At 45.9% G+C, this 141,353-nt stretch overlaps 5 protein-coding genes across 12 annotated transcripts in view; 3 read left to right on the top strand and 2 right to left on the bottom strand.

Annotated features, from left to right (window-relative positions):
- Window positions 1–4,761, top strand: part of LOC135558309 (casein kinase I-like) — a 56,012-nt gene extending 51,251 nt beyond the window's left edge. For all 6 annotated transcript variants that reach the window (XM_064992041.1, XM_064992039.1, XM_064992040.1 and 3 more), the window contains 2 exons: window positions 1,580–1,686; window positions 3,426–4,761. In XM_064992041.1, coding sequence (XP_064848113.1) covers window positions 1,580–1,686; window positions 3,426–3,477 — 159 coding nt within the window. In that variant the 3' untranslated portion in view covers window positions 3,478–4,761. The remainder of the gene's footprint in view (window positions 1–1,579; window positions 1,687–3,425) is intronic.
- Window positions 4,762–9,522: 4,761 nt separating this feature from the next.
- LOC135558076 (skin secretory protein xP2-like) lies at window positions 9,523–10,260 on the bottom strand. The gene has a single exon (XM_064991827.1). The coding sequence runs from the start codon at window positions 10,258–10,260 to the stop codon at window positions 9,523–9,525; it is 738 nt and encodes a 245-aa protein (XP_064847899.1).
- A 10,007-nt stretch (window positions 10,261–20,267) lies between these two features.
- rnf2 (ring finger protein 2) lies at window positions 20,268–84,784 on the top strand. Of its 3 annotated transcripts, none has more exons than XM_064992034.1 (8): window positions 20,268–20,331; window positions 21,554–21,649; window positions 41,559–41,719; window positions 69,520–69,735; window positions 70,573–70,672; window positions 79,466–79,641; window positions 80,982–81,171; window positions 84,543–84,784. In XM_064992034.1, the coding sequence occupies exons 2-8, from the start codon at window positions 21,563–21,565 to the stop codon at window positions 84,642–84,644; spliced, it is 1,032 nt and encodes a 343-aa protein (XP_064848106.1). In that variant the 5' UTR covers window positions 20,268–20,331; window positions 21,554–21,562; the 3' UTR covers window positions 84,645–84,784. The 3 variants fall into 3 exon arrangements, with proteins under 3 accessions (XP_064848106.1, XP_064848104.1, XP_064848105.1); XM_064992032.1 differs by having other exon boundaries at window positions 79,463–79,641; XM_064992033.1 differs by lacking the exon at window positions 20,268–20,331 and adding an exon at window positions 20,430–20,480 and having other exon boundaries at window positions 79,463–79,641.
- A 6,401-nt stretch (window positions 84,785–91,185) lies between these two features.
- On the bottom strand, window positions 91,186–91,902 carry LOC135558075 (uncharacterized). The gene has a single exon (XM_064991826.1). The coding sequence runs from the start codon at window positions 91,900–91,902 to the stop codon at window positions 91,186–91,188; it is 717 nt and encodes a 238-aa protein (XP_064847898.1).
- Window positions 91,903–112,475: 20,573 nt separating this feature from the next.
- Window positions 112,476–141,353, top strand: part of LOC135558307 (macrophage mannose receptor 1-like) — a 67,458-nt gene continuing 38,580 nt past the window's right edge. The window contains exons 1-14 of the mRNA XM_064992031.1: window positions 112,476–112,628; window positions 119,583–119,918; window positions 122,031–122,204; window positions 122,735–122,890; window positions 123,247–123,360; window positions 123,932–124,069; window positions 126,365–126,541; window positions 126,669–126,811; window positions 128,264–128,377; window positions 130,950–131,065; window positions 131,688–131,836; window positions 133,333–133,532; window positions 136,403–136,524; window positions 138,679–138,754. Coding sequence (XP_064848103.1) covers window positions 112,562–112,628; window positions 119,583–119,918; window positions 122,031–122,204; window positions 122,735–122,890; window positions 123,247–123,360; window positions 123,932–124,069; window positions 126,365–126,541; window positions 126,669–126,811; window positions 128,264–128,377; window positions 130,950–131,065; window positions 131,688–131,836; window positions 133,333–133,532; window positions 136,403–136,524; window positions 138,679–138,754 — 2,082 coding nt within the window. The 5' untranslated portion in view covers window positions 112,476–112,561. The remainder of the gene's footprint in view (window positions 112,629–119,582; window positions 119,919–122,030; window positions 122,205–122,734; window positions 122,891–123,246; window positions 123,361–123,931; window positions 124,070–126,364; window positions 126,542–126,668; window positions 126,812–128,263; window positions 128,378–130,949; window positions 131,066–131,687; window positions 131,837–133,332; window positions 133,533–136,402; window positions 136,525–138,678; window positions 138,755–141,353) is intronic.

The raw sequence follows: 141,353 nt of genomic DNA, 5'->3' as shown, positions 1-141,353 counted from the left end.
GAATGAATAGAATAGAATGGGCCGTACTGAAGAGCTCAGTGACTTTCAACATGGTACCGTCATAGGATGCCACCTTTTCAACAAGTCAGTTAGTCAACATTTCTGTCCTTCTAGATCTGCCCCGGTCAACTGTAAGTGCTGTTATTGTGAAGTGGATACGTCTAGGAGCAACAACGGCTCAGCCACGAAGTGGTAGGCCACAACAACTCCGCCACGAAGTGGGAGGCCACACAACCTCACAGATCGGGACCGCTGAGTTCTGAACCGTGTAAAAAATAGTCTGTCCTCGTTTCCAACCTGCCTCTGGAAGCAACGTCAGCACAAGAACTGTTCGTCGAGAGCTTCATGAAAAGGGTTTCCATGGCCGAGCAGCCGCACACAAGCCTAAGATCACCTAAGATCACCATGCGCAATGCTAAGTGTCTGCTGGAGTAAATCTCGCCGCCATTGGACTCTGGAGCAGTGGAACCGCATTCTCTGGAGTGATGAATCACGTTTCTGGCAGTCCGACGGACAAATCTGGGTTTGGAGGATGCCAGCAGAACGCTACCTGCCCCAATGCCAACTGTAAAGTTTGGCGGAGGAAGAATAATGGTCTGGGGCTGTTTTTAATGGTTTGGGCTCTTTAGTTCCAGTGAAGGTAAATCTTAACGCTACAGCATACAATGACATTCTATACGATTCTGTGCTTCCTACTTTGTGGCAACAGTTTGGGGAAGGCCCTTTCCTGTTTCAGAATGACAATACCCCCGTGCAAAAAGTGAGGTCCATACAGAAATGGTTTGTCGAGATTAGTGTGGAAGAACTTGAATGGCCTGCACAGAGCCCTGACTCAACCCCATCAAAGACCTTTGGGATTAGTTAGAATGCTGACTGCAAGCCAGGCCTAGTCGCCCAGCATCAGTACCTCAATGGAAGCAAGTTCCCGAAGCAATATTCCAACATCTAGTGGAACGTCTTCCCAGAAGAGTGGAGGCTGTTATAGCAGCAATGTTCCAACATCTAGTGGAACGTCTTCCCAGAAGAGTGGAGGCTGTTATAGCAGCAATGTTCCAACATCTAGTGGAAAGCCTTCCCAGAAGAGTGGAGGCTGTTATTGCAGCAATGTTCCAACATCTAGTGGAAAGCCTTCCCAGAAGAGTGGAGGCTGTTATAGCAGCAAAGGAGAGAACAAGTCCATATTAATGCCCATGATTTTTTAATTAGATGTTGGAGGAGCAGGAGTCCACATACTTTTGGTCATTGGATCATTCAGAGATCCTCACTGAACTTCTGGAGAGAGTTTGCTGCACTGAAAGTAAAGGGGCTGAATAATTTTGCACGCCCAATTTTTCAGTTTTTGATTATGTTAAAAAAGTTTGAAATATCCAATAAATGTCATTCCACTTCATGATTGTGTCCCACTTGTTGTTGATTCTTCACAAAAAAATACAGTTTTATATCTTTATGTTTGAAGCCTGAAATGTGGCAAAAGGTCGCAAAGTTCAAGGGGTCCGAATACTTTCGCAAGGCACTGTATTTATGACCACAGTAAGCCACCATTTTCCAACATCTAACTTTCCATGATGCTCCCCTGCAGGTGATGAGTTCAACCAATGGGGAGCTGAATACAGACGATCCGACTGCGGGCCACTCCAACGCCCCCATCACCGCCCCGGCCGAGGTGGAGGTGGCCGACGACACAAAGTAAGATGGACGCCCCCCGCCCTCCTCCCCTCGTCCCTCCTTCCTTCCTCTGTCCCTCCGTCCTTCCTCCTTCCCCTCCGTCCTTCCTCTGTCCCTCCTTCCTTCCTCTGTTCCTCTGTCTCTCCGTCCTTCCTCCTTCCCCTCCGTCCTTCCTCTGTCCCTCCTTCCTCCCTCTGTTCCTCTGTCCCTCTGTCCCTCCGTCCTTCCTCTGTCCCTCCTTCCTCCCTCTGTTCCTCTGTCCCTCTGTCCCTCCGTCCTTCCTCTGTCCCTCCTTCCTTCCTCTGTTCCTCTGTCTCTCCGTCCTTCCTCCTTCCCCTCCGTCCTTCCTCTGTCCCTCCTTCCTTCCTCTGTCCCTCCGTCCTTCCTCTGTCCCTCCGTCCTTCCTCTGTCCCTCCTTCCTTCCTCTGTCCCTCCTTCCTTCCTCTGTCCCTCCTTCCTTCCTCTGTCCCTCCGTCCTTCCTCTGTCCCTCCGTCCTTCCTCTGTCCCTCCTTCCTTCCTCTGTCCCTCCGTCCTTCCTCTGTCCCTCCGTCCTTCCTCTGTCCCTCCGTCCTTCCTCTGTCCCTCCGTCTTTCCTCTGTCCCTCCTTCCTTCCTCTGTCCCTCCTTCCTTCCTCTGTCCCCCCCCCTTCCTCCATCCCACCGTTCTCCTTCCTCCGTCCCCCATGCCCTCTTCCCCAACACTCACTGCTCGATGAATGAAGATGAAAATAAGCCCGAAGTACTTTTCAGACGGTGCTAATTGATATGTCCAGCTCGCCCGAAAGACCAGTGAGAGGAACAGCTTGTTGACCTGAATGTTACCGGGTCTTCTAGGCCAGCTGGCCAACATGTTCATCCTCTGGCTAAGAGCCATGTGTCCGGAATGTCGATGAATAAACACTGCAAAAAGCACATACTAGGATCTGAGCCAGGTTGACTATCTTGTTTGGCATGAAAATGTATATAATTATACGCCGTCCTGATATTGAGTTGCACCTCTTTTTGCCCTCAGAACAGCCTCAATTCATCGGGGTATGGACTCTACAAGGTGTTGAAAGGGTTGCACAGGGATGCTGGCCCATGTTGACTCTACAAGGTGTTGAAAGCGGTCCACAGGGATGCTGGCCCATGTTGACTCTACAAGGTGTTGAAAGGGTTCCACAGGGATGCTGGCCCATGTTGACTCTACAAGGTGTTGAAAGCGTTCCACAGGGGTGCTGGCCCCATGTTGACTCTACAAGGTGTTGAAAGCGTTCCACAGGGATGCTGGCCCATGTTGACTCTACAAGGTGTTGAAAGTGTACCACAGGGATGCTGGCCCATGTTGACTCCAATTATTCCCACAGTTGTCAAGTTGGCTGGATGTCCTTTTGGGTGGTGGACCATTCTTGGTATACGGGAAACTGTTGAGCGTGAAAAACCCAGCAGTGTTGCAGTTCTTGACTCAAACCGGTGCGCCTGGTACATACTACCATACCCCCTTCTAATGCATTTCAATATTTTGTCTTGTCCATTCACCCTCTGAATGGCACACACACACAATCCATGTCTCAAGGCTTAGGATTCATCCTTTAACCTGTCTTCTCCCCCTCATCTTCACTGATTGAAGTGGATGGAACAAGTGACATCGATAAGGGGTCTCATCTTTCATCGGTATTTGCCTGGTCATGGAAAGAGCAGGTGTTCTTATTGTTTTGTATAGTCAGTGTCTGAGAACAATAAAGAATTGAATCCTATTGTTAATTTGTGTTCTGTTTCAGGTGCTGCTGTTTCTTTAAGAGGAGGACGAGGCAAGGCCTCCAGAGACACTAGTGAAGAGGAGAGGCCTCCAGGCGACACTAGTGAAGGGGAGAGGCCTCCAGAGACACTAGTGAAGAGGAGAGGACTCCAGCGTCACTAGTGAAGGGGAGAGGCCTCCAGGCGACACTAGTGAAGGGGAGAGGCCTCCAGAGACACTAGTGAAGAGGAGAGGACTCCAGCGTCTCTAGTGAAGGGGAGAGGCCTCCAGGCGACACTAGTGAAGGGGGGAGAGGCCTCCAGGCGACACTAGTGAAGAGGAGAGGCCTCCAGGCGACACTAGTGAAGAGGAGAGGCCTCCAGGTGACACTAGTGAAGAGGAGAGGCCTCCAGATGAAGAGGAGAGGCCTCCAGGTGACACTAGTGAATAGGACAGGCCTCCGGCGACACTAGTGAAGGAGAGAGGCCTCCAGGTGACACTAGTGAAGGGGAGAGGCCTCCGGCGACACTAGTGAAGGGGAGAGGCCTCCAGGTGACACTAGTGAAGGGGGGAGAGGCCTCAAGGCGACACTAGTGAAGGGGAGAGGCTTCAAGGCGACACTAGTGAAGGGGAGAGGCTTCAAGGTGACACTAGTGAAGGGGAGAGGCTTCAAGGCGACACTAGTGAAGAGGAGAGGCCTCAAGGCGACACTAGTGAAGGGGAGAGGCTTCAAGGCGACACTAGTGAAGGGGAGAGGCTTCAAGGCGACACTAGTGAAGGGGAGAGGCCTCAAGGCGATACTAGTGAAGGGGAGAGGCCTCAAGGCGACACTAGTGAAGGGGAGAGGCTTCAAGGCGACACTAGTGAAGGGGAGAGGCCTCAAGGCGACACTAGTGAAGGGGAGAGGCTTCAAGGCGACACTAGTGAAGGGAGAGGCCTCAAGGCGACACTAGTGAAGGGGAGAGGCCTCAAGGCGACACTAGTGAAGGGGAGAGAGGCTTCAAGGCGACACTAGTGAAGGGGAGAGAGGCCTCCAGGCGACACTAGTGAAGGGGAGAGGCCTCAAGGCGACACTAGTGAAGGGGAGAGGCTTCAAGGCGACACTAGTGAAGGGGAGAGGCCTCAAGGCGACACTAGTGAAGGGGGGAGAGGCCTCAAGGCGACACTAGTGAAGGGGAGAGGCTTCAAGGCGACACTAGTGAAGGGGAGAGGCTTCAAGGCGACACTAGTGAAGGGCAGAGGCTTCAAGGCGACACTAGTGAAGGGGAGAGGCCTCAAGGCGACACTAGTGAAGGGGAGAGGCTTCAAGGCGACATTAGTGAAGGGGAGAGGCCTCCAGAGACACTAGTGAAGGGGAGAGGCCTCAAGGCGGACACTAGTGAAGGGGAGAGGCCTCAAGGCGACACTAGTGAAGGGGAGAGGCCTCCAGCGACACTAGTGAAGGGGGAGAGGCCTCAACACTAGTGAAGGGGAGAGGCCTCAACACTAGTGAAGGGAGAGGCCTCAAGGTGACACTAGTGAAGGAGAGGCCTCAAGAGACACTGAGGAAGGCCTCCGGAGACACTGGTGAAGGGGAGAGGCCTCCGGAGACACTAGTGAAGGGGAGAGGCCTCCGGCGACACTAGTGAAGGGGAGAGGCCTCAAGGCGACACTAGTGAAGGGGAGAGGCCTCAAGGCGACACTAGTGAAGGGGAGAGGCCTCCAGAGACACTGGTGAAGGGGAGAGGCCTCCGGAGACACTGGTGAAGGGGAGAGGCCTCAAGGCGACACTAGTGAAGGGGGAGAGGCTTCAAGGCGACACTAGTGAAGGGGGGAGAGGCCTCCAGGCGACACTAGTGAAGGGGGAGAGGCCTCAAGGCGACACTAGTGAAGGGGAGAGGCCTCAAGGCGACACTAGTGAAGGGGAGAGGCCTCAAGGCGACACTAGTGAAGGTTAGAGAGGCCTCCAGGCGACACTAGTGAAGGGGAGAGGCCTCAAGGCGACACTAGTGAAGGGGAGAGGCCTCAAGGCGACACTAGTGAAGGGGAGAGGCCTCAAGGCGACACTAGTGAAGGGGAGAGAGGCCTCAAGGCGACACTAGTGAAGGGGAGAGAGGCCTCCAGGCGACACTAGTGAAGGGGAGAGGAACAGCAAAGGGAACAGCACAGACTGACTAATGGGAAGAAAGCAGTGCTGAAATTGAGCTGTGTGCTCTACACCCTGCTATCTCTCTCTTTGTACAGTTAGAGCGCTCCCTGTTGACCCTCCCGCAGTACTACAACACAGACTAATGCCTGCTGTGATGACCTGCCTTGTGCAGACAGACAGGCAGGCAGGAACCAACGGACCAGAACCATGATTGTCTGTGTGCTTGGAGCTGAGAAGAGGAGCAGAAGGAATTCATGTTTATTTTTCTATACTGGATGGATGGATGGCATGGCGGAAAGATAACCCTCATAACGGACTGATGAATGAAAAAATGGACGGATGGATGGATGGATGGATGGGTGGATGGATGGGTGGATGGATGGGTGGGTGGATGAATATATGGATGGATGAATATATGGATGGGATGGATGAATATATGGATGGATGGATTAATATATGGATGGATGGATGAATATATGGATGGATGAATATATGGATGGATGGATGAATATATGGATGGGATGGATGAATATATGGATGGATGGATGAATATATGGATGGATGGATTAATATATGGATGGATGAATATACGGATGGGATGGATGAATATATGGATGAATATATGGATGGTTGAATATATGGATGGATGGATTAATATATGGATGGATGAATATATGGATGGGATGGATGAATATATGGATGAATATATGGATGGATGAATAGATGTATGGATGGATGAATATATGGATGGGATGGATGAATATATGGATGGATGGATGAATATATGGATGGATGGATGGATGAATATATGGATGGATGGATGAATATATGGATGGATGGATGGATGAATATGTGGATGGATGGATGGATGAATATATGGATGGATGGATGAATATATGGATGGATGAATATATGGATGGATGGATGAATATGTGGATGGATGGATGGATGAATATATGGATGGATGGATGAATATATGGATGGATGAATATATGGATGTATGGATGGATGGATGTATGGATGGATGAATATATGGATGGATGGATGGATGGATGAATATATGGATGGATGGATGGAGCCAGAAAAGACCTGCGAGATTATTGAAGGACAGAAAGATGGAAACTGTGTTCCATATGAACGTTCTGAACTGGAGGACAGAAACAGACCACTGTAACACATGAAGAGTGATACATGCTCCATTTACCAAGTCGTTTCTGATCACAGCTCCAGTGTAACAGAAATGCGTGTGCACCAGAAACATTACCATGAATACTGCTTCCTTCCTTCTTGTATTTTAAAATGACGTTTTGAAACCCTCCGAGTTGTTGAACACTGGAACTTCATTAGAGCATCTTCTGGAAACAGATCTTTTTTTCTTTATTTCATTCTGTTTTCTCTTATTTCCTGTGGGTGGATGGATGTGGATGGGTGGATGGATGGACATGGATGGGTGGATGGATGGACATGGATGGGTGGATGGATGGACATGGATGGGTGGATGGATGGACATGGATGGGTGGATGGATGGACATGGATGGGTGGATGGATGGACATGGATGGGTGGATGGGGATGGGTGGATGGACATGGATGGGGATGGATGGACATGGATGGGGATGGGTGGATGGATGGACATGGATGGGCATGGATGGACATGGATGGGGATGGGTGGATGGATGGACATGGATGGGGATGGGTGGATGGATGGACATGGATGGGCATGGGTGGATGTGGATGGATGGCTGGATGAATGAATGGGGATGGATGGATGGACATGGATGGGCATGGATGGGCATGGGTGGGCATGGGTGGATGGATGGACATGGATGGGCATGGGTGGATGAGTGGACATGGATGGGCATGGGTGGATGAGTGGACATGGATGGGCGTGGGTGGATGAGTGGACAGTGGCTGCTCTCAGGTAGTGTGGCGGGCGGGAGAGATAGCAGGATGAAGATAAACAAATATTTAATCTCTTTAAAATTGCACTTTAGAGGGGGAAAAGTACATGGAATTCTGGGATTAAAGTTTAACATCGACAAACAGAAATAAAGGCAGATGTAGGATCATTTCTACACCCGGCAGATGTAGGATCGTTTCTACACCCGGCAGATGTAGGATCGTTTCTACACCCGGCCGATGTAGGATCGTTTCTACACCCGGCAGATGTAGGATCGTTTCTACACCCGGCCGATGTAGGATCGTTTCTACACCCGGCCGATGTAGGATCGTTTCTACACCCGGCCGATGTAGGATCGTTTCTACACCCGGCAGATGTAGGATCGTTTCTACACCCGGCAGATGTAGGATCGTTTCTACACCCGGCAGATGTAGGATCGTTTCTACACCCGGCAGATGTAGGATCGTTTCTACACCCGGCAGATGTAGGATCGTTTCTACACCCGGCAGATGTCTGAAAGCAGTGAACCAGTACGGTTGTATAACTACAGGTAGCCTCAATAAAACCTGTGTGACCCAAATGGCACCCTACTGCCAATATTTTGCACTAATGACCTAAATCATACAGGTCCTGGTCAAAAGTAGTTCACTAAAAGGTAAATGGGTGCTGTTTGGGACAAGCCCCAAGTGTCAATGGGTTTTAATGTTGCTGGTCCAAGTCAGTCACTTGGAAGTCATCATTTGTGCCATTTTTTTTTTAATGATTGTCTCATTTTGAAATGTGAAACATGTTTTAGGCTTGCATATCTTTTTGTAAATGTTCTTTAATTGATGAGCATTCTCAACCTGTTAAAATCTCTGGTAACTCACAGACATAAAATGTGTATTTTTAACTTATTTTAAATGTATAGTGGAAAGAAACTGTTACAGTAGGGTTCCATTTGTGACACGGTCATCATCGTGTCACAACGGCTAACATTACCTGTCATAACCTGTTGTCAAATCAAATTTGATTGGTCACATACTCATGGTTAGCAGTTGTTAATTTGAGTGTAGCGAAATGCTTTGTGCTTCTGGTTCTGACAATGCAGTAATATCTAACAAGTCATCTAACAAATTCACAACAACTACCGTATACACACAAATCTAAAGGGGTGAATGAGAATATATACATATAAGTGGATGGATGGATGGATATGGATGAGCGATGGCAAAGGTGCAATAGATGGTATAAAATACAGTATATACATGTGATATGAGTTATATAAGATATGTAAACATTATTAAAGTGGCATTATTTAAAGTGACTAGTGATCCATTTATTAAAAGTGGCCAGTGATCAGGTCTCAATGTTGGCAGCAGCCTCTCTGAGTTACTGGTGGCTGTTTAACAGTCTGATGGCCTTGAGATAGAAGCTGTTCTTCAGTCTCTCGGTCTCTGCTTTGATGCACCTGTACTGACCTCGCCTTCTGGATGATATGGGGGTGAACAGGCAGTGGCTCGGGTGGGTGTTGTCCTTGATGATCTTTTAATATGGTCATTACACTGTCATGCATTTTATGGCTGGCTATGATGTGTTAACCCACATTTATTCAACAACAACAAAAATTCCGGACCAAGAAGTTTATTTTCGTTTGAACGTTTGTTTGTTAACCCTTTTGTTTTGAGTTCTTTATACATGTTTTAAATCTTTTAACTTTTAAATACACTCTATGACGTTGTCATGAAACATTAAGAACATCCCGAGTCACTTCACTTGGACGAAGGAAATCACACATTATGACACTTTCAAGAAGCATTATGACATCATAATCATGTAAACCAGATAGGCCTATCACGTACATGCCCTTAAATCAGTCATCTGTCAAAAAGGTGTCTGGTCCTGCTCCTGAAATCTACTCCTGCATTCATCCCAGTCATCAGAAACAGAGCATTGGGGTAGGTGCATGTCTGACATCAATGCGTGTGCGATTATAATGATAATGTAAAACGATTATAACATAAACATGCTGAGATGTAGGTGATGGTGAACCAGCCTGGCAGGGGCAACGCCAGTCCTCAGGCCTGATTTGGTGTCACGCCTTTTCTCCATCCCAAGCAAACACAGCTGATTAATCAATTTGCATGTCCTTGCTTGATATGGTCATGGGCATGGATGTGCTGGGGCGGGGCCTTGCTGGGGCGGGGCCTTGCTGAGGCGGGGCCTTGCTGGGTTCTGGGGCCTTGCTGGAGCGGGGCCTTGCTGGGGCTGGAGCCTTGCTGGGGCCTTGCTGGGGCTGGGGCCTTGCTGGGTTCTGGGGCCTTGCTGGAGCGGGGCCTTGCTGGGGCTGGGGCCTTGCTGGGTTCTGGGGCCTTGCTGGAGCGGGGCCTTGCTGGGGCTGGAGCCTTGCTGGGGCTGGGGCCTTGCTGGGTTCTGGGGCCTTGCTGGAGCGGGGCCTTGCTGGGGCTGGACCCTTGCTGGGGCCTTGCTGGGGCTGGGGCCTTGCTGGGTTCTGGGGCCTTGCTGTAGCCTTGCTGGGGCTGGGGCTGGGGCCTTGCTGGGGCTGGAGCCTTGCTGGGGCTGGGGCTGGAGCCTTGCTGGGGCCTTGCTGGGTTCTGGGGCCTTGCTGTAGCCTTGCTGGGGCTGGGGCCTTGCTGGGGCTGGGGCCTTGCTGGGGCTGGGGCCTTGCTGGGGCTGGGGCCTTGTTGGGGCCGGGGCCTTGCTGGGTTCTGGAGCCTTGCTGTGGCGGGGCCTTGCTGGGGCTGGAGCCTTGCTGGGGCTGGGGCCTTGCTGGGTTCTGGGGCCTTGCTGGGTTCTGGGGCCTTGCTGGAGCTGGGGCCTTGCTGCGGCCGGGGCCTTGCTCGGTACCCCATGGGCTGAGCTAGCAGGCACTATTGCTCCTAAAAAACCCAAAGTTAAACGTAGGTAGCGTTCGCCACTTGGGCTAGTAGCCTAGCTGGTTAGCACAAAGTTAGCCAAAGGAAGCTAGCACTATGTTGGTCTTGCGACGAAGAAAAGCGTGGCTCTCAACCGATAAGCAGTGAAGCTAGGACAGCCGGTGTAGTCGACGCAGCACGGTAGTGCTGCTCAGTCAAACGACCTGTCCTGATTTGTCATAGACACTTGCTAAAAAAAAACTTTAATGAGCAAGTCTTCCTTCATGAACTGGCCTCTGTACAATGGTATAGAATCAGCTTGATCACCTCTGTCGAAGACGCTTGGACCTTATTTTTTGATATTTTCAGTGGTATTGTCAACAAACGCCCCCATAAAGAAAATGTGAATTCAAAACTGGTTCAGCCCCTGGTTCGACCGTGATCTGGCAGAGTCCACCTCAAAAATTGCATTTGGTGACAGGCTCGGCAAACGCATACTCAGGCTAACTGGCTATTGTTCAGGCAAATGAGAAATACGTGCACTCAGGCTATCCGGAAGGCCAAAGTTAGTTACTTTAAGGAGCAGTTCTCTCTCTGTGGGTCTAACCCCAAGAAGTTCTGGAAAACGGTTAAAGACCTGGAGAATAAACCCTCCACCTCACAGCTGCCCATGTCCCTTAATGTTGATGATGTGGTTGTTACTGACAAGCAGCACATGGCTGAGCTCTTCATTCACCACTTCATTAAGTCAGGATACCTATTTGACTCAGCCATGCCTCCTTGCCCGTCCAACATTCCCTCATCTCCCACCCCTTCTAATGTGACTATCCCAGATGCTCCTCCCTCTTTTCCCCCCTGCCCTGCTACAAAGTTTCTTCCTGCAGGCGGTCACTGAGTCTTAGGTGCTAAAGGAGCTCCTTAAACTGGGTCAGATGGTTTAGACCCTTTCTTCTTTAAGGTTGTTGCCCCAATCATCGCCAAGCCTATCGCTGACCTTTTTAACCTCTCCTTTCTGACCTTTTAGTCTCTCCTTTCTGGGGAGGTTCCCATTGCTTGGAAGGCAGCCATAGTTCATCCTTTATTTAAAGGAGGAGATCAAGCTGATCCTAACTGTTATAGGCCTATTTCTATTTTGCCGTGTTTATCAAAAGTGTTGGAAAAACTTGTCAATAGTCAACTGACTGGCTTTGTTGATGTTCGTTTTCTCTGATATGCAATCAGGTTTTCCGCTCAGGTTATGGATGTGTCACTGCAACGTTAAAGGTCCTCAATGATGTCACCATTGCCCTTGATTCTAAGCAATGTTGTGCTGCTATTTTTATTGACTTGGCCAAAGCTTTTGATACGGAAGACCATTCCATTCCTGTGGGCCGGCTAAGGAGTATTGGTGTCTCTGAGGGGTCTTTGGCCTGGTTTGCTAACTACCTCAGAGAGTGCAGTGTATAAAGTCAGAACATATGCTGCCTCAAACACTGCCTGTCACCAGGGGAGTACCCCAAGGCTCGATCCTAAGCCCCATGCTTTTCTCAATTTACATCAACAACATAGCTCAGGCAGTAGGAAGCTCTCTCATCCATTTATATGCAGATGATAGTCTTATTCTCAGCTGGCTCCTCCCTGGAGTTTGTGTTAAATGCTCTACAACAAAGCTTTCTTTGTGTCCAACAAGCTTTCTCTGCCCTTAACGTTGTTGTGAACACCTCCAAAACAAAGGTCATGTGGTTTGGTAAGAAGAATGCCTCTCTCCCCACAGGTGTGATGACTACCTCTGAGGGTTTAGAGCTTGAGGTAGTCACCTCATACAAGTACTTGGGAGTATTGCTAGACAGTACACTGTCCTTCTCTCAGCACATATCAAAGCTGCAGGCTAAAGTTAAATCTAGACTTGGTTTCCTCTATCGTAATCGCTCCTCTTTCACCACAGCTGCCAAACTAACCCTGATTCAGATGACCATCCTACCCACGCTAGATTACGGAGACATAATTTATAGATCGACAGGTAAGGGTGCTCTCGAGCGGCTAGATGTTCTTTACCATTCGGCCATCAGATTTGTCACCAATTCTCCTTATAGGACACATCACTGTACTCTATACTCCTCTGTAAACTGGTCATCTCTGTATACCCGTCGCAAGACCCACTGGTTGATGCTTATTTATAAAACCCTCTTAGGCCTCACTCCACCCATCTGAGATATCTACTGCAGCCCTCAACCTCTACATACAACACCCATTCTGCCAGTCACACACTGTTAAAGGTCCCCAAAGCACACACATCCCTGGGTCGCTCCTCTTTTCAGTTCGTTGCAGCTAGCGACTGGAACGAGCTGCAACAAACACTCAAACTGGACAGTTTTATCTCCATCTCTTCATTAAAAGACTCAATCATGGACACTATTACTGACAGTTGTGGCTGCTTTGCGTGATGTGTTGTTGTCTCTACCTTGCACTCTGTGCTGTTGTCTGTGCCTAATGTTTGTAGCATGTGTTGTGCTGCTACCATGTTGTGCTGCTACCATGTTGTTGTCATGTTGTGTTGCTACCATGCTGTGTTGCTACCATGTTGTGCTGCTACCATGTTATGTTGTTATGTATTGCTACGTTGTTGTCTTAGGTCTCTCTTTATGTAGTGTTGTCTCTCTTGTCATGATCTGTGTTTTGTTCTATATTTATGTGTGTTTTGTCCTATATTTATGTGTGTTTTGTCCTATATTTATGTGTGTTTTGTCCTATATTTGTCCTATACAGTCAAAAGCCTTGCACCTGAAGGCTCAGCAGCTAGCCGTGTGACACAGTCAAACGCCTTGCACCTGAAGGCTCAGCAACTAGCCGTGTGACACAGTCAAAAGCCTTGCACCTGAAGGCTCAGCAGCTAGCCGTGTGACACAGTAAAAGCCTTGCACCTGAAGGCTCAGCAGCTAGCCGTGTGACACAGTCAAAAGCCTTGCACCTGAAGGCTCAGTAACTAGCCGCGTGACACAGTCAAAAGCCTTGCACCTGAAGGCTCAGCAGCTAGCCGTGTGACACAGTAAAAGCCTTGCACCTGAAGGCTCAGCAACTAGCCGCGTGACACAGTCAAAAGCCTTGCACCTGAAGGCTCAGCAGCTAGCCGTGTGACACAGTCAAAAGCCTTGCACCTGAAGGCTCAGCAGCTAGCCGTGTGACACAGTCAAAAGCCTTGCACCTGAAGCCTCAGCAGCTAGCCGTGTGACACAGTAAAAGCCTTGCACCTGAAGGCTCAGCAGCTAGCCGTGTGACACAGTAAAAGCCTTGCACCTGAAGGCTCAGCAGCTAGCCGTGTGACACAGTAAAAGCCTTGCACCTGAAGGCTCAGCAGCTAGCCGTGTGACACAGTCAAAAGCCTTGCACCTGAAGGCTCAGTAACTAGCCGCGTGACACAGTCAAAAGCCTTGCACCTGAAGGCTCAGCAGCTAGCCGTGTGACACAGTCAAAAGCCTTGCACCTGAAGGCTCAGTAACTAGCCGTGTGACACAGTAAAAGCCTTGCACCTGAAGGCTCAGCAGCTAGCCGTGTGACACAGTCAAAAGCCTTGCACCTGAAGGCTCAGTAACTAGCCGCGTGACACAGTCAAAAGCCTTGCACCTGAAGGCTCAGCAGCTAGCCGTGTGACACAGTCAAAAGCCTTGCACCTGAAGGCTCAGTAACTAGCCGTGTGACACAGTCAAAAGCCTTGCACCTGAAGGCTCAGCAGCTAGCCGTGTGACACAGTCAAAAGCCTTGCACCTGAAGGCTCAGTAACTAGCCGCGTGACACAGTCAAAAGCCTTGCACCTGAAGGCTCAGCAGCTAGCCGTGTGACACAGTCAAAAGCCTTGCACCTGAAGGCTCAGTAACTAGCCGTGTGACACAGTCAAAAGCCTTGCACCTGAAGGCTCAGCAGCTAGCCGTGTGACACAGTCAAAAGCCTTGCACCTGAAGGCTCAGTAACTAGCCGTGTGACACAGTCAAAAGCCTTGCCCCTGAAGGTTCAGTAACTAGCCGTGTGACACAGTAAAAGCCTTGCACCTGAAGGCTCAGCAGCTAGCCGTGTGACACAGTCAAAAGCCTTGCACCTGAAGGCTCAGTAACTAGCCGTGTGACACAGTCAAAAGCCTTGCACCTGAAGGCTCAGCAGCTAGCCGTGTGACACAGTCAAAAGCCTTGCACCTGAAGGCTCAGTAACTAGCCGTGTGACACAGTCAAAAGCCTTGCCCCTGAAGGTTCAGTAACTAGCCGTGTGACACAGTCAAAAGCCTTGCACCTGAAGGCTCAGCAGCTAGCCGTGTGACACTACCACAGTAAACAAATGCAAGAAAATCTGCAAAGCAAAGCTTTTTTCTCCCCAATTTTGTCATATTGATAGTTTGTCTAATCCCATCGCTGCAACTCCCGTACGGACTGAGGAGAGGTAAAGGTCGAGAGCCATGCGTCCTCCGAAACACAACCCCGCCAAGCCGCACTGCTTCTTGACACAATGCCCACTTAACCCGGAAGCCAGCCAATATGTCGGAGGAAACGTCGTACGCCTGGCGACCGTGCTAGAGGGCGATGAGACAAGGACATCCCAGCCGACCAAACCCTCCTCTAACCCGGACGATGCTGGGCCAATTGTGTGTCGGCTCATGGGTCTGCCGGTCACGGCTGGCTGCGACACGGCCTGGTTTCGAACCAGAATCTGTAGTAACACAGCTAGCACTGCGCAGTGCCTTAGACCGCCGTGCCACTCCTGAGGCCTGGCAAAGCTAAACTTCACCCAACTTCTCCCATAGGCAAAGCAACTCAAAAGAGTGATATTAAATTAACAGATTTTATCTGAATATGCTAATTGTCCTCACGGCTTCCCACTGCACTTATTTTCCTGACACCACACTCCGAGGGCCCTCACCTCCTCCCTGTAGGCGGGCTCGTCGTTGTTGGTAATCAAGCCTACCACTGTTGTGTCGTCTGCAAACTTGACGATTTGAGTTGGAGGCGTACATTGCCACACAGTCATGGGTGAACAGGGAGTACAGGAGAGTGCTGAGAACGCACCCTTGTGGGGCCCCAGTGTTGAGGATCAGCGGGGTGGAGATGTTTCCTACCTTCACCACCTGGGGGTGGACCTCACTTTATATGCTCAGAAAGATAAATATGTATGTGTTCAACTACAAAGCCCTTTAGGTAAACTCCCTCTTAACCTCTGTATTCTGGTCTCCTTCCCCACCAGCAGGTAAACTCCCTCTGTAGTCTGGACTCCTTCACCACCAGCAGGTAAACTCCCTCTGTAGTCTTGTCTCCTTCCCCACCAGCAGGTAAACTCCCTCTGTAGTCTGGTCTCCTTCACCAGCAGCAGGTAAACTCCCTCTTTAGCCTCTGTAGTCTGGTCTCCTTCCCCACCAGCAGGTAAACTCCCTCTTTACCCCTGTAGTCTGGTCTCCTTCACCCCCAGCAGGTAAACTCCCTCTGTAGTCTGGTCTCCTTCCCCACCAGCAGGTAAACTCCCTCTTTACCCCTGTAGTCTGGTCTCCTTCACCAGCAGCAGGTAAACTCCCTCTGTAGTCTGGTCTCCTTCCCCACCAGCAGGTAAACTCCCTCTTTACCTCTGTAGTCTGGTCTCCTTCACCAGCAGCAGTTACCAGACCCGGTCTGCTAGGTGGTTGCTATGTTACCATACCCGGTCTGCTAAGTGGTTGCTATGTTACCATACCCGGTCTGCTAGGTGGTTGATATGTTACCATACCCGGTCTGCTAGATGGTTGCTATGTGAGAGAGAGAGGGAGGAAGAGGGTGAGCTTGAGTCAGTTAAAAATGGCAGAAGAAAGGAAGATGTTTGTTAAAGAAGAACGGTATAAAGTTTAAACAGACTGAGCTGAAGACAGGAGGAGAAATGGAAGTGAAGGAGGGTGAAGTATCAGCAGCTCGGGTCAGGATAAAGATGAGTCTGTGACACGGTAGGAGTGAAGTTTTGGGGAGAAGTGGACCCTTGCCTTTTGGCTGATTCAGGGTGGGCGAAAACAGTTGGGGGCTGTGGAATCAGTGAAGGTAACCAGAAGAGGTCTTGTGATAATAGTTTGTGTTTCTGCTGGTCAGAGGGAGCAGGCACTCCACGTTTGCAAACTGGAATCCACACATCCTGAGGCTGCATTCATTGTTGCTGGGGGTTTTAACAAGGCTAATCTGAAAACAAGACACCCTAAAATGTATCAGCATATCGATTGCGCCACCAGGGCTGGCAAAACCTTGGATCACTGTTATTCTAACTTCCGCGACGCATATAAGGCCCTGCCCCGCCCCCTTTCGGAAAAGCTGACCACGACTCCATTTTGCTGATACCTGCCTACAGACAAAAACTAAAACAAGAACCTCCCACGCTGAGGTCTGTCCAACGCTGGTCCGACCAAGCTGACTCCACACTCCAAGACTGCTTCCATCACGTGGACTGGGACATGTTTCGTATTGCGTCAGATAACAACATTGACGAATACGCTGATTCGGTCCCATAGCAACGATTAAAACATTCCCTAACCAGAAACCGTGGATTGATGGCAGCATTCGCGTGAAACTGAAAGCGCGAACCACTGCTTTTAATCAGAGCAAGGTGACTGGTAACATGACCGAATACAAACAGTGCAGCTATTCCCTCCGTAAGGCTATCAAACAAGCTAAGCGTCAGTATAGAGACAAAGTAGAATCTCAATTCAACGGCTCAGACACGAGGTATGTGGCAGGGTCTACAGTCAATCACGGACTACAAGAAATCCAGCACAGTCATGGACCAGGATGTCTTGCTCCCAGGCAGACTAAATAACTTTTTTGCCCGCTTTGAGGACAATACAGTGCCACTGACACGGCCTGCAACGGAAACATGCGGTCTCTCCTTCACTGCAGCCGAGGTGAGTAAAACATTTAAATGGGTTAACAAGGCTGCAGGCCCAGACCACATCCCCAGCCGCGCCCTCAGAGCATGCGCAGACCAGCTGGCTGGTGTGTTTACGGACATATTCAATCAATCCCTATGCCAGTCTGCTGTTCCCACATGCTTCAAGAGGGCCACCATTGTTCCTGTTCCCAAGAAAGCTAAGGTAACTGAGCTAAATGACTACCGCCCCGTAGCACTCACTTCCGTCATCATGAAGTGCTTTGAGAGACTAGTCAAGGACCATATCACCTCCACCCTACCTGACACCATAGACCCACTCCAATTTGCTTACCGCCCAAATAGGTCCACAGACGACGCAATCTCAACCACACTGCACACTGCCCTAACCCATCTGGACAAGAGGAATACCTATGTGAGAATGCTGTTCATCGACTACAGCTCGGCATTTAACACCATAGTACCCTCCAAGCTCGTCATCAAGCTCGAGACCCTGGTTCTCGACCCCGCCCTGTGCAACTGGGTACTGGACTTCCTTACGGGCCGCCCCCAGGTGGTGAGGGTAGGCAACAACATCTCCACCCCGCTGACCCTCAACACTGGGGCCCCACAAGGGTGCGTTCTGAGCCCTCTCCTGTACTCCCTGTTCATCCACGACTGCGCGGAAACGAAAGCCTCCAACTCAATCATCAAGTTTGCGGACGACACAACAGTGGTAGGCTTGATTACCAACAACGACGAGACGGCCTACAGGGAGGAGGTGAGGGCCCTCGGAGTGTGGTGTCAGGACAATAACCTCACACTCAACGTCAACAAAACTAAGGAGATGATTGTGGACTTCCGGAAACAGCAGAGGGAACACCCCCCTATCCACATCGATGGAACAGTAGTGGAGAGGGTAGTAAGTTTTAGGTTCCTCGGCATACACATCACAGACAAACTAAATTGGTCCACTCACACAGACAGCATCGTGAAGAAGGCGCAGCAGTGCCTCTTCAACCTCAGGAGGCTGAAGAAATTTGGCTTGTCACCAAAAACACTCACAAACTTCTACAGATGCACAATCGAGAGCATCCTGGCGGGCTGTATCACCGCCTGGTACGGCAACTGCTCCGCCCACAACCGTAAGGCTTTCCAGAGGATAGTGAGGTCTGCACAACGTATCTCCGGGGGCAAACTACCTGCCCTCCAGGACACCTACACCACCCGATGTTACAGGAAGGCCATAAAGATCATTAAGGACAACACCCACCCGAGCCACTGCCTGTTCACCCCGCTATCATCCAGAAGGCGAGGTCAGTACAGGTGCATCAAAGCTGGGACCGAGAGACTGAAAAACAGCTTCTATCTCAAGGCCATCAGACTGTTAAACAGCAACCACTAACATTGAGTGGCTGCTGCCAACACACTGACCTCAACTCCAGCCACTTCAATAATGGGAATTGATAGGAAAGGATGTAAAATATATCACTAGCCACTTTAAACAATGCTACCTAATATAATGTTTACATACCCTACATTATTCATCTCATATGTATACGTATATACTGTACTCTATCATCTACTGCATCCTTATGTAATACATGTATCACTAGCCACTTTAACTATGCCACTTTGTTTACATACTCATCTCATATGTATATACTGTACTCGATACCATCTACTGTATCTTGCCTATGCTGCTCTGCACCATCACTCATTCATATCTTTATGTACATATTCTTAATCCCCTTACACTGTGTATAAGATATTAGTTTTGGAATTGTTAGTTAGATTACTTTTTGGTTATTACTGCATTGCCGGAACAGGAAGCACAAGCATTTCGCTACACTCGCATTAACATCTGCTAACCATGTGTATGTGACAAATAAAATTTGATTTGATTTGAAACGAATTGGGGTAGAGGTACATATGAAAGTTAGCCAACTAAAGGGGAAGATTCCCGGTGTTTGTGATGCTCGTTGTTTGGTGCAACGCAGACAGGGTGGCACGAGTGGGGAAACAGTGGACTGTTCTGTTGTGTTTAGATGTTGAGTCTTTGCCCGACAAAGTGATGTTAGGCTATACAAGTTATCCTGTACATGCTTTTGTGCTGAATAGATTTACGTTGTTACAGGTGTCAAGCTTATGGGCATGTAGCAGCAGTGTGTGGGAGAGAGGTTCCTAGATGTGAGAAGTGTGCAGAAGGGCATGAGACAAAGGGATGTGTAGCATTGGAGAAAGTAGTGTTATGTGTTAACTGTAGCGGTGCCCAAGGGGCTGGGGATCAGAAATGTCCCGTGCAAGAGTGGCAGGTTGAGGTTTCCAGGGTTAGAGTAGTGCAGAAGTTGTCTTGATGATCGATACTTGGCTGCCTTTTGACAAATACAAATAACATCGCTCTTATCCATAATAACCTTATCATATAGGTAGCCTATCAGCACTGTATCAGAGCTGTTGGCTGGAGTGCTGTTTTTGTGACCAAACTGTCAGCAGAGTTAACAGTGACATGGCAATACATTTAATTTGTATTTTTAATATGATACATGGGAATTTAAAATGTATATTTATGTGCACTACGTCATCACGCATCACATTTTATAGCAAAAAGTCAGTTTGATGGAAACATCTCTATTGAAAAAATGTGCATATTGTGTTATGCAGATGCTTGAATATTCGTATGAATATCTGTCGCAAATGATTTGGAAATCTAGCTAATGAAAATAAATATATTCAAAAATAGAAGGCAATCTGGAGCTTCAACTGGGACAATTCCAGCAAAGGATAAATCGGATATGCTGTGAACAACAGGCAAAACTCCGATATAAAGTATTTGTTATCAAAGTTGCCAGGATATCACGTGTCCTACTTATATCGGTACACTTGTAACAACCTAAGCATAACGAAACGTATATTTGATCAAATAAGCCCTTATTAATAAGCCATTATTTTGTCGATCAAACTCGGTGCTCTCTCATTGACCTCCATACAAAAACGAATCGCTTGATGAGCGGAAAGAAGAAAAAAACGTCGCCTGCTGGAGAAGACAGATTTTGTAGCCCAGCTGTCCCTCTCGTTTCGCGGAACAAGAATTCGAGGGGCAAATTTTAGGATTATTTTGTTGGCCAGTTTGCCTACATTTCCCAAAACCCACTGCGACGGCAAAAACATCCGCCATATTGAAATCGCCAGAACGGGAACGCGCTGACTGCATAGTCTGTATCCACAACACAGCATGTAAGTACATAAACAAAACACGTTTCGGTGATATTTGATTGTTTTTTTTCAGCTTCATTGCTAGACGACTACAGTAACGATAAAACGGGTGAATTAGCTAATGGTACATCTGAAGAATAGATCGTATATTAGTGCATCGTTGATTGGTGGTGAGGCTCCGTTGTAGCTACTGTAGCTAACCTTTAGTTAGCCGGATAACCTGTCTTTCTGTTGGGGGGGGTGGGGGTTTCTAGTGATAGTGCAGAATAATATACATAAAACAACATATATATTGTTGCGCATAGGCATTATGCATAGATATGATTAGAAGTCAAACAAAAATCAAAAGTTCAGGGCTATATAGTAGCTTTTTATCCAGGCGATTCTGTATGCGCACATCTGTAACGTTAGCAGCTATAATTCAACACAAAGACAAATGCTCTGCTAATGCTCTGCTAATGCTCTGCTAATGCTCTGCTAACTCTGCTAATGCTCTGCTAGCTCTGCTAATGCTGTGCTAGCAAGCTAATAATGTATTGTTCCACTGTCTGGGACATACAACTGGATATATAAAATACATTCATTTTTAAGACCGTTGCCTCCCCAAATAGATTAACGTATTCATTGGTATGATTGTACTCCGGGTTGCTAGCTAATTTAATGTGCTTTTGGAGGCAAAAAAATAAATATATATATATATAGATATGAATCCTAGCTAACTGTCAAACCAGATGCTGTCGAAGGGAAATTCCATGGTAACAGAGTGATGCTGAGACTCAGAGTTTTCTCTTTAAAAGGGTATGTCAAACACAAACCAATGATGGCAAATTTAAGCCAAAGCACAACTCAATGTACATTTACCTCTTTTTAACAATTTCCACAGAAAATTTAACAAAATCACATTTCACATTTGAAGAACAGTGCAGATCCAATGTCTGGTAACATAAATAATGAGAGTTTGAGCTGTTGGTTCCGTCATTCTGTTACCAAACTTTGCATCTGCAACAAAACAGTGATTTGACATCACTGCAATGTTTCAGTTATTTTTGTTTTCCAGTCCCCGGATGATCTAACTTACCTATCTTTTCTGGCTTCTCTGTTTCTCTTTTCTGCACATGAAATCAAAACATTTTGTTAAATAGTGCTGACCAAAAGTAAGTGTCTGTAAGAGGGACGGGGAGAGAGAGAGAGACGGATGTGTTTTTGATCCATTTTAATTATGATCATGCTTTTTTTATTCCAGATTGGGACTATGACGCAGACAGTGCAGACGAACGGGGTGCAACCCCTCAGTAAGACCTGGGAACTCAGTCTGTATGAGTTACAGAGGACTCCACAGGTAGGGACCACATTTAATGTAACACCTCAGTCTGTATGAGCTACAGAGGATTCCACAGGTAGTTATGAACCTTTGTTTAAAGTTCATAATGTAGATTTGATAGTTTGTCACAGATCAGGGTTCATACAGTGCATTCGGAAAGTATTCAGACCCCTTGACTTTTTCCGCATTTAGTTATGTTACAGCCCTATTATAAAATGTATATATCTTTTTTACATCCCCCATCAATCTACACACAATACCCCATAATGACAAAGCAAAAACAGGTTTTTAGACATTTTTGCAAAGTATTCAAAATAAAAAAGACATACTATAATTCCATCAGTATTCAAACCCTTTACTTTGAGACTCGAAATCCTGTTTCCATTGATCATCCTTGATGTTTCTACAACTTGGAGTCCACCTGTGGTGACTAAGAACCTGAGGTGACCAAGAGTTCCTCTGTGGAGATGGGAGAATCTTCCACAAGGACAACCATCTCTGCAGCACTCCACCAACCAGGCATTTATGGTAGAGTGGCCAGACGGAATCCACTCTTCAGTAAAAGGCACATGACAGTCCACTTGGAGTTTGCCAAAAGGCACCTAAAGGACTCTCAGACCATGAGATACAAGATTCTCTAGTCTGATGAAACCAAGATTGAAATCTTTGCCCTGAATGTCACGCTTCACGTCTGTAGGAAACCTGGCAGGGCCCGGACCTGAACCCAATCAAACATCTCTGGAGAGACCTGAAAATATCGACGCCCCCCATCCAACCTGACAGAGCTTGAGTGGATCTGAAGAGAAGAATGGGAAAAACTCCCCGAATACAGGTGTACCAAGCTTGAAGTGTCGTACCAAAGAAGACCGAGACTGTAATCACTGCCAAAGATGCTTCAACAAAGTACTCTGTAAAGGGTCTGAATACTTATGTAAATGTTATTTCAGTTTTTAAATATTTAATACGTTTGCAAAAAAAATCTAATAACCTGTTTTTTCTTTGTCATTATGGGTTATTGTGTATAGAGTGATGCAGTGGGGGGGGGTACAATTTAATCAATTTCAGAATAAGGCTGTTACTCTAAATGTGGAACAGAATGAATCAGTAGGGAGGTAATACAGTCTAATCAGCAGTAGGGAGGTAATACGGTCTAATCAGCAGTAGGGAGGTAATACGGTCTAATCAGCAGTAGGGAGGTAATACGGTCTAATCAGCGGTAATACGGTCTAATCAGCAGTAGGGAGGTAATACGGTCTAATCAGCAGTAGGGAGGTAATACGGTCTAATCAGCAGTAGGGAGGTAATACGGTCTAATCAGCAGTAGGGAGGTAATACGGTCTAATCAACAGTAGGGAGGTAATACGGTCTAATCAGCAGTAGGGAGGTAATACAGTCTAATCAGCAGTAATACGGTCTAATCAGCAGTAGGGAGGTAATACGGTCTAATCAACAGTAGGGAGGTAATACGGTCTAATCAGCAGTAGGGAGGTAATACGGTCTAATCAGCAGTAGGGAGGTAATACGGTCTAATCAGCAGTAGGGAGGTAATACGGTCTAATCAACAGTAGGGAGGTAATACTGTCTAATCAACAGCAGGGAGGTAATACGGTCTAATCAGCAGTAATACGGTCTAATCAGCAGTAATACGGTCTAATCAGCAGTAGGGAGGTAATACGGTCTAATCAGCAGTAGGGAGGTAATACGGTCTAATCAACAGTAGGGAGGTAATACGGTCTAATCAGCAGTAGGGAGGTAATACGGTCTAATCAGCAGTAGGGAGGTAATACGGTCTAATCAGCGGTAATACTGTCTAATCAGCAGTAGGGAGGTAATACGGTCTAATCAGCAGTAGGGAGGTAATACGGTCTAATCAACAGTAGGGTGGTAATACGGTCTAATCAGCAGTAGGGAGGTAATACGGTCTAATCAGCAGTAGGGAGGGAATACGGTCTAATCAGCAGTAGGGAGGTAATACGGTCTAATCAACCTTAGGGAGGTAATACTGTCTAATCAACAGTAGGGAGGTAATACGGTCTAATCAGCAGTAATACGGTCTAATCAGCAGTAATACGGTCTAATCAGCAGTAATACTGTCTAATCAGCAGTAGGGAGGTAATACGGTCTAATCAGCAGTAGGGAGGGAATACTGTCTAATCAACCTTAGGGAGGTAATACTGTCTAATCAACAGTAGGGAGGTAATACGGTCTAATCAGCAGTAATACGGTCTAATCAGCAGTAGGGAGGTAATACGGTCTAATCAGCAGTAGGGAGGTAATACAGTCTAATCAGCAGTAGGGAGGTAATACGGTCTAATCAGCAGTAGGGAGGTAATACGGTCTAATCAGCAGTAGGGAGGTAATACGGTCTAATCAGCAGTAGGGAGGTAATACGGTCTAATCAGCGGTAGGGAGGTAATACGGTCTAATCAGCGGTAGGGAGGTAATACGGTCTAATCAGCGGTAGGGAGGTAATACGGTCTAATCAGCGGTAGGGAGGTAATACGGTCTAATCAGCGGTAGGGAGGTAATACGGTCTAATCAGCAGTAATACGGTCTAATCAGCGGTAGGGAGGTAATACGGTCTAATCAGCAGTAGGGAGGTAATACGGTCTAATCAGCAGTAGGGAGGTAATACGGTCTAATCAGCAGTAGGGAGGTAATACGGTCTAATCAGCAGTAGGGAGGTAATACGGTCTAATCAGCAGTAGGGAGGTAATACGGTCTAATCAGCAGTAGGGAGGTAATACGGTCTAATCGGCAGTAGGGAGGTAATACGGTCTAATCAGCAGTAGGGAGGTAATACGGTCTAATCAGCGGTAATACGGTCTAATCAGCAGTAGGGAGGTAATACGGTCTAATCAGCAGTAGGGAGGTAATACGGTCTAATCAGCGGTAATACGGTCTAATCAGCAGTAGGGAGGTAATACGGTCTAATCAACAGTAATACGGTCTAATCAGCAGTAGGGAGGTAATACGGTCTAATCAGCAGTAGGGAGGTAATACGGTCTAATCAGCAGTAGGGTGGTAATACGGTCTAATCAGCGGTAATACGGTCTAATCAGCAGTAGGGTGGTAATACGGTCTAATCAACAGTAGGGAGGTAATACAGTCTAATCAGCAGTAGGGAGGTAATACAGTCTAATCAGCAGTAGGGAGGTAATACGGTCTAATCAGCAGTAGGGAGGTAATACAGTCTAATCAGCAGTAGGGAGGTAATACGGTCTAATCAGCAGTAATACGGTCTAATCAGCAGTAATACGGTCTAATCAGCAGTAATACGGTCTAATCAGCAGTAGGGAGGTAATACGGTCTAATCAGCAGTAGGGAGGTAATACGGTCTAATCAGCAGTAGGGAGGTAATACGGTCTAATCAGCAGTAATACTGTCTAATCAGCGGTAGGGAGGTAATACGGTCTAATTAGCAGTAGGGAGGTAATACGGTCTAATCAGCAGTAGGGTGGTAATACGGTCTAATCAGCAGTGGGGAGGTAATACTGTCTAATCAGCAGTAGGGAGGTAATACGGTCTAATCAGCAGTAATACTGTCTAATCAGCGGTAGGGAGGTAATACGGTCTAATTAGCAGTAGGGAGGTAATACGGTCTAATCAGCAGTAGGGAGGTAATACGGTCTAATCAGCGGTAATACGGTCTAATCAGCGGTAGGGAGGTAATACGGTCTAAACAGCAGTAGGGAGGTAATACGGTCTAATCAGCAGTAATACGGTCTAATCAGCAGTAGGGAGGTAATACGGTCTAATCAGCAGTAGGGAGGTAATACGGTCTAATCAGCGGTAGGGAGGTAATACTGTCTAATCAGCAGTAGGGAGGTAATACGGTCTAATCAGCAGTAATACGGTCTAATCAGCAGTAGGGAGGTAATACGGTCTAATCAGCAGTAGGGAGGTAATACGGTCTAATCAGCAGTAATACGGTCTAATCAGCAGTAATACGGTCTAATCAGCAGTAGGGAGGTAATACGGTCTAATCAGCAGTAATACGGTCTAATCAGCAGTAGGGAGGTAATACTGTCTAATCAGCAGTAATACGGTCTAATCAGCAGTAGGGAGGTAATACGGTCTAATCAGCAGTAGGGAGGTAATACGGTCTAATCAGCAGTAGGGAGGTAATAAGGTCTAATCAGCAGTAGGGAGGTAATACGGTCTAATCAGCAGTAGGGAGGTAATACTGTCTAATCAGCAGTAGGGAGGTAATACTGTCTAATCAACAGTAGGGAGGTAATACGGTCTAATCAGCAGTAGGGAGGTAATACGGTCTAATCAGCAGTAGGGAGGTAATACAGTCTAATCAGCAGTAGGGAGGTAATAAGGTCTAATCAGCGGTGGGGAGGTAATACGGTCTAATCAGCAGTAATACGGTCTAATCAGCAGTAGGGAGGTAATAAGGTCTAATCAGCGGTGGGGAGGTAATACGGTCTAATCAGCAGTAATACGGTCTAATCAGCAGTAATACGGTCTAATCAGCAATAGGGAGGTAATACGGTCTAATCAGCAGTAGGGAGGTAATACGGTCTAATCAGCAGTAGGGAGGTAATACGGTCTAATCAGCAGTAGGGAGGTAATACGGTCTAATCAGCAGTAGGGAGGTAATACGGTCTAATCAGCGGTAGGGAGGTAATACGGTCTAATCAGCAGTAGGGAGGTAATACGGTCTAATCAGCAGTAATACGGTCTAATCAGCAGTAGAGAGGTAATACGGTCTAATCAGCAGAAATACGGTCTAATCAGCGGTAGGGAGGTAATACGGTCTAATCAGCAGTAATACGGTCTAATCAGCAGTAGGGAGGTAATACGGTCTAATCAGCAGTAGGGAGGTAATACTGTCTAATCAGCAGTAGGGAGGTAATACGGTCTAATCAGCAGTAGGGAGGTAATACGGTCTAATCAGCAGTAATACGGTCTAATCAGCAGTAGGGAGGTAATACGGTCTAATCAGCAGTAGGGAGGTAATACAGTCTAATCAGCAGTAATACGGTCTAATCAGCGGTAGGGAGGTAATACGGTCTAATCAGCGGTAATACTGTCTAATCAGCAGTAGGGAGGTAATACAGTCTAATCAGCAGTAGGGAGGTAATACGGTCTAATCAGCAGTAGGGAGGTAATACGGTCTAATCAGCAGTAGGGAGGTAATACGGTCTAATCAGCGGTAATACGGTCTAATCAGCAGTAGGGAGGTAATACGGTCTAATCAGCAGTAGGGAGGTAATACGGTCTAATCAGCAGTAGGGAGGTAATACGGTCTAATCAGCAGTAGGGAGGTAATACGGTCTAATCAACAGTAGGGAGGTAATACGGTCTAATCAGCAGTAGGGAGGTAATACAGTCTAATCAGCAGTAATACGGTCTAATCAGCAGTAGGGAGGTAATACGGTCTAATCAGCAGTAGGGAGGTAATACGGTCTAATCAGCAGTAGGGAGGTAATACGGTCTAATCAGCAGTAGGGAGGTAATACGGTCTAATCAACAGTAGGGAGGTAATACTGTCTAATCAACAGCAGGGAGGTAATACGGTCTAATCAGCAGTAATACGGTCTAATCAGCAGTAATACGGTCTAATCAGCAGTAGGGAGGTAATACGGTCTAATCAGCAGTAGGGAGGTAATACGGTCTAATCAACAGTAGGGAGGTAATACGGTCTAATCAGCAGTAGGGAGGTAATACGGTCTAATCAGCAGTAGGGAGGTAATACGGTCTAATCAGCGGTAGGGAGGTAATACGGTCTAATCAGCAGTAGGGAGGTAATACGGTCTAATCAACAGTAGGGTGGTAATACGGTCTAATCAGCAGTAGGGAGGTAATACGGTCTAATCAGCAGTAGGGAGGGAATACGGTCTAATCAGCAGTAGGGAGGTAATACGGTCTAATCAACCTTAGGGAGGTAATACTGTCTAATCAACAGTAGGGAGGTAATACGGTCTAATCAGCAGTAATACGGTCTAATCAGCAGTAATACGGTCTAATCAGCAGTAATACTGTCTAATCAGCAGTAGGGAGGTAATACGGTCTAATCAGCAGTAGGGAGGGAATACTGTCTAATCAACCGTAGGGAGGTAATACTGTCTAATCAACAGTAGGGAGGTAATACGGTCTAATCAGCAGTAATACGGTCTAATCAGCAGTAGGGAGGTAATACGGTCTAATCAGCAGTAGGGAGGTAATACAGTCTAATCAGCAGTAGGGAGGTAATACGGTCTAATCAGCAGTAGGGAGGTAATACGGTCTAATCAGCAGTAGGGAGGTAATACGGTCTAATCAGCAGTAGGGAGGTAATACGGTCTAATCAGCGGTAGGGAGGTAATACGGTCTAATCAGCGGTAGGGAGGTAATACGGTCTAATCAGCGGTAGGGAGGTAATACGGTCTAATCAGCGGTAGGGAGGTAATACGGTCTAATCAGCGGTAGGGAGGTAATACGGTCTAATCAGCAGTAATACGGTCTAATCAGCGGTAGGGAGGTAATACGGTCTAATCAGCAGTAGGGAGGTAATACGGTCTAATCAGCAGTAGGGAGGTAATACGGTCTAATCAGCAGTAGGGAGGTAATACGGTCTAATCAGCAGTAGGGAGGTAATACGGTCTAATCAGCAGTAGGGAGGTAATACGGTCTAATCAGCAGTAGGGAGGTAATACGGTCTAATCAGCAGTAGGGAGGTAATACGGTCTAATCAGCAGTAGGGAGGTAATACGGTCTAATCAGCGGTAATACGGTCTAATCAGCAGTAGGGAGGTAATACGGTCTAATCAGCAGTAGGGAGGTAATACGGTCTAATCAGCAGTAATACGGTCTAATCAGCAGTAGGGAGGTAATACGGTCTAATCAACAGTAATACGGTCTAATCAGCAGTAGGGAGGTAATACGGTCTAATCAGCAGTGGGGAGGTAATACTGTCTAATCAGCAGTAGGGTGGTAATACGGTCTAATCAGCAATACGGTCTAATCAGCAGTAGGGTGGTAATACGGTCTAATCAACAGTAGGGAGGTAATACAGTCTAATCAGCAGTAGGGAGGTAATACAGTCTAATCAGCAGTAGGGAGGTAATACGGTCTAATCAGCAGTAGGGAGGTAATACAGTCTAATCAGCAGTAGGGAGGTAATACGGTCTAATCAGCAGTAATACGGTCTAATCAGCAGTAATACGGTCTAATCAGCAGTAATACGGTCTAATCAGCAGTAGGGAGGTAATACGGTCTAATCAGCAGTAGGGAGGTAATACGGTCTAATCAGCAGTAATACTGTCTAATCAGCGGTAGGGAGGTAATACGGTCTAATTAGCAGTAGGGAGGTAATACGGTCTAATCAGCAGTAGGGTGGTAATACGGTCTAATCAGCAGTGGGGAGGTAATACGGTCTAATCAACAGTAATACGGTCTAATCAGCAGTAATACGGTCTAATCAGCGGTAATACGGTCTAATCAGCAGTAGGGAGGTAATACGGTCTAATCAGCAGTAATACGGTCTAATCAGCAGTAGGGAGGTAATACGGTCTAATCAGCAGTAGGGAGGTAATACGGTCTAATCAGCAGTAATACTGTCTAATCAGCGGTAGGGAGGTAATACGGTCTAATTAGCGGTAATACTGTCTAATCAGCAGTAGGGAGGTAATACGGTCTAATCAGCAGTAGGGAGGTAATACGGTCTAATCAGCGGTAATACGGTCTAATCAGCGGTAGGGAGGTAATACGGTCTAAACAGCGGTAGGGAGGTAATACGGTCTAATCAGCAGTAATACGGTCTAATCAGCAGTAGGGAGGTAATACGGTCTAATCAGCAGTAGGGAGGTAATACGGTCTAATCAGCAGTAATACGGTCTAATCAGCAGTAGGGAGGTAATACGGTCTAATCAGCAGTAGGGAGGTAATACAGTCTAATCAGCAGTAGGGAGGTAATACAGTCTAATCAGCAGTAGGGAGGTAATACGGTCTAATCAGCAGTAGGGAGGTAATACAGTCTAATCAGCAGTAGGGAGGTAATACGGTCTAATCAGCAGTAATACGGTCTAATCAGCAGTAATACGGTCTAATCAGCAGTAATACGGTCTAATCAGCAGTAGGGAGGTAATACGGTCTAATCAGCAGTAGGGTGGTAATACGGTCTAATCAACAGTAGGGAGGTAATACAGTCTAATCAGCAGTAGGGAGGTAATACAGTCTAATCAGCAGTAGGGAGGTAATACGGTCTAATCAGCAGTAGGGAGGTAATACAGTCTAATCAGCAGTAGGGAGGTAATACGGTCTAATCAGCAGTAGTAATACGGTCTAATCAGCAGTAATACGGTCTAATCAGCAGTAATACGGTCTAATCAGCAGTAGGGAGGTAATACGGTCTAATCAGCAGTAGGGAGGTAATACGGTCTAATCAGCAGTAATACTGTCTAATCAGCGGTAGGGAGGTAATACGGTCTAATTAGCAGTAGGGAGGTAATACGGTCTAATCAGCAGTAGGGTGGTAATACGGTCTAATCAGCAGTGGGGAGGTAATACTGTCTAATCAGCAGTAGGGTGGTAATACGGTCTAATCAGCGGTAATACGGTCTAATCAGCAGTAGGGTGGTAATACGGTCTAATCAACAGTAGGGAGGTAATACAGTCTAATCAGCAGTAGGGAGGTAATACAGTCTAATCAGCAGTAGGGAGGTAATACGGTCTAATCAGCAGTAGGGAGGTAATACAGTCTAATCAGCAGTAGGGAGGTAATACGGTCTAATCAGCAGTAATACGGTCTAATCAGCAGTAATACGGTCTAATCAGCAGTAATACGGTCTAATCAGCAGTAGGGAGGTAATACGGTCTAATCAGCAGTAGGGAGGTAATACGGTCTAATCAGCAGTAATACTGTCTAATCAGCGGTAGGGAGGTAATACGGTCTAATTAGCAGTAGGGAGGTAATACGGTCTAATCAGCAGTAGGGTGGTAATACGGTCTAATCAGCAGTGGGGAGGTAATACTGTCTAATCAGCAGTAGGGAGGTAATACGGTCTAATCAGCAGTAATACTGTCTAATCAGCGGTAGGGAGGTAATACGGTCTAATCAGCAGTAGGGAGGTAATACGGTCTAATCAGCAGTAGGGAGGTAATACGGTCTAATCAGCGGTAATACGGTCTAATCAGCGGTAGGGAGGTAATACGGTCTAAACAGCGGTAGGGAGGTAATACGGTCTAATCAGCAGTAATACGGTCTAATCAGCAGTAGGGAGGTAATACGGTCTAATCAGCAGTAGGGAGGTAATACGGTCTAATCAGCGGTAGGGAGGTAATACTGTCTAATCAGCAGTAGGGAGGTAATACGGTCTAATCAGCAGTAATACGGTCTAATCAGCAGTAGGGAGGTAATACGGTCTAATCAGCAGTAGGGAGGTAATACGGTCTAATCAGCAGTAATACGGTCTAATCAGCAGTAATACGGTCTAATCAGCAGTAGGGAGGTAATACGGTCTAATCAGCAGTAATACGGTCTAATCAGCAGTAGGGAGGTAATACTGTCTAATCAGCAGTAATACGGTCTAATCAGCAGTAGGGAGGTAATACGGTCTAATCAGCAGTAGGGAGGTAATACGGTCTAATCAGCAGTAGGGAGGTAATAAGGTCTAATCAGCAGTAGGGAGGTAATACGGTCTAATCAGCAGTAGGGAGGTAATACTGTCTAATCAGCAGTAGGGAGGTAATACTGTCTAATCAACAGTAGGGAGGTAATACGGTCTAATCAGCAGTAGGGAGGTAATACGGTCTAATCAGCAGTAGGGAGGTAATACAGTCTAATCAGCAGTAGGGAGGTAATAAGGTCTAATCAGCGGTGGGGAGGTAATACGGTCTAATCAGCAGTAATACGGTCTAATCAGCAGTAGGGAGGTAATAAGGTCTAATCAGCGGTGGGGAGGTAATACGGTCTAATCAGCAGTAATACGGTCTAATCAGCAGTAGGGAGGTACGGTCTAATCAGCAATAGGGAGGTAATACGGTCTAATCAGCAGTAGGGAGGTAATACGGTCTAATCAGCAGTAGGGAGGTAATACGGTCTAATCAGCAGTAGGGAGGTAATACGGTCTAATCAGCAGTAGGGAGGTAATACGGTCTAATCAGCGGTAGGGAGGTAATACGGTCTAATCAGCAGTAGGGAGGTAATACGGTCTAATCAGCAGTAATACGGTCTAATCAGCAGTAGAGAGGTAATACGGTCTAATCAGCAGAAATACGGTCTAATCAGCGGTAGGGAGGTAATACGGTCTAATCAGCAGTAATACGGTCTAATCAGCAGTAGGGAGGTAATACGGTCTAATCAGCAGTAGGGAGGTAATACTGTCTAATCAGCAGTAGGGAGGTAATACGGTCTAATCAGCAGTAGGGAGGTAATACGGTCTAATCAGCAGTAATACGGTCTAATCAGCAGTAGGGAGGTAATACGGTCTAATCAGCAGTAGGGAGGTAATACAGTCTAATCAGCAGTAATACGGTCTAATCAGCGGTAGGGAGGTAATACGGTCTAATCAGCGGTAATACTGTCTAATCAGCAGTAGGGAGGTAATACGGTCTAATCAGCAGTAGGGAGGTAATACGGTCTAATCAGCGGTAGGGAGGTAATACGGTCTAATCAGCGGTAGGGAGGTAATACGGTGGTCTAATCAGCAGTAATACGGTCTAATCAGCAGTAATACGGTCTAATCAGCAGTAATACGGTCTAATCAGCAGTAGGGAGGTAATACGGTCTAATCAGCAGTAGGGAGGTAATACGGTCTAATCAGCGGTAGGGAGGTAATACGGTCTAATCAGCGGTAGGGAGGTAATACGGTCTAATCAGCAGTAATACGGTCTAATCAGCAGTAATACGGTCTAATCAGCAGTAATACGGTCTAATCAGCAGTAGGGAGGTAATACGGTCTAATCAGCAGTAATACGGTCTAATCAGCGGTAGGGAGGTAATACGGTCTAATCAGCAGTAGGGAGGTAATACGGTCTAATCAGCAGTAATACGGTCTAATCAGCAGTAATACGGTCTAATCAGCGGTAGGGAGGTAATACGGTCTAATCAGCGGTAGGGAGGTAATACGGTCTAATCAGCAGTAATACGGTCTAATCAGCAGTAATACGGTCTAATCAGCAGTAATACGGTCTAATCAGCAGTAATACGGTCTAATCAGCAGTAATACGGTCTAATCAGCAGTAATACGGTCTAATCAGCAGTAGGGAGGTAATACGGTCTAATCAGCAGTAGGGAGGTAATACGGTCTAATCAGCAGTAGGGAGGTAATACGGTCTAATCAGCAGTAGGGAGGTAATACGGTCTAATCAGCAGTAGGGAGGTAATACGGTCTAATCAGCAGTAGGGAGGTAATACGGTCTAATCAGCAGTAGGGAGGTAATACGGTCTAATCAGCAGTAATACTGTCTAATCAGCGGTAGGGAGGTAATACGGTCTAATCAGCAGTAGGGAGGTAATACGGTCTAATCAGCAGTAGGGAGGTAATACGGTCTAATCAGCGGTAATACGGTCTAATCAGCGGTAGGGAGGTAATACGGTCTAAACAGCGGTAGGGAGGTAATACGGTCTAATCAGCAGTAATACGGTCTAATCAGCAGTAGGGAGGTAATACGGTCTAATCAGCAGTAGGGAGGTAATACGGTCTAATCAGCAGTAGGGAGGTAATACTGTCTAATCAGCAGTAGGGAGGTAATACGGTCTAATCAGCAGTAATACGGTCTAATCAGCAGTAGGGAGGTAATACGGTCTAATCAGCAGTAGGGAGGTAATACGGTCTAATCAGCAGTAATACGGTCTAATCAGCAGTAGGGAGGTAATACGGTCTAATCAGCAGTAATACGGTCTAATCAGCAGTAGGGAGGTAATACGGTCTAATCAGCAGTAGGGAGGTAATAAGGTCTAATCAGCGGTGGGGAGGTAATACGGTCTAATCAGCAGTAGGGAGGTAATACTGTCTAATCAACAGTAGGGAGGTAATACGGTCTAATCAGCAGTAGGGAGGTAATACGGTCTAATCAGCAGTAGGGAGGTAATACAGTCTAATCAGCAGTAGGGAGGTAATAAGGTCTAATCAGCGGTGGGGAGGTAATACGGTCTAATCAGCAGTAATACGGTCTAATCAGCAGTAATACGGTCTAATCAGCAATAGGGAGGTAATACGGTCTAATCAGCAGTAGGGAGGTAATACGGTCTAATCAGCAGTAGGGAGGTAATACGGTCTAATCAGCAGTAGGGAGGTAATACGGTCTAATCAACAGTAGGGAGGTAATACAGTCTAATCAGCAGTAGGGAGGTAATACGGTCTAATCAGCAGTAGGGTGGTAATACGGTCTAATCAGCAGTAGGGAGGTAATACGGTCTAATCAGCAGTAGGGAGGTAATACGGTCTAATCAGCAGTAGGGAGGTAATACGGTCTAATCAGCAGTAGGGAGGTAATACGGTCTAATCAGCAGTAGGGAGGTAATACGGTCTAATCAGCAGTAGGGAGGTAATACGGTCTAATCAGCAGTAGGGAGGTAATACGGTCTAATCAGCAGTAGGGAGGTAATACGGTCTAATCAGCAGTAATACGGTCTAATCAGCAGTAATACGGTCTAATCAGCAGTAGGGAGGTAATACGGTCTAATCAACAGTAGGGAGGTAATACGGTCTAATCAGCAGTAGGGAGGTAATACGGTCTAATCAGCAGTAGGGAGGTAATACGGTCTAATCAGCAGTAATACGGTCTAATCAGCAGTAATACGGTCTAATCAGCAATAGGGAGGTAATACGGTCTAATCAGCAGTAGGGAGGTAATACGGTCTAATCAGCAGTAGGGAGGTAATACGGTCTAATCAGCAGTAATACGGTCTAATCAGCAGTAATACGGTCTAATCAGCAATAGGGAGGTAATACGGTCTAATCAGCAGTAGGGAGGTAATACGGTCTAATCAGCAGTAGGGAGGTAATACGGTCTAATCAGCAGTAGGGAGGTAATACGGTCTAATCAGCAGTAGGGAGGTAATACTGTCTAATCAGCAGTAGGGAGGTAATACGGTCTAATCAGCAGTAGGGAGGTAATACGGTCTAATCAGCAGTAATACGGTCTAATCAGCAGTAGGGAGGTAATACGGTCTAATCAGCAGTAGGGAGGTAATACAGTCTAATCAGCAGTAATACGGTCTAATCAGCAGTAGGGAGGTAATACGGTCTAATCAGCGGTAATACGGTCTAATCAGCAGTAATACGGTCTAATCAGCGGTAGGGAGGTAATACGGTCTAATCAGCGGTAATACGGTCTAATCAGCAGTAGGGAGGTAATACGGTCTAATCAGCGGTAGGGAGGTAATACTGTCTAATCAGCAGTAGGGAGGTAATACTGTCTAATCAGCGGTAATACTGTCTAATCAGCAGTAATACGGTCTAATCAGCAGTAATACGGTCTAATCAGCGGTAATACGGTCTAATCAGCAGTAGGGAGGTAATACGGTCTAATCAGCAGTAATAATACGTCTAATCAGCGGTAGGGAGGTAATACGGTCTAATCAGCAGTAGGGAGGTAATACGGTCTAATCAGCAGTAATACGGTCTAATCAGCAGTAATACGGTCTAATCAGCGGTAGGGAGGTAATACGGTCTAATCAGCGGTAGGGAGGTAATACGGTCTAATCAGCAGTAATACGGTCTAATCAGCAGTAATACGGTCTAATCAGCAGTAATACGGTCTAATCAGCAGTAATACGGTCTAATCAGCAGTAATACGGTCTAATCAGCAGTAATACGGTCTAATCAGCAGTAATACGGTCTAATCAGCAGTAATACGGTCTAATCAGCAGTAGGGAGGTAATACGGTCTAATCAGCAGTAGGGAGGTAATACGGTCTAATCAGCAGTAGGGAGGTAATACGGTCTAATCAGCGGTAGGGAGGTAATACGGTCTAAACAGCGGTAGGGAGGTAATACGGTCTAATCAGCAGTAATACGGTCTAATCAGCAGTAGGGAGGTAATACGGTCTAATCAGCAGTAGGGAGGTAATACGGTCTAATCAGCGGTAGGGAGGTAATACTGTCTAATCAGCAGTAGGGAGGTAATACGGTCTAATCAGCAGTAATACGGTCTAATCAGCAGTAGGGAGGTAATACGGTCTAATCAGCAGTAGGGAGGTAATACGGTCTAATCAGCAGTAATACGGTCTAATCAGCAGTAATACGGTCTAATCAGCAGTAGGGAGGTAATACGGTCTAATCAGCAGTAATACGGTCTAATCAGCAGTAGGGAGGTAATACGGTCTAATCAGCAGTAATACGGTCTAATCAGCAGTAGGGAGGTAATACGGTCTAATCAGCAGTAGGGAGGTAATACGGTCTAATCAGCAGTAGGGAGGTAATAAGGTCTAATCAGCGGTGGGGAGGTAATACGGTCTAATCAGCAGTAGGGAGGTAATACGGTCTAATCAACAGTAGGGAGGTAATACGGTCTAATCAGCAGTAGGGAGGTAATACGGTCTAATCAGCAGTAGGGAGGTAATACGGTCTAATCAGCAGTAGGGAGGTAATAAGGTCTAATCAGCGGTGGGGAGGTAATACGGTCTAATCAGCAGTAATACGGTCTAATCAGCAGTAATACGGTCTAATCAGCAATAGGGAGGTAATACGGTCTAATCAGCAGTAGGGAGGTAATACGGTCTAATCAGCAGTAGGGAGGTAATACGGTCTAATCAGCAGTAGGGAGGTAATACGGTCTAATCAGCGGTAGGGAGGTAATACGGTCTAATCAGCGGTAGGGAGGTAATACGGTCTAATCAGCGGTAGGGAGGTAATACGGTCTAATCAGCAGTAGCGAGGTAATACTGTCTAATCAGCAGTAGGGAGGTAATACGGTCTAATCAGCAGTAGGGAGGTAATACGGTCTAATCAGCAGTAGGGAGGTAATACGGTCTAATCAGCAGTAGGGAGGTAATACAGTCTAATCAGCAGTAATACGGTCTAATCAGCGGTAGGGAGGTAATACGGTCTAATCAGCGGTAATACGGTCTAATCAGCAGTAATACGGTCTAATCAGCGGTAGGGAGGTAATACGGTCTAATCAGCGGTAATACGGTCTAATCAGCAGTAGGGAGGTAATACGGTCTAATCAGCGGTAGGGAGGTAATACTGTCTAATCAGCAGTAGGGAGGTAATAAGGTCTAATCAGCGGTAGGGAGGTAATACGGTCTAATCAGCGGTAATACTGTCTAATCAGCAGTAATACGGTCTAATCAGCAGTAATACGGTCTAATCAGCGGTAATACGGTCTAATCAGCAGTAGGGAGGTAATACGGTCTAATCAGCAGTAATACGGTCTAATCAGCGGTAGGGAGGTAATACGGTCTAATCAGCGGTAATACGGTCTAATCAGCGGTAATACGGTCTAATCAGCAGTAGGGAGGTAATACGGTCTAATCAGCAGTAGGGAGGTAATACGGTCTAATCAGCGGTAATACTGTCTAATCAGCAGTAGGGAGGTAATACGGTCTAATCAGCAGTAGGGAGGTAATACGGTCTAATCAGCAGTAGGGAGGTAATACGGTCTAATCAGCAGTAGGGAGGTAATACGGTCTAATCAGCAGTAGGGAGGTAATACGGTCTAATCAGCAGTAGGGAGGTAATACGGTCTAATCAGCAGTAGGGAGGTAATACGGTCTAATCAGCAGTAGGGAGGTAATACGGTCTAATCAGCGGTAATACGGTCTAATCAACAGTAATACGGTCTAATCAACAGTAATACGGTCTAATCAGCAGTAGGGAGGTAATACGGTCTAATCAGCAGTAGGGAGGTAATACGGTCTAATCAGCAGTAGGGAGGTAATACGGTCTAATCAGCAGTAGGGAGGTAATACGGTCTAATCAGCAGTAATACGGTCTAAATCAGCAGTAATACGGTCTAATCAGCGGTAGGGAGGTAATATGGTCTAATCAGCGGTAATACGGTCTAATCAGCAGTAATACGGTCTAATCAGCGGTAGGGAGGTAATATGGTCTAATCAGCGGTAATACGGTCTAATCAGCAGTAATACGGTCTAATCAGCAGTAGGGAGGTAATACGGTCTAATCAGCAGTATTACGGTCTAATCAGCAGTAGGGAGGTAATACGGTCTAATCAGCGGTAATACGGTCTAATCAGCGGTAGGGGGGTAATTGGGTCTAATCAGCAGTAGGGAGGTAATGCGGTCTAATCAGCAGTAGGGAGGTAATACAGTCTAATCAGCAGTAGGGAGGTAATACGGTCTAATCAGCAGTAATACGGTCTAATCAGCGGTAATGCGGTCTAATCAGCGGTAATACGGTCTAATCAGCAGTAATACAGTCTAATCAGCAGTAGGGAGGTAATACGGTCTAATCAGCGGTAATACGGTCTAATCAGCAGTAGGGAGGTAATATGGTCTAATCAGCAGTAGGGAGGTAATACGGTCTAATCAGCAGTAGGGAGGTAATACGGTCTAATCAGCGGTAATACGGTCTAATCAGCAGTAGCGAGGTAATTGGGTCTAATCAGCAGTAGGGAGGTAATACGGTCTAATCAGCAGTAGGGAGGTAATACGGTCTAATCAGCAGTAATATGGTCTAATCAGCGGTAGGGAGGTAATACGGTCTAATCAGCGGTAGGGAGGTAATACGGTCTAATCAGCATTAATACGGTCTAATCAGCAGTAATACGGTCTAATCAACAGTAGGGAGGTAATACGGTCTAATCAACAGTAGGGAGGTAATACAGTCTAATCAGCAGTAGGGAGGTAATACGGTCTAATCAACAGTAGGGAGGTAATACAGTCTAATCAGCAGTAGGGAGGTAATACGGTCTAATCAGCTGTAGGGAGGTAATACGGTCTAATCAGCGGTAGGGAGGTAATACGGTCTAATCAGCATTAATACGGTCTAATCAGCAGTAATACGGTCTAATCAACAGTAGGGAGGTAATACGGTCTAATCAGCAGTAGGGAGGTCTAATCAGCAGTAATACGGTCTAATCAGCAGTAGGGAGGTAATACGGTCTAATCAGCAGGTAGGGAGGTAATACGGTCTAATCAGCAGTAATACGGTCTAATCAGCAGTAGGGAGGTAATACGGTCTAATCAGCGGTAATAATCAGCGGTAAGGTAATACGGTCTAATCAGCAGTAGGGAGGTAATACGGTCTAATCAGCAGTAGGGAGGTAATACGGTCTAATCAGCAGTAGGGAGGTAATACGGTCTAATCAGCAGTAGGGAGGTAATACGGTCTAATCAGCAGTAGGGAGGTAATACGGTCTAATCAGCAGTAGGGAGGTAATACGGTCTAATCAGCAGTAGGGAGGTAATACGGTCTAATCAGCAGTAGGGAGGTAATACGGTCTAATCAGCAGTAGGGAGGTAATACGGTCTAATCAGCAGTAGGGAGGTAATACTAATCAGCAGTAGGGAGGTAATACAGTCTAATCAGCAGTAGGGAGGTAATACGGTCTAATCAGCAGTAGGGAGGTAATACGGTCTAATCAGCAGTAGGGAGGTAATACGGTCTAATCAGCAATAGGGAGGTAATACGGTCTAATCAGCAGTAGGGTGGTAATACGGTCTAAACAGCAGTAGGGAGGTAATACGGTCTAATCAGCAGTCTAATCAGCAGTAGGGAGGTAATACGGTCTAATCAGCAGTAGGGAGGTAATACGGTCTAATCAGCAGTAGGGAGGTAATACGGTCTAATCAGCAGTAGGGAGGTAATACGGTCTAATCAGCAGTAGGGAGGTAATACGGTCTAATCAGCAGTAGGGAGGTAATACGGTCTAATCAGCAGTAATACGGTCTAATCAGCAGTAGGGAGGTAAGATGGTCTAATCAGCAGTAGGGAGGTAATACGGTCTAATCAGCAGTAGGGAGGTAAGATGGTCTAATCAGCGGTAGGGAGGTTATACGGTCTAATCAGCAGTAGGGAGGTAATACGGTCTAATCAGCGGTAGGGAGGTAATACGGTCTAATCAGCAGTAGGGAGGTAATACGGTCTAATCAGCGGTAATACTGTCTAATCAGCAGTAGGGAGGTAATACGGTCTAATCAGCAGTAGGGAGGTAATACGGTCTAATCAGCGGTAGGGAGGTAATACGGTCTAATCAGCGGTAGGGAGGTAATACGGTCTAATCAGCAGTAATACGGTCTAATCAGCAGTAATACGGTCTAATCAGCAGTAATACGGTCTAATCAGCAGTAGGGAGGTAATACGGTCTAATCAGCAGTAATACGGTCTAATCAGCGGTAGGGAGGTAATACGGTCTAATCAGCAGTAGGGAGGTAATACGGTCTAATCAGCAGTAATACGGTCTAATCAGCAGTAATACGGTCTAATCAGCAGTAGGGAGGTAATACGGTCTAATCAGCGGTAGGGAGGTAATACGGTCTAATCAGCAGTAATACGGTCTAATCAGCAGTAATACGGTCTAATCAGCAGTAATACGGTCTAATCAGCAGTAATACGGTCTAATCAGCAGTAATACGGTCTAATCAGCAGTAATACGGTCTAATCAGCAGTAATACGGTCTAATCAGCAGTAGGGAGGTAATACGGTCTAATCAGCAGTAATACGGTCTAATCAGCAGTAGGGAGGTAATACGGTCTAATCAGCGGTAGGGAGGTAATACGGTCTAATCAGCGGTAGGGAGGTAATACGGTCTAATCAGCGGTAGGGAGGTAATACGGTCTAATCAGCAGTAGGGAGGTAATACGGTCTAATCAGCAGTAATACGGTCTAATCAGCGGTAGGGAGGTAATACGGTCTAATCAGCAGTAATACGGTCTAATCAGCGGTAATACGGTCTAATCAGCAGTAATACGGTCTAATCAGCAGTAATACGGTCTAATCAGCAGTAGGGAGGTAATACGGTCTAATCAGCAGTAGGGAGGTAATACAGTCTAATCAGCAGTAGGGAGGTAATACGGTCTAATCAGCAGTAGGGAGGTAATACGGTCTAATCAGCAGTAGGGAGGTAATACGGTCTAATCAGCAGTAATACGGTCTAATCAGCGGTAGCGAGGTAATACGGTCTAACATGTATGGTCGTGGTCTGTTTGTTCCCTGTAGCAGGGTCATGGTCTGTTTGTTCCCTGTAGCAGGGTCATGGTCTGTTTGTTCCCTGTAGCAGGGTCGTGGTCTCTATGTTCCCTGTAGCAGGGTCATGGTCTCTATGTTCCCTGTAGGAGGGTCATGGTCTGTTTGTTCCCTGTAGCAGGGTCGTGGTCTCTATGTTCCCTGTAGCAGGGTCGTGGTCTGTTTGTTCCCTGTAGCAGGGTCGTGGTCTCTATGTTCCCTGTAGGAGGGTCGTGGTCTCTATGTTCCCTGTAGCAGGGTCGTGGTCTGTTTGTTCCCTGTAGCAGGGTCGTGGTCTGTTTGTTCCCTGTAGCAGGGTCGTGGTCTGTTTGTTCCCTGTAGCAGGGTCGTGGTCTGTTTGTTCCCTGTAGCAGGGTCGTGGTCTCTATGTTCCCTGTTGCAGGGTCGTGGTCTGTTTGTTCCCTGTAGGAGGGTCGTGGTCTGTTTGGTCCCTGTAGCAGGGTCGTGGTCTGTTTGTTCCCTGTAGGAGGGTCGTGGTCTCTATGTTCCCTGTAGCAGGGTCGTGGTCTGTTTGTTCCCTGTAGGAGGGTCGTGGTCTGTTTGTTCCCTGTTGCAGGGTCGTGGTCTGTTTGTTCCCTGTAGCAGGGTCGTGGTCTGTTTGTTCCCTGTAGGAGGGTCGTGGTCTGTTTGTTCCCTGTAGGAGGGTCGTGGTCTGTTTGTTCCCTGTAGGAGGGTCGTGGTCTGTTTGTTCCCTGTAGCAGGGTTGTGGTCTCTATGTTCCCTGTTGCAGGGTCATGGTCTGTTTGTTCCCTGTAGGAGGGCCATGGTCTGTTTGTTCCCTGTAGGAGGGTCATGGTCTGTTTGTCTTCTGTAGGAGGGTCATGGTCTGTTTGTTCCCTGTAGGAGGCCATCACAGATGGGCTGGAGATAGCCGTGTCCCCCAGGAGCCTCCACAGTGAGCTGATGTGTCCCATCTGTCTGGACATGCTGAAGAACACCATGACAACCAAGGAATGTCTGCACCGCTTCTGTGCCGACTGCATCATCACCGCCCTCCGATCAGGGTATGTACCCCTACCCTAACCTACCTTAAAGTAACCTACCCTACCCATCATCACCGCCCTCCGATCAGGGTATGTACCCCTACCCTAACCTACCTTAAAGTAACCTGCCCTACCCATCATCACCGCCCTCCGATCAGGGTATGTACCCCTACCCTAACCTACCCTAAAGTAACCTACCCTACCCGTCATCACCGCCCTCCGATCAGGGTATGTACCCCTACCCTAACCTACCTTAAAGTAACCTACCCTACCCGTCATCACCGCCCTCCGATCAGGGTATGTACCCCTACCCTAACCTACCTTAAAGTAACCTACCCTACCCATCATCACCGCCCTCCGATCAGGGTATGTATCCCTACCCTAACCTACCTTAAAGTAACCTACCCTACCCATCATCACCGCCCTCCGATCAGGGTATGTACCCCTACCCTAACCTACCTTAAAGTAACCTGCCCTACCCATCATCACCGCCCTCCGATCAGGGTATGTACCCCTACCCTAACCTACCTTAAAGTAACCTACCCTACCCATCATCACCGCCCTCCGATCAGGGTATGTACCCCTACCCTAACCTACCTTAAAGTAACCTACCCTACCCATCATCACCGCCCTCCGATCAGGGTATGTACCCCTACCCTAACCTACCCTAAAGTAACCTACCCTACCCATCATCACCGCCCTCCGATCAGGGTATGTACCCCTACCCTAACCTACCTTAAAGTAACCTACCCTACCCGTCATCACCGCCCTCCGATCAGGGTATGTACCCCTACCCTAACCTACCTTAAAGTAACCTACCCTACCCATCATCACCGCCCTCCGATCAGGGTATGTACCCCTACCCTAACCTACCCTAAAGTAACCTACCCTACCCATCATCACCGCCCTCCGATCAGGGTATGTACCCCTACCCTAACCTACCTTAAAGTAACCTACCCTACCCATCATCACCGCCCTCCGATCAGGGTATGTACCCCTACCCTAACCTAACTTAAAGTAACCTACCCTACCCATCATCACCGCCCTCCGATCAGGGTATGTATCCCTACCCTAACCTACCCTAAAGTAACCTACCCTACCCATCATCACCGCCCTCCGATCAGGGTATGTACCCCTACCCTAACCTACCCTAAAGTTACCACACCTACCCATCATCACCGCCCTCAGATCAGTGTATGTTATGATTATGTTGTGTCGTCCACCCCTCAACTCAACTGCCTTCCTTAGTTTGAGTATAAACCACCATGCTACTGTTGACACACCACCACCACATGCTACTGTTGACACACCACCACCACCACCACCATGCTACTGTTGACACACCACCACCACCACCTGCTACTGTTGACACCACACCACCACCACCACATGCTACTGTTGACACCACACCACCACCACCACATGCTACTGTTGACACAACACCACCACCACATGCTGCTGTTGACACCACCACATGCTACTGTTGACACAACACCACCACCACCACCACATGCTACTGTTGACACAACACCACCACCACCACATGCTACTGTTGACACAACACCACCACCACCACCACCACCTGCTACTGTTGACACAACACCACCACCACCACCTGCTACTGTTGACACCACAGCACCACCACCACATGCTACTGTTGACACAACACCACCACCACATGCTACTGTTGACACAACACCACCACCACCACCTGCTACTGTTGACACCACAGCACCACCACCACATGCTACTGTTGACACACCACCAGCACCACCACCACCACCTTCTACTGTTGACACAACACCACCACCACCACCACCTGCTACTGTTGACACCACACCACCACCACCACATGCTACTGTTGACACCACACCACCACCACCACATGCTACTGTTGACACAACACCACCACCAACACCACATGCTACTGTTGACACAACACCACCATCACCACATGCTACTGTTGACACACCACCACCATCACTACCTGCTACTGTTGACACAACACCACCACATGCTACTGTTGACACAACACCACCACCACCACCACATGCTACTGTTGACACAACACCACCACCACCACCACATGCTACTGTTGACACAACACCACCACCACCACCACATGCTACTGTTGACACACCACCAGCACCACCACCACCTGCTACTGTTGACAGACCACCACCACCACCACCACATGCTACTGTTGACACACCACCACCACCACCACCACCTGCTACTGTTGACACACCAACACCACCACATGCTACTGTTGACACAACACCACCACAACCACATGCTACTGTTGACACAACACCACCACCACTACCTGCTACTGTTGACACAACACCACCACCACCACATGCTACTGTTGACACAACACCACCACATGCTACTGTTGACACAACACCACCACCACCACATGCTACTGTTGACACACCACCAGCACCACCACCACCTTCTACTGTTGACACACCACCACCACCACCACATGCTACTGTTGACACAACACCACCACCACCACCACTACCTGCTACTGTTGACACAACAACACCACCACCACCTGCTACTGTTGACACCACACCACTACCACCACATGCTACTGTTGACACCACACCACCACCACCACATGCTACTGTTGACACAACACCACCACCACATGCTGCTGTTGACACCACCACATGCTACTGTTGGCACAACACCACCACCACCACATGCTGCTGTTGACACCACCACATGCTACTGTTGACACAACACCACCACCACCACCACATGCTACTGTTGACACAACACCACCACCACCACCACCACCTGCTACTGTTGACACCACACCACCACCACCACCTGCTACTGTTGACACCACACCACCACCACCACATGCTACTGTTGACACCACACCACCACCACCACATGCTTCTACTGTTGACACAACACCACCACTACCACATGCTACTGTTGACACCACACCACCACCACCACATGCTACTGTTGACACAACACCACCACCACCACCACCTGCTACTGTTGACACCACACCACCACCACCACATGCTACTGTTGACACACCACCACCACCACATGCTACTGTTGACACAACACCACCACCACCACCTGCTACTGTTGACACAACACCACCACCACCACCTGCTACTGTTGACACACCACCACCACCACCACCATGCTACTGTTGACACACCACCACCACCACATGCTACTGTTGACACACCACCACCACCACCACCACATGCTACTGTTGACACAACACCACCACATGCTACTGTTGACACAACACCACCACCACATGCTACTGTTGACACAACACCACCACCACCACCACATGCTACTGTTGACACAACACCACCACCACCACCACATGCTACTGTTGACACACCACCAGCACCACCACCACCTGCTACTGTTGACAGACCACCACCACCACATGCTACTGTTGACACACCACCACCACCACCACCACCTGCTACTGTTGACACACCAACACCACCACATGCTACTGTTGACACAACACCACCACAACCACATGCTACTGTTGACACAACACCACCACCACTACCTGCTACTGTTGACACAACACCACCACCACCACATGCTACTGTTGACACAACACCACCACATGCTACTGTTGACACAACACCACCACCACCACATGCTACTGTTGACACACCACCAGCACCACCACCACCTTCTACTGTTGACACACCACCACCACATGCTACTGTTGACACAACACCACCACCACCACCACTACCTGCTACTGTTGACACAACAACACCACCACCACCACCACCTGCTACTGTTGACACCACACCACTACCACCACATGCTACTGTTGACACCACACCACCACCACCACATGCTACTGTTGACACAACACCACCACCACATGCTGCTGTTGACACCACCACATGCTACTGTTGGCACAACACCACCACCACCACATGCTGCTGTTGACACCACCACATGCTGCTGTTGACACCACCACATGCTACTGTTGACACAACACCACCACCACCACCACATGCTACTGTTGACACAACACCACCACCACCACCACCACCTGCTACTGTTGACACCACACCACCACCACCACCTGCTACTGTTGACACCACACCACCACCACCACATGCTACTGTTGACACAACACCACCACCACCACATGCTTCTACTGTTGACACAACACCACCACTACCACATGCTACTGTTGACACCACACCACCACCACCACATGCTACTGTTGACACACCACCACCACCACCTGCTACTGTTGACACCACACCACCACATGCTACTGTTGACACAACACCACCACCACATGCTACTGTTGACACAACACCACCACCACCACCTGCTACTGTTGACACACCACCACCACCACCACCTGCTACTGTTGACACACCACCACCACCACCACCATGCTACTGTTGACACACCACCACCACCACATGCTACTGTTGACACACCACCACCACCACCACCACCACCACCACCACATGCTACTGTTGACACAACACCACCACCACCTGCTACTGTTGACACAACACCACCACCACCACATGCTACTGTTGACACAACACCACCACCACCACCACATGCTACTGTTGACACAACACCACCACCACCACCTGCTACTGTTGACACACCACCACCATGCTACTGTTGACACACCACCACCACCACATGCTACTGTTGACACACCACCACCACCACCACATGCTACTGTTGACACCACACCACCACCACCACATGCTACTGTTGACACCACCACATGCTACTGTTGACACAACACCACCACCACCACATGCTACTGTTGACACACCACCAGCACCACCACCACCTTCTACTGTTGACACAGCACCACCACCACCACCACCTGCTACTGTTGACACCACCACACCACCACCACCACATTCTACTGTTGACACAAGACCACCACCACCACATGCTGCTGTTGACACCACCACATGCTACTGTTGACACAACACCACCACCACCACATACTACTGTTGACACAACACCACCACCACCACCTGCTACTGTTGACATACCACCACCACCACCACCACCTGCTACTGTTGACACAACACCACCACCACCATCTGCTACTGTTGACACCACAGCGCCACCACCACATGCTACTGTTGACACAACACCACCACCACCACATGCTTTTGTGTGATCACCACCAGCACCACCACTACCTTCTACTGTTGACACAACACCACCACCACCACCTGCTACTGTTGACACAACACCACCACCACCACATGCTACTGTTGACACCACACCACCACCACCACATGCTACTGTTGACACAACACCACCACCACCACCACATGCTACTGTTGACACCACACCACCACCACCACATGCTACTGTTGACACAACACCACCACCACCACCTGCTACTGTTGACACAACACCACCACCACCACCTGCTACTGTTGACACAACACCACCACCACCACATGCTACTGTTGACACCACACCACCACCACCACATGCTACTGTTGACACAACACCACCACCACATGCTACTGTTGACACAACACCACCACCACATGCTACTGTTGACACAACACCACCACCACCACCACATGCTACTGTTGACACAACACCACCACCACCACATGCTACTGTTGACACAACACCACCACCACCACCTGCTACTGTTGACACCACAGCACCACCACCACATGCTACTGTTGACACAACACCACCACCACCACATGCTACTGTTGACACACCACCAGCACCACCACCACCTTCTACTGTTGACACAACACCACCACCACACATGCTACTGTTGACACAACACCACCACCACCACATGCTACTGTTGACACACCACCAGCACCACCACCACCTTCTACTGTTGACACAACATCACCACCACCACATGCTACTGTTGACACAACACCACCACCTGCTACTGTTGACAGACCACCACCACCACATGCTACTGTTGACACAACACCACCACCACATGCTACTGTTGACACAACACCACCACCACATGCTACTGTTGACACAACACCACCACCACTACCTGCTACTGTTGACACAACACCACCACCACCACCTGCTACTGTTGACACACCAACACCACCACATGCTACTGTTGACACAACACCACCACAACCACATGCTACTGTTGACACAACACCACCACCACTACCTGCTACTGTTGACACAACACCACCACCACCACATGCTACTGTTGACACAACACCACCACATGCTACTGTTGACACAACACCACCACCACCACATGCTACTGTTGACACACCACCAGCACCACCACCACCTTCTACTGTTGACACACCACCACCACCACCACATGCTACTGTTGACACAACACCACCACCACCACCACTACCTGCTACTGTTGACACAACAACACCACCACCACCACCACCTGCTACTGTTGACACCACACCACCACCACCACATGCTACTGTTGACACAACACCACCACCACATGCTGCTGTTGACACCACCACATGCTACTGTTGGCACAACACCACCACCACCACATGCTGCTGTTGACACCACCACATGCTGCTGTTGACACCACCACATGCTACTGTTGACACAACACCACCACCACCACCACATGCTACTGTTGACACAACACCACCACCACCACCACCACCTGCTACTGTTGACACCACACCACCACCACCACCTGCTACTGTTGACACCACACCACCACCACCACATGCTACTGTTGACACAACACCACCACCACCACATGCTTCTACTGTTGACACAACACCACCACTACCACATGCTACTGTTGACACCACACCACCACCACCACATGCTACTGTTGACACAACACCACCACCACCACCACCACCTGCTACTGTTGACACCACACCACCACCACCACATGCTACTGTTGACACAACACCACCACCACATGCTACTGTTGACACAACACCACCACCACCACCTGCTACTGTTGACACACCACCACCACCACCACCATGCTACTGTTGACACACCACCACCACCACATGCTACTGTTGACACACCACCACCACCACCACCACATGCTACTGTTGACACAACACCACCACCACCACCACCTGCTACTGTTGACACCACACCACCACCACCACATGCTACTGTTGACACAACACCACTACCACCACCACATGCTACTGTTGACACAACACCACCACCACCACCTGCTACTGTTGACACACCACCACCACCACCATGCTACTGTTGACACACCACCACCACCACATGCTACTGTTGACACACCACCACCACCACCACCACCACATGCTACTGTTGACACCACACCACCACCACCACATGCTACTGTTGACACCACCACATGCTACTGTTGACACAACACCACCACCACCACATGCTACTGTTGACACACCACCAGCACCACCACCACCTTCTACTGTTGACACAGCACCACCACCACCACCACCTGCTACTGTTGACACCACCACACCACCACCACCACATGCTACTGTTGACACAAGACCACCACCACCACATGCTGCTGTTGACACCACCACATGCTACTGTTGACACAACACCACCACCACCACATACTACTGTTGACACAACACCACCACCACCACATGCTACTGTTGACATACCACCACCACCACCACCTGCTACTGTTGACACAACACCACCACCACCATCTGCTACTGTTGACACCACAGCGCCACCACCACATGCTACTGTTGACACAACACCACCACCACCACATGCTTTTGTGTGATCACCACCAGCACCACCACTACCTTCTACTGTTGACACAACACCACCACCACCACATGCTACTGTTGACACAACACCACCACCACCACCTGCTACTGTTGACACAACACCACCACCACCACATGCTACTGTTGACACCACACCACCACCACCACATGCTACTGTTGACACAACACCACCACCACCACCACATGCTGCTGTTGACACCACCACATGCTACTGTTGACACAACACCACCACCACATGCTACTGTTGACACAACACCACCACCACCACCACATGCTACTGTTGACACAACACCACCACCACCACATGCTACTGTTGACACAACACCACCACCACCACCTGCTACTGTTGACACCACAGCACCACCACCACATGCTACTGTTGACACAACACCACCACCACCACATGCTACTGTTGACACACCACCAGCACCACCACCACCTTCTACTGTTGACACAACACCACCACCACACATGCTACTGTTGACACAACACCACCACCACCACATGCTACTGTTGACACACCACCAGCACCACCACCACCTTCTACTGTTGACACAACATCACCACCACCACATGCTACTGTTGACACAACACCACCACCACCACCTGCTACTGTTGACACAACACCACCACCTGCTACTGTTGACAGACCACCACCACCACATGCTACTGTTGACACAACACCACCACCACATGCTACTGTTGACACAACACCACCACCACATGCTACTGTTGACACAACACCACCACCACTACCTGCTACTGTTGACACAACACCACCACCACCACCTGCTACTGTTGACACACCAACACCACCACATGCTACTGTTGACACAACACCACCACAACCACATGCTACTGTTGACACAACACCACCACCACTACCTGCTACTGTTGACACAACACCACCACCACCACATGCTACTGTTGACACAACACCACCACATGCTACTGTTGACACAACACCACCACCACCACATGCTACTGTTGACACACCACCAGCACCACCACCACCTTCTACTGTTGACACACCACCACCACCACCACATGCTACTGTTGACACAACACCACCACCACTACCTGCTACTGTTGACACAACAACACCACCACCACCACCACCTGCTACTGTTGACACCACACCACCACCACCACATGCTACTGTTGACACAACACCACCACCACATGCTGCTGTTGACACCACCACATGCTACTGTTGGCACAACACCACCACCACCACATGCTGCTGTTGACACCACCACATGCTGCTGTTGACACCACCACATGCTACTGTTGACACAACACCACCACCACCACCACCACATGCTACTGTTGACACAACACCACCACCACCACCACCACCACCTGCTACTGTTGACACCACACCACCACCACCACCTGCTACTGTTGACACCACACCACCACCACCACATGCTACTGTTGACACAACACCACCACCACCACATGCTTCTACTGTTGACACAACACCACCACTACCACATGCTACTGTTGACACCACACCACCACCACCACATGCTACTGTTGACACAACACCACCACCACCACCACCACCTGCTACTGTTGACACCACACCACCACCACCACATGCTACTGTTGACACAACACCACCACCACATGCTACTGTTGACACAACACCACCACCACCACCTGCTACTGTTGACACACCACCACCACCACCACCATGCTACTGTTGACACACCACCACCACCACATGCTACTGTTGACACACCACCACCACCACCACCACATGCTACTGTTGACACAACACCACCACCACCACCACCTGCTACTGTTGACACCACACCACCACCACCACATGCTACTGTTGACACAACACCACCACCACCACCACATGCTACTGTTGACACAACACACCACCACCACCACATGCTACTGTTGACACACCACCACCACCACCATGCTACTGTTGACACACCACCACCACCACATGCTACTGTTGACACACCACCACCACCACCACCACCACATGCTACTGTTGACACCACCACATGCTACTTTTGACACAACACCACCACCACCACATGCTACTGTTGACACACCACCAGCACCACCACCACCTTCTACTGTTGACACAGCACCACCACCACCACCACCTGCTACTGTTGACACCACCACACCACCACCACCACATGCTACTGTTGACACAAGACCACCACCACCACATGCTGCTGTTGACACCACCACATGCTACTGTTGACACAACACCACCACCACCACATACTACTGTTGACACAACACCACCACCACCACCACCTGCTACTGTTGACACCACACCACCACCACCACATGCTACTGTTGACACAACACCACCACCACCACCACATGCTACTGTTGACACAACACCACCACCACCACCTGCTACTGTTGACACACCACCACCACCACCATGCTACTGTTGACACACCACCACCACCACATGCTACTGTTGACACACCACCACCACCACCACCACCACATGCTACTGTTGACACCACCACATGCTACTTTTGACACAACACCACCACCACCACATGCTACTGTTGACACACCACCAGCACCACCACCACCTTCTACTGTTGACACAGCACCACCACCACCACCACCTGCTACTGTTGACACCACCACACCACCACCACCACATGCTACTGTTGACACAAGACCACCACCACCACATGCTGCTGTTGACACCACCACATGCTACTGTTGACACAACACCACCACCACCACATACTACTGTTGACACAACACCACCACCACCACATGCTACTGTTGACATACCACCACCACCACCACCTGCTACTGTTGACACAACACCACCACCACCATCTGCTACTGTTGACACCACAGCGCCACCACCACATGCTACTGTTGACACAACACCACCACCACCACATGCTTTTGTGTGATCACCACCAGCACCACCACTACCTTCTACTGTTGACACAACACCACCACCACCACATGCTACTGTTGACACAACACCACCACCACCACCTGCTACTGTTGACACAACACCACCACCACCACATGCTACTGTTGACACCACACCACCACCACCACATGCTACTGTTGACACAACACCACCACCACCACCACATGCTGCTGTTGACACCACCACATGCTACTGTTGACACAACACCACCACCACATGCTACTGTTGACACAACACCACCACCACCACCACATGCTACTGTTGACACAACACCACCACCACCACATGCTACTGTTGACACAACACCACCACCACCACCTGCTACTGTTGACACCACAGCACCACCACCACCACATGCTACTGTTGACACAACACCACCACCACCACATGCTACTGTTGACACACCACCAGCACCACCACCACCTTCTACTGTTGACACAACACCACCACCACACATGCTACTGTTGACACAACACCACCACCACCACATGCTACTGTTGACACACCACCAGCACCACCACCACCTTCTACTGTTGACACAACATCACCACCACCACATGCTACTGTTGACACAACACCACCATCACCACATGCTACTGTTGACACACCACCACCATCACTACCTGCTACTGTTGACACAACACCACCACATGCTACTGTTGACACAACACCACCACCACCACCACATGCTACTGTTGACACAACACCACCACCACCACCACATGCTACTGTTGACACAACACCACCACCACCACCACATGCTACTGTTGACACACCACCAGCACCACCACCACCTGCTACTGTTGACAGACCACCACCACCACATGCTACTGTTGACACACCACCACCACCACCACCACCTGCTACTGTTGACACACCAACACCACCACATGCTACTGTTGACACAACACCACCACAACCACATGCTACTGTTGACACAACACCACCACCACTACCTGCTACTGTTGACACAACACCACCACCACCACATGCTACTGTTGACACAACACCACCACATGCTACTGTTGACACACCACCAGCACCACCACCACCTTCTACTGTTGACACACCACCACCACCACCACATGCTACTGTTGACACAACACCACCACCACCACCACTACCTGCTACTGTTGACACAACAACACCACCACCACCACCACCTGCTACTGTTGACACCACACCACTACCACCACATGCTACTGTTGACACCACACCACCACCACCACATGCTACTGTTGACACAACACCACCACCACATGCTGCTGTTGACACCACCACATGCTACTGTTGACACCACCACATGCTACTGTTGACACAACACCACCACCACCACCACATGCTACTGTTGACACAACACCACCACCACCACCACCACCTGCTACTGTTGACACCACACCACCACCACCACCTGCTACTGTTGACACCACACCACCACCACCACATGCTACTGTTGACACAACACCACCACCACCACATGCTTCTACTGTTGACACAACACCACCACTACCACATGCTACTGTTGACACCACACCACCACCACCACATGCTACTGTTGACACAACACCACCACCACCACCACCTGCTACTGTTGACACCACACCACCACCACCACATGCTACTGTTGACACAACACCACCACCACATGCTACTGTTGACACAACACCACCACCACCACCTGCTACTGTTGACACACCACCACCACCACCACCATGCTACTGTTGACACACCACCACCACCACATGCTACTGTTGACACACCACCACCACCACCACCACCACATGCTACTGTTGACACAACACCACCATCACTACCTGCTACTGTTGACACAACACCACCACATGCTACTGTTGACACAACACCACCACCACCACCACATGCTACTGTTGACACAACACCACCACCACCACCACATGCTACTGTTGACACAACACCACCACCACCACCACATGCTACTGTTGACACACCACCAGCACCACCACCACCTGCTACTGTTGACAGACCACCACCACCACATGCTACTGTTGACACACCACCACCACCACCACCACCTGCTACTGTTGACACACCAACACCACCACATGCTACTGTTGACACAACACCACCACAACCACATGCTACTGTTGACACAACACCACCACCACTACCTGCTACTGTTGACACAACACCACCACCACCACATGCTACTGTTGACACAACACCACCACATGCTACTGTTGACACAACACCACCACCACCACATGTTACTGTTGACACACCACCAGCACCACCACCACCTTCTACTGTTGACACACCACCACCACCACCACATGCTACTGTTGACACAACACCACCACCACCACCACTACCTGCTACTGTTGACACAACAACACCACCACCACCACCACCTGCTACTGTTGACACCACACCACTACCACCACATGCTACTGTTGACACCACACCACCACCACCACATGCTACTGTTGACACAACACCACCACCACATGCTGCTGTTGACACCACCACATGCTACTGTTGGCACAACACCACCACCACCACATGCTGCTGTTGACACCACCACATGCTGCTGTTGACACCACCACATGCTACTGTTGACACAACACCACCACCACCACCACATGCTACTGTTGACACAACACCACCACCACCACCACCACCTGCTACTGTTGACACCACACCACCACCACCACCTGCTACTGTTGACACCACACCACCACCACCACATGCTACTGTTGACACAACACCACCACCACCACATGCTTCTACTGTTGACACAACACCACCACCACATGCTACTGTTGACACAACACCACCACCACCACCTGCTACTGTTGACACACCACCACCACCACCACCATGCTACTGTTGACACACCACCACCACCACATGCTACTGTTGACACACCACCACCACCACCACCACCACATGCTACTGTTGACACAACACCACCACCACCTGCTACTGTTGACACCACACCACCACCACCACATGCTACTGTTGACACAACACCACTACCACCACATGCTACTGTTGACACAACACCACCACCACCACCACATGCTACTGTTGACACAACACCACCACCACCACCTGCTACTGTTGACACACCACCACCACCACATGCTACTGTTGACACCACCACATGCTACTGTTGACACAACACCACCACCACCACATGCTACTGTTGACACACCACCAGCACCACCACCACCTTCTACTGTTGACACAGCACCACCACCACCACCACCTGCTACTGTTGACACCACCACACCACCACCACCACATTCTACTGTTGACACAAGACCACCACCACCACATGCTGCTGTTGACACCACCACATGCTACTGTTGACACAACACCACCACCACCACATACTACTGTTGACACAACACCACCACCACCACATGCTACTGTTGACATACCACCACCACCACCACCACCTGCTACTGTTGACACAACACCACCACCACCATCTGCTACTGTTGACACCACAGCGCCACCACCACATGCTACTGTTGACACAACACCACCACCACCACATGCTTTTGTGTGATCACCACCAGCACCACCACTACCTTCTACTGTTGACACAACACCACCACCACCACCTGCTACTGTTGACACAACACCACCACCACCACATGCTACTGTTGACACCACACCACCACCACCACATGCTACTGTTGACACAACACCACCACCACCACCACATGCTACTGTTGACACCACACCACCACCACCACATGCTACTGTTGACACAACACCACCACCACCACCTGCTACTGTTGACACAACACCACCACCACCACCTGCTACTGTTGACACAACACCACCACCACCACATGCTACTGTTGACACCACACCACCACCACCACATGCTACTGTTGACACAACACCACCACCACCACCACATGCTACTGTTGACACAACACCACCACCACCACATGCTACTGTTGACACAACACCACCACCACCACCTGCTACTGTTGACACCACAGCACCACCACCACATGCTACTGTTGACACAACACCACCACCACCACATGCTACTGTTGACACACCACCAGCACCACCACCACATGCTACTGTTGACACAACACCACCACCACCACCACATGCTGCTGTTGACACCACCACATGCTACTGTTGACACAACACCACCACCACATGCTACTGTTGACACAACACCACCACCACCACCACATGCTACTGTTGACACAACACCACCACCACCACATGCTACTGTTGACACAACACCACCACCACCACCTGCTACTGTTGACACCACAGCACCACCACCACCACATGCTACTGTTGACACAACACCACCACCACCACATGCTACTGTTGACACACCACCAGCACCACCACCACCTTCTACTGTTGACACAACACCACCACCACACATGCTACTGTTGACACAACACCACCACCACCACATGCTACTGTTGACACACCACCAGCACCACCACCACCTTCTACTGTTGACACAACATCACCACCACCACATGCTACTGTTGACACAACACCACCATCACCACATGCTACTGTTGACACACCACCACCATCACTACCTGCTACTGTTGACACAACACCACCACATGCTACTGTTGACACAACACCACCACCACCACCACATGCTACTGTTGACACAACACCACCACCACCACCACATGCTACTGTTGACACAACACCACCACCACCACCACATGCTACTGTTGACACACCACCAGCACCACCACCACCTGCTACTGTTGACAGACCACCACCACCACATGCTACTGTTGACACACCACCACCACCACCACCACCTGCTACTGTTGACACACCAACACCACCACATGCTACTGTTGACACAACACCACCACAACCACATGCTACTGTTGACACAACACCACCACCACTACCTGCTACTGTTGACACAACACCACCACCACCACATGCTACTGTTGACACAACACCACCACATGCTACTGTTGACACACCACCAGCACCACCACCACCTTCTACTGTTGACACACCACCACCACCACCACATGCTACTGTTGACACAACACCACCACCACCACCACTACCTGCTACTGTTGACACAACAACACCACCACCACCACCACCTGCTACTGTTGACACCACACCACTACCACCACATGCTACTGTTGACACCACACCACCACCACCACATGCTACTGTTGACACAACACCACCACCACATGCTGCTGTTGACACCACCACATGCTACTGTTGACACCACCACATGCTACTGTTGACACAACACCACCACCACCACCACATGCTACTGTTGACACAACACCACCACCACCACCACCACCTGCTACTGTTGACACCACACCACCACCACCACCTGCTACTGTTGACACCACACCACCACCACCACATGCTACTGTTGACACAACACCACCACCACCACATGCTTCTACTGTTGACACAACACCACCACTACCACATGCTACTGTTGACACCACACCACCACCACCACATGCTACTGTTGACACAACACCACCACCACCACCACCTGCTACTGTTGACACCACACCACCACCACCACATGCTACTGTTGACACAACACCACCACCACATGCTACTGTTGACACAACACCACCACCACCACCTGCTACTGTTGACACACCACCACCACCACCACCATGCTACTGTTGACACACCACCACCACCACATGCTACTGTTGACACACCACCACCACCACCACCACCACATGCTACTGTTGACACAACACCACCATCACTACCTGCTACTGTTGACACAACACCACCACATGCTACTGTTGACACAACACCACCACCACCACCACATGCTACTGTTGACACAACACCACCACCACCACCACATGCTACTGTTGACACAACACCACCACCACCACCACATGCTACTGTTGACACACCACCAGCACCACCACCACCTGCTACTGTTGACAGACCACCACCACCACATGCTACTGTTGACACACCACCACCACCACCACCACCTGCTACTGTTGACACACCAACACCACCACATGCTACTGTTGACACAACACCACCACAACCACATGCTACTGTTGACACAACACCACCACCACTACCTGCTACTGTTGACACAACACCACCACCACCACATGCTACTGTTGACACAACACCACCACATGCTACTGTTGACACAACACCACCACCACCACATGTTACTGTTGACACACCACCAGCACCACCACCACCTTCTACTGTTGACACACCACCACCACCACCACATGCTACTGTTGACACAACACCACCACCACCACCACTACCTGCTACTGTTGACACAACAACACCACCACCACCACCACCTGCTACTGTTGACACCACACCACTACCACCACATGCTACTGTTGACACCACACCACCACCACCACATGCTACTGTTGACACAACACCACCACCACATGCTGCTGTTGACACCACCACATGCTACTGTTGGCACAACACCACCACCACCACATGCTGCTGTTGACACCACCACATGCTGCTGTTGACACCACCACATGCTACTGTTGACACAACACCACCACCACCACCACATGCTACTGTTGACACAACACCACCACCACCACCACCACCTGCTACTGTTGACACCACACCACCACCACCACCTGCTACTGTTGACACCACACCACCACCACCACATGCTACTGTTGACACAACACCACCACCACCACATGCTTCTACTGTTGACACAACACCACCACCACATGCTACTGTTGACACAACACCACCACCACCACCTGCTACTGTTGACACACCACCACCACCACCACCATGCTACTGTTGACACACCACCACCACCACATGCTACTGTTGACACACCACCACCACCACCACCACCACATGCTACTGTTGACACAACACCACCACCACCTGCTACTGTTGACACCACACCACCACCACCACATGCTACTGTTGACACAACACCACTACCACCACATGCTACTGTTGACACAACACCACCACCACCACCACATGCTACTGTTGACACAACACCACCACCACCACCTGCTACTGTTGACACACCACCACCACCACATGCTACTGTTGACACCACCACATGCTACTGTTGACACAACACCACCACCACCACATGCTACTGTTGACACACCACCAGCACCACCACCACCTTCTACTGTTGACACAGCACCACCACCACCACCACCTGCTACTGTTGACACCACCACACCACCACCACCACATTCTACTGTTGACACAAGACCACCACCACCACATGCTGCTGTTGACACCACCACATGCTACTGTTGACACAACACCACCACCACCACATACTACTGTTGACACAACACCACCACCACCACATGCTACTGTTGACATACCACCACCACCACCACCACCTGCTACTGTTGACACAACACCACCACCACCATCTGCTACTGTTGACACCACAGCGCCACCACCACATGCTACTGTTGACACAACACCACCACCACCACATGCTTTTGTGTGATCACCACCAGCACCACCACTACCTTCTACTGTTGACACAACACCACCACCACCACCTGCTACTGTTGACACAACACCACCACCACCACATGCTACTGTTGACACCACACCACCACCACCACATGCTACTGTTGACACAACACCACCACCACCACCACATGCTACTGTTGACACCACACCACCACCACCACATGCTACTGTTGACACAACACCACCACCACCACCTGCTACTGTTGACACAACACCACCACCACCACCTGCTACTGTTGACACAACACCACCACCACCACATGCTACTGTTGACACCACACCACCACCACCACATGCTACTGTTGACACAACACCACCACCACCACCACATGCTACTGTTGACACAACACCACCACCACCACATGCTACTGTTGACACAACACCACCACCACCACCTGCTACTGTTGACACCACAGCACCACCACCACATGCTACTGTTGACACAACACCACCACCACCACATGCTACTGTTGACACACCACCAGCACCACCACCACCTTCTACTGTTGACACAACACCACCACCACACATGCTACTGTTGACACAACACCACCACCACCACATGCTACTGTTGACACACCACCAGCACCACCACCACCTTCTACTGTTGACACAACATCACCACCACCACATGCTACTGTTGACACAACACCACCACCACCACCTGCTACTGTTGACACAACACCACCACCTGCTACTGTTGACAGACCACCACCACCACCTGCTACTGTTGACAGACCACCACCACCACATGCTACTGTTGACACAACACCACCACCACATGCTACTGTTGACACAACACCACCACCACATGCTACTGTTGACACAACACCACCACCACTACCTGCTACTGTTGACACAACACCACCACCACCACCTGCTACTGTTGACACACCAACACCACCACATGCTACTGTTGACACAACACCACCACAACCACATGCTACTGTTGACACAACACCACCACCACTACCTGCTACTGTTGACACAACACCACCACCACCACATGCTACTGTTGACACAACACCACCACATGCTACTGTTGACACAACACCACCACCACCACATGCTACTGTTGACACACCACCAGCACCACCACCACCTTCTACTGTTGACACACCACCACCACCACCACATGTTACTGTTGACACAACACCACCACCACCACCACTACCTGCTACTGTTGACACAACAACACCACCACCACCTGCTACTGTTGACACCACACCACCACCACCACATGCTACTGTTGACACAACACCACCACCACATGCTGCTGTTGACACCACCACATGCTACTGTTGGCACAACACCACCACCACCACATGCTGCTGTTGACACCACCACATGCTGCTGTTGACACCACCACATGCTACTGTTGACACAACACCACCACCACCACCACATGCTACTGTTGACACAACACCACCACCACCACCACCACCTGCTACTGTTGACACCACACCACCACCACCACCTGCTACTGTTGACACCACACCACCACCACCACATGCTACTGTTGACACAACACCACCACCACCACATGCTTCTACTGTTGACACAACACCACCACTACCACATGCTACTGTTGACACCACACCACCACATGCTACTGTTGACACAACACCACCACCACCACCACCTGCTACTGTTGACACCACACCACCACCACCACATGCTACTGTTGACACAACACCACCACCACATGCTACTGTTGACACAACACCACCACCACCACCTGCTACTGTTGACACACCACCACCACCACCACCATGCTACTGTTGACACACCACCACCACCACATGCTACTGTTGACACACCACCACCACCACCACCATGCTACTGTTGACACAACACCACCACCACCTGCTACTGTTGACACCACACCACCACCACCACATGCTACTGTTGACACAACACCACCACCACCACCACATGCTACTGTTGACACAACACCACCACCACCACCTGCTACTGTTGACACACCACCACCACCACCATGCTACTGTTGACACACCACCACCACCACATGCTACTGTTGACACACCACCACCACCACCACCACCACCACATGCTACTGTTGACACCACACGCTACTGTTGACACCACACCACCACCACCACATGCTACTGTTGACACCACCACATGCTACTGTTGACACAACACCACCACCACCACATGCTACTGTTGACACACCACCAGCACCACCACCACCTTCTACTGTTGACACAGCACCACCACCACCACCACCTGCTACTGTTGACACCACCACACCACCACCACCACATGCTACTGTTGACACAAGACCACCACCACCACATGCTGCTGTTGACACCACCACATGCTACTGTTGACACAACACCACCACCACCACATACTACTGTTGACACAACACCACCACCACCACATGCTACTGTTGACATACCACCACCACCACCTGCTACTGTTGACACAACACCACCACCACCATCTGCTACTGTTGACACCACAGCGCCACCACCACATGCTACTGTTGACACAACACCACCACCACCACATGCTTTTGTGTGATCACCACCAGCACCACCACTACCTTCTACTGTTGACACAACACCACCACCACCACATGCTACTGTTGACACAACACCACCACCACCACCTGCTACTGTTGACACAACACCACCACCACCACATGCTACTGTTGACACCACACCACCACCACCACATGCTACTGTTGACACAACACCACCACCACCACCACATGCTGCTGTTGACACCACCACATGCTACTGTTGACACAACACCACCACCACATGCTACTGTTGACACAACACCACCACCACCACCACATGCTACTGTTGACACAACACCACCACCACCACATGCTACTGTTGACACAACACCACCACCACCACCTGCTACTGTTGACACAACACCACCACCACCACCTGCTACTGTTGACACAACACCACCACCACCACATGCTACTGTTGACACACCACCAGCACCACCACCACCTTCTACTGTTGACACAACACCACCACCACACATGCTACTGTTGACACAACACCACCACCACCACATGCTACTGTTGACACAACATCACCACCACCACATGCTACTGTTGACACAACACCACCACCACCACCTGCTACTGTTGACACAACACCACCACCTGCTACTGTTGACAGACCACCACCACCACATGCTACTGTTGACACAACACCACCACCACATGCTACTGTTGACACAACACCACCACCACCACCTGCTACTGTTGACACAACACCACCACCTGCTACTGTTGACAGACCACCACCACCACATGCTACTGTTGACAGACCACCACCACCACATGCTACTGTTGACACAACACCACCACCACCACATGCTACTGTTGACACAACACCACCACCACCACCTGCTACTGTTGACACAACACCAACACCTGCTACTGTTGACAGACCACCACCACCACATGCTACTGTTGACACACCACCACCACCACCACCACCACATGCTACTGTTGACACCACACCACCACCACCACATGCTACTGTTGACACCACCACATGCTACTGTTGACACAACACCACCACCACCACATGCTACTGTTGACACACCACCAGAACCACCACCACCTTCTACTGTTGACACACCACCAGCACCACCACATGCTACTGTTGACACCACACCACCACATGCTACTGTTGACACAACACCACCACATGCTACTGTTGACACAGCACCACCACCACCACCACCTGCTACTGTTGACACCACACCACCACCACCACCTGCTACTGTTGACACCACACCACCACCACCACATGCTGCTGTTGATACCACCACATGCTACTGTTGACACAACACCACCACCACCACATACTACTGTTGACACAACACCACCACCACCACATGCTACTGTTGACATACCACCACCACCACCTGCTACTGTTGACACCACACCACCACCACCACATACTACTGTTGACACAACACCACCACCACCACATGCTACTGTTGACATACCACCACCACCACCACCTGCTACTGTTGACACCACAGCGCCACCACCACATGCTACTGTTGACAGAACACCACCACATGCTACTGTTGACACACCACCAGCACCACCACCACCTTCTACTGTTGACACAACACCACCACCACCACATGCTACTGTTGACACATCAGCAGCTCCACCACCTTCTACTGTTGACACAACACCACCACCACCACCACATGCTACTGTTAACACAACACCACCACCACCACCTGCTACTGTTGACACAACACCACCACCACCACATGCTACTGTTGACACCACACCACCACCACCACATGCTACTGTTGACACAACACCCTCACCACCACCACATGCTGCTGTTGACACCACCACATGCTACTGTTGACACAACACCACCAGCACCACCACCACCTTCTACTGTTGACACAACATCACCACCACCACATGCTACTGTTGACACAACACCACCACCACCACCTGCTACTGTTGACACAACACCACCACCTGCTACTGTTGACAGACCACCACCACCACATGCTACTGTTGACACAACACCACCACCACATGCTACTGTTGACACAACACCACCACCACCACCTGCTACTGTTGACACAACACCACCACCTGCTACTGTTGACAGACCACCACCACCACATGCTACTGTTGACAGACCACCACCACCACATGCTACTGTTGACACAACACCACCACCAACACATGCTACTGTTGACACAACACCACCACCACCACCTGCTACTGTTGACACAACACCAACACCTGCTACTGTTGACAGACCACCACCACCACATGCTACTGTTGACACACCACCACCACCACCACCACCACATGCTACTGTTGACACCACACCACCACCACCACATGCTACTGTTGACACCACCACATGCTACTGTTGACACAACACCACCACCACCACATGCTACTGTTGACACACCACCAGAACCACCACCACCTTCTACTGTTGACACACCACCAGCACCACCACATGCTACTGTTGACACCACACCACCACATGCTACTGTTGACACAACACCACCACATGCTACTGTTGACACAGCACCACCACCACCACCACCTGCTACTGTTGACACCACACCACCACCACCACCTGCTACTGTTGACACCACACCACCACCACCACATGCTGCTGTTGATACCACCACATGCTACTGTTGACACAACACCACCACCACCACATACTACTGTTGACACAACACCACCACCACCACATGCTACTGTTGACATACCACCACCACCACCTGCTACTGTTGACACCACACCACCACCACCACATACTACTGTTGACACAACACCACCACCACCACATGCTACTGTTGACATACCACCACCACCACCACCTGCTACTGTTGACACCACAGCGCCACCACCACATGCTACTGTTGACACAACACCACCACATGCTACTGTTGACACACCACCAGCACCACCACCACCTTCTACTGTTGACACAACACCACCACCACCACATGCTACTGTTGACACATCAGCAGCTCCACCACCTTCTACTGTTGACACAACACCACCACCACCACCACATGCTACTGTTAACACAACACCACCACCACCACCTGCTACTGTTGACACAACACCACCACCACCACATGCTACTGTTGACACCACACCACCACCACCACATGCTACTGTTGACACAACACCCTCACCACCACCACATGCTGCTGTTGACACCACCACATGCTACTGTTGACACAACACCACCAGCACCACCACCACCTTCTACTGTTGACACAACATCACCACCACCACATGCTACTGTTGACACAACACCACCACCACCACCTGCTACTGTTGACACAACACCACCACCTGCTACTGTTGACAGACCACCACCACCACCACATGCTACTGTTGACACAACACCACCACCACATGCTACTGTTGACACAACACCACCACCTGCTACTGTTGACAGACCACCACCACCACATGCTACTGTTGACAGACCACCACCACCACATGCTACTGTTGACACAACACCACCACCAACACATGCTACTGTTGACACAACACCACCACCACCACCTGCTACTGTTGACACAACACCAACACCTGCTACTGTTGACAGACCACCACCACCACATGCTACTGTTGACACACCACCACCACCACCACCACCACATGCTACTGTTGACACCACACCACCACCACCACATGCTACTGTTGACACCACCACATGCTACTGTTGACACAACACCACCACCACCACATGCTACTGTTGACACACCACCAGCACCACCACCACCTTCTACTGTTGACACAACACCACCACCACCACATGCTACTGTTGACACCACACCACCACATGCTACTGTTGACACAACACCACCACATGCTACTGTTGACACAGCACCACCACCACCACCACCTGCTACTGTTGACACCACACCACCACCACCACATGCTACTGTTGACACAAGACCACCACCACCACATGCTGCTGTTGATACCACCACATGCTACTGTTGACACAACACCACCACCACCACATGCTACTGTTGACATACCACCACCACCACCACCTGCTACTGTTGACACAACACCACCACCACCACCTGCTGCTGTTGACACCACAGCGCCACCACCACACGCTACTGTTGACACAACACCACCACCACCACATGCTACTGTTGACACACCACCAGCACCACCACCACCTTCTACTGTTGACACAACACCACCACCACCACATGCTACTGTTGACACACCACCAGCACCACCACCACCACCTTCTACTGTTGACACAACACCACCACCACCACCACATGCTACTGTTGACACAACACCACCACCACCACATGCTACTGTTGACACCACACCACCACCACCACATGCTACTGTTGACACAACACCACCACCACCACCACATGCTGCTGTTGACACCACCACATGCTACTGTTGACACAACACCACCACCACCACCACCACATGCTACTGTTGACACAACACCACCACCACCACATGCTACTGTTGACACAACACCACCACCACCACCTGCTACTGTTGACACCACAGCACCACCACCACATGCTACTGTTGACACAACACCACCACCACCACATGCTACTGTTGACACACCACCAGCACCACCAACACCTTCTACTGTTGACACAACACCACCACCACACATGCTACTGTTGACACAACACCACCACCACCACATGCTACTGTTGACACACCACCAGCACCACCACCACCTTCTACTGTTGACACAACATCACCACCACCACATGCTACTGTTGACACAACACCACCACCACCACCTGCTACTGTTGACACAACACCACCACATGCTACTGTTGACAGACCACCACCACCACATGCTACTGTTGACAGACCACCACCACCACATGCTACTGTTGACACAACACCACCACCACCACATGCTACTGTTGACACAACACCACCACCACCACCTGCTACTGTTGACACAACACCAACACCTGCTACTGTTGACAGACCACCACCACCACATGCTACTGTTGACACAACACCACCACCACCACATGCTACTATTGACACAAGACCACCACCACCACATGCTACTGTTGACACAACACCACCACCACCACCACCTGCTACTGTTGACACAACACCACCACCACCACATGCTACTGTTGACACAACACCACCACCACCAACACCACATGCTCCTGTTGACACAACACCACCACCACCATGCTACTGTTGACAGACCACCACATGCTACTGTTGACACACCACCACCACCACCACCACCACCACCTGCTACTGTTGACACAACACCACCACCACCACCTGCTACTATTGACACCACCACCACCACCTGCTACTGTTGACACAACACCACCACCACCACCTGCTACTGTTGACACAAACCACCACCACCTGCTACTGTTGACACAACACCACCACCACCACATGCTACTGTTGACACAACACCACCACCACCTGCTACTGTTTACACAACACCACCACCATCACATGCTACTGTTGACACAACACCACCACCTGCTACTGTTGACACAACACCACCACCACCACATGCTACTGTTGACACACCACCACCACCACCACATGCTACTGTTGACACAACACCACCACCACCACCACCTGCTACTGTTGACACACCACCACCACCTGCTACTGTTGACACACCAACACCACCACATGCTACTGTTGACACACCACCAACACCACCACATGCTACTGTTGACACACCACCACCACCACCACATGCTACTGTTGACACAACACCACCACCACATGCTATTGTTGACACAACACCACCACCACATGCTACTGTTGACACAACACCACCACCACATGCTACTGTTGACACAACACCACCACCACATGCTACTGTTGACACACCACCACCACCACCACCACCTGCTACTGTTGACACACCAACACCACCACATGCTACTGTTGACACAACACCACCACCACCACATGCTACTGTTGACACAACACCACCACCACCACCTGCTACTGTTGACACCACCACCACCACATGCTACTGTTGACACATTGCTACTGTTGACACAACACCACCACCACATGCTACTGTTGACACAACACCACCACCTCCACCTGCTACTGTTGACACAACACCACCACCACCAACACCACCACCTGCTACTGTTGACACAACACCACCACCACCACCTGCTACTGTTGACACCACCACCACCACCTGCTACTGTTGACACAACACCACCACCTGCTACTGTTGACACCACCACCACCCCTACCTGCTACTGTTGACACAACACCACCACATGCTACTGTTGACACCACCACCACCACCTGCTACTGTTGACACAACACCACCACCACCACCTGCTACTGTTGACACAACACCACCACCACCACCTGCTACTGTTGACACAACACCACCACCACCACCTGCTACTGTTGACACAACACCACCACCACCTGCTACTGTTGACACAACACCATCACCACCACCTGCTACTGTTGACACAACACCACCTCCACCACATGCTACTGTTGACACAACACCACCACCACCACTCCCACCACCTGCTACTGTTGACACAACACCACCACCACCACATGCTACTGTTGACACAACACCACCACCACCACCTGCTACTGTTGACACAACACCACCACCACCACCACCACCTGCTACTGTTGACACAACACCATCACCACCACCTGCTACTGTTGACACAACACCACCTCCACCACATGCTACTGTTGACACAACACCACCACCACCACTCCCACCACCTGCTACTGTTGACACAACACCACCACCACCACCTTCTACTGTTGACACAACACCACCACCACCACATGCTACTGTTGACACAACACCACCACCACCACATGCTACTGTTGACTATCCCAGTTGTGGTGTATTGCAGTTGTCTATGTCTACTAACCATATCAAACGTCATGATCAACTGCTGATCACTTTCGTGACACAGGACATCGTTACCTCAGGTGAAGTTCTAACCTCTGTCTGTGTGTTCGTTCTTCCCAGCAACAAGGAATGCCCTACGTGCAGGAAGAAGCTGGTGTCTAAGCGGTCCCTGCGGCCGGACCCTAACTTTGATGCCCTCATCAGTAAGATCTACCCCAGCAGAGATGAGTACGAGGCCCACCAGGAGAGGGTTCTGGCCCGCATCTCTAAACACAACAACCAGCAGGCCCTGTCCCACAGCATCGAGGAGGGCCTCAAGATACAGGCCAAGAACAGGTACTGTACCCTGACCTTTAACCTCTAACCGCTGTCCCACAGCATCGAGGAGGGCCTCAAGATACAGGCCAAGAACAGGTACTGTACCCTGACCTCTAACCCCTGTCCCACAGCATCGAGGGGGCCTCAAGATACAGGCCAAGAACAGGTACTGTACCCTGACCTCTAACCCCTGTCCCACAGCATCGAGGAGGGCCTCAAGATACAGGCCAAGAACAGGTACTGTACCCTGACCTTTAACCTCTAACCGCTGTCCCACAGCATCGAAGAGGGCCTCAAGATACAGGCCAAGAACAGGTACTGTACCCTGACCTTTAACCCCTGTCCCCCAGCATCGAGGAGGGCCTCAAGATACAGGCCAAGAACAGGTACTGTACCCTGACCTTTAACCCCTGTCCCACAGCATCGAGGAGGGCCTCAAGATACAGGCCAAGAACAGGTACTGTACCCTGACCTCTAACCCCTGTCCCACAGCATCGAGGAGGGCCTCAAGATGCAGGCCAAGAACAGGTACTGTACCCTGACCTTTAACCTCTAACCGCTGTCCCACAGCATCGAGGAGGGCCTCAAGATACAGGCCATGAACAGGTACTGTACCCTGACTTCTGACCCCTAACCCTTAACCCACAGCATCGAGGAGGGCCTTGCGATACAGCCCGTGACTGTACTGCTAATCTCATTTGAATAACATTTTCCCATTTAGGTGTCTTCTCACAAAGGTCAGAACAACTTACCCTATGATTTAAAATATGTTTCTAGAACTATGGTCAAATTGAATGTTACTTTATAAAATGGAATTTAAATCTGACCTCCTCCCACCACTGGGTGTCACTGCAGGCTGCAGCGAGGGAAGAAGCACCAGCTGGAAAACGGCAGCGGGGCGGAGGACAATGGTGACTCCTCCCACTGCAGCAATGCCTCCGTCCACTCCAACCAGGTATGAGCACTCCTTCATTCCTTCATCTGCCCCTGTCGTTCTGTCCCTGAACAAGGCAGTTAACCCGCTGTTTCCCAGTAGCCCATCATTGTAAATAAGAATTTGTTCTTAACTGACGTGCCTCGTTAAATAAAGGTTAAATTAAATAAAAAATAAATTCCCACGTAGGGTTGCAGAATGCCAGTAACCTCCCCAGTATTACCAGGTTTATCAGAAATCCTGGTTGGATAATTCCTGGTCTCAGGAAAAAGCAGGCTATCCGGATTCCTCCAACCAGGAAAACCTGACTGGATTTGTACAATCATATTCCCATGTCTATCAAATGCCCAAAAAGTGAAGCTGAGTTGTGTTAGCAAGCCACTGACAGGATGTGTAAGGGTAGGATGTATTATGTATGAGACGTGTACAATGTCTATGACATGGGCAGCGTGCAGGGTAATAGTAATGTATTGTGTATATGGATGGGTAATGTGCAGGGTAATAGTAATGTATTGTGTATATGGGATGGGTAATAGTAATGTATTGTGTATATGGGATGGGTAATAGTAATGTATTGTGTATATGGGATTGGTAATGTGCAGGGTAATAGTAATGTATTGTGTATATGGGTCGGGTAATATGCAGGGTAATAGTAATATATATCAGCTTGGTAATGTGCAGGGAAATAGTAATGTATTTTGTACATGGAATGGGTAATGTGCAGGGTATTAGTAATGTATTGTGTATATGGGATGGGTAATGTGCAGGGTTTTAGTAATGTATTTTGTACATGGAATGGGTAATGTGCAGGGTATTAGTAATGTATTGTGTATATGGGATGGGTAATGTGCAGGGTTTTAGTAATGTATTGTGTATATGGGATGAGTAATGTGCAGGGTAATAGTAATGTATTGTGTATATGGGATGGGCAGCGTGCAGGGTAATAATAATGTATTGTGTATATGGATGGGTAATAGTAATGTATTGTGTATATGGGATGGGTAATGTGCAGGGTAATAGTAATGTATTGTGTATATGGATTGGTAATGTGCAGGGTATTAGTAATGTATTGTGTATATGGGATGGGTAATGTGCAGGGTAATAGTAATGTATTGTGTATATGGGATGGGTAATAGTAATGTATTGTGTATATGGGATGGGTAATAGTAATGTATTGTGTATATGGATGGGTAATGTGCAGGGTATTAGTAATGTATTGTGTATATGGGATGGGTAATGTGCAGGGTATTAGTAATGTATTGTGTATATGGGATTGGTAATGTGCAGGGTAATAGTAATGTATTGTGTATATGGGATTGGTAATGTGCAGGGTATTAGTAATGTATTGTGTATATGGGATTGGTAATGTGCAGGGTTTTAGTAATGTATTGTGTATATGGGATTGGTAATGTGCAGTGTATTAGTAATGTATTGTGTATATGGGATGGGTAATGTGCAGGGTATTAGTAATGTATTGTGTATATGGGATGGGTAATGTGCAGGGTAATAGTAATGTATTGTGTATATGGGATGGGTAATAGTAATGTATTGTGTATATGGGATGGGTAATAGTAATGTATTGTGTATATGGGATGGGTAATAGTAATGTATTGTGTATATGGGATTGGTAATGTGCAGGGTAATAGTAATGTATTGTGTATATGGGATGGGTAATGTGCAGGGTATTAGTAATGTATTGTGTATATGGGATTGGTAATGTGCAGGGTAATAGTAATGTATTGTGTATATGGGATTGGTAATGTGCAGGGTATTAGTAATGTATTGTGTATATGGGATTGGTAATGTGCAGGGTAATAGTAATGTATTGTGTATATGGATGGGTAATGTGCAGGGTATTAGTAATGTATTGTGTATATGGGATGGGTAATGTGCAGGGTATTAGTAATGTATTGTGTATATGGGATTGGTAATGTGCAGGGTAATAGTAATGTATTGTGTATATGGGATTGGTAATGTGCAGGGTATTAGTAATGTATTGTGTATATGGGATTGGTAATGTGCAGGGTTTTAGTAATGTATTGTGTATATGGGATTGGTAATGTGCAGGGTAATAGTAATGTATTGTGTATATGGGATTGGTAATGTGCAGGGTAATAGTAATGTATTGTGTATATGGGATTGGTAATGTGCAAGGTAATAGTAATGTATTGTGTATATGGGATGTGTAATAGTAATGTATTGTGTATATGGGATGGGTAATAGTAATGTATTGTGTATATGGGATGGGTAAATGTGCATGGTATTAGTAATGTATTGTGTATATGGGATTGGTAATGTGCAGGGTAATAGTAATGTATTGTGTATATGGATGGGTAATGTGCAGGGTATTAGTAATGTATTGTGTATATGGGATGGGTAATGTGCAGGGTATTAGTAATGTATTGTGTATATGGGATTGGTAATGTGCAGGGTAATAGTAATGTATTGTGTATATGGGATTGGTAATGTGCAGGGTATTAGTAATGTATTGTGTATATGGGATTGGTAATGTGCAGGGTTTTAGTAATGTATTGTGTATATGGGATTGGTAATGTGCAGGGTAATAGTAATGTATTGTGTATATGGGATTGGTAATGTGCAGGGTAATAGTAATGTATTGTGTATATGGGATTGGTAATGTGCAAGGTAATAGTAATGTATTGTGTATATGGGATGTGTAATAGTAATGTATTGTGTATATGGGATGGGTAATAGTAATGTATTGTGTATATGGGATGGGTAAATGTGCATGGTATTAGTAATGTATTGTGTATATGGGATTGGTAATGTGCAGGGTAATAGTAATGTATTGTGTATATGGATGGGTAATGTGCAGGGTATTAGTAATGTATTGTGTATATGGGATTGGTAATGTGCAGGGTAATAGTAATGTATTGTGTATATGGGATTGGTAATGTGCAGGGTATTAGTAATGTATTGTGTATATGGGATTGGTAATGTGCAGGGTATTAGTAATGTATTGTGTATATGGGATTGGTAATGTGCAGGGTAATAGTAATGTATTGTGTATATGGGATTGGTAATGTGCAGGGTAATAGTAATGTATTGTGTATATGGGATTGGTAATGTGCAGGGTAATAGTAATGTATTGTGTATATGGGATGTGTAATGTATTGTGTATATGGGATGGGTAATAGTAATGTATTGTGTATATGGGATGGGCAGCGTGCAGGGTAATAGTAATGTATTGTGTATATGGGATGGGTAATAGTAATGTATTGTGTATATGGGATGGGCAGTGTGCAGGGTATTAGTAATGTATTGTGTATATGGATGGGTAATGTGCAGGGTATTAGTAATGTATTGTGTATATGGGATGGGCAGCGTGCAGAGTAATAATAATGTATTGTGTATATGGATGGGTAATAGTAATGTATTGTGTATATTGGATGGGTAATAGTAATGTATTGTATATATGGGATGGGTAATGTGCAGGGTAATAGTAATGTATTGTGTATATGGATTGATAATGTGCAGGGTAATAGTAATGTATTGTGTATATGGATGGGTAATGTGCAGGTTATTAGTAATGTATTGTGTATATGTGATGGGTAATGTGCAGGATATTAGTAATGTATTGTGTATATGGGATGGGTAATGTGCAGGGTAATAGTAATGTATTGTGTATATGGGATGGGTAATGTGCAGTGTATTAGTAATGTATTGTGTATATGGGATTGGTAATGTGCAGGGTAATAGTAATGTATTGTGTATATGGGATGGGTAATGTGCAGGGTAATAGTAATGTATTGTGTATATGGGATGGGTAATGTGCAGGGTAATAGTAATGTATTGTGTATATGGGATTGGTAATGTGCAGGGTATTAGTAATGTATTGTGTATATGGGATTGGTAATGTGCAGGGTTTTAGTAATGTATTGTGTATATGGGATTGGTAATGTGCAGGGTAATAGTAATGTATTGTGTATATGGGATTGGTAATGTGCAGGGTAATAGTAATGTATTGTGTATATGGGATTGGTAATGTGCAAGGTAATAGTAATGTATTGTGTATATGGGATGTGTAATAGTAATGTATTGTGTATATGGGATGGGTAATAGTAATGTATTGTGTATATGGGATGGGTAAATGTGCATGGTATTAGTAATGTATTGTGTATATGGGATTGGTAATGTGCAGGGTAATAGTAATGTATTGTGTATATGGATGGGTAATGTGCAGGGTATTAGTAATGTATTGTGTATATGGGATGGGTAATGTGCAGGGTATTAGTAATGTATTGTGTATATGGGATTGGTAATGTGCAGGGTAATAGTAATGTATTGTGTATATGGGATTGGTAATGTGCAGGGTATTAGTAATGTATTGTGTATATGGGATTGGTAATGTGCAGGGTTTTAGTAATGTATTGTGTATATGGGATTGGTAATGTGCAGGGTAATAGTAATGTATTGTGTATATGGGATGGGTAAATGTGCATGGTATTAGTAATGTATTGTGTATATGGGATTGGTAATGTGCAGGGTAATAGTAATGTATTGTGTATATGGATGGGTAATGTGCAGGGTATTAGTAATGTATTGTGTATATGGGATGGGTAATGTGCAGGGTATTAGTAATGTATTGTGTATATGGGATTGGTAATGTGCAGGGTAATAGTAATGTATTGTGTATATGGGATTGGTAATGTGCAGGGTATTAGTAATGTATTGTGTATATGGGATTGGTAATGTGCAGGGTTTTAGTAATGTATTGTGTATATGGGATTGGTAATGTGCAGGGTAATAGTAATGTATTGTGTATATGGGATTGGTAATGTGCAGGGTAATAGTAATGTATTGTGTATATGGGATTGGTAATGTGCAAGGTAATAGTAATGTATTGTGTATATGGGATGTGTAATAGTAATGTATTGTGTATATGGGATGGGTAATAGTAATGTATTGTGTATATGGGATGGGTAAATGTGCATGGTATTAGTAATGTATTGTGTATATGGGATTGGTAATGTGCAGGGTAATAGTAATGTATTGTGTATATGGATGGGTAATGTGCAGGGTATTAGTAATGTATTGTGTATATGGGATTGGTAATGTGCAGGGTAATAGTAATGTATTGTGTATATGGGATTGGTAATGTGCAGGGTATTAGTAATGTATTGTGTATATGGGATTGGTAATGTGCAGGGTATTAGTAATGTATTGTGTATATGGGATTGGTAATGTGCAGGGTAATAGTAATGTATTGTGTATATGGGATTGGTAATGTGCAGGGTAATAGTAATGTATTGTGTATATGGGATTGGTAATGTGCAGGGTAATAGTAATGTATTGTGTATATGGGATGTGTAATGTATTGTGTATATGGGATGGGTAATAGTAATGTATTGTGTATATGGGATGGGCAGCGTGCAGGGTAATAGTAATGTATTGTGTATATGGGATGGGTAATAGTAATGTATTGTGTATATGGGATGGGCAGTGTGCAGGGTATTAGTAATGTATTGTGTATATGGATGGGTAATGTGCAGGGTATTAGTAATGTATTGTGTATATGGGATGGGCAGCGTGCAGAGTAATAATAATGTATTGTGTATATGGATGGGTAATAGTAATGTATTGTGTATATTGGATGGGTAATAGTAATGTATTGTATATATGGGATGGGTAATGTGCAGGGTAATAGTAATGTATTGTGTATATGGATTGATAATGTGCAGGGTAATAGTAATGTATTGTGTATATGGATGGGTAATGTGCAGGTTATTAGTAATGTATTGTGTATATGTGATGGGTAATGTGCTGGATATTAGTAATGTATTGTGTATATGGGATGGGTAATGTGCAGGGTAATAGTAATGTATTGTGTATATGGGATGGGTAATGTGCAGTGTATTAGTAATGTATTGTGTATATGGGATTGGTAATGTGCAGGGTAATAGTAATGTATTGTGTATATGGGATGGGTAATGTGCAGGGTAATAGTAATGTATTGTGTATATGGGATGGGTAATGTGCAGGGTAATAGTAATGTATTGTGTATATGGGATGGGTAATGTGCAGGGTATTAGTAATGTATTGTGTATATGGGATGGGTAATGTGCAAATGTGCAGGGTATTAGTAATGTATTGTGTATATGTGATTGGTAATGTGCAGGGTAATAGTAATGTATTGTGTATATGGGATTGGTAATGTGCTGAGTAATAGTAATGTATTGTGTATATGTGATTGGTAATGTGCAGGGTAATAGTAATGTATTGTGTATATGGGATTGGTAATGTGCAGGGTAATAGTAATGTATTGTGTATATGGGATGTGTAATAGTAATGTATTGTGTATATGTGCAGGGTAATAGTAATGTATTGTGTATATGGGATGGGCAGTGTGCAGGGTAATAGTAATGTATTGTGTATATGGGATGGGTAATAGTAATGTATTGTGTATATGGGATGGGCAGTGTGCAGGGTATTAGTAATGTATTGTGTATATGGATGGGTAATGTGCAGGGTATTAGTAATGTATTGTGTATATGGGATGGGCAGCGTGCAGAGTAATAATAATGTATTGTGTATATGGATGGGTAATAGTAATGTATTGTGTATATGGGATGGGTAATAGTAATGTATTGTATATATGTGCAGGGTAATAGTAATGTATTGTGTATATGGGATGGGTAATGTGCAGGGTAATAGTAATGTATTGTGTATATGGATTGATAATGTGCAGGGTAATAGTAATGTATTGTGTATATGGATTGATAATGTGCAGGGTAATAGTAATGTATTGTGTATATGGGATGGGTAATGTGCATGGTATTAGTAATGTATTGTGTATATGGGATGGGTAATGTGCAGGGTATTAGTAATGTATTGTGTATATGGGATGGGTAATGTGCAGGGTATTAGTAATGTATTGTGTATATGGGATGGGTAATGTGCAGGGTATTAGTAATGTATTGTGTATATGGGATGGGTAATGTGCAGGGTATTAGTAATGTATTGTGTATATGGGATGGGTAATGTGCAGGATATTAGTAATGTATTGTGTATATGGATGGGTAATGTGCAGGGTAATAGTAATGTATTGTGTATATGGGATGGGCAGTGTGCAGGGTATTAGTAATGTATTGTTTTTTTTGATGGGTAATGTGCATTTTAATAGTAATGTATTGTGTATATGTGATGGGTAATGTGCAGGGTAATAGTAATGTATTGTGTATATGGGATGGGTAATGTGCAGGGTAATAGTAATGTATTGTTTATATGGGATGGGTAATAGTAATGTATTGTTTATATGGGATGGGTAATAGTAATGTATTGTTTATATGGGATGGGTAATAGTAATGTATTGTTTATATGGGATGGGTAATAGTAATGTATTGTGTATATGGATGGGTAATAGTAATGTATTGTTTATATGGGATGGGTAATAGTAATGTATTGTTTATATGGGATGGGTAATAGTAATGTATTGTGTATATGGATGGGTAATAGTAATGTATTGTTTATATGGGATGGGTAATAGTAATGTATTGTTTATATGGGATGGGTAATAGTAATGTATTGTTTATATGGGATGGGTAATAGTAATGTATTGTGTATATGGATGGGTAATAGTAATGTATTGTGTATATGTGATGGGTAATAGTAATGTATTGTCTATATGTGATGGGTAATGTGCAGGGTAATAGTAATGTATTGTGTATATGGATGGGTAATGTGCAGGTTATTAGTAATGTATTGTGTATATGTGATGGGTAATGTGCAGGGTAATAGTAATGTATTGTGTATATGTGATGGGTAATGTGCAGGGTAATAGTAATGTATTGTGTATATGGGATTGGTAATGTGCAGGGTAATAGTAATGTATTGTGTATATGGATGGGTAATAGTAATGTATTGTTTATATGGGATGGGTAATAGTAATGTATTGTGTATATGGATGGGTAATAGTAATGTATTGTGTATATGGGATGTGTAATAGTAATGTATTGTGTATATGGATGGGTAATAGTAATGTATTGTTTATATGGGATGGGTAATAGTAATGTATTGTGTATATGGATGGGTAATAGTAATGTATTGTTTATATGGGATGGGTAATGTGCAGGGTAATAGTAATGTATTTTGTATATGGGATGGGTAATAGTAATGTATTGTGTATATGGGATGGGTAATAGTAATGTATTGTGTATATGGGATGGGTAATAGTAATGTATTGTGTATATGGGATGGGTAATAGTAATGTATTGTGTATATGGGATGGGTAATAGTAATGTATTGTGTTTATGGGATGGGTAATAGTAATGTATTGTGTATATGGGATGGGTAATAGTAATGTATTGTGTATATGGGATGGGTAATAGTAATGTATTGTGTTTATGGGATGGGTAATAGTAATATATTGTGTATATGGGATGGGTAATAGTAATGTATTGTGTATATGGGATGGGTAATAGTAATGTATTGTGTATATGGGATGGGTAATAGTAATGTATTGTGTTTATGGGATGGGTAATAGTAATGTATTGTGTATATGGGATGGGTAATAGTAATGTATTGTGTATATATTGCGTGTTATGTACTTTTCATTTTCCATTTCAAATCTCTTCCTTTGTGAAGCGGGGGGGTATAGATGTCTTGTTGTAACGTGGGGCTGTAAATGCATACAAATGTCCATTTTGTTGAGTAAATGACACCAGGAATATAGCAGCAGGATATCCAGTCAGTGTGTCTTTCCTCGTTAAAGCATCTCATCACTTTAACATCTTACGCCCTGGGTTGTGTTCATCTCCCGCCCCCTAATTAAAATAATCTTATCAATCAAAGCAGGAGGCGGGGCCGAGCATCAAGCGTACCAAGACGTCAGATGACTCTGGTCTGGACATGGACAACGCTACAGAGAACGGAGGGGGAGGTGACGTGGCCATGGACGGAGCCAGCGAGATAGAGCTGGTGTTCTGTCCTCATCCTACGCTCATGGACAAGGAGGACACCGTGCAGACCAGGTGGGTCTCTGAGGCTGAGTGGGACACAGGATAGGTGGTTTGTTCCATGTGCAGAATCTGCATTATGCACATTTTTGGACGACCAAAAGTCTCAATGAAAGCAAGTCTGAGAAGCGGTAGATGTGTTCTATGTGCTCTATTTCTATGATTCCCGTTAAATTTTGTATTTTGTCTGTTATTTTCGATTTTGTACACCAGCTTCAAACTGCTGGAAATGCAATATTTTAGGTTATGGAAAAGATATTTCACAGCAGTTTAGATGCTACAAACGGAAATGAGATTAACTATTAGAATGTTTAGCAACCAATTATTGGCAGAGCAATTTGTGCTTCGTGCACCTTTACATATTTAGAATGACTGAAGTAGTGTTGGTCTTCTAATCTGCGTAGGCCTGGGTCTTCTAATCTGCGTAGGCCTGGGTCTTCTAATCTGCGTAGGCCTGAGTCTTCTAATCTGCGTAGGCCTGGGTCTTCCAATCTGCGTAGGCCTGGGTCTTCCAATCTGCGTAGGCCTGGGTCTTCCAATCTGCGTAGACCTGGGTCTTCTAATCTGCGTAGGCCTGGGTCTTCTAATCTGCGTAGGCCTGGGTCTTCCAATCTGCGTAGGCCTGGGTCTTCCAATCTGCGTAGGCCTGGGTCTTCTAATCTGCGTAGGCCTGGGTCTTCTAATCTGCGTAGGCCTGGGTCTTCCAATCTGCGTAGGCCTGGGTCTTCCAATCTGCGTAGGCCTGGGCCTTCCAATCTGCGCAGGCCTGGGCCTTCTAATCTGCGTAGGCCTGGGCCTTCTAATCTGCGTAGGCCTGGGCCTTCTAATCTGCGTAGGCCTGGGCCTTCTAATCTGCGTAGGCCTGGGCCTTCTAATCTGCGTAGGCCTGGGCCTTCTAATCTGCGTAGGCCTGGGCCTTCTAATCTGCGTAGGCCTGGGCCTTCTAATCTGCGTAGGCCTGGGCCTTCCAATCTGCGTAGGCCTGGGTCTTCCAATCTGCGTAGGCCTGGGCCTTCCAATCTGCGTAGGCCTGGGCCTTCTAATCTGCGTAGGCCTGGGCCTTCTAATCTGCGTAGGCCTGGGCCTTCTAATCTGCGTAGGCCTGGGCCTTCTAATCTGCGTAGGCCTGGGCCTTCTAATCTGCGTAGGCCTGGGCCTTCTAATCTGCGTAGGCCTGTGTATTTGAATCCTATCTGAAAAACAGTGAGACTGTACCTGTGGATGTTTATATGGGGAAAGTTTTGATAGTGTATGTGTGTGTGTATATCTTTCTAGGCCTCAGGTAATGTGTTGTGCTATTGAGTTAGTGCCCAGGTTCATCAAGAAGTCGGCTAATGAAACTCTGTGTGTGGTAGTGTTGAGTTTGTTCCCAGGTACATCAAGACGTCGGGTAACGCCACAGTGGACCACCTGTCTAAGTACCTGGCTGTGCGTCTGGCTCTGGAGGAACTGAGGAAGAACGGAGAGGCCAGCCCTGTCAATGTAGACGCTGCCTCAGAGAAACAATACACCATTTATATCCCTACAGCCAACGGCCAGTTCACGGTAATAATACAATATATTACTACAAATACTACTACAATACACCATTTATATCCCTACGGCCAACGGCCAGTTCACGGTAATAATACAATATATTACTACAAATACTACTACAATACACCATTTATATCCCTACGGCCAACGGCCAGTTCACGGTAATAATACAATATATTACTACAAATACTACTACAATACACCATTTATATCCCTACGGCCAACGGCCAGTTCACGGTAATAATACAATATATTACTACAAATACTACTACAATACACCATTTATATCCCTACAGCCAACGGCCATTTCACGGTAATAATACAATATACTACTACAATACACCATGTATATCCCTACGGCCAACGGCCAGTTCACGGTAATAATACAATATACTACTACTACTACAATGACGAGAAAACAATACCTTCAGACCATAAATAATTATTTTGCAATTAATATCTAAGGCTAGATGGAGGTTTTTCTTTATTTTAGGCCTTCTGGCATTAGTGCGTAAGTCCAAGCTTTAGCGTCTAACTTTACGCACGCCAAACTAGTCAAACGATTTTGGGAACGGGCAGAAAACGTTTACATTGATCCACTGAGGCAAAAAATAAACATGTTGGAGTTTAATTTAATAAGAGAAAATCTAAGAAATGGAGAGTTGAAAATAGAGAGAGAGAGAGGGCCTGTTTTGTTTAGGAAAGACCTCGTGGTAAAAGAGAATGTTGTGAGGAACTATACTAATACTATACCATACAAATACTATACTTATACTATGCTAATACTATTCTATGCTAATACTATACCATACTAATACTATACGTATACTATGCTAATATTATACTAATGCCATGCTAATACTATACCATACAAATACTATACTTATACTATGCTAATACTATACTAATGCCATGCTAATACTATACCATACAAATACTATACTTATACTATGCTAATACTATACTAATGCCATGCTAATACTATACCATACAAATACTATACTTATACTATGCTAATACTATACTAATGCCATGCTAATACTATACTAATTTCATGCTAATACTATACTCATACCATGCTAATACTATACTTGAACTATCCTAATACTATACTGGTACTATACTAGTAGAATGCTAATACCATACTTATGCTAATAATGTACAAGTACTATTCTAGTAATATGCTAATACTATACTACACTATACCAATACTGTACTTGTGATATACTAATACTACACTAATACTATGCTATACTAATGCTGCACTGATACTTTTCTAATACCATACTAATACCAATATTATACTAAAACTACATTAATACTATCCCATTCTACACCACACTGATACAATACTATACTACACTGATGCTATACTACTACTATACTATAATACACTAATGCTAGACTATGCTAATACTATACTATGCTATACTGCACTAACACCATAATATATTATGCTATGCTATACCACAGTAATAAATACTATACTACGCTAATACTATACGGCCACTATACTAGTACTATACTATGCTAATACCAATACTATACTTATGCTATACTTATGCTATACTAATACCATGTGAATACTTTACTATACTAATATGATACTAAACTCATACTATACTAATACTATATTTATATACTAATGCTCTGCTAGTACTACACAAATACTATACCATTTCTATACTATACCAATACTATACTAATACTATGCGATGCCACACTAACACTATACTAATACGATGCTAATATTATGCTAATACTATGCTAATGCTACGCTCATACTATACTAGTGTTGTACTAGTACTATACTAATTCTATGCACATTCTATACTACACTAGCACTGCTAATACTATACTAACTCTATACTATACTAATTATTTGCTATACTAATACTATACATGTACCATACTAATTCTATACCGTACTAGTGCTATACTAATACGGTATTAATTCAATACTAATACTATGCTGTGATAATTCTATAGTATACTAATTCTATACTATACTAACCCTCTACCTATACTATACTAATTATATTCTAATGCTATACTAATTCTATACTATACTAATACTCTACTGATACTCCGCTGTGCTAATTCTATACTATACTAATTCTAAACTAATATTATACGAATTCTATGCTATAATTTTATACTATGCTAATTTGATATTAATACTATACTAATTCTACAATATACAAATTCTATACTGTGCTAATGCTATGCTAATTCCATGCTATGCTAATTCTATTCTATACAATACTAATTATGTGCTATGCTAATTATAATACTACATTACTATACTAATTCTATACTATACTAATGCTATGCTACTTCTATGCTCTACTAATTCTATACTTTTATTCTATACTATGTGAATTCTATACTATACTAATTCAATGTTATGCTAATTCTATACTATACTAATGCTATGCTAATTCTATGCTCTACTAATTCTATACTCTACTAATTCTATACTTTTATTCTATACTATGCGAATTCTATACTATATACTAATTCAATGTTATGCTAATTCTATACGATGCGAATTCTATACTAAACGATGCTATACTAATTAGACGGTCACAAGACCAATTTCAAATAGGCACACACTCCTAGCCCAGTTTTGCGTCTAATCACTGGTCACCCAGGTGACCTTTAGCCTAGTGTTGCGTCTGGTCACCCAGGTGACCTTTAGCCCAGTGTTGCGTCTAATCACTGGTCACCCAGGTGACCTTTAGCCTAGTGTTGCGTCTGGTCACCCAGGTGACCTTTAGCCTAGTGTTGTGTCTAATCACTGGTCACCCAGGTGAGCTTTAGCCTAGTGTTGCGTCTGGTCACCCAGGTGACCTTTAGCCTAGTGTTGTGTCTAATCACTGGTCACCCAGGTGAGCTTTAGCCTAGTGTTGCGTCTGGTCACCCAGGTGAGCTTTAGCCTAGTGTTGTGTCTAATCACTGGTCACCCAGGTGAGCTTTAGCCTAGTGTTGCGTCTGGTCACCCAGGTGACCTTTAGCCTAGTGTTGTGTCTAATCACTGGTCACTCAGGTGACCTTTAGCCTAGTGTTGCGTCTGGTCACCCAGGTGACCTTTAGCCCAGTGTTGCGTCTAATCACTGGTCACCCAGGTGACCTTTAGCCTAGTGTTGCGTCTGGTCACCCAGGTGACCTTTAGCCCAGTGTTGCGTCTAATCACTGGTCACCCAGGTGACCTTTAGCCTAGTGTTGCGTCTGGTCACCCAGGTGACCTTTAGCCCAGTGTTGTGTCTAATCACTGGTCACCCAGGTGAGCTTGTGTATATAATGCAACTAATAAAGTGTGGAAAGAATGTCCTCCTGAAAGACAATACATCAGTCAATGCTCTCTGTCGGTCCTCTAGGTGCTGAACGGCTCTTTTTCTCTGGAGCTTGTCAGTGAGAAGTACTGGAAGGTGAACAAGCCCATGGAGCTGTACTTCGCCCCCACCAAGGAGCACAAGTAGACCGCCTGGAGTACACCTGGGGGGGTAGACCGCCTGGAGTACACCTGGGGGGGTAGACCGCCTGGAGTACACCTGGGGGGTAGACCGCCTGGAGTACACCTGGGGGGTAGACCGCCTGGAGTACACCTGGGGGTAGACCGCCTGGAGTACACCTGGGGTAGACCGCCTGGAGTACACCTGGGGGGTAGACCGCCTGGAGTACACCTGGGGGGTAGACCGCCTGGAGTACACCTGGGGGGTAGACCGCCTGGAGTACACCTGGGGGGTAGACCGCCTGGAGTACACCTGGGGGTAGACCGCCTGGAGTACACCTGGGGGGTAGACCGCCTGGAGTACACCTGGGGGTAGACCGCCTGGAGTACACCTGGGGGGTAGACCGCCTGGAGTACACCTGGGGGGGTAGACCGCCTGGAGTACACCTGGGGGGGTAGACCGCCTGGAGTACACCTGGGGGGGTAGACCGCCTGGAGTACACCTGGGGGGTAGACCGCCTGGAGTACACCTGGGGGGGTAGACCGCCTGGAGTACACCTGGGGGGTAGACCGCCTGGAGTACACCTGGGGGGGTAGACCGCCTGGAGTACACCTGGGGGGTAGACCGCCTGGAGTACACCTGGGGGGTAGACCGCCTGGAGTACACCTGGGGGGGGGTAGACCGCCTGGAGTACACCTGGGGGGGTAGACCGCCTGGAGTACACCTGGGGGGGTAGACCGCCTGGAGTACACCTGGGGGGGTAGACCGCCTGGAGTACACCTGGGGGGTAGACCGAATGATACCGTATTCCCAGGGTTGTCTCTCTCCCCCTTTCTGATCTCTCCCTCTCCGTCTCTCCCCCTTTCTGATCTCTCCCTCTCCGTCTCTCCCCTTTCTGATCTCTCCCTCTCCGTCTCTCCCCCTTTCTGATCTCTCCCTCTCCGTCTCTCCCCCTTTCTGATCTCTCCCTCTCCGTCTCTCCCCCTTTCTGATCTCTCCCTCTCCGTCTCTCCCCTTTCTGATCTCTCCCTCTCCGTCTCTCCCCCTTTCTGATCTCTCTCTGCTATCTCCACCTCTCTGTTTAACCATGTCTGGTGTATATTAGTTGGTGACATGTTAGTATATGGGGCCTACACAAGGAAACCTGACTCATCCATCAGCATCTTCATAAGCATTACTGGGGATGTAACTGCAGTGGTGGTGTTCAGGAGGGCAGCGCCCGGGTGGTGTTCAGGAGGGCAGCGCCCGGGTGGTGTTCAGGAGGGCAGCGCCCGGGTGGTGTTCAGGAGGGCAGCGCCCGGGTGGTGTTCAGGAGGGCAGCGCCCGGTGGTGTTCAGGAGGGCAGCGCCCGGGTGGTGTTCAGGAGGGCAGCGCCCGGGTGGTGTTCAGGAGGGCAGCGCCCAGGAAAGCAGCGCCCGGGTGGTGTTCAGGAGGGCAGCGCCCAGGAGAGCAGCGCCCGGGTGGTGTTCAGGAGGGCAGCGCCCAGGAAAGCAGCGCCCGGGTGGTGTTCAGTGTTGCACCCTACTAAACACATCCCCCTGGTGTTGACCAGTGGCAGTTCATACCACCTGACTAAACTCTGAAACTAGGTCCCAAATGTCTGCTTATTCTCTATGTAGTGGACTGCTTGGATCACAGCCCTACAGACCCAGGTCTAAAGTAGTACACTGCATATGGAGTAGGGGGCCATTTGGAATACCCTGAATGTATAATGACTTGCTGTCTGAAGGTGTTGTGGCTAGCCAGTTTTCCGGTCTCATAGCCCCTGTTGTCGGGTCCTCTTACTGAGTTACTGAGTTCCAGGGCTGTCTACCTTCTACCTGCTCTGGATAACTGGCTTCTTTTGGGACCTTGGATTGTCTTTTTGTATCTGGGGTTACGGGGAGCTGGGTTGGGTGATGGGGTGGGATGCTTTAGAAGATCTATTACCTCTGTATACAGGTACCAGGGCTTCTGTTATTCTATCTGTCAGCTGACGCCATGGAATATCAACAAGCTTGTTTTCTGTTAACCCGGGATCCTGTTGTCTGTTGGCATTGGATGTGTCTCAATTGGCAGCCTGTTCCCTGTTAAGTGCAATACACAGGGCTCTGGTCTAAAGTAGTGCACTATATAGGGAATAGGGCTCTGGTCTAAAGTAGTGCACTATATAGGGAATAGGGCTCTGGTCTAAAGTAGTGCACTATATAGGGAATAGGGCTCTGGTCTATAGTAGTGCCACTATATAGGGAATAGGGCTCTGGTCTATAGTAGTGCACTATATAGGGAATAGGGCCCTGGTCTATAGTAGTGCACTATATAAGGAATAGGGCTCTAGTCTATAGTAGTGCACTATATAGGGAATAGGGCTATGGTCTAAAGTAGTGCACTATATAGGGAATAGGGCTCTGGTCTATAGTAGTGTACTATATAGGGAATAGGGCTCTGGTCTATAGTAGTGTACTATATAGGGAATAGGGCTATGGTCTAAAGTAGTGCACTATATAGGGAATAGGGCTCTGGTCTATAGTAGTGTACTATATAGGGAATAGGGCTCTGGTCTATAGTAGTGTACTATATAGGGAATAGGGCTCTGGTCTATAGTAGTGTACTATATAGGGAATAGGGCTCTGGTCTAAAGTAGTGCACTACATAGGGAACATATTTCCTTTTGGGACAGTTAATAATGTGGCTGATCTGGTCGCCATGGAAACCATCTGATATGACCTAATGACATTCTATTAGACAGACTTCATGTCATTATTACCCCTCTCTCTGGTCTGGTTGGCTCTCATTCTGTCGCCCTGGAGATGGTTTACAGCGGGGTTGGGGTCAGGAATAATCTCTGTACCTTCTGTCTCTGAGGAGGACCAGAAGTTCTTCCAAAAGCACTCATAGAAAACTAGGAATGAAATGAGCCCAACCCTGTTTCACACTGACGTGTGATTATCTCAGCAGGCTCAAGTCTAGTTCAGTACAACATGGTATAGTGGTGACACCTTTTGTTCATTCATCTCAACCAGGAATGTATCACTCTGATCCCAACACACCTAAACTGTATGCAAGTTGTCTGCCTGTGTACATAAACCAACCAGCTCTATTCATCACCTTCAAGCTTAATGGTGTGTGTGTGTGTGTGTGTGTGTGTGTGTGTGTGTGTGTGTGTGTGTGTGTGTGTGTGTGTGTGTGTGTGTGTGTGTGTGTGTGTGTGTGTGTGTGTGTGTGTGTGTGTGTGTGCAGGGACCCATTGTGTTTTCTCCCCCCCCCAAAAGATATTTCACAACGATGATACCATGGAAGAAACATTTACAAATATACTTTTTAAAAGCATGTTCGGTTATTATTCTTTTTTACAATTTTCTTTGCATAAATATCAGTTTTTGTTTGGGAAAACTGCAAACTGTTTGGAAAATAAACAACAAAATGTGTGTAAAACATGGGGACCCACGAGTCATGATATCTCAATGCTCCGGTGTGAAGTTTCCCCTCGGTACTGATCTAGGATCAGCTTTCCCTCCCCCAGTCCTTCCCCTAACCATTAATGGGGAAAATGTCAAACTGACCCAAGATCAGCATCTATGGAGCAACTTCACCCAACACCATTTTTCACCACCACCTCTTCAGGGGTGTGTTTAGAGGTAAAACATTCAGGGGGGAGGGGGGGGGGGTTTCCAAAATCTTTGTGGTACTTTTAAGGCTGGATCTGCAAACATTACCTTAATTACATTACCTTACCTTAACATTGCCTTAATTCTTGAATCCTCTGTCCTGATTCTTCCATTTCCCCTCCCTCTCAAAGAGCATTGGAGGAGACAAGGACGGAGGAAGCAAGGATTTGACAGCTAGTAGGGTCACCCTTGTTTTGGATGCTCTGGTTCGAGTTCCTGCCAATTTCCAGCAACTTCGCACAGCCATTGAAGAGGAGTGGGACAAAAATCAACAGCCTGATCAACTCTGTGTGAAGGAGATGTCACGCTGCACGATGCATACCAGATACTGACTGATTTTCTGATCCAATACATTTCAAACAAAACAAAAGAAGATCTGTGATCAACAGATGCGTATCTGTATTCTCAGTCGTGAAATCCATAGATTAGGGCCTAATGAATTCATTTACATTGACTGATTTTCTTATGAACTGTACACTCAGTAAAATCTTTCAAATTGTTGCATGTTGCGTTTTTAATGTTTTTTTTTGTTCGGGGTTAGAAACAGGTGAACAGTTTTGGAGCACTGAGCCACCACCTTCCTGCGGCAGGTGGTTGTGTTATGAATGGGTTGACAACAAGGCACCAGACTACAGCCATGTAGTTTTGAACCTAGGAGATGTATACTTGTACAGGTTAGAAAACTGAGGTGCTCTTAAATCATTTTACTTTTACACAAAACTTTGACCATGTTTGCGTCACACGCTCCCCAACAAAAATAAAATGGCTCCTAACATCATTAAACATCGTCCCATCAAACAAACGTTTTTAACAATCTTCAAAGCTAGTACACAAAAGATCGTGGAAGGTATGTAGGTGTGGTGTGCGACTTGGTAGTGTGGCAGTCAGTGCAGTTAATGAGGGAGGACAATGTTTCTACGTTGCTTCGTTGGCGCAGCTTTGGCTGGACGTGGAGGTACGTCGTTTACAAGGAGAATCGGGTTCCGATGGAGCGACCTCCGCTGGTCTCTGGGCTGATTTTATTACCTGACGGAGAGAGAGTTGTCAACAACTTTGTTCTCTGACTATGTAGATGTTCCTCTCCCAGTATGTTTAACCAGACCACCTCTTTCACAGACTGAAGAACTACACCCCTGCTTGTTGTAGCAGGCCGTGTTTCTGGAATCTGTTTACTGTTTATATGCTGCAGTCATCCGGGCTGCCTATTTCTCTCGGTGAACTAAATTGAACAAAAAATATAAACACTACATGTAAACCTGTAGAAAGAGGAGGAAGGGAAGCGCTACTAAGGTACACAATAGTACATTTTGGTAAACTGTTGGTCCCATGTTTCATGAGCTGAAATAAAAGAACCCAGAAATGTTCCATAGGCACAAAAAGCTGTTTGTTTACATCCTTGTTTGCGATCATTTCTCCTCTAACAATCCAACCATCTGACAGGTGTGGCATATTAAGAAACTGATTGACGAGCATGATCAAAAGCTTTCATTTTGTGCACAAATTTGTTTACATCCCTGTTAGTGAGCATGTCCTTTGCCAAGATAATCCATCCACCTGTCAGGTGTGGCATATCAAGAAGCTGATTAAACAGCATGATCATTACACAGGTGCACCTTGTGCTGGGAAAATAAAGGGCCACTCTAAAATGTCCAGTTTTGTCACACAGCACAATGCCACAGATGTCTCAAGTTTTGAGGGAGTGTGCAATTGGCGTGCTGACTGCAGGAATGTCCACCAGAGCTGTTGCCAGAGAATTTAATGTTTAATTTCTCTCCCATAAGCCGCCTCCACCATCATTTCAGAGAATTTGTCAGTCCGTCCAACTGGCCTCACAACCCGAGACAACGTGTATGGCGTCATGTGGGCGAGGGGTTTGCTGATGTCAACGTTGTGAACAGAGTGGCTCGTGGTGGCGGTGGGGTTATGATATGGGCAAGTATAGGCTATGGCCAACAAGCAAAATAGCATTTTATCGATGGCAACTTGAATGCGCAGAGATACCGTGACGAGACCCTGAGGCCCATTGTCGTGCTATTCATCTACATCTGTCGTTCTGCCCCTGAACAAGGCATTAACCCACTGTTCCTAGGCCGTCATTGAAAATAAGAATTTGTTCTTAACTGACTTGCCTAGTTAAATAAAGGTAAAATATATATATTTTTTAAATATCCATCAACTTCACACAGTCATTGAAGAGGAGTGGGACAACATTCCACAGGCCACAATCAACAGCCTGATCAACTCTATGTGGAGGAGATGTTGAGCTGCATGAGGCTAATGGTCTCACCAGATACTGACTGGTTCTGATCCATACCCAATACCTATTATTTTAAAAGTTATCTATGATGTGAAATCGATATTGTTTTTTTCTCAGTTGATTGATTTCCTTATATGAACTGTAACTCAGTAAAAAAAATGAAATTGTTGAGTTTTATATTTTGGTTCTGTATGGTTTCTTCATCTGTGATCAACCTGAACAGCAAGTCTCTTAGCAGGTCAACAGGGAGATGAGGTCCTTATCAACCCGAACGAAAAGCAGGTCTCTTAGCAGGTCAACAGGGAGATGAGGTCCTTATCAACCTGAACAGCAAGTCTCTTAGCAGGTCAACAGGGAGATGAGGTCCTTATCAACCTGAACAGCAAGTCTCTTAGCAGGTCAACAGGGAGATGAGGTCCTTATCAACCCGAACGAAAAGCAGGTCTCTTAGCAGGTCAACAGGGAGATGAGGTCAGTATCAACCTGAACAGCAGGTCTCTTAGCAGGTCAACAGGGAGATGAGGTCCGTATCAACCTGAACAGCAGGTCTCTTAGGTCAACAGGGAGATGAGGTCCGTATCAACCTGGACTGGAGAGAATCCTGTAGACTCATGTCTAGTGCAGTTATACACACCATCTTTCCTTATCTTCCAGTTAACATCTGTTAATGTCCTGTTAAACCTCTCGGTGGGGTTGCCTTGCGAGGGGTAGGGAGACGTTCTAGAATGACCGGGGTTGCCTTGCGAGGGGTAGGGAGATGTTCTAGAATGACCGGGGTTGCCTTGCGAGGGGTGGGGAGACGTTCTAGAATGACCGGGGTTGCCTTGCGAGGGGTAGGGAGATGTTCTAGAATGACCGGGGTTGCCTTGCGAGGGGTAGGGAGATGTTCTAGAATGACCGCGGTTGCCTTGCGAGGGGTAGGGAGACATTCTAGAATGACCGGGGTTGCCTTGCGAGGGGTAGGGAGACGTTCTAGAATGACCGGGGTTGCCTTGCGAGGGGTAGGGAGACGTTCTAGAATGACCGCGGTTGCCTTGCGAGGGGTAGGGAGATGTTCTAGAATGACCGCGGTTGCCCTGCGAGGGGTAGGGGGATGTTCTAGAATGACCGGGGTTGCCTTGCGAGGGGTAGGGAGATGTTCTAGAATGACCGGGGTTGCCTTGCGAGGGGTAGGGAGACGTTCTAGAATGACCGGGGTAGGGGTAGGGAGACGTTCTAGAATGACCGGGGTTGCCTTGCGAGGGGTGGGGAGACGTTCTAGAATGACCGGGTTGCCTTGCGAGGGGTAGGGAGATGTTCTAGAATGACCGGGGTTGCCTTGCGAGGGGTAGGGAGATGTTCTAGAATGACCGCGGTTGCCTTGCGAGGGGTAGGGAGACATTCTAGAATGACCGGGGTTGCCTTGCGAGGGGTAGGGAGACGTTCTAGAATGACCGGGGTTGCCTTGCGAGGGGTAGGGAGACGTTCTAGAATGACCGGGGTTGCCTTGCGAGGAGTAGGGAGATATTCTAGAATGACCGGGGTTGCCTTGCGGGGTAGGGAGACGTTCTAGAATGACCGGGGTTGCGGGACCGGGGTTGCCTTGCGAGGAGTAGGGAGACGTTCTAGAATGACCGGGGTTGCCTTGCGAGGGGTAGGGAGACGTTCTAGAATGACCGGGGTTGCCTTGCGATGACCGGGGTTGCCTTGCGAGGGGTAGGGAGACGTTCTAGAATGACCGGGGTTACCTTGCGAGGGGTAGGGAGACGTTCTAGAATGACCGAGGTTGCCTTGCGAGGAGTAGGGAGACGTTCTAGAATGACCGGGGTTGCCTTGCGAGGGGTAGGGAGACGTTCTAGAATGACCGGGGTTGCCTTGCGAGGGGTAGGGAGATGTTCTAGAATGACCGGGGTTGCCTTGCACAAAGTGTTGTACTTTCATAGGAAGCAACCACTCCCCCATTGTTCACTAGAAAGTAACTTTAACTGGGCTAATAACTAGCTAACTTGCAAAACATACACAGGTGGCTACAAGTAGCTCTCACTTTGATCTCAGAACAAGATCATCTACTCCCGACCGCTCGTACTGTAGCCTGAACACGGTGAAGGCAGGGATCCATATATGGCAATGGCTATTTGCATATAGGCCTACTGCAGCTCTGATTGGTAATTGGGCACCGGTCTGTAGAGCACAGGCTGAGTCCTGCCTGTCAATAGAATCCAATGCACTCTTTCTACAAGAACATCTCTTGCACAGTTAGTTTTGTTTCGGAATGTTACATTGAAAGTGGCTAATATCGTGTTGATTTGAGCATAATTCCCACAGTAGAGTGAAACGTTGACAGTCTCAAAAGAAGGTGAAGTTAAATCTTGTGCTTCTGGGCATTTATGTGTCTCTGTGTGATATAGATTTTTTTCCCTCTGGTTGCGCATTTAACATGATAATAGAAATGAGGTAAAACTGATTTGTTTCTCTGCATTAAAGTCCCCGGCCACTAGGAGCGCCTCCTCTGGGTGAGCAGTTTCCTGTTTGCTTATTTCCTCATACAGCTGACTGAGTGCGGTCTTAGTGCCAGCATCTGTCTGTGGTGGTAAATAAACAGCCACGAAAAATATAGATGAAAACTCTCTTGGCAAATAGTGTGGTCTTACAGCTTATCATGAGATACTCTACTTCAGGCAAAATCTAGAGACTCCGTAGACTTCATGCACCTACCTAGCTACCATGACAAAGACCAAAGCTGGCGGGCGTACTGTTGAGGACAGTCGTGTGTCTCTATCACACCTGAAGGATCTTTTTAAACTAACAAAAAGATATCTTACAAGCAGTTACAACAACAAGAAAATAGTTTCAAGTGCTTTGCCCAAATACTTGTGTATTCTACTAATAAAAGAATGGACGATCTGACCAGAGAGGAAGATGACAGCAATCTGTAAGTCATTGAGAGAGGACATCAGTTCTGTGTGTGTATCCATGTGAACAATGACCAGGAAATCAGATTATCTCCAGGGACAATCAAGACAGAACAACATGGTTGTGGACAGAAATGCAGAATCTCCACATGAGACCTGGATGGAGTCTGAGGGAAATGATCTCTGAGAAATTGAAAATGGACCACAGGAAGATTGAGGTGGAGCCCACAGGACTGGAAGACCCACCACAGGCCCAGGTCGCAGGCCCAGGCCGATGGTGGTCAAGCTCCTGAGGTTCAAGGATAAGGTAGCTGCTCTGGAAAGAGCCAAGAACTTGAGAGGAACGTAATATTTACACATGTTAAGTTTGCTGAAAATAAACACAGTGGACAGTGAGAGGACGTTTCTTTTTTTGCTGAGTTTAGAAGCACTGGTTGTAAAGATGGGTTCTGGCCGTAATAAAGAGATGCTCTGCTTTTTTGACACCACACTCCCACAAAGAAAGTTCTGCAGGCTCTAGTTTGGTCTAATCTTGATTTATCCAGTCGTGTGGTCCAGTGCTGCAAGGAAAGACCTAGTTAAGCTGCAGCTGGTCCAGAACAGAGCGGCATGTCTTGCTCTTCATTGTAATCAGAGGGCTAATATTAATACTATACATGTCAGTCTCTCTTGGCTCAGAGTTGAGGAGAGACTGACTGCATCACTTCTTCTTTATATAAGAAGCATTTAATGTGTTTAAAATCCCAAATTGTTTGCATAGTCAACTTACACACAGCTCTGACACACACACTTACCCTACCAGACATGCCACCAGGGGTCTTTTCACAGTCCCCAAATCCAGAACAAATTCAAGAAAGTGTACAGTATTATATATGGGTGGCAGGTAGCCTAGTGGTTAGAGCGTTGGGCCAGTAACCGAAAGGTTGCTAAATCGAATCCCCGAGCTGACAAGGAAAAAACTGTCGTTCTACCCCTGAACAAGGCAGTTAACCCACTGTTCCTAGGCCGTCATTGTTCTTAACTGACTAGTTAAATAAAGGTTCAGCAAAAAAAGTATAGAGTTCTTTTTTTTGCATGGAACTTCCTTCCATCTCAAATAAACAGCAAACCTGGTTTCAAAAAACAGATGAAGCAACACCTCACGGCACAACGACTCTCCCCTATTTGACCCAGATAGTGTGTGTGTATGTATTGATATGTAGGCCACGTGTGCCTTTTTAAAAATGTATGTAGTTCTGTCCTTGTGCTGTTCTTGTCTAATGATGTACTTGTATTATGTTATTTATTTATGTTTCATGTTCTGTGTGGACCCCAGGAAAAGTAGCTGCTGCTACATTTGCAACAGCTAATGGGGATCCTAATAAAATACCCCAAAAATACCAATACTTGGTATCGCATCTATGGACCAATGTCTCTCAACATTTTCCAGACATACAACAATATTGACCAATGAACATTCAGATTGGCGTAACCTGGTACCTAAATACATATAAAGCAAACAGTATTGTAACAAAACTTGGTACACATGTTCCAAACACTGTCAAGAACTGACATATGCATATTCACATCGACCACATGGCGGCGCTATAACGGGCAAATTATATCTCTTGATCTGTTTGATTTGATAGTGATGGACACATTTCACTTTACATCTGGTAAGAAGAGCTCCTGGAGATTATACATACGCCTTTGTTGGCAAGAAACATTTTATTGGTGTAGAGGCCAATCTATCACTCTATCAATGAATCAATACCAATCTATCACTCTATCAATGAATCAGTACCAATCTATCACTATATCAATGAATCAATACCAATCTATCACTCTATCAATGAATCAATACCACTCTATCACTCTATCAATGAATCAATACCAATCTATCACTCTATCAATACCAATCTATCACTCTATCAATGAATCAATACCAATCTATCACTCTATCAATGAATCAATACCAATCTATCACTCTATCAATGAATCAATACCAATCTATCACTCTATCAATGAATCAATACCAATCTATCACTCTTATCAATGAATCAGTACCAATCTATCACTCTATCAATGAATCAATACCAATCTATCACTCTATCAATGAATCAATACCAATCTATCACTCTATCAATGTATCAGTACCAATCTATCACTCTATCAACGAATCAATACCAATCTATCACTCTATCAATGAATCAATACCAATCTATCACTCTATCAATGAATCAATACCAATCTATCACTCTATCAATGAATCAATACCAATCTATCACTCTATCAATGAATCAATACCAATCTATCACTATATCAATGAATCAATACCAATCTATCACTCTATCAATGAATCAATACGAATCTATCACTCTATCAATGAATCAATACCAATCTATCACTCTATCAATGAATCAATACCAATATATCACTCTATCAATGAATCAATACCACTCTATCAATGAATCAATACCAATCTATCACTATATCAATGAATCAATACCAATCTATCAATGAATCAATACCAATCTATCACTCTATCAATGAATCAATACCAATCTATCACTCTATCAATGAATCAATACCAATCTATCACTCTATCAATGAATCAATACCAATCTATCACTCTATCAATGAATCAATACCAATCTATCACTCTATCAATGAATCAATACCAATCTATCACTCTATCAATGAATCAGTACCAATCTATCACTCTATCAATGAATCAATACCAATCTATCACTCTATCAATGAATCAATACCAATCTATCACTCTATCAATGAATCAATACCAATCTATCACTCTATCAATGAATCAATACCAATCTATCACTCTATCAATGAATCAGTACCAATCTATCACTCTATCAATGAATCAATACCAATCTATCACTCTATCAATGAATCAATACCAATCTATCACTCTATCAATGAATCAATACCAATCTATCACTCTATCAATGAATCAATACCAATCTATCACTCTATCAATGAATCAATACCAATCTATCACTCTATCAATGAATCAATACCAATCTATCACTCTATCCGGCTATGTTGTGGGAGGGTTATTTTCCGTTGCCAGAATGATTCAAAACCCAGGGAGTCCAACCAATACACAGACTCTCAATGTTGTTTCCCAAAGCTAACTAAGAGGTATCAGTCAGGTTAGCTGTCCTCTACCTACTGTCTTAGAGGTATCAGTCAGGTTAGCTGTCCTCTACCTACTGTCTTAGAGGTATCAGTCAGGTTAGCTGTCCTCTACCTACTGTCTTAGAGGTATCAGTCAGGTTAGCTGTCCTCTACCTACTGTCTTAGAGGTATCAGTCAGGTTAGCTGTCCTCTACCTACTGTCTTAGAGGTATCAGTCAGGTTAGCTGTCCTCTACCTACTGTCTTAGAGGTATCAGTCAGGTTAGCTGTCCTCTACCTACTGTCTTAGAGGTATCAGTCAGGTTAGCCAACAACTGTGAATCCCATATCAGGATGTTGTGTCTCCAGTACTGATGTTATGTGTCCACCGCAACGCTTACGATGCACAAAGACAGAGCTGCATTATCATCAAAACCACAGTTAGGCAATATTCAGGCAGACACAATTCTCAGAACAACCAATAACGCAGTGGGAAATCAGACGAGACATACAGGATAGTGATTCTGATAGATGACAGAGCATCATGCATTTCCTCTGAATTTCTCTGCTTGGTGGGTGGGGTCCCGGCGTTATTGGTTGTTCTGAGAATTGTGTCTGCCTGAATATTGCCCAACTGTTGTTTTCATGATAATGCAGCTCTGTCTTTGTGCATCGTAGGCGTTAAAGCAATGAATCAGTACCAATCTATCACTCTATCAATGAATCAATACCAATCTATCACTCTATCAATGAATCAATACCAATCTATCAGTCTATCAATGAATCAATACCAATCTATCACTCTATCAATGAATCAATACCAATCTATCACTCTATCAATGAATCAATACCAATCTATCATTATCAATGAATCAATACCAATCTATCACTACCAATCTATCAATCAATGAATCAGTACCAATCTATCACTCTATCAATGAATCAATACCAATCTATCACTCTATCAATGAATCAATACCAATCTATCAGTCTATCAATGAATCAGTACCAATCTATCACTCTATCAATGAATCAATACCAATATATCACTATATCAATGAATCAATACCAATCTATCACTCTATCAATGAATCAGTACCAATCTATCACTCTATCAATGAATCAATACCAATCTATCACTCTATCAATGAATCAATACCAATCTATCACTCTATCAATGAATCAATACCAATCTATCAGTCTATCAATGAATCAGTACCAATCTATCACTCTATCAATGAATCAATACCAATCTATCACTCTATCAATAATACAATGTCTATCATCAATACCAATCTATCACTCTATCAATGAATCAATACCAATCTATCACTCTATCCGGCTATGTTGTGGGAGGGTTATTTTCCGTTGCCAGAATGATGCAAAACCCAGGGAGTCCAACCAATACACAGACTCTCAATGTTGTTTCCCAAAGCTAACTAAGAGGTATCAGTCAGGTTAGCTGTCCTCTACCTACTGTCTTAGAGGTATCAGTCAGGTTAGCTGTCCTCTACCTACTGTCTTAGAGGTATCAGTCAGGTTAGCTGTCCTCTACCTACTGTCTTAGAGGTATCAGTCAGGTTAGCTGTCCTCTACCTACTGTCTTAGAGGTATCAGTCAGGTTAGCTGTCCTCTACCTACTGTCTTAGAGGTATCTACTGTCTTAGAGGTATCAGTCAGGTTAGCTGTCCTCTACCTACTGTCTTAGAGGTATCAGTCAGGTTAGCTGTCCTCTACCTACTGTCTTAGAGGTATCAGTCAGGTTAGCTGTCCTCTACCTACTGTCTTAGAGGTATCAGTCAGGTTAGCTGTCCTCTACCTACTGTCTTAGAGGTATCAGTCAGGTTAGCTGTCCTCTACCTACTGTCTTAGAGGTATCAGTCAGGTTAGCTGTCCTCTACCTACTGTCTTAGAGGTATCAGTCAGGTTAGCTGTCCTCTACCTACTGTCTTAGAGGTATCAGTCAGGTTAGCTGTCCTCTACCTACTGTCTTAGAGGTATCAGTCAGGTTAGCTGTCCTCTACCTACTGTCTTAGAGGTATCAGTCAGGTTAGCTGTCCTCTACCTACTGTCTTAGAGGTATCAGTCAGGTTAGCTGTCACCTATGTCTTGTATCAGTCAGGTTAGCTGTCCTCTACCTACTGTCTTAGAGGTATCAGAGGTTAGCTGTCACCTACTGTCTTAGAGGTATCAGTCAGGTTAGCTCCTCTAACTGTCTTAGAGGTATCAGTCAGGTTAGGAATGTCCTCTACCTACTGTCTTAGAGGTATCAGTATTAGCTGTCCTCTACCTACTGTCTTAGAATAATCAGGTTAGCTGTCCTCTACCTACTGTCTTAGAGGTATCAGTCAGGTTAGCTGTCCTCTACCTACTGTCTTAGATATCAGTCAGGTTAGCTGTCCTCTACCTACTGTCTTAGAGGTATCAGTCAGGTTAGCTGTCCTCTACCTACTGTCTTAAGGTATCAGTCAGGTTATGTCCTCTACCTACTGTCTTAGATATCAGTCAGGTTAGCTGTCCTCTACCTACTGTCTTAGAGGTATCAGTCAAACCTCTAGTCTTAGAGGTCACTGTCCTCTATACTTCAAGGTTATCACCTACTGTCTTAGAGGTATCAGGTTAGCTGTCCTCTACCTACTGTCTTAGAGGTATCAGTCAGGTTAGCTGTCCTCTACCTACTGTCTTAGAGGTATCAGTCAGGTTAGCTGTCCTCTACCTACTGTCTTAGAGGTATCAGTCAGGTTAGCTGTCCTCTAGTCTTAGAGGTATCATCAGGTTAGCTGTCCTCTACCTACTGTCTTAGAGGTATCTGTTAGCTTCCTCTACCTACTGTCTTAGAGATATCAGTCAGGTTAGCTGTCCTCTACCTACTGTCTTAGAGGTATCAGTCAGGTTAGCTGTCCTCTACCTACTGTCTTAGAGGTATCAGTCAGGTTAGCTGTCCTCTACCTACTGTCTTCAGTCAGGTAGCTCAATCAGGTTAGCCACCTACTGTCTTAGAGGTATCAGTCAGGTTAGCTGTCCTCTACCTACTGTCTTAGAGGTATCAGTCAGGTTACCCTCTACCTACTGTCTTAGAGGTATCAGTCAGGTTAGACCTACTGTCTTAGAGGTATCAGTCAGTTAGCTGTCCTCTACCTACTGTCTTAGAGGTATCAGTAGGTTAGCTGTCCTCTACCTACTGTCTTAGATATCAGTCAGGTTAGCTGTCCTCTGACATCAATACTGTCTTAGAGGTATCAGTCAATGTCCTCTACCTACTGTCTTAGAGGTATCAGTCAATCCTCTATCAGAGGTATCAGTCAGGTATGTCAATGTCTTAATCAATAGCCAACTGTCTTATCACTTAGCTATCTGTCTTAATGAATGTCCTCTACCTACTGTACCAAGCTGTCCTCTACCTACTGTCTTAGAGGTATCAGTCAGGTTAGCTGTCCTCTACCTACTGTCTTAAGGTATCAAGGTACTGCACCTACTGTCTTATAATCTGTCCTCTATCTGTCTTAGAGGTGTCAGGTTAGCTGTCCTCTACCTACTGTCTTAGATATCAGTCAGGTTAGCTGTCCTCTAACTGTCTTAGAATCAGAGCTGTCAACTGTCTTAGAGGTATCAGTCAATTAGCTGTCCTCTAACTGTCTTAGAGGTATCAGTCAGGTTAGCTGTCCTCTCCTACTGTCTTAGAGGTATCAGTCAGGTTAGCTGTCCTCTACCTACTGTCTTAGAGGTATCAGTCAGGGTAGCTGTCCTCTACCTACTGTCTTAGAGGTATCAGTCAGGTTAGCTGTCCTCTACCTACTGTCTGAGCAGTCATTAGCTGTCCTCTATTTTAACTACTGTCTTAGAGGTATCAGTCAGGTTAGCTGTCCTCTACCTACTGTCTTAAAGGTATCAGTCAGGTTAGCTGTCCTCTACCTACTGTCTTAGAGGTATCAGTCAGCTGTCCTCTACCTACTGTCTTAGAGGTATCAGTCAGGTTAGCTGTCCTCTAACTGTCTTAGATCAGTCTGTCTTAGAGGTATCAGTCAGGTTAGCTCTCTACCTATCTTAGAGGTATCAGTCAGGTTAGCTGTCCTCTACCTACTGTCTTAGAGGTATCAGTCAGGTTAGCTGTCTCATAAGAATGTCAGAGGTATCAGTCAGGTTAGCTGTCTCTACCTAATCAGTCAGGTTAGCTGTCCTCTACCTACTGTCTTAGAGGTATCATCAGCTGTCCTCTACCTACTGTCTTAGAGGTATCAGTCAGGTTAGCTGTCCTCTACCTACTGTCTTAGTATCAGTCAGGTTAGCTGTCCTCTACCTACTGACTTAGAGGTATCATTCCACCTAACTGTCAATATCAGTCAGGTTATCTACCTCTATCAATGTCTTAGGTCAGTCAGGTTAGCTGTCCTCTACCTACTGTCTTAGAGGTATCAGTCAGGTTAGCTGTCTCTACCTACTGTCTTAGAGGTATCAGTCAGGTTAGCTGTCCTCTACCTACTGTCTTAGAGGTATCAGTCAGGTTAGCTGTCCTCTACCTAAGAGGTATCAGTCAGGTTAGCTGTCCTCTACCTACTGTCTTAGAGGTATCAGTCAGGTTAGCTGTCCTCTACCTACTGTCTTAGAGGTATCAGTCAGGTTAGCTGTCCTCTACCTACTGTCTTAGAGGTATCAGTCAGGTTAGCTGTCCTCTACCTACTGTCTTAGAGGTATCAGTCAGGTTAGCTGTCCTCTACCTACTGTCTTAGAGGTATCAGTCAGGTTAGCTGTCCTCTACCTACTGTCTTAGAGGTATCAGTCAGGTTAGCTGTCCTCTACCTACTGTCTTAGAGGTATCAGTCAGGTTAGCTGTCCTCTACCTACTGTCTTAGAGGTATCAGTCAGGTTAGCCAACAACTGTGAATCCCATATCAGGATGTTGTGTCTCCAGTACTGATGTTATGTGTCCACCGCAACGCTTACGATGCACAAAGACAGAGCTGCATTATCATCAAAACCACAGTTAGGCAATATTCAGGCGGACACAATTCTCAGAACAACCAATAACGCAGTGGGAAATCAGACGAGACATACAGGATAGTGATTCTGATAGATGACAGAGCATCATGCATTTCCTCTGAATTTCTCTGCTTGGTGGGTGGGGTCCCGGCGTTATTGGTTGTTCTGAGAATTGTGTCTGCCTGAATATTGCCCAACTGTGGTTTTCATGATAATGCAGCTCTGTCTTTGTGCATCGTAGCCACTCTATCAATGAATCAATACCAATCTATCACTCTATCAATGAATCAATACCAATCTATCAGTCTATCAATGAATCAGTACCAATCTATCACTCTATCAATGAATCAATACCAATCTATCACTCTATCAATGAATCAATACCAATCTATCACTCTATCAATGAATCAATACCAATCTATCATTCTATCAATGAATCAATACCAATCTATCACTCTATCAATGAATCAATACCAATCTATCACTCTATCAATGAATCAGTACCAATCTATCACTCTATCAATGAATCAATACCAATCTATCACTCTATCAATGAATCAATACCAATCTATCAGTCTATCAATGAATCAGTACCAATCTATCACTCTATCAATGAATCAATACCAATCTATCACTCTTTCCGTTGAAGCAAATGCACTGGTGATAATCATCCTGTGTTATTGGCTTTGCCCCAGCCATATAGACTCATAACAACCAAATGAGAAGATGGTTGAGAATCCTGGCTAAGTCTCCATTGCTGTTGTCTTACGTTTCACTGCTGCTTTTGGTACTGTAGCGATCCGTGCTATATGAGCCACGTCACAATTCCTACCAACTGGATTAACCCAATTGGAGCTTTGCAAACGGTGGTTACCTTTCACACCAGCGTCTCGGGTTCAGTTCTCTGCCCCAACTTTCACTACAAAGCTATTGCTCATAAAAACCGTCTTAACACACCTGGAAACATGGTTGGCCTTTGAGGACAAGTTCTTAGTTAGTATTGAAGTGAAAAGCTCAAGTCAAATTCTGTGTTCCTAAAGGGTTGGTACTGGACCCTGCTGTTTCTGTAGATATCTTATTTCTGTTACTGGGAAGGTTCCAGTAGGATAGTAGACCTACCTGTAGGTCTATAGGTACCAGTAGGATAGGTTCCATATGTTCCAGTAGGATAGTAGACCTAGCTGTAGGTCAATAGGTACCAGTAGGATAGTACACCTAGCTGTAGGTCTATAGGTTCCAGTAGGTTAGTACACCTAGCTGTAGGTCTATAGGTTCCAGTAGGTTAGTAGACCTAGCTGGTCTATAGGTTCCAGTAGGATAGTAGACCTAGCTGTAGGTTTAAAGGTTCCAGTAGGATAGTAGACCTACCTGTAGGTCTATAGGTACCAGTAGGATAGTAGACCTACCTGTAGGTCTATATGTTCCAGTAGGATAGTAGACCTAGCTGTAGGTCTAGAGGTTCCAGTAGGATAGTACACCTAGCTGTAGGTCTATAGGTTCCAGTAGGATAGTAGACCTAGCTGGTCTATAGAGGTTCCAGTAGGATAGTACACCTAGCTGGTCTATAGGTTCCAGTAGGATAGTAGACCTACCTGTAGGTCTATAGGTACCAGTAGGATAGTAGACCTAGCTGGTCTATAGAGGTTCCAGTAGGATCACCTATGGTCTATAGGTTCCAGTAGGATAGTAGACCTAGCTGGTCTATAGGTTCCAGTAGGATAGTACACCTAGCTGGTCTATAGGTTCCAGTAGGATAGTAGACCTAGCTGTAGGTCTATAGGTACCAGTACGATAGTAGACCTAGCTGGTCTATAGAGGTTCCAGTAGGATAGTACACCTAGCTGGTCTATAGGTTCCAGTAGGATAGTAGACCTAGCTGTAGGTCTATAGGTTCCAGTAGGATAGTAGACCTAGCTGGTCTATAGAGGTTCCAGTAGGATAGTACACCTAGCTGGTCTATAGGTTCCAGTAGGATAGTAGACCTAGCTGTAGGTCTATAGGTACCAGTACGATAGTAGACCTACCTGTAGGTCTATAGGTACCAGTAGCATAGTAGACCTAGCTGGTCTATAGGTACCAGTAGGATAGTAGACCTAGCTGTAGGTCTATAGGTTCCAGTAGGATAGTAGACCTAGCTGGTCTATAGAGGTTCCAGTAGGATAGTACACCTAGCTGGTCTATAGGTTCCAGTAGGATAGTAGACCTACCTGTAGGTCTATAGGTACCAGTAGGATAGTAGACCTAGCTGGTCTATAGGTTCCAGTAGGATAGTAGACCTAGCTGTAGGTCTATAGGTACCAGTAGGATAGTAGACCTAGCTGGTCTATAGAGGTACCAGTAGGATAGTACACCTAGCTGTAGGTCTATAGGTACCAGTACGATAGTAGACCTACCTGTAGGTCTATAGGTACCAGCACGATAGTAGACCTACCTGGTCTATAGAGGTTCCAGTAGGATAGTAGACCTAGCTGTAGGTCTATAGGTACCAGTTAGACCGAACTGGGCTATAGAGGTAGGATAGTACACCTAGCTGTAGGTCTATAGGTACAAGTACGATAGTAGACCTAGCTGGTCTATAGGTTCCAGTAGGGTAGTAGACCTAGCTGTAGGTCTATAGGTTCCAGTAGGATAGTAGACCTAGCTGGTCTATGGGTTCCAGTAGGATAGTAGACCTAGCTGTAGGTCTATAGGCTCCAACAGGATAATAGACCTACCTGTAGGTCTACAGGTTCCAGTAGGTTAGTAGACCTAACTGGTCTATAGGTTCCAGTAGGATAGTACACCTAGCTGGTCTATAGGTTCCAGTAGGATAGTACACCTAGCTGGTCTATAGGTTCCAGTAGGATAGTAGACCTAGCTGGTCTATAGGTTCCAGTAGGTTAGTAGTCCTAGCTGGTCTATAGGTTCCAGTAGGTTAGTAGTCCTAGCTGGTCTATAGGTTCCAGTAGGTCTATAAAGTTTCCAGTAGGATAGTAGACCTAGCTGGTCTAGGTTCCAGTAGGATAGTAGACCTAGACCCTAGCTGTAGGTCTATAGGTTCCAGTAGGATCGTAGACCTAGCTGTAGGTCTATAGGATAGGATAATAGACCTACCTGGTCTACAGGTTCCAGTAGGTTAGTAGACCTAACTGGTCTATAGGTTCCAGTAGGATAGTACACCTAGCTGGTCTATAGGTTCCAGTAGGATAGTAGACCTAACTGGTCTATAGGTTCCTAGGATAGTACACCTAGCTGGTCTATACGTTCCAGTAGGATAGTAGACCTAGCTGGTCTATAGGTTCCAGTAGGATAGTAGACCTAGCTGTAGGTCTATAGGCTCCAATAGGATAATAGACCTACCTGTAGGTCTACAGGTTCCAGTAGTTTAGTAGACCTAACTGGTCTATAGGTTCCAGTAGGATAGTACACCTAGCTGGTCTATAGGTTCCAGTAGGATAGGTTCTATAGGTTCCAGTAGGTTAGTAGACCTAGCTGGTCTATACCAGTAGGATAGTAGTCTGCTGGTCTATAGGTTCCAGTAGGATAGTAGACCTAGCTGGTCTATAGGTTCCAGTAGGATAGTAGACCTAGCTGTAGGTCTATAGGTTCCAGTAGGATAGTAGACCTAGCTGGTCTATAGGTTCCAGTAGGATAGTAGACCTAGCTGTAGGTCTATAGGTTCCAGTAGGATAGTAGACCTAGCTGTAGGTCTATAGGTTCCAGTAGGATAGTAGACCTAGCTGGTCTATAGGTTCCAGTAGGATAGTAGACCTAGCTGTAGGTCTATAGGTTCCAGTAGGATAGTAGACCTCGCTGGTCTAAAGTTTCCAGTAGGATAGTAGACCTAGCTGGTCTATAGGTTCCAGTAGGATAGTAGACCTCGCTGGTCTAAAGTTTCCAGTAGGATAGCAGACCTAGCTGTAGGTCTATAGGTTCCAGTAGGATCGTAGACCTAGCTGTAGGTCTATAGGTTCTATCGTAGACCTAGCTGTAGGTCTATAGGCTCCAATAGGATAATAGACCTACCTGTAGGTCTACAGGTTCCAGTAGGTTAGTAGACCTAACTGGTCTATAGGTTCCAGTACCTAGCTGGTCTATAGGTTCCAGTAGGATAGTAGACCTAACTGGTCTATAGGTTCCAGTAGGATAGTACACCTAGCTGGTCTATACGTTCCAGTAGGATAGTAGACCTAGCTGGTCTATAGGTTCCAGTAGGATAGTAGACCTAGCTGGTCTATAGGTTCCAGTAGGATAGTAGACCTAGCTGTAGGTCTATAGGCTCCAATAGGATAATAGACCTACCTGTAGGTCTACAGGTTCCAGTAGTTTAGTAGACCTAACTGGTCTATAGGTTCCAGTAGGATAGTACACCTAGCTGGTCTATAGGTTCCAGTAGGTTAGTAGACCTAGCTGGTCTAAAGTTTCCAGTAGGATAGTAGACCTAGCTGGTCTATAGGTTCCAGTAGGATAGTAGACCTCGCTGGTCTAAAGTTTCCAGTAGGATAGCAGACCTAGCTGTAGGTCTATAGGTTCCAGTAGGATCGTAGACCTAGCTGTAGGTCTATAGGCTCCAATAGGATAATAGACCTACCTGTAGGTCTACAGGTTCCAGTAGGTTAGTAGACCTAACTGGTCTATAGGTTCCAGTAGGATAGTACACCTAGCTGGTCTATAGGTTCCAGTAGGATAGTAGACCTAACTGGTCTATAGGTTCCAGTAGGATAGTACACCTAGCTGGTCTATACGTTCCAGTAGGATAGTAGACCTAGCTGGTCTATAGGTTCCAGTAGGATAGTAGACCTAGCTGTAGGTCTATAGGCTCCAATAGGATAATAGACCTACCTGTAGGTCTACAGGTTCCAGTAGTTTAGTAGACCTAACTGGTCTATAGGTTCCAGTAGGATAGTACACCTAGCTGGTCTATAGGTTCCAGTAGGATAGTACACCTAGCTGGTCTATAGGTTCCAGTAGGTTAGTAGACCTAGCTGGTCTATAGGTACCAGTAGGATAGTAGTCCTAGCTGGTCTATAGGTTCCAGTAGGATAGTATACCTAGCTGGTCTATAGGTTCCAGTAGGATAGTAGACCTAGCTGTAGGTCTATAGGTTCCAGTAGGATAGTAGACCTAGCTGGTCTATAGGTTCCAGTAGGATAGTAGACCTAGCTGTGGGTCTATAGGTTCCAGTAGGATAGTAGACCTCGCTGGTCTAAAGTTTCCAGTAGGATAGTAGACCTAGCTGTTCTACAGGTTCCAGTAGGATAGTAGACCGAGCTGGTCTATAGGATCCAGTAGGTTAGTAGACCTAGCTGTAGGTCTATAGGTACCAGTAGGATAGTAGACCTAGCTGTAGGTCTATAGGTTCCAGTAGGATAGTAGACCTAGCTGGTCTATAGGTTCCAGTAGGATAGTAGACCTCGCTGGTCTAAAGTTTCCAGTAGGATAGTAGACCTAGCTGGTCTATAGGTTCCAGTAGGATAGTAGACCTCGCTGGTCTAAAGTTTCCAGTAGGATAGCAGACCTAGCTGTAGGTCTATAGGTTCCAGTAGGATCGTAGACCTAGCTGTAGGTCTATAGGTTCAAGTAGGATAGTAGACCTAAAGTTTCCAGTAGGATAGCAGACCTAGCTGTAGGTCTATAGGTTCCAGTAGGATCGTAGACCTAGCTGTAGGTCTACTCCAATAGGATAATAGACCTGTAGGTCTACAGGTTCCAGTAGGTTAGTAGACCTAACTGGTCTATAGGTTCCAGTAGGATAGTACACCTAGCTGGTCTATAGGTTCCAGTAGGATAGTAGACCTAACTGGTCTATAGGTTCCAGTAGGATAGTACACCTAGCTGGTCTATACGTTCCAGTAGGATAGTAGACCTAGCTGGTCTATAGGTTCCAGTAGGATAGTAGACCTAGCTGTAGGTCTATAGGCTCCAATAGGATAATAGACCTACCTGTAGGTCTACAGGTTCCAGTAGTTTAGTAGACCTAACTGGTCTATAGGTTCCAGTAGGATAGTACACCTAGCTGGTCTATAGGTTCCAGTAGGATAGTACACCTAGCTGGTCTATAGGTTCCAGTAGGTTAGTAGACCTAGCTGGTCTATAGGTACCAGTAGGATAGTAGTCCTAGCTGGTCTATAGGTTCCAGTAGGATAGTAGACCTAGCTGGTCTATAGGTTCCAGTAGGATAGTAGACCTAGCTGTAGGTCTATAGGTTCCAGTAGGATAGTAGACCTAGCTGGTCTATAGGTTCCAGTAGGATAGTAGACCTAGCTGTGGGTCTATAGGTTCCAGTAGGATAGTAGACCTAGCTGTAGGTCTATAGGTTCCAGTAGGATAGTAGACCTAGCTGGTCTATAGGTTCCAGTAGGATAGTAGACCTAGCTGTGGGTCTATAGGTTCCAGTAGGATAGTAGACCTCGCTGGTCTAAAGTTTCCAGTAGGATAGTAGACCTAGCTGGTCTATAGGTTCCAGTAGGATAGTAGACCTCGCTGGTCTAAAGTTTCCAGTAGGATAGCAGACCTAGCTGTAGGTCTATAGGTTCCAGTAGGATCGTAGACCTAGCTGTAGGTCTATAGGTTCCAGTAGGATCGTAGACCTAGCTGTAGGTCTATAGGCTCCAATAGGATAATAGACCTACCTGTAGGTCTACAGGTTCCAGTAGGTTAGTAGACCTAACTGGTCTATAGGTTCCAGTAGGATAGTACACCTAGCTGGTCTATAGGTTCCAGTAGGATAGTAGACCTAACTGGTCTATAGGTTCCAGTAGGATAGTACACCTAGCTGGTCTATACGTTCCAGTAGGATAGTAGACCTAGCTGGTCTATAGGTTCCAGTAGGATAGTAGACCTAGCTGTAGGTCTATAGGCTCCAATAGGATAATAGACCTACCTGTAGGTCTACAGGTTCCAGTAGTTTAGTAGACCTAACTGGTCTATAGGTTCCAGTAGGATAGTACACCTAGCTGGTCTATAGGTTCCAGTAGGTTAGTAGACCTAGCTGGTCTAAAGTTTCCAGTAGGATAGTAGACCTAGCTGGTCTATAGGTTCCAGTAGGATAGTAGACCTCGCTGGTCTAAAGTTTCCAGTAGGATAGCAGACCTAGCTGTAGGTCTATAGGTTCCAGTAGGATCGTAGACCTAGCTGTAGGTCTATAGGCTCCAATAGGATAATAGACCTACCTGTAGGTCTACAGGTTCCAGTAGGTTAGTAGACCTAACTGGTCTATAGGTTCCAGTAGGATAGTACACCTAGCTGGTCTATAGGTTCCAGTAGGATAGTAGACCTAACTGGTCTATAGGTTCCAGTAGGATAGTACACCTAGCTGGTCTATACGTTCCAGTAGGATAGTAGACCTAGCTGGTCTATAGGTTCCAGTAGGATAGTAGACCTAGCTGTAGGTCTATAGGCTCCAATAGGATAATAGACCTACCTGTAGGTCTACAGGTTCCAGTAGTTTAGTAGACCTAACTGGTCTATAGGTTCCAGTAGGATAGTACACCTAGCTGGTCTATAGGTTCCAGTAGGATAGTACACCTAGCTGGTCTATAGGTTCCAGTAGGTTAGTAGACCTAGCTGGTCTATAGGTACCAGTAGGATAGTAGTCCTAGCTGGTCTATAGGTTCCAGTAGGATAGTAGACCTAGCTGGTCTATAGGTTCCAGTAGGATAGTAGACCTAGCTGTAGGTCTATAGGTTCCAGTAGGATAGTAGACCTAGCTGGTCTATAGGTTCCAGTAGGATAGTAGACCTAGCTGTGGGTCTATAGGTTCCAGTAGGATAGTAGACCTCGCTGGTCTAAAGTTTCCAGTAGGATAGTAGACCTAGCTGTTCTACAGGTTCCAGTAGGATAGTAGACCGAGCTGGTCTATAGGATCCAGTAGGTTAGTAGACCTAGCTGTAGGTCTATAGGTACCAGGATAGTAGACCTAGCTGTAGGTCTATAGGTTCCAGTAGGATAGTAGACCTAGCTGGTCTATAGGTTCCAGTAGGATAGTAGACCTAGCTGGTCTAAAGTTTCCAGTAGGATAGTAGACAGGTTCCAGTAGGATAGTAGACCTAATAAAGTTTCCAGTAGGATAGCAGACCTAGCTGTAGGTCTATAGGTTCCAGTAGGATCGTAGACCTAGCTGTAGGTCTATAGGTTCCAGTAGGATAGTACAAAGTTTCCTAGCTGTCTATAGGTTCCAGTAGGATAGTAGACCTAGCTGTAGGTCTATAGGTTCCAGTAGGATAGTAGACCTAGCTGGTCTATAGGTTCCAGTAGGATAGTAGACCTAGCTGTTCTATAGGTTCCAGTAGGATAGTAGACCTAGCTGGTCTATAGGTTCCAGTAGGATAGTAGACCTAGCTGTAGGTCTATAGGTTCCAGTAGGATCGTAGACGTAGCTGTAGGTCTATAGGCTCCAATAGGATAATAGACCTACCTGTAGGTCTACAGGTTCCAGTAGGTTAGTAGACCTAACTGGTCTATAGGTTCCAGGGATAGTACCCTAGCTGGTCTATAGGTTCCAGTAGGATAGTAGACCTAACTGGTCTATAGGTTCCAGTAGGATAGTACACCTAGCTGGTCTATAGGGCTTCCAGTAGGATAGTAGACCTAGCTGGTCTATAGGTTCCAGTAGGATAGTAGACCTAGCTGTAGGTCTATAGGCTCCAATAGGATAATAGACCTACCTGTAGGTCTATAGGTTCCAGTAGTTTAGTAGACCTAACTGGTCTATAGGTTCCAGTAGGATAGTACACCTAGCTGGTCTATAGGTTCCAGTAGGATAGTACACCTAGCTGGTCTATAGGTTCCAGTAGGTTAGTAGACCTAGCTGGTCTATAGGTACCAGTAGGATAGTAGTCCTAGCTGGTCTATAGGTTCCAGTAGGATAGTAGACCTAGCTGGTCTATAGGTTCCAGTAGGATAGTAGACCTAGCTGTAGGTCTATAGGTTCCAGTAGGATAGTAGACCTAGCTGGTCTATAGGTTCCAGTAGGATAGTAGACCTAGCTGTGGGTCTATAGGTTCCAGTAGGATAGTAGACCTAGCTGGTCTAAAGTTTCCAGTAGGATAGTAGACCTAGCTGTTCTACAGGTTCCAGTAGGATAGTAGACCGAGCTGGTCTATAGGATCCAGTAGGTTAGTAGACCTAGCTGTAGGTCTATAGGTACCAGTAGGATAGTAGACCTAGCTGTAGGTCTATAGGTTCCAGTAGGATAGTAGACCTAGCTGGTCTATAGGTTCCAGTAGGATAGTAGACCTCGCTGGTCTAAAGTTTCCAGTAGGATAGTAGACCTAGCTGGTCTATAGGTTCCAGTAGGATAGTAGACCTCGCTGGTCTAAAGTTTCCAGTAGGATAGCAGACCTAGCTGTAGGTCTATAGGTTCCAGTAGGATCGTAGACCTAGCTGTAGGTCTATAGGTTCCAGTAGGATAGTAGACCTCGCTGGTCTAAAGTTTCCAGTAGGATAGCAGACCTAGCTGTAGGTCTATAGGTTCCAGTAGGATCGTAGACCTAGCTGTAGGTCTATAGGTTCCAGTAGGATAGTAGACCTAGCTGGTCTATAGGTTCCAGTAGGATAGTAGACCTAGCTGTTCTATAGGTTCCAGTAGGATAGTAGACCTAGCTGGTCTATAGGTTCCAGTAGGATAGTAGACCTAGCTGTAGGTCTATAGGTTCCAGTAGGATAGTAGACCTAGCTGTAGGTCTATAGGTTCCAGTAGGATAGTAGACCTAGCTGTAGGTCTATAGGTTCCAGTAGGATAGTAGACCTAGCTGGTCTATAGGTACCAGTAGGATAGTAGACCTAGCTGTCGGTCTTTGTCCTCCTTGGCAATCAGCCAGTTGCTTCCTGTGTTCTGGTGAATCACGTCCCCTCTGTCCTTCCCGTCTTCAAGGGTGCAGGGTGGTGAAGGCCATAGCTCCCTGGGGCCCCATGGTACCACTTCTTCTTTCTCACACACACTTCCTTCGCATGACATGTTTTCACAGCAGACTAGTTTAACTCCCTGGGGTCAGGGTCAAGTGTGTGTTCCTGAAAGAGTATGAATTATTTAACAGACAGTTAGCCGTTAGCCAGGTATAGACTGACAGCGAGCTGTTAGCCAGGTATAGGCTGACAGCTAGGTGTTAGCCAGGTATAGTCTGACAGCTAGCCGTTAGCCAGGTATAGTCTGACAGCCAGCCGTTAGCCAGGTATAGTCTGACAGCCAGCCGTTAGCCAGGTAGTCTGACAGCTAGCTGTTAGCCAGGTATAGTCTGACAGCTAGCCGGTAGCCAGGTATAGTCTGACAGCTAGCCGTTAGCCAGGTATAGTCTGACAGCCAGCCGTTAGCCAGGTAGTGTGACAGCTAGCTGTTAGCCAGGTATAGTCTCACAGCTAGCCGTTAGCCAGGTATAGTCTGACAGCTAGCCGCTAGCCAGGGCCCTTTGTAGTACCCTACTTTTAACCAGGGCCCTTTGTATTGCCTTACTTTCGACCAGGGTCCTTTGTAGTGCCCTACTTTTAACCAGGGCCCTTTGTCGTAACCTACTTTTAACCAGGGCCCACAGGGCTCTATATCGGAATAGGATGCCATTTGGGGCTCAGACATTGACTATTGTCTCATGACTTGTGGTTCGCGTAAAATACGCAGAACATACAGTGCCTTGCGAAAATATTCGGCCCTCTTGAACTTTGCGACCTTTTGCAACATTTCAGGCTTCAAACATAAAGATATAAAACTGTATTTTTTTGTGAAGAATCAACAACAAGTGGGACACAATCATGAAGTAGAACGACATTTATTGGATATTTCAAACTTTTTTAACAAATCAAAACTGAAAAGTTCAAGGGGGCCGAATACTTTCGAAAGGCACTGTATATTTTAAACACCACGGTGTTTTCTGCGAATCGTCAACCCAGACATAGTGACGTGTCAGTGCACCTCCCATTCACTAGAAAAGTGTTGAAATGTCTCGACAACATCCGTTGATAGAGAGAAAAAAAGCTGTCATGTGACAGAGACTGTCATGTTATTAAATAGCAGACCCAGTCGTACAGAACACTCCACTCTGCTGTAGGACGGCTGTATGTCAGTCACAACCCAACTGGGACCATGACAACTATCATGATAACAGTACTGATGCTCTTCATTCAAACCACCCTGGGGGCCCCTGAAACAGGTATGTTGTTCATCCATTGGTTATTGGTTTACACCTGAAACAGGTCTGATTGGTTATTGGTTTACACCTGAAACAGGTATGTTGTTCATCAGGTATGTCATTGGTTATTGGTTTACACCTGAAACAGGTCTGTTGTTCATCTTGGTTATTGGTTTACACCTGAAACAGGTATGTTGTTCATCTCATTGGTTATTGGTTTACACCTGAAACAGGTATGTTGTTCATCTCATTGGTTATTGGTTTACACCTGAAACAGGTCTGTTGTTCATCTCATTGGTTATTGGTTTACACCTGAAACAGGTCTGTTGTTCATCTCATTGGTTATTGGTTTACACCTGAAACAGGTCTGTTGTTCATCTCATTGGTTATTGGTTTACACCTGAAACAGGTCTGTTGTTCATCTCATTGGTTATTGGTTTACACCTGAAACAGGTATGTTGTTCATCTCATTGGTTATTGGTTTACACCTGAAACAGGTCTGTTGTTCATCAATCAAAACTCCCTAGAAAGGCAGGATCCTAGGAAGAAACCTAGAGAGGAACCAGGCTCTGAGGGTAGCCAGTCCTCTTCTGGCTGTGCTAGATTGAGATTATAACAGAACATGGCCAAGATGTTCAAACGTTCATAAATGACCACCAGGGTCAAATAATAATAATAATAATGATAGTAATAATAATCACAGTGGTTGTAGAGGGTGCAACAGGTCAGAACCTCAGGAATAAATGTCAGTTGGCCTTTCATAGCAGAGCATTCAGAGTTAGAAGCAGCAGGTGCGGTAGAGTGAAGGAGTCAAAAACAGCAGGTCCGGGACAAGGTAGCACATCCAGTGAACAGGTCAAGGTTCCATAGCCACAGGCAGAACAGTTGAAATTGGAGCAGCAGCACAACCAGGTGGACTGGGGACAGCAACGAGTCAGTGACTCAACCCACTCAAATGATGCAACCCTCCTAGGGACAGCATGGAAGAGCACTAGTAAGCCAGTGACTCAGCCCCCATAATAGGGTCAGAGGCAAATAATCCCAGCGGAGAGAGGGGAACCAGCCAGGCAGAGACAAGGGCGGTTCGTCGCTCCAGTGCCTTTCCGTTCACCTTCGCATCCCTGGACCAGACTACACTCAATCATATGACCTGCTGAAGAGATGAGTCTTCAGTAAAGACTTACAGGTCGAGACCGAATCTGCGTCTCTCACATGGACAGGCAGACCATTCCATAAAGATGTAGCTCTATAGGAAAAAGCCCTGCCTCCAGATGTTTGCTTCGAAGAACTAGGGACAATAAGGAGGCCTGCGTCTTGTGTCCGTAGTGTACATGTAGGTATGTACGGCAGGACCAAATCGGAGAGGTAGGTAGGAGCAAGCCCATGTAATGCTTTGTAAGCTAACAGTCAAACCTTGAAATTAGCCTAGCCTTAACAGGAAGCCAGTGCAGAGAGGTTAGCACTTAAGTAATATAGTCGGAAAGTAGAGCATTGCAGTAGTCTAATCTAATTTTCTGCATAATTTTTGGACAAAAAGTTTCTGATTTTTGCAATGTTACAAAGATGGACAAAAGCTGTCCTTGAATTATTCTTGATATGTTCGTCAAAAGAGAGATCAGGGTCCAGAGTAACACCGGGGTTCTTCAGTTTTATTTGCGACGACTGTACAACCATCAAGATCTCTTTGTTTCTTGGGACCTAGAACGAGCCTCTCTGTGTGTAAAAGTAAAACATTTGCCGCCATCCATTTCCTTATGTCTGAAACACAGGCTTCCAGGGAGGTACATTCTGGGGTTTCACCATGTTCCACTAAATGGACAGCTGTGTATCGTCCGCATAGCAGTGAAAATTAACATTATGTTTCCAAATGACATCACCAAGAGGTAAAATATAAATATCTAAATACGTGTTTGGTAAATAAATAAATCATATTATTATATATATAAATATAAATTAATTATATTATTATATATATATACAAATTCATGATATTATATATATATATATCAATATATATATATATATATATATATATATATATATATATATATTAATATAATATTAATATAATATTATTGTTTCGAATCCAGGGCAAATTGTGCGCCACCCTATGGGACTCCCAATCGCGGCCTGGATTCGAACCAGGGACTGTAGTTGACACCTCTTGCATTAAGATCCAGTGTCCTATACCACTGAGACATGAAGCACTGCCAAACCTGGGTCAGTCTGCTTACCACCAGACACTGAGACATGAAGCACAGCCAACCACGATTGAGAGTCCCATAGGGTGGCGCACAATTTTCCCAGCGTCGCCAGGGTAGGCTGTCATTGTAAATAAGAATCTGTTCTTAACTGATTTAATAATTTTTCAAAATAAAAATACCCATGACATGATGCAGTCACCACCATGGTTGAAAATATGGAGAGTGGTACTCAGTGATGTGTTGTGTTGGATTCACTCCAAACATAACACTTTGTATTCAGGAGAAAATGTTTATTTCTTTGCCACACATTTTGCAGTATTACTTTAGTGCCTGCAAATAGTAAGCATGTTTTGAAATATCTTATTCTGTACGGGTTTCCTTATTTTCACTCTGTCATTTAGGTTAGTATTGTGGAGTAACTACAATGTTGTTGATCCATTCTCAGTTTTCTCCTATCACAGCCAATAAACTCTGTACCATTCGGCTCATGGTGAAATCCCTGAGCGGTTTCCTTCCTCTCCGGCAACTGAGTTAGGAAGGACTCCTGTATCTTTGTAGTGACTGTCTGCTTTTTCTTTTTTACCCATCTACCAATCGGTGCCCTTCTTTGCAAGGCATTGGAAAACCTCCCTGGTCTTTGTGGTTGAATCTATGCTTTAAATGTACTACTAGACTGAGGGACCTAACAGAATTGTATTGTATGTAGTGACGTGTATTCATGGAGGCCAAGGGAAGCCATGCTTCCCCAAATATTTTACCAATAAAAAATACAAGATTATACATTATTATATAATTGTTATCTTTAGACTCTCTGTGTTTTCATAATTTTCATTCAATTCACAAGTGGCTGAATGCATCTCCCAGTGAAAACATTCGAGCAAGGCAAACAGCGCCCCTCTGTGTCAACATCCGAGAGAGGGAAACAGCGCCCCTCTGTGTGATTATGTGTAGCTCATGTATCTGATGCTGTGTGGAACAAAAGAGTATGACATGTTGCTGCCGTAGCATTGGATGCATTGATGCCAGCAAGCATTTGGCCTCCCTTGATTAAAAATATTATAATAGAATTAGCCAATCATATTTGAGCCTTAGCTCAACTGTGGGTTGTCCTAACGCAGTGAAACGTCCCCCAAGGGAGGCCAGTTTGGATTTGGCTAGAAACACCAATCAAATCACATCCTAAGCAAAACGTCTTCATTGTCAGGAAAACGTGTCTGTTTCTGGTCTGCTGGTGGTGGTGTCTTGCAGTAGCTAGCGAGCTAAATCGGCCCTTGGATGGGGATTCGGACTTGTGGTTTTGACTGCATTCTTTGTATGATTATGACAGCGAGATCTAACCATACGTTACTATGTTGTTCCACTGGCCTGAGAGGATGGAAGATCAATATGTAGCCTGGATGTAACCTCGTAAGCTGATGTTAACTAAATCAAATCAAATCTAATTTTATTTGTCACATACACATGGTTAGCAGATGTTAATGCGAGTGTAGTGAAATGCTTGTCCTTCTAGTTCCGACAATGCTGTAATAACCAACGAGTAATCTAACTAACAATTCCATCTCTACTACCTTATACACACAAGTGTAAAGGGATAAAGAATATGTACATAAAGATTTATGAATGAGTGATGGTACAGAGCAGCATAGGCAAGATACAGTAGATGGTATCGAGTACATTATATACATATGAGATGAGTATGTAAACAAAGTGGCATAGTTAAAGTGGCTAGTGATACATGTATTACATAAAGATGCAGTAGATGATATAGAGTACAGTATATACATATGAGATGAGTAACATAGGGTATGTAAACATTATATTAAGTAGCATTGTTTAAAGTGGCTAGTGTTATATTTTACATCAATTCCCATCAATTCCCATTATTAAAGTGGCTGGAGTTGTGTCAGTGTGTTGGCAGCAGCCACTCAATGTTAGTGGTTGCTGTTTAACAGTCTGATGGCCTTGAGATAGAAGCTGTTTTTCAGTCTCTCGGTCCCAGCTTTGATGCACCTGTACTGACCTCGCCTTCTGGATGATAACGGGGTGAACAGGCAGTGGCTCGGGTGGTTGTTGTCCTTGATGATCTTTATGGCCTTCCTGTGACATCGGGTGGTATAGGTGTCCTGGAGGGCAGGTAGTTTTCCCCCTGGTGATGCGTTGCGCAGACCTCACTACCCTCTGAAGAGCCTTACGGTTGAGGGCGGAGCAGTTGCCGTACCAGGCGGTGATACAGCCCGCCAGGATGCTCTCGATTGTGCATCTGTAGAAGTTTGTGAGTGCTTTTGGTGACAAGCCGAATTTCTTCAGCCTCCTGAGGTTGAAGAGGCGCTGCTGCGCCTTCTTCACGATGCTGTCTGTGTGAGTGAACCAATTCAGTTTGTCTGTAATGTGTATGCCGAGGAATTTACTCCCCTCTCCACTACTGTTCCATCGATAGGGGGATGTTCCCTCTGCTGTTTCCTGAAGTCCACAATCATCTCCTTAGTTTTGTTGACGTTGAGTGTGAGGTTATTTTCCTGACACCACACTAGCTAGCTAACTTAGCTTGTACATTGTTGCGCGAGTGCATGCACACACACACACACACACACACACACACACACACACACACACACACACACACACACACACACACACACACACACACACACACACACACACACACACACACACACACACACACACACACACACACACACACACACAGAAATCAGTCCCATTGATAGCCACATAATTTTTACTTTGTTGTTTTGTAAACTGTCAAAAACATAGTTTGACCCTGCTGCAGGTCATTGTTTTGTTACGTAAAATATTTGCTTTGTCACCAGACAGATGTTTCTCTCTCGGTTTTGTGATCAAACAAACACTATGTTTAGTTTAATTTATTCCGCCACTGTGTGACTGTTGTCTTTATCATTGCCTTATCGTAGATCATGCTGGCGATTGACCTAATGGTTTATAGAGCAAACAACACAATCACCACAACATTGGTTGTAATATGGTATTATTGGCTGACTTCCTCAGTGGTTTTACCAGCGCTACTGGGTGTGGGGAACAGAGAGGAGGTAGTCATTGAAAAATCATATTAAGCACTATTATTGCACAGAGTGACTCCATGAAACTCAAGTCCATGCTAGGTAAAGCTCCGCCTTATCTCAGTTCACTGGTCACGATGGCAACACCCACCCGTAGCACGCGCTCCAGCAGGTGTATCTCACTGATCATCCCTAAAGCCAACACCTCATTTGGCCGCCTTTCGTTCCAGTTCTCTGCTGCCTGTGACTGGAACAAATCGCTGAAGTTGGAGACTTTTATCTCACTCACCAACTTCAAACATCAACTATCTGAGCAGCTAACCGATCGCTGCAGCTGTACATAGTCTATCGGTAAATAACCCACCCAATTCAGTTTGTCTGTGAACATGTGCTATCTGAGCAGCTAACCAATCGCTGCAGCTGTACATAGTCTATCGGTAAATAACCCACCCAATTCAGTTTGTCTGTGAACATGTGCTATCTGAGCAGCTAACCGATCGCTGCAGCTGTACATAGTCTATCGGTAAATAGCCCACCCAATTCAGTTTGTCTGTGAACATCTGCTATCTGAGCAGCTAACCGATCGCTGCAGCTGTACATAGTCTATCGGTAAATAGCCCACCCAATTCAGTTTGTCTGTGAACATCTGCTATCTGAGCAGCTAACCGATCGCTGCAGCTGTACATAGTCTATCGGTAAATAGCCCACCCAATTCAGTTTGTCTGTGAACATCTGCTATCTGAGCAGCTAACCGAGCTCGCTGCAGCTGTCTGTGACATCTGCTATCTGTCTAGCTGTACATAGGTAAATAGCCCACCCAATTCAGTTTGTCTGTGAACATCTGCTATCTGAGCAGCTAACCGATCGCTGCAGCTGTACATAGTCTATCGGTAAATAGCCCACCCAATTCAGTTTGTCTGTGATGCTGCAGAGGACCTTTATCTCTAACTCCTGACCTGTCTTGTACTGGCAGCTTAATATCATAACCATTTGTGATATTTTATCTATTATATATATATATATCTATTTTTAAATGTGTAGTGTCGCCCTATGACAGTGTTGTGTAGCCCTATGACAGTGGTGTATAGCTCTATAACAGTGTTATGTAGCCCTATGACAGTGTTATGTAGCCCTATGACAGTGGTGTATAGCTCTATAACAGTGTTATGTAGCCCTATGACAGTGTTTTATATAGCTCTATAACAGTGTTATGTAGCCCTATGACAGTGTTTTATATAGCTCTATGACAGTGTTATGTAGCCCTATGACAGTCTTTTATATAGCTCTATGACAGTGTTATGTAGCCCTATGACAGTGTTTTATATAGCTCTATGACAGTGTTATGTAGCCCAATTTTGTAATTTTTTTTTAACCTATATATATACATGCAACTTAGCAGATTTTTATTTTATTTAACTAGGCAAGTCAGTTAACAACAAATTCTTATTTTCAATGACGGCCTAGGAACAATGGGTTAGCTGCCTGTTCAGGGGCAGAACGGCAGATTTGTACCTTGTCAGCTCGAGGATTTGAACTTGCAACCTTCCGGTTACTAGTCCAACGCTCTAACTAGGCTACCCTGCCGCCCCTATGACAGTGTTATGAAGCTCTATAACAGTGTTATGTAGCCCTACGACTGTTAAAAAGTCCTTATGATAGAGGGTTCAATTAAAGTGTTCAAATGTTTGCCTATTATGTCAATGCTGGTCAGTGATTGTTGTAATTTTTCTTTGTAGACGGTCCCTTCAACCTCTTCAATGCAGAAAGTGGCATTAGACAGGACCTGGCACGCTGGGTGTCAGGTGGACGTCTCTACTACACCAACAACAGGAAGTGTGCTGGGGTTTCTGGGAAGACAGAGGGTAGTACGCTGGTGTATTCTGACTGTGATGAGAAGAGCCTCCTCCAGCAGTGGGAGTGCAGTAACAACACACTGCTCACACTGAAAGGACAGACTCTGAACCTGCACATCAACGACAACAATGATCTGGTGCTGTCCAGAGACACGGGGCCTCGGAGTCGCTGGACCATCTCTGGAACAACGGACGGGCCCTGCTCAAGGACCCACAGAGGTACGGGATTAGAGTCACAAGGTTCTCATTTATTAGGATTGTAAAATGGATTTTAGACAAAATGGACAAAGTCTCGACACACAACACAAGAAGCAAAAAAGTATATTTTATATTTTATATTTTACAGGTTAACTATAACTATATCAGACAGTATATTTTATAGATTACAGGTTAAATATAACTATATCAGACAGTATATTTTATATTACAGGTTAAATATAACTACATCAGACAGTATATTTTATAGATTATAGGTTAAATATAACTATATCAGACAGTATATTTTATAGATTATAGGTTAAATATAACTATATCAGACAGTATATTTTATAGATTACAGGTTAAATATAACTATATCAGACAGTATATTTTATAGATTACAGGTTAAATATAACTATATCAAACAGTATATTTTATAGATTACAGGTTAAATATAACTATATCAGACAGTATATTTTATAGATTACAGGTTAAATATAACTATATCAGACAGTATATTTTATAGATTACAGGTTAAATATAACTATATCAGACAGTATATTTTATTGAAAAAAATGACCGATTTTTCCCTGAGATTTTATTGAAATGTTGACATATTGACATTTTTCCCTGAGAATCCACAACATGACACATTCAGCCAGTGAAAGAGACACACTCACAGAGAAAGAGAGACACACTCACAGAGAAAGAGAGAGACACTCACAGAGAAAGAGAGAGACACTCACAAAGAAAGCAAGAAACCCTCACAGAGAAAGTGAGAAACACTCACAGAGAAAGATAGAGAGACACACTCACAGAGAAAGAGACACACTCACAGAGAAAGAGAGAGACACTCACAAAGAAAGCAAGAAACCCTCACAGAGAAAGAGAGAGACACTCACAGAGAAAGAGAGAGACATTCACAGAGAAAGAGAGAGACACTCACAGAGAAAGAGAGAGACACTCACAAAGAAAGCGAGAAACACTCACAGAGAAAGATAGAGAGACACACTCACAGAGGAAGAGACACACTCACAGAGAAAGAGAGAGACACTCACAAAGAAAGCGAGAAACCCTCACAGAGAAAGAGAGAGACACTCACAGAGAAAGAGAGAGACACTCACAGAGAAAGAGAGAGACACTCACAAAGAGAGAAAGATAGAGAGACACACTCACAGAGAAAGAGACACACTCACAGAGAAAGAGAGAGACACTCACAAAGAAAGTGAGAAACACTCACAGAGAAAGATAGAGAGACACACTCACAGAGGAAGAGACACACTCACAGAAAGAAAGAGAGAGAAACACTCACAAAGAAAGAGAAAGAGACACACTCACAGAGAAACACTCACAAAGAAAGTGAGAAACACTCACAGAGAAAGAGAGAGACACTCACAGAGAAAGAGACACACTCACAGAGAAAGAGAGAGACACTCACAAAGAAAGTGAGAAACCCTCACAGAGAAAGAGAGAGACACTCACAGAGAAAGAGAGAGACACTCACAGAGAAAGAGAGAGACACTCACAGAGAAAGATAGAGAGACACACTCACAGAGAAAGAGACACACTCACAGAGAAAGAGAGAGACACTCACAAAGAAAGTGAGAAACACTCACAGAGAAAGAGAGAGAGACACTCACAGAGAAAGAGACACACTCACAGAGAAAGAGAGAGACACTCACAGAGAAAGAGAGAGACACTCACAGAGAAAGAGACACACTCACAGAGAAAGAGAGAGACACTCACAGAGAAAGAGAGAGACACTCACAGAGAAAGAGAGAGACACTCACAGAGAAAGAAAGCGAGAAACACTCACAGAGAAAGAAAGCGAGAAACACTCACAGAGAAAGAGAGAGACACTCACAGAGAAAGAGAGAGACACTCACAGAGAAAGAGAGAGACACTCACAGAGAAATAGAGAAACACTCACAGAGAAAGAGAGCGACACTCACAGCCAGTGTCCCGTAAGAGTGTTAGTATAGAAAGCCATGTTCCCCAACAAGGTCACACAGGGAGGCAAGATGGCAGACAGAGTAATATAGTAAAACCCTTTGGGTCTAAAACCCACGTCACACTGATCACTGAACTACATATAGAGCACACAGTAACCAGTAACCACTGTCCCCTTTTCAGAACTCTTTACCATCGAAGGAAACGCATTTGGGCGTCCCTGTCAGTTTCCTTTCCTGTACAAAGACCAATGGTATGGAGACTGCACCTTGGTAGACTCCTCTGATAGACGGCTTTGGTGTGCCATTGAAACAAACTACCAAGACAATGAACTGTGGGGCATCTGTCCATCCAAATGTGAGTATTACATCTATTACTTACTGTGTCAATATAAGCAGCTGTTAGATCTCTCTCTCTCTCTCTCTCTCTCTCTCTCTCTCTTGGTTGTATTGTCATGTTAACGTTGCCAAGGGAAGTGAAATGGATGAAAAGTGAACAGTAAGCATTCTCACATAAGTTCCATAATAATAAAGACATTTCAAATGTACATTGTCGTAATGATGTGCAAATAGTTAAAGTAGAAAAGGGAAAATACATTTTCACTGAATCTTCACTGGTTGCCCTTTTCTTGTGGCAACAGGTCACAAATCTATTTCACCCAATAGATATTCTTTGTGGGTCTGTGTAATCTGAGGGAAATCTGTGTCTCTAATATGGTCCTACATTTGACAGGAGTTTAGGAAGTGCATCTCAGTTTCCACCTCATGTTGTGGGCAGTGTGTCAATAGCCTGTCTTCTCTTGAGAGCCAGGTCTGCCAACGGCGGCCTTTCTCAATAGCAAGGCTATGCTCTCTGAGTCTGAACATCTCTCCCCCATCCCTCTGCAGCTATGGAGCATTGGCATAAGAACCCGGTCACAGGTGCATTCTACCAGGTGAACCTCCACTCTGCTCTGACCTGGCACCAGGCTCGGACCAGCTGCCAACAGCAGGGAGCAGACTTGGCCTCAATCACCGAACCCCTCGAGCAGACCTACTTAGCAGGTAGCGCCACCCGGTGGCCATGCTCACATATATCAGGCGTGTCAAACTCAAGTAGTGTGTTTATTAGTGTACTGTTCATGTACCAGTGTGTTTATTAGTGTACTGTTCATGTACTAGTGTGTTTATTAGTGTACTGTTCATGTACCAGTGTGTTTATTAGTGTACTGTTCATGTACCAGTGTGTTTATTAGTGTACTGTTCATGTACTATTTATGTCATATGCAACTTTCTCTCCTTATCACACACACACACACACACACACACACACACACACACACACACACACACACACACACACACACACACACACACACACACACACACACACACACACACACACACACACACACACACAGGCCTGTGTGGGAGGCTGCATGTGCCGCTGTGGACGGGGCTGAGTGCTCTGGAACAGGACAGTGGGTGGCAGTGGATCAGTGGAAAGCCTCTCCGCTACTTCCGCTGGGACTCTGGTGAGTCCTCACCTTCACACTATTCCCTTCATGCTGCACTACTCTGGACCAGGGTCAGTAACACTATATAGGGGAAAAGGACCAGGGTCAGTTACACTATATAGGGGAAAAGGACCAGGGTTAGTTACACTATAGAGGGGAAAAGGACCAGGGTCAGTTACACTATAGAGGGGGAAAGGACCAGGGTCAGGTAGTTACACTATAGAGGGGAAAAGGACCAGGGTCAGTTAGTTACACTATATAGGGGAAAAGGACCAGGGTCAGTTAGTTACACTATAGAGGGGAAAAGGACCAGGGTCAGTTACACTATAGAGGGGAAAAGGACCAGGGTCAGTTAGTTACACTATAGAGGGGAAAAGGACCAGGGTCAGTTACACTATATAGGGGATAAGGACCAGGGTCAGTTACACTATCAGTTGTAGTGATATAGATGTTGTTGTTCGTCTTCAGTTGTAGTGATATAGATGTTAGTCTTCAGTTGTAGTGATATAGATGTTCGTCTTCAGTTGTATTGATATAGCTGTTCGTCTTCAGTTGTAGTGATATAGTTGTTGTTGTTGTTTGTGTGTAGGTCATCCTCTCTCTGATCCTGGTCATATCTGTGGACAAGTCGACCCAGGTCAACAGTCCTACTGGCAGAGCTCCCTGTGCTCCAAGAAACGTGGCTACGTCTGTCAGAAAGACCCACCTACACCCCCTGTTCACCCAGGTAGGTCTGTCAGAAAGACCCACCTTCACCCCCTGTTCACCCAGGTAGGTCTGTCAGAAAGACCCACCTACACCCCCCGTTCACCCAGGTAGGTCTGTCAGAAAGACTTCCCTAAAAGCCCTGTTCACCCAGATCCAACACTCTGTTCTACTCTGCTCAATTTAATCCAGTCCAGTCCATTTTAGTCTCGTCTAGTCCATTTCAATCTTGAACAGTTTGTTCAGTCCAGTCTAGTCCAGTTCATTTCAGTCCAGTCTAGTCTCGTCCATTTTAATCTTGAACAGCTGGTTCAGTCTAGTCCAGTTCATTTCAGTCTAGTCCAGTTTATTTCAGTCTAGTCCAGTTCATTTCAGTCTAGTCCAGTCCATTTCAGTCCAGTCCAGTTAATTTCAGTCTTGTCCAGTTCATTTCAGTTTAGTCCAGTTCATTCCAGTCCAGTCCAGTCCATTTCAATCTTGAAGAGTTTGTTCAGTCTAGTCCAGTTCATTTCAGTTTAGTCCAGTTCATTTCAGTCTAGTCCAGTCCATTTCAATCTTGAAGAGTTTGTTCAGTCGAGTCCAGTTCATTTCAGTCTAGTCCAGTTCATTTCAGTCTAGTCCAGTCCAGTCCAGTTAATTTCAGTCTTGTCCAGTTCATTTCAGTTTAGTCCAGTTCATTCCAGTCCAGTCCAGTCCATTTCAATCTTGAAGAGTTTGTTCAGTCGAGTCCAGTTCATTTCAGTCCAGTCTAGTCTAGTCCATTTCAATCTTGTACAGTTTGTTTTAATTACGCTCAGTCCATTTTGGTACAGTTAATTTCAGTTCAATCTAGTCCAGATAATTTCAGTCCAGTCTAGTCCAGTCCAGTCCAGTCCAGTCCAGTCTACTCCAGTCTTGTCCAGTCCAGTCTAGTCCAGATAATTTCAGTCCAGTCTAGTCCAGTCCAGGCCAGTCGAGTCCAGTCCAGTCTACTCCAGTCTTGTCGAGTCCAGTCTAGTCCAGTTCATTTCAGTCCAGTCTAGTCCAGTCTAGTCCAGTTCATTTCAGTCCAGTCTAGTCCAGATCATTTCAGTCCATTCTAGTCCAGTCTAGTCCAGTTCATTTCAGTCCAGTCTCTAGTCCAGTTCATTTCAGTCCAGTCTTCCAGATCATTTCAGTCTCTAGTCCAGTCTAGTCCAGTCCAGTCCATTTCAGTCCAGTCTAGTCCAGTCCCAGTTCATTTCAGTCCAGTCTCCAGTCTAGTCCAGTTCATTTCATTCTCGTCAGTCCAGTTCTTTCAGTCCAGTCCAGATTTTTCAGTCCAGTCTAGTCCAGTCCAGTCTAGTCCAGTTCCAGATTCAGTCCAGTCTAGTCCAGTCTAGTCCAGATATTTTCAGTCCAGTCTAGTCCAGTCTAGTCCAGATTTTCAGTCCAGTCTAGTCCAGTCCATTTCAGTCCAGTAATTTCAGTCCAGTCTAGTCTCTAGTCCAGATTTTTCAGTCCAGTCTAGTCCAGATAATTTCAGTCCAGTCTCAGTCTAGTCCAGTTCATTTCAGTCCAGTCTAGTCGTCCAGTCTTCTAGTCCAGTCTAGTCCAGTCAGTCCAGTCCAGTTCATTTCAGTCCAGTCCAGTCTAGTCCAGTCTCCAGATTATTTCAGTCCAGTCCAGATCCAGTATTTCAGTCCAGTCTAGTCCAGTCTAGTCTAGTCCAGTCTAGTCCATATTTTCAGTCCAGTCTAGTCCAGTCTTTCAGTCCAGTCCATTCATTTCAGTCCAGTCTTCAGTCCAGTCTTTCAGTCCAGTCTAGTCCAGATATTTTCAGTCCAGTCTAGTCCAGTCTAGTCCAGTTCATTTCAGTCCAGTCTTCCAGTCTAGTCAGTTCTTTCAGTCCAGTCTATAATTTTTCAGTCCAGTTCTCTAGTCCAGTCCAGTCTAGTCCAGTCCATAATTTCAGTCCAGTCTAGTCCAGTCTAGTCCAGATATTTTCAGTCCAGTCTAGTCCAGTCTAGTCCAGTCTCCAGTCTAGTCCAGATAATTTCAGTCCAGTCTCTTCCAGTAATTTCAGTCCAGTCTAGTCCAGTTCCATTTTTCAGTCCAGTCTAGTCCAGTCTAGTCCAGATAATTTCAGTCCAGTCTCTTCCAGTCCAGTTCTTTCAGTCCAGTCTAGTCCAGATAATTTCAGTCCTAGTCCAGTCTAGTCCAGTCAGTCCAGTAGTCCAGATATTTTCAGTCCAGTCTAGTCCAGTCTAGTCCAGTTCATTTTTGTATTATATTGTTTATTATGGGCGGTGTATTTCTTGTGTTCTACAATGTGTTTCCCTTTGTTTGTGATCCACAGAAGTGGCAGGTTACTGCTCCAGTCCGTGGATTCCCTACGCTGCCAGGTGCTACCTCCTCCAGCGTACCAAGAAGACCTGGACAGAGGCTCAGACGGAATGTCGGAAGGACGGAGGCGACCTGGCCAGCATCCACAACATTGAGCAGCACAGCTTTGTGATGTCACAGCTGGGATATGGTCAGTGAAACACAGATACGCTCACACGTTAGACAGTCAGTGAAAAGGCTAACTCCAACTCTCCCCTTTCCCTCCTCTCCTCCTCCCCTCCCCTCCTCTCCTTCTCTCCTCCTTTCCTCTGTCCCAGCGGCCACTGACGAGCTGTGGATCGGGATGAACGATGTCAAGACGCCACTACTGTTTGAGTGGAGCGACCAATCCCCTGTCACATTCACCAGTTGGGAGGAAGCCATGCCAATGGAGGGCAACTGTGTCCTGGTCAGAGGAGAGGTATGGTACCATCATCCCCCCTCCACACTGCCCTAACCCTTATACCGCCTAACACCCTCTAAACCTTACACCCCCTCACCCTAACACCCTCTAACCCTAACACGCCCTAACCCTTACACCCCCTAACCTTAACACCCCCTAACCCTTACACCCCCTAACACCCTCTAACCCTAACACCCCCTAACCCTTACACCACCTAACCTTAACACCCCCTAACACCCACTAACCCTAACACCCACTAACCCTAACACCCCCTAACCTTAACACCCCCTAACCCTAACACCACCTAAAACCCTCTGACCCTAACACCCCCTAACCTTAACACCCCCTAACCCTAACACCCCCTAACCCTAACACCCTCTAACCTTGGCCCTAACCCTAACACCCCCTAACGCTAACACCCCCTAACCCTTACAACCCTGACCCTGACACCCCCTAACCCGGGGCGGCAGTGTAGCCTAGTGGTTAGAGCATTGGACTAGTAACCGAAAGGTTGCAAGTTCAAATCCCCGAGCTGATCTGTCGTTCTGCCCCTGAACAGGCAGTTAACCCACTGTTCCTTGAAAATAAGAATTTGTTTGTTCTTAACTGACTTGCCTAGTAAAATAAAAAATAAAAAACCCTAACACCCTCTAACCCTGACACCCCCTGACCCTGACACCCCTTAACCTTGGCCCTAACCCTAACACCCCCTAACAATAACACCCCTTAACCCTAACACCCCCAAACCCTTACACCCCCTAACCTTGGCCCTTACACCCCCTAACCCTTACACCCCCTAACCTTGGCCATAACCCTAACACCCCCGGACCCTGACACCCCCTAACCTGGCCCTAACCCTAACACCCCCTAACCCTTACACCCCCTAATCCTTACACCCCCTAACCTTGGCCCTAACCCTAACACCCCCTAACCCTTACACCCCCTAACCTTGGCCCTAACCCTTACTAACCCTAACACCCCCTAACCTTGGCCCTAACCCTAACACCCCCTAACCCTTACATCCCCTGACCCTGACACCCCCTAACCCAAACACCCCTAAACCCTTCCACCCCCTAACCCTAACACCCCCTAACCCTTACATCCCTGACCCTGACACCCCCTAACCCAAACACCCCTAAACCCTTACACCCCCTAACACCCCCTAACCCTAACACCCCCTAACCCTGACACCCCCTAACCCAAACACCCCTTAATCCTTACACCCCCAAACCCTTACACCCCCTAACCCTTACACCCCCTAACCCTAACACCCCTAACCCTAACACCCCCTAACCCTAACACCCCCAAACCCTTACACCCCTAACCTTGGCCCTAACCCTAACACCCCCGAACACCCCTTAACCCCAACACCCCCTAACCCTAACACCCCCTGACCCTAACACCCATTTACAACCACACCAACCCTCTCCCTCCTTGACAATGTCCTGTGTGACTGTATCTGTCTTGCAGCAGGGCAGGTGGGCTACCCAGGTGTGTAACAACCAGCGTGGCTTCATCTGTATGAAGAAATCGACCTCCCAACCCTCAGGGGACCCGGTGGACACGAACCCAGGCTGCAAATCGGTGAGTGGACATCCAGGGAGAGCAAGAGGTCAGCGCTAGAGAGCAGAGGTCAGCGCTACAGAGCAGAGGTCAGCGCTGTAGAGCAGAGGTCAGCCAGGGATAGCAGAGGTCAGCCAGGGAGAGCAGAGGTCAGCCAGGGAGATCAGAGGTCAGCCAGGGAGAGCAGAGGTCAGCCAGGGAGAGCAGAGGTCAGCGCTATGAGCAGAGCAGAGGTCAGCGCTACAGAGCAGAGGTCAGCGCTGTAGAGCAGAGGTCAGCCAGGGAGAGCAGAGGTCAGCGCTAGGGAGAGCAGAGGTCAGCCAGGGAGAGCAGAGGTCAGCGCTATAGAGCAGAGGTCAGCGCTATAGAGCAGAGGTCAGCGCTGTAGAGCAGAGGTCAGCGCTGTAGAGCAGAGGTCAGCCAGGGAGAGCAGAGGTCAGCCAGGGAGAGCAGAGGTCAGCGCTATAGAGCAGAGGTCAGCGCTATAGAGCAGAGGTCAGCGCTATAGAGCAGAGGTCAGCGCTATAGTGCTGAGGTCAGCCAGGGAGAACAGAGGTCAGCGCTATAGAGCAGAGGTCAGCCAGGGGGAGCAGAGGTCAGCCAGGGAGAGCAGAGGTCAGCGCTATAGAGCAGAGGTCAGCGCTATAGAGCAGAGGTCAGCCAGGGAGAGCAGAGGTCAGCGCAATAGAGCAGAGGTCAGCCAGGGAGAGCAGAGGTCAGCGCTATAGAGCAGAGGTCAGCGCTATAGAGCAGAGGTCAGCGCTATAGAGCAGAGGTCAGCGCTATAGTGCTGAGGTCAGCCAGGGAGAACAGAGGTCAGCGCTATAGAGCAGAGGTCAGCCAGGGGGAGAGCAGGTCAGCCAGGGAGAGCAGAGGTCAGCGCTATAGAGCAGAGGTCAGCCATAGAGCAGAGGTCAGCCAGGAGAGAGCAGAGGTCAGCGCTATAGAGCAGAGGTCAGCCAGGGAGAGCAGAGGTCAGCGCTATCAGCGCTATAGAGCAGAGGTCAGCCAGGGAGAGCAGAGATCAGCCAGAGAGAGCAGAGGTCAGTGCTATAGAGCAGAGGTCAGCCAGGGAGAGCAGAGGTCAGGGCTATAGAGCAGAGGTCAGCGCTATAGAACATAGGTCAGCCAGGGAGAGCAGAGATCAGCCAGGAGAGCAGAGGTCAGTGCTATAGAGCAGAGGTCAGCCAGGGAGAGCAGAGGTCAGCGCTATAGAGCAGAGGTCAGCGCTATAGAGCAGAGGTCAGCCAGCAGAGGTCAGGGCTATAGAGCAGAGGTCAGCCAGGGAGAGCAGAGGTCAGCGCTATAGAGCAGAGGTCAGAGCAGAGGTCAGCAGCAGAGGTCAGCGCTATAGAGCAGAGGTCAGCCAGGGAGAGCAGAGGTCAGCGCTATAGAGCAGCCAGGGAGAGCAGAGTTCAGAGGGCTATAGAGCAGAGGTCAGCCAGGGAGAGCAGAGGTCAGCGCTATAGAGCAGAGGTCAGCGCTATAGAACATAGGTCAGCCAGAGAGAGAGTTCAGGGCTATAGGTCAGTCAGCGCTATAGAGCAGAGGTCAGCCAGGGAGAGCAGAGGTCAGCGCTATAGAGCAGAGGTCAGCGCTATTGAGCAGAGGTCAGTGCTATAGAGCAGAGGTCAGCCAGGGAGAGCAGAGGTCAGCGCTATAGAACAGAGGTCAGTCCAGAGAGAGCAGAGGTCAGTGCTATAGAGCAGAGGTCAGCCAGGGAGAGCAGAGGTCAGCCAGGGAGAGCAGAGGTCAGCGCTATAGAGCAGAGGTCAGCGCTATAGAACAGAGGTCAGTCCAGAGAGAGCAGAGGTCAGCGCTATAGAACAGAGGTCAGTCCAGAGAGAGCAGAGGTCAGTGCTATAGAGCAGAGGTCAGCGCTATTGAGCAGAGGTCAGCGCTATAGAGCAGAGGTCAGTCAGGGAGAGCAGAGGTCAGCGCTATAGAACAGAGGTCAGTCCAGAGAGAGCAGAGGTCAGTGCTATAGAGCAGAGGTCAGCCAGGGAGAGCAGAGGTCAGGCAGGGAGAGCAGAGGTCAGTGCTATAGAGCAGAGGTCAGCGCTATAGAGCAGAGGTCAGCGCTATAGAGCAGAGGTCAGCCAGGGAGAGCAGAGGTCAGCGCTATAGAACAGAGGTCAGTCCAGAGAGAGCAACGGTCAGTGCTATAGAGCAGAGGTCAGCCAGGGAGAGCAGAGGTCAGTGCTATAGAGCAGAGGTCAGCCAGGGAGAGCAGAGGTCAGCGCTATAGAGCAGAGGTCAGCCAGGGAGAGCAGAGGTCAGCCAGGGAGAGCAGAGGTCATGCTCTATAGCGCTGCTGTTCTCAGGAACAGCCACATATATGGCTCTCCCCACCGGAAAGTTCTCTAAATGTGCAAGATTTAGTCAGCTAGTTAGTTGTCAACTGTAGTCCCTGGGTTGGTAGATAATCAACATTTACATCAAAAATCTAATCAAATGAAATGTAATTGGTCACGTGCGCTGAATACAACAGGATTTCTGGTATAATGGTGTTGATGTGATACATGACCAGCCTTACACCAAGACCAGCTCAACAGCCTAACAGCTGTTTCTGACCCTGTTTGCCTCTCTGAAGCATTGGACCAGGCACGGCTCCTTCTGCTACTTTGTGGGACCAGAGATCAAGACCTTTGATGAGGCCAAAGAGACATGCAAGAGCTCACAGTCATATTTGGCAGATGTTTCTAGCAGGTAGGAACGAAACCCGGATATACTTCTCTTTATCAAAAATATGGGTCGATAATACATTGTCTAATGATAATGAGTTCAGGGTGGACCAAGTTCCATTATAATGTATATCTTATTTGGTCCACTGTTATGTCATCACAGTTTTTGCTCTATACTGAAAGTGCTCCATCTTGAACCCTCGGCTGCTGACACCATTTTAGGGCATTAACAGTGGACTAAAGGACCAAATGCTAAAATAGAGTTTTTGAGTAAAATATACCTTTAACCATAATGTTTCAATATTGTTATAATGATAATGTGTCCAGGGTGGATAATGTCAGAATGATAATGTTTTCATAATAATGTGTCCAGGGTGTATAATGTTATAATGATAATGTTTTCATAATAATGTCTCCAGGGTGGATAATGTTATTATGATAATGTCTCACAATAATGTGTCCAGGGTGGATAATGTTAGAACGATAATGTTTTCACAATAATGTGTCCAGGGTGTATAATGTTATAATGATAATGTTTTCACAATAATGTGTCCAGGGTGTATAATGTTATAATGATAATGTTTTCATAATGATGTGTCCAGGGTGGATAATGTTAGAATGATAATGCCTCATAATGATGTGCCCAGATTGGATAATGCTTTCCTGATCAGCCTGGTTGGGTCCAGGCCAGAGCAACACTTCTGGATCGGTCTCTCCAACCAGAAACACATCGACTTCTTCAGCTGGACGAACAGCAACAGGGTCAGGTACACCCACTGGAACGCACAGATGCCAGGTATAGGACAACGATGGAGATATATAATAATACTAAATATTGTAGTGACAGATGCCAGGTAGAGGACAACCTCAGATATATATTATAATACTATATATTGTAGTGACAGATGCCAGGTAGAGGACAACCTCAGAGATATATAATAATACTATATATTGTAGTGACAGATGCCAGGTAGAGGACAACCTCAGAGATATATAATAATACTATATATTGTAGTGACAGATGCCAGGTAGAGGACAACCTCAGAGATATATAATAATACTATATATTGTAGTGACAGATGCCAGGTAGAGGACAACCTCAGAGATATATAATAATACTATATATTGTAGTGACAGATGCCAGGAGTCTCACTACAGTTCTATAGTAGGAGTCTCACTACAGTTCTATAGTAGGAGTCTCACTACAGTTCTATATTAGGAGTCTCACTACAGTTCTATAGTAGGAGTCTCACTACAGTTCTATATTAGGAGTCTGACTACAGTTCTATAGTAGGAGTCTCACTCCAGTTCTATAGTAGGAGTCTCACTACAGTTCTATAGTAGGAGTCTCACTACAGTTCTATATTAGGAGTCTGACTACAGTTCTATAGTAGGAGTCTCACTCCAGTTCTATAGTAGGAGTCTCACTACAGTTCTATAGTAGGAGTCTCACTACAGTTCTATAGTAGGAGTCTCACTACAGTTCTATAGTAGGAGTCTCACTACAGTTCTATAGTAGGAGTCTCACTACAGTTCTATAGTTGGAGTCTCACTACAGTTCTATAGTAGGAGTCTCACTACAGTTCTATAGTTGGAGTCTCACTCCAGTTCTATTGTTGGAGTCTCACTACAGTTCTATAGTAGGAGTCTGACTACAGTTCTATAGTTGGAGTCTCACTACAGTTCTATTTGTAGGAGTCTCACTACAGTTCTATAGTAGGAGTCTCACTCCAGTTCTATAGTAGGAGTCTCACTCCAGTTCTATTGTTGGAGTCTCACTACAGTTCTATAGTATGAGTCTGACTACAGTTCTATAGTAGGAGTCTCACTACAGTTCTATAGTAGGAGTCTCACTCCAGTTCTATAGTAGGAGTCTCACTACAGTTCTATATTAGGAGTCTCACTACAGTTCTATAGTAGGAGTCTCACTCCAGTTCTATTGTTGGAGTCTCACTCCAGTTCTATTGTTGGAGTCTCACTACAGTTCTATATTAGGAGTCTCACTACAGTTCTATAGTAGGAGTCTCACTACGGTTCTATAGTAGGAGTCTCACTACAGTTCTATAGTAGGAGTCTCACTACAGTTCTATAGTAGGAGTCTCACTACAGTTCTATAGTAGGAGTCTCACTACAGTTCTATAGTAGGAGTCTCACTACAGTTCTATAGTAGGAGTTTCATACTACAGTTCTATATATCTGAATATCATTGAACATGGTAATAGGTGATCTTAGCTGTGAACCTGAATGTTCCTCTGTATTTGTGTTCTCTCTTTGCGTCAACTTTGACCTCAGGCAGTCGACAGGGTTGTGTGGCCATGACAACAGGGACTCTCGCTGGATTATGGGATGTGCTGAGCTGCACCAATCAGGAGAAGTATATCTGTAAACACCTGGCAGAAGGAGTGGGGCCCACACCAGAACCAATCACACCTGTCCCTCCCAGGTGCCATGAGGGCTGGTTTCCTGTGGGGTCTCGGAACTACTGCTTCAAGGTAGACATAACTTAGAATGAAACTATAATGTATTATGAGTGTAGTAACAACCTCTAGAGGAGTTAAAACCTCTTAAGGATAAGCCCCTTTTTTCAATTTTCTCCTACAATGACAAGTCTTACTTCCTGTTGCTCAGGCCCTGAAGCAAGGATATGCATATTCTTGGTACCATTTGAAAATGTGGAAATGTGAAAGGAATGTAGGAGAATATAACACATTAGATCTGGTACCAAAGAAAAACCATCCGTTCTTTTGTATTTGTTTTGTACCATCATCTTTGAAATGACCATCATTTATTATTCCAGCCCAGGTACAATTTAGATTTTAGCCACTAGATGGCATCAGTGTATTCCATAGTTTTAGACTGATCCAATGAACCATTGCATTTCTGCCTAATTTGTTTATTAATAACTTTTCTTGTTCAAAATTGTGTACTCTCCTCAAACAATAGCATGGTATTATTTCACTGTAATAGCTACTGTAAATTGGACAGTGCAGTTTGATGATTAATAACAAGAATTTAAGCTTTCTGCCAATATCAGATATGTCTATATCCTGGGAAATGTTCTTGTTACTAACAACCTCATGCTAATCGCATTAGCCTACGTTAGCTCAACCGTCCCGTGGAAGGGACACCGATCCCGAAGATGTTTGAATGTTGTTCCTCCTCATTTGACATCTATACAGCCAGGTTCTACAATATAGCAACATAATAATATCTGACATTTAGGAGACGCTTTTATCCAGTCATACATGCATACATTTTACAGTATGGGTGGTCTCGGGAATCAAACCCACTATCCTGGTCTGGCAAGCACCATGTCCTACCACCTGATCTACAGAGGTTATAGGTCATTTAGGACAATGACCTGGTTTGTCGTTACTTCAGGATCTCTTCCTAACGGTAACGGATCATGATCCAGAGACAGTCTGTAATATAAGGATCTCTTCCTAACGGTAACGGATCATGATCCAGAGACAGTCTGTAATATAAGGATCTCTTCCTAACGGTAACAGATCATGATCCAGAGACAGTCTGTAATATAAGGATCTCTTCCTAATGGTAACAGATCATGATCCAGAGACAGTCTGTAATATAAGGATCTCTTCCTAATGGTAACGGATCATGATCCAGAGACAGTCTGTAATATAAGGATCTCTTCCTAACGGTAACAGATCATGATCCAGAGACAGTCTGTAATATAAGGATCTCTTCCTAATGGTAACGGATCATGATCCAGAGACAGTCTGTAATATAAGGATCTCTTCCTAATGGTAACGGATCATGATCCAGAGACAGTCTGTAATATAAGGATCTCTTCCTAATGGTAACAGATCATGATCCAGAGACAGTCTGTAATATAAGGATCTCTTCCTAATGGTAACAGATCATGATCCAGAGACAGTCTGTAATATAAGGATCTCTTCCTAATGGTAACGGATCATGATCCAGAGACAGTCTGTAATATAAGGATCTCTTCCTAACGGTAACAGATCATGATCCAGAGACAGTCTGTAATATAAGGATCTCTTCCTAATGGTAACAGATCATGATCCAGAGACAGTCTGTAATATAAGGATCTCTTCCTAATGGTAACAGATCATGATCCAGAGACAGTCTGTGTCTTAACTTCTTGAAACTCCCCATCCCGGATCCGGGTTTGTGACTAAAGCCTCAGGCTCATTAGCATAACGCAACGTTAACGATTTCTGAAAATCGCAAATAAAATGAAAATAATGTGTCTGCTCTCAAGCTTAGCCTTTTCTTAACAACACTGTCATCTCAGATTTTCAAAATATGCTTTTGAACCATAGAAATTGACTAATTTGTGTAAGAGTATGCAAAGCTAGCATAGCATTTTGAGTAGCATTTAGCACGCAACATTTTCACAAAAACCAGATAACCAAATAAATAAAATCATTTACCTTTGAAGAGCTTCTGATGTTTTCAATGAGGAGACTCTCAGTTACATACCAAATGCGCAGTTTTTCCTGAAAGCGTCTGTGTGTAGGAGAAATCGTTCCGTTTTCTACATTGAGTCTGGCTACCGAAACGAACCAAAAATTCAGTCACCTACAACGTAAAACTTTTTCCGGATTAACTACATAATATCGACCGAAACATGGCAAACGTTGTTTGGAATCAATCCTCAAGGTGTTTTTTTACATATCTCTTCATTGATATGCAGTTCGTGGAAGCTTGCTTTTCTCTCTGTATCGCATGGAAAAATACTGGCAGGTGACTTTTGCGCACCAATTTCGGCGCAGGACACCGGGCGGACACGTGGTAAATGTGGTCTGTTATGGTCAATCTTCCAATGATCTGCCTACAAATACGTCACAATGCTGCAGACACCTTGGGGAAACGACAGAAAGGGTTGACTCATTCCTCTCGCATTCACAGCCATATAAGGAGACAATGGAAAACAGAGCCTCAAAAATCCTTGTCATTTCCTGGATGCCATCTCATCTTGGTTTTGCCTGAAGCTCACGTTCTAGGGCACGCACAGAGAATATCTTGGTATTTCTGGACACGTCAGAGTGTTTTCTTTCGAAAGCTATCAATTATATGCATAGTCGAGCATCTTTTTGGGACAAAATATCTTGTTTAAAACGGGAACGTTTTTCATCTAAAAATGAAATAGCGCCCCCATAGATGTAAGAGGTTAAATGATAGTCTTTTCCCTGTGTAGTGTCCATGGGGCTCTGGTCTAAAGTAGTGCACTACCCATAGGGCTCTGGTCTGAAGTAGTGCACTACCCATAGGGCTCTGGTCTGAAGTAGGCACTATCCCATAGGGCTCTGGTCAAAAGTAGTGCACTACCCATAGCGCTCTGGTCTGCACTGAATAGGTTGTCTGTCTGGTCCAGTTCTTTACAGGGCCTCGCAAAGATGAGAAGACCTGGTTTGAGGCTCGGGACTTCTGCAGGGTGATTGGAGGAGCCCTACTCAGCATCCACAGTTCTACGGACCTCCAGTCTATGCATCATGTGTAAGTTCTTCAACCTCACTCAGATATTCCAATTCACACCTTTATCGGTTAGCAACGGCTCCAGCCCCCAATAATCTTCGACAGGTCTTAATCTAGGATCCAAAGAGTCAACATATACAGGTTTAATAACATGTTTGTTTCCTATACAGGGTTAATTACATGTTTGTTGCCTATAAAGGTTTACATTTACATTTAATAACATGTTTGTTACCTATAAAGGGTTAATTACATGTTTGTTGCCTATAAAGGTTTAATTACATGTTTGTTGCATATAAAGGATTAATTACATGTTTGTTGCATATAAAGGATTAATTACATGTTTGTTTCCCATACAGGTTTAATAACATGTTTGTTTCCTATACAGGTTTAATAACATGTTTGTTTCCTATACAGGTTAAATAACATGTTTGTTTCCTATACAGGTTAAATAACATGTTTGTTGCCTATAAAGGTTTAATTACATGTTTGTTGCCTATAAAGGTTTAATTACATGTTTGTTGCCTATAAAGGTTTAATTACATGTTTGTTTCCTATACAGGTTAAATAACATGTTTGTTGCAGTATGTGACAGTTCTATTTCCAGCTTCTTCCAGGTTTCTCAAACCTTGTCCACTAGGTGGGGCCCCCGACATACCAATAATGTAATACTGCCAACTCACACTGACAGAAGTTGTATTCCCTGCCATGGTGATAATATAGTAATGTTTTGGATACCATAGCTATGGTGATAATATAGTAATGTTTTGGATACCGTAGAAAAGGTAATAAAATAGTAATGTTTTGGATACCGTAGCCATGGTGATAATATAGTATTGTTCTGGATACTGTAGCCATGGTGATAATATAGTATTGTTCTGGATACCGTAACCATGGTGATACTATATTATTGTTTTGGATACTGTAGCCAAATCAAATTTATTTATAAAGCCCTTCTTACATCAGCTGATATCTCTAAGTGCTGAACAGAAACCCAGCCTAAAACCCCAAAAAGCAAGCAATGCAGGTGTTGAAGCACGTTGGCTAGGAAAAACTTCTTAGAAAGGCCAAAACCTAGGAAGAAACCGAGAGAGGAACCAGGCTATGAGGGGTGGCCAGTCCTCTTCTGGCTGTGCCGGATGGAGATTACAACAGAACATGGCCAAGATGTTCAAATGTTCATAAATGACCAGCATGGTCAAATAATAGGTCTGGGACAGGTAGCACATCCGGTGAACAGGTCAGGGTTCCATAGCCGCAGGCAGAACAGTTGAAACTGGAGCAGCAGCACGGCCAGGTGGACTGGGGACAGCAAGGAGTCATCATGCCAGGTAATCCTGAGGCATGGTCCTAGGGCTCAGGTCCTCCGAGAGGGAGAAAGAACGAGAGAAGGAGAGAATTAGAGAACGCACACTTAGATTCACACAGGACACCGAATAGGACAGGAGAAGTACTCCAGATATAACAAACTGACTCTAGCCCCCCGACACATAAACTCCTGCAGTATAAATACTGGAGGCTGAGACAGGAGGGGTCAGGAGACACTGTGGCCCCATCCGATGATACCCCCGGACAGGGCCAAACAGGAAGGATATAACCCCACCCACTTTGCCAAAGCACAGCCCCCATACTACTAGAGGGATATCTTTAACGACCAACTTACCATCCTGAGACAAGGCAGAGTATAGCCCACAAAGATCTCTGCCACGGCACAACCCAAGGGGGGGTGCCAACGCAGACAGGAAGATCACATCAGTGACTCAACCCACTCAAGTGACGCACCCCTCCTTGTGATGGTATGAAAGAGCCCCAGTAAGCCAGTGACTCAGCCCCTGTAATAGGGTGAGAGGCAGAGAATCCCAGTGGAAAGATGGGAACCTGCCAGGCAGAGACAGCAAGGGCGGTTCGTTGCTCCAGAGCCTTTCCGTTCACCTTCACACTCCTGGGCCAGACTACACTCATCATATGACCCACTGAAGAGATGAGTCTTCAGTAAAGACTTAAAGGTTGAGACCGAGTTTGCGTCTCTTACATGGGTAGGCAGACCGTTCCATAAAAATGGAGCTCTATAGGAGCAAGCCCTGCCTCCAGCTGTTTGCTGGATAATATGTGATAATGTAGTATTGTTCTGGATACCGTAACCATGGTGATAATACAGTATTGTTTTGTATACATTAGCCATGGTGGGACTTCCTGGATCGGTCTGAGTGCTCAGGATCCCAACGCTGGCTACGCCTGGACTGATGGGTCGCCAGTGAGTTATGTTCACATAATAATACAAATACTACTACTAATTATAATACTAATAGTAATACCACTACTAATACTACTACTACTAGTAATACTACTACAACTACTTATAATACTAATAGTAATATTACGACTACTACTACTACTAATAGTAATACCACTACTAATACTACTACTGCTAGTAATACTACTACAACTACTTATAATACTAATAGTAATATTACGACTACTACTACTACTACTAATAGTAATACCACTACTAATACTACTACTACTAGTAATACTACTACAACTACTTATAATACTAATAGTAATATTATGACTACTACTACTACTAATAGTAATACTGCTACTAATAGTAATACTACTACAACTACTTATAATACTAATAGTAATACCACTACTAATACTACTACTACTAGTAATATTACTACAACTACTTATAATACTAATAGTAATACCACTACTAATACTACTACTGCTAGTAATACTACTACAACTACTTATAATACTAATAGTAATATTACGACTACTACTACTACTAATAGTAATACACTACTAATACTACTACTACTAGTAATACTACTACAACTACTTATAATACTAATAGTAATATTATGACTACTACTACTACTAATAGTAATACTGCTACTAATAGTAATACTACTACAACTACTTATAATACTAATAGTAATACCACTACTAATACTACTACTACTAGTAATACTACTACAACTACTTATAATACTAATAGTAATATTACGACTACTACTACTACTAATAGTAATACTGCTACTAATAGTAATACTACTACTACTAATAGTGATACTACTACTACTACTAGTAATACTACTACAACTACTTATAATACTAATAGTAATATTACGACTACTACTACTACTAATAGTAATACTGCTACTAATAGTAATACTACTACTACTAATAGTGATACTACTACTACTACTACTACTAGTAATACTACTACAACTACTTATAATACTAATAGTAATATTACTACGACTACTAATTATAATACTAGTAGTAATACTACTACTACTAGTAATACTACTACTACTAGTAATACTAATAGTAATATTACTACTACTACTAATTATAATACTAGTAGTAATACTACTACTAATAGTAATACTGTTACTAATAATAATACTACTATTACTACTACTACTTCTAAAATATAAATAATAATAGTAATACTACTACTACTACTAACAGAAATACTACTACTACTACTACAAATAGTAATACTACTACTAATACTAGTACTACTACTAATTATATATAGTAATACGAATAGTAATACTAGTAATACTACTGCTACTACTACTAGTAATACTACCACTACTAATAATAGTAATACTGCTACTACTCCTAATACTAGTACTACTACTCAGTATAATACTAATAGTAATACTTCTACTAGTATAAGTATTACTACTACTACTACTAATGGTAATACTTCTACCTCTACTACTATAATATAATACTAGTAGTAATACTACTATAATACTAGTAGTAATACTACTGCCACTACTAGTAATACTACTACTACTACTACTGTGACAAATAGTAATGCTACTACTGCTACTAATAGTAATACTTCTACTACTGCTAATACTAGTAATACTACTACTTCCACTACTAATAGTAATGCTACTACTACTACTACTTAGAATAGTAATACTACTACTACTGCTTTGAATACTACTACTACTACTACTAATTATATGTATAATGGCAATAGTAATACTATTACTCCTAATATAATTAGATATACTACTACTACTGGCATAATTTCTGCTACAAATAGTAATACTGCTACTTATAGTAAATCTACTACTACTACTACTGCTGCTAATAGTAATACTACTACTACTGCTACTAATAGTAATACTACTACTACTGCTACTAATAGTAATACTGCTACTGATAGTAATTCTACTACTAATAGTAATAATACTACTACTACTACTATTAGTAATACTGCTATTAATTGCAATACTACTTCTACTACTACAAAAAGTAATACTACTACTACTACTACTGCTACTAATAGTAATACTGCTACTGATAGTAATTCTACTACTAATAGTAATAATACTACTACTACTACTATTAGTAATACTGCTATTAATTGCAATACTACTTCTACTACTACAAAAAGTAATACTACTACTACTACTACTACTACTACTTCTACTAATAGTAATACTGCTACTGCTACTGACTACTACTACTACTACTAATAGTATTACAACTACTACAACTAAAATAATACCATGACTAGAAATACTACTATTACTAATATAAATACTACCACTACTTCTAATAGAAATACTACTACAACTAAAAGTAATACTACTACTACTACTGCTACTATTAGTAATGCTACTACTCCTAAAATAAATACTACTACTACTAATAGTAATACTACTACTAATAGTAATACTGCCAGTAATAGTAATACTACTACAACTAAAAGTAAAACTACTACTGCTACTATTAGTAATACTTCTACTACTCCTAATATAAATTCTACTACTACTGCTACTAATAGTAATACTGCAACTAATACGACTACTACT

This window comes from Oncorhynchus masou, chromosome 17 (genome assembly GCF_036934945.1).
Source record: "Oncorhynchus masou masou isolate Uvic2021 chromosome 17, UVic_Omas_1.1, whole genome shotgun sequence".
Taxonomy (NCBI): Eukaryota; Metazoa; Chordata; class Actinopteri; order Salmoniformes; family Salmonidae; genus Oncorhynchus; species Oncorhynchus masou.
Note: the sequence above shows the minus strand (reverse complement) of the source record. Positions and strands in the feature narration are given on the sequence as shown.

Coding starts and splice junctions, on each gene's coding strand:
- LOC135558076 (XM_064991827.1), bottom strand. CDS start 10,260: ATGGGGTACCGAGCAAGGCCCCGGCCGCAGCAAGGCCCCAGCTCCAGC.
- rnf2 (XM_064992032.1), top strand. CDS start 21,563: ATGACGCAGACAGTGCAGACGAACGGGGTGCAACCCCTCAGTAAGACC. Junction 41,720..69,519: donor ATCACCGCCCTCCGATCAGG/GTATGTACCCCT, acceptor CGTTCTTCCCAG/CAACAAGGAATGCCCTACGT. Junction 79,642..80,981: donor GAGGACACCGTGCAGACCAG/GTGGGTCTCTGA, acceptor TGTGTGTGGTAG/TGTTGAGTTTGTTCCCAGGT.
- LOC135558075 (XM_064991826.1), bottom strand. CDS start 91,902: ATGTCTCCCTACCCCTCGCAAGGCAACCGCGGTCATTCTAGAACATCT.